The 109963-nt window shown below is 49.9% G+C and overlaps 5 protein-coding genes across 14 annotated transcripts; 2 read left to right on the top strand and 3 right to left on the bottom strand.

The window, feature by feature from the left end:
- Positions 1-42355: 42355 nt before the first annotated feature.
- On the top strand, positions 42356-53106 carry Sp7 (Sp7 transcription factor). 5 transcript variants are annotated; one of them, XR_013046598.1, is made up of 5 exons: positions 42356-42378; positions 42541-42799; positions 43271-43298; positions 50348-52720; positions 52985-53106. XR_013046598.1 is itself a non-coding variant. In XM_042264999.2 (5 exons), the coding sequence occupies exons 4-5, from the start codon at positions 44275-44277 to the stop codon at positions 51611-51613; spliced, it is 1386 nt and encodes a 461-aa protein (XP_042120933.1). In that variant the 5' UTR covers positions 42356-42378; positions 42538-42799; positions 43271-43298; positions 44223-44274; the 3' UTR covers positions 51614-53106. The 5 variants fall into 5 exon arrangements, 3 of the variants coding, with proteins under 3 accessions (XP_042120933.1, XP_042120936.1, XP_042120938.1); XM_042264999.2 differs by adding an exon at positions 44223-44394 and having other exon boundaries at positions 42538-42799; positions 50348-53106; XR_013046597.1 differs by lacking the exon at positions 42356-42378 and adding an exon at positions 44223-44394 and having other exon boundaries at positions 42700-42799.
- An 8312-nt stretch (positions 53107-61418) lies between these two features.
- Aaas (aladin WD repeat nucleoporin) lies at positions 61419-72848 on the top strand. Of its 2 annotated transcripts, none has more exons than XM_006981846.4 (16): positions 61419-61688; positions 62113-62240; positions 64513-64568; positions 64844-64935; positions 65082-65128; positions 66124-66222; positions 67406-67549; positions 70540-70660; positions 70937-71061; positions 71209-71269; positions 71410-71500; positions 71616-71709; positions 71785-71852; positions 72149-72230; positions 72340-72424; positions 72602-72848. In XM_006981846.4, the coding sequence occupies exons 1-16, from the start codon at positions 61566-61568 to the stop codon at positions 72824-72826; spliced, it is 1641 nt and encodes a 546-aa protein (XP_006981908.2). In that variant the 5' UTR covers positions 61419-61565; the 3' UTR covers positions 72827-72848. The 2 variants fall into 2 exon arrangements, with proteins under 2 accessions (XP_006981908.2, XP_015855892.2); XM_016000406.3 differs by having other exon boundaries at positions 61687-61851.
- Positions 72849-73663: 815 nt separating this feature from the next.
- Myg1 (MYG1 exonuclease) lies at positions 73664-78651 on the bottom strand. Its single transcript, XM_006981847.4, has 7 exons — positions 78404-78651; positions 78188-78300; positions 75491-75650; positions 74484-74636; positions 74260-74382; positions 73978-74159; positions 73664-73887 (listed from the first exon to the last, which is right to left on the bottom strand). The coding sequence occupies exons 1-7, from the start codon at positions 78620-78622 to the stop codon at positions 73689-73691; spliced, it is 1149 nt and encodes a 382-aa protein (XP_006981909.2). The 5' UTR covers positions 78623-78651; the 3' UTR covers positions 73664-73688.
- A 206-nt stretch (positions 78652-78857) lies between these two features.
- On the bottom strand, positions 78858-83512 carry Pfdn5 (prefoldin subunit 5). Its single transcript, XM_006981848.4, has 6 exons — positions 83357-83512; positions 83072-83174; positions 82802-82833; positions 81322-81396; positions 81130-81235; positions 78858-79068 (listed from the first exon to the last, which is right to left on the bottom strand). Exons 1-6 carry the CDS (start codon positions 83426-83428, stop codon positions 78992-78994), a joined length of 465 nt encoding a protein of 154 aa, XP_006981910.1. The 5' UTR covers positions 83429-83512; the 3' UTR covers positions 78858-78991.
- Positions 83513-84505: 993 nt separating this feature from the next.
- On the bottom strand, positions 84506-109242 carry Espl1 (extra spindle pole bodies like 1, separase). Of its 5 annotated transcripts, none has more exons than XM_076556911.1 (32): positions 109032-109172; positions 108547-108636; positions 107448-107997; positions 106942-106973; positions 106666-106770; positions 106402-106513; positions 104379-104515; positions 103184-103377; positions 102257-102496; positions 101904-102048; positions 101645-101783; positions 101328-101467; positions 97551-97685; positions 96093-96212; positions 94784-94955; positions 94139-94267; positions 93855-94011; positions 93367-93476; positions 91117-92102; positions 90435-90807; positions 90083-90244; positions 88180-88393; positions 87899-88089; positions 87031-87158; positions 86776-86898; positions 86312-86467; positions 86037-86207; positions 85813-85917; positions 85528-85643; positions 85300-85383; positions 85012-85176; positions 84506-84863 (listed from the first exon to the last, which is right to left on the bottom strand). In XM_076556911.1, the coding sequence occupies exons 2-32, from the start codon at positions 108625-108627 to the stop codon at positions 84656-84658; spliced, it is 5880 nt and encodes a 1959-aa protein (XP_076413026.1). In that variant the 5' UTR covers positions 108628-108636; positions 109032-109172; the 3' UTR covers positions 84506-84655. The 5 variants fall into 5 exon arrangements, with proteins under 5 accessions (XP_076413026.1, XP_076413025.1, XP_015855887.2 ...); XM_076556910.1 differs by having other exon boundaries at positions 108991-109128; XM_016000401.3 differs by having other exon boundaries at positions 106942-107997; positions 109072-109242.
- Between the last annotated feature and the right edge of the window lie 721 nt (positions 109243-109963).

The following is a 109963-nucleotide window of genomic DNA, read 5'->3' as shown; positions in this document are numbered from 1 at the left end:
AACGCCGAGTAGAAGGGGAGGGCTGGAACTTGGAATGGGGAGAGGAGAGCTGGCTTCTCCCTCAGATACTCGGGCCAATGGGGGGGACGAGAGAGCCCTGGCACCGCCTCTAGCTTGGCCAATGGGCGCTTCGGGGGCCGCCCATCGTGAGGAGGGAACCGGGCTGTGCCAAAAGGCGCCCGCCGCCATGTTGGCCCCGCTCGGGAGGCCGCCCCGGCGTCGTTAGGTTGTCCGCGCCCGCCGAGCCCTGCGACTGCACGAGTGTCCGCGCCGCGCCGCGCGGGGCCGCTCGGGCGGCCGCCTCCCCCGGGTGCCCCGCGGCCCCCCGGACCTCAGCCCCGCCGGGGCGGGTGGGCGGCTCCCCCCGGCCGTGGGTGGGAGCCCTGCGGCGGCGGGCGGGACGAGCGCTCGGGGACGGCGCCCGCCCGCGAGCTCAGGCGGGCGGCCCCGGCCCACGCCATCTTCTCGAGCCGTGCTAGGTCTGTGGCCGGGCTTCGCGTCCCTCCTCTCCGAGGCTGATGGGCGCTGGAGGGCTTCCTGGAGCGAGGCTCCCCGGAGCTGGCTCCGTTTCCCCCTCCTGACGCGTCACCACCGCTGCCGCCCAGAGCACGGCCGCCTGCTGACTTCCTTTTGCAATCACAAAGGTTAACGATTTTTGCCCGAGGCGCTTGAGTCCCTGGCCTCCATGTTGCCTCCTTTACCCTTGTGTTCAGTGGAGGAGGCCTGGATAGTTCGTCGGGGACAGGGTGTCACCACCTTTAGCACTCGGTCAACAATTCAGCACTCCTGAACACGGGAGTCTTAACGAACCGAGTCCTCCTCGAGTCGATTTAAAGCACTTTGAAGGTGGAAACTGAGGCCTCTGCTGCTGCTCTGATGGCCCAAGAGAAATTAGGAGACGGCTCACTTATCTGTGCTGGATGTCCCTCCCGGTTAGATAGGCGTTTAGTGCTACCTAGGGCGGGCTCAGGCCGGGCAGTGGGCACACACCTTAATCCACCACTTGGAAGACAGAAACAGGAGGATCCCTGTGAATTACAGGCCAGCCTGGTCTAAATAGTGAGTTCCCTATGCAGAAAGACCCTGTCTCAAAACAACGAAGATTAAGATTTAGAAAAAGAAAAGAACATTAATTATCAGAAATACGTGTTTTAAGGAGAAAAAAAAAATTTTTTTTTTTTTTTTTTGATTTTTCGAGACAGGGTTTCTCTGTGTAGCTTTGTGCCTTTCCTGGAACTCACTTGGTAGCCCAGGCTGGCCTCGAACTCACAGAGATCCGCCTGGCTCTGCCTCCTGAGTGCTGGGATTAAAGGCGTGCGCCACCACAGCCCTGCTAAGGAGAAAAAATTTAAGCTGGGAAGTAACATGCCCAAGATCACAAAGCTAAAGCCCTCTATAAGCTACACATAGTGGGTATTCCTGTAATTCTTTACTTGGGATGAGGCACTGGGGTTGCTGAAAGATTGAGGCCAGCCTGGGCTTCAAAAATTTTTTTTAAATATAATTCTCTACAAAATCTTTTTATCCCCCCTCGAGATGTGGTTTCTTTGTGTAGCCCTGGAACTACCTCATGTAGACTAGAGCTGGCCTTGAACTCACAGAGATCTGCCTGCAGGGATTAAAGCATTCACCACCACCACCCCTGGCCTTTTTTTTTTTTTTTAACTACTTTGTCTCTCAGGAACAGGGTCTTACTATGTAGTCCAGGCTGGCCTAGAAACAGCAATCTCCCTTACTCCCTTCCAGTGGGGAGACTAAAGTACTGGCCCATCAATGGGGAGGGCCCTTGCTTTTATTCCTATAGGAGGTGAGTGTTGAGTCAGCTCTCCTTACGCTTGTGTTGTCCACAGGAAGCATCTTTATACACTCAGCACTCACTGGCATCAGTACTTTTTTTTTAAAGGCAGAACCAGTCTGGTAGAACACAACTGCTACCCCAACATTATACTGGGTAGTGGCAAAAATGGAAGGGTCCTAAGTTCAGTATTAGCCTGGACTACAGGCTTTCTTTCTAAAATAATTACATACATGCATAAAATTTTATTGTTTTTCTGAGACAGGGTTTCTCTGTGTAGTCCTGGCTGTTCTGGAACTCTTTCTGTACACCAGGCTGGCCTCACCCTCAGAGATCTGCCTTCCTGCTTGGTTTAAAAGCCTGTGCCACCACCACCTGGCTATTTTATTATTATTATTATTATTATTATTATTATTATTATTATTATTATTATTATTATTATTGGAACAGTGTCTGCCTGTGTAGTCCTGGCTGGCCTGGAACGTACTTTGCAGATCAGGCTGTTCTTGAATTTACAGAGGTCGCCAATCTCTGTCTCCCAAGTGTTGGGATTAAAGGCAGAACACTGGAAGTATTAAAACAAATAACAAAATCTGGAGAGGGAGCCAGGCGGTAGTGGTGAAGGCTTTTAATCTCAGCACTCGGGAGGCCGAGGCAGGTGGATCTCTGAGTTTAAGGCCAGCCTGGTCTACAAAGCAAGTTCTGAGACAGCCAGAGGTGTTAACACAGAATCCTTGAGAATCCCTGTCTTAAGAGAAAAAAATAAAAAATCTGGACAGGGAGATGGTTCTTCTCGGGGTAACCATTGCCACACAAGTGTGAATACATGAGCTCAATATCAGGAATCTACTTAGTAAGAGGACTCCCAGTTCTCAAAAACTGCCCTCTCACCTACACCTACACACACACACACACACACACACACACACACACACACACACACACACACACACGAGAGTGACCTGTATCCCCCACAAAATAAATAAATGTAATTCCCAAAAAGCTGCCCTCTTGCCATCTAACCTACATACACACACAGTGGCTTCTGTCCCCTTAAAATAAATAAATGCAATCTAAAGGAAAAAAAGCGGGGAGACTGGAGAGAAGAAAGCTTCAAGACCAAAGACACTTCCTGGAAGGGAGGACTACATTACTCATCCTTGTAAAGCAAGCTCTGACGAAGATTCTGACAGCTGTGTAGGGTATCTGGCACCAGACCACACCTAACTCACTCACTCAAGGGGTGGAGAGAAGCTGATGATGTGGATCAGCATTCAAACTTGTTTCCTTTCTTTTTAAGACAAAGGTCTCACTCTGTAGCCCAGGCTTTCTTGCCTACAGTTTGTGGTGATCCCACTTTCTCCCCCAGAGTGCTGGGGTTAGAGGTCTTCTCCCAGGCCTACATCTCCCAGAATCCACACCTCTGGAGTGCTAGAATTCAATCTCTCTTTCTCTCTCTCACACACAGTTCTTAAAGAGCTTTGCAGGCTAGGTGGCAATGAATCCCTGTATTGCTAGCACCTGGAAGCTAGAGACAGAAAAGGCAGATAGTGTGCTACAAGTTCAAGGCCAGCCTGACATATATTGCTGATTCTACACCATCCAAGCCCTTACAGTGAGACTGTGACTCCAAAAACCAAGAGAGACAAAGAGTTGGAGGCCAAACTGGGTACAGGGTATGCAAATTTCGGCTAATGAAACCTTGTCTCCAGCCAAACAACAGAGACAGGAGAGCCTGGCAGTGGTGGCACACACCTTTAATCCTAGCACTCAGCGGGCAGAGGCAGGTAAATCTCTGTGAGTTCCAGGCCAGCCTGGTCTACAAAGTGAGTTCCAGGACAGGCTCCAAAAGCTACACAGAGAAACCCTGTACCAGGGGAGAGAGAAAGAGAGAAAAAGAAAGAGAAAGAAAGAAAGAGAGGAGGAAGGAAGAGAGAAAAAAGATAAGTTCTGAAGAAGCAAAAAAACGTAATAGCAAAAAGGCCTGAAGCAAACCAGACTTTTCAGTTTGGGAATCCGGGGAACTTACGAGAACCCTGGCTAGAACTGGCTGCAGACAGTCTTTGCAATCATCATTATTTTAAATGGCCCACTCTGTACATTTGCTGTCTTTGTTTTCTTATCAGAGACGCATTGTGACTCATGCTAGCCTAGACAGTGAGTAGTACCTAGTACTAGGCACGCATTCGGGCCTGCAATTAGCTGGTGGCTCTGGTGGTATTGATGAGCTCTCTAAGGAAGAAAGACTGGGGGCAGGGAGTGTTGAGAGCCAAGGTCAAGAAAACAATTAAGGCCCAGCATGATCGCACAAGCCTTTAATCTAGGAGACAGAGGTAACTGGGACTATTCAAGGCCAGCTTGGTCTACAAAGTAAACTCCAGCCCATTCAAGGCCCAACAATGAAAGCCCCAGCCAGATAAAAGAAGAGAGAGAGAGAAAGGAAAAAACAAGGACTGAGAGAGAGAAGGATGGAGGGAGGAAAAGAAAAGAATTTAGGGAATGCAGCTCAGGTGGTCAGTAGAGTGTTGCTAGAATTCACAAAACCCTGGGTTAGAGACATAGCACTGTATAAACCAGTCATTGGTACAGCCACAGCACTGATATAAATCAGTCATGGTGGCATTTGCCTGTAATTCCATCCCTTAGGAGTCAGAGGTCGGAGGATCTGGAGTTCATGGCTATTCTCTGGAGATCCAGGTCTGAGGTACAGGAGAGCTTGCCTTAAAAAACTACCAAGACAGACAGTGGTGGTGGTGGATGCCTTTAATCCCAGCCCTCAGGAGGCAGAGGCAGGTGGATCTCTGTGAATTTGAGCCCAGCCTGGGCTACAGAGCTAGTTCCAGGACAGTCAGGGTTACACAGAGAAACCCTGTCGTGGAGAAAATAAATAATTTTTTTTAAAATTTAAAAACAAAAATTAAAATAAAAAACCCAGAACTGGATATGGTGGCACACACCTTTAATCCTTTAATCCATTCACTGAGAGTCAGAGGTAAACTAATCTCAGTGAATTCAAGGCCAGTCTGGTCTACATAGCAAGTTCCAGGCCAGCTGAGACAAAAACAAAGCCACACAATGTTAGTTCTTTCTGTAGCTGAATTCTGAGAAGAGCTGTAAGAAGGCTGTCCTGATGTAAACTCTACAGGTGGTCTCTGAGGCCAGAAACTTTAACAAATAAAAGCGGAGCTGGATATGTGAGACCTTGTCCCCAAAAAAACAACAACAAAAGGTAGGAAGTGGCTGTGTTGGCAGGCGCTGCAGTCATATCAGCAACTGATAGATTAGGGCAGGAGAGAGAGCCCGTTGGTTGCTGGCATGGGCTACATAAAGAGACCTTGTTTCTGAAAACAGACTTGAGGTATGCTGCCCAAGACAGAAGTGGAGGGAGAGGGTCTCCCTATGGAGATCTTCGGACCTCTGCCTCCTGACAGCTGAGACTCAAGCCCTGTATACACACCCCATTCTTGAGAACTCGAAAAACCATGCAAAATCCATGCACTGAGGTAGGGGATGGCCTGCACTCCATGAGACTGGGAGCTGGGGAGAGGGTAAGAGATGGCCCGAACCAGGAATAGAGCAAATAAATTTTTAAAGTCTTTTGTAAATCTGACTGTTCAGGGATTCTGGTTAGGGTTATTATTACATAAGCAAAGCGTTTTCCTTCCCCAAATACGGAGCTCACACCTAGGGCGGAAGTAGCGCTCACCATAGGCTGTCACCGCGGCCTGCACCCAGGAGGTGATGGGTCCTGCCTGGAAGCTTTTTTTTTTTTTTTTAAAGTTCCACTTTTAACCAAAATTGGAGCCGTTTCTTAGTTCCTTTCTCCTAACCCCCTGGGACAAACAGCCCGGAGTGCTCTCCAGCAATCCAGGGCCCAGAGCAAACGCGGGCACCCCCCACCAGGTCCATCCGTAGTGGATAAAGGTCCGGGGGCGCTGGCGTGGCGCCCCTTCTTCCGGGGCCACCCAGGGCGGGAGCTGGATCTGTAAACAAACCCGTCTGGACTCAGAGTTGCCAGAAAAACGGGGTGGGGTTTACGGCCTGCGGTCCGGTCGCGGGGTGACTGGGGGCGGGGCTCGCACCCCATTTCCGGGTAGGGCAGGGCCATCGGGTCGCCCCAACCCTGGAACCCTCCCTCCCCGGGGCTTCTGGAGGCAGCTGAGGTTGGCAGAAGGTTGACACCTGACTTCGAGGCGCTGCAGGAAGTTTCCACAAGCCCCAGGGAGCGGAGCTGCACTCGTTTGTGGGTGGTTCCAGTAGGGGAAAGGCCCTGGATCGCCACGTGAATTCCCCAGCGATTTTGGTGGAGAGGGGGGGCCGGAGCGACTCGGACTTCCAACCCCGATGGTTTTGCTTCCACTGACCAACGCCCTTCTCAGAGAGGCGACCGCCTCCCCCAGGGCAAAGACCCCCCGGCGTGGCTTCCCTTGCTCACTGGACCAGTATCCTGTGCCATCCTTTACATTTGAAGGATAAGAACCAGGCGTGGTGGCCCACGCCTTTAATCCCAGCCCTGGGGAGGCAGGGGCAGGCGGGTCTCTGAGTTCAAGACCAGCCTGATCTACATAGGTCTAGGACAGCCAGAACTTCATAGTAACACCGTGTTTCTCAGACGAAGATAAGTCTCTTCTGTTTCCCAGAATCTAAGCAATATTTATATATAATTCAGGTATCATTTGGCTTAAAAGGGCTTATTGGGAAATGTTATCATTTATACTGTTTTCTACAGAGGAAATATTTTACTGTTTAAAATAACCCTGGACTTTTAAATTATAACCTGTTTTTATGTTCAGACTGAGTATTATTTCTCCTGCAGTTGTACATAAAATGTCTTAACATTCAAAAAAGGGACAAATACTATAGAATTGTATTACATGAAATATATAGAATATACAAATTCACAGAGACAGAAAAATTAGACCTTATCTCAAGGCAGAGAAGAAAGGAATATAGAGCAATGATTCCCTAAGTACAGAATCTCTGTTTTGTGTGATGGAAAAACCCCACAAATGGACAAGTAGTATCAGGACATAATATCATGAATGTAATAAATCAATATAATTAATGAAATTAATGAATATCATAAATATAATTATTGAATGAATACTTCGAATGTAATCAGTGAATACCACAAATGTAATTAATATCATGAGTGTAATTTTTTTTTTAAAAAGGCCCTGTTTTGAAAAAAAAATAGGATTATGACAGAGATTCCGCACTTTGAGAAGTTCCAAGTCTTTCCAAGGTCTCCAGACTCCTTGGCTCTAGTCTACACACATCTGTAGCTTATCCTAAAACATGGGGTACTTCCACTACCGGAGATAGAATTTTGCTGTCTGTGCGGGGTTTTGCTCTTGGGGGAACCAGGGGGTGGGAGGGTGTTTACTTTTGGTTTGAGTTCTGTTTTTTGAGACCTACACAAGGTCTCACTCCCTCACCTGAGCCCCCAGAAGTAGTGGATACCCACACTTGAAATCGCAGGTCCCACAAGCCGGTCACCTAATACCCAGTGTGGGCATCAAGGACTGAACTTTTGCCGTCCCTGGGGCTTCATTTGGACTCCAGCCCAGCTGTGGATGCGGCTGCTCATCTGCCCATCCATCTGCGTCTGTGTCTGGACCTGGCGCTGGCAATACTGTCCCAGACATAGCCCGGCCCCATTCATCCCTAAGGCTGGCTGCTACATCCTTGCTCTCAACCCAGGCTCTTCTCTGACCCAGTTCGGCAACGGCAGCATTTTTAGAGGTTCTGTTTTATTTCATGGGACAGGCCTCACTTTGTAGACCAGAATGGACTGGAACTTAAGAGTTTGACTTGGCTCTGCCTCACCACATCTGGTGCTGATGGGTTTCTGCTTGTGAGTTCAGTTCCCACAGAGGCCAGAAAAGGGTATCAGAAGCCCCAGGAAGGCAAACTCCGAGTGCGCCAAGTCCTTTTAAACACCAGCCATCTCTCCAGCCTCCCTTCCCCATTTTTATTTTGTGTTTGGTTTTGATTTGTGAAACTGTCTCAGGCAACCCTGGCTGTCCTGGAACTCTCTTTGTAGGCCAGGCTAGCCTCTATTTCAGAGATCCACCTGCCTCTGCCTCTAGAGGATCAGGATTGAAGATGCGGCCACCACATGCAGCCCTAGCAGCACAGCACTTCTGTCTGAACACTTCTTGAACTCTGCACAGCGTCTTTAAAAAAAAAAAAATGTATTTATTATTATTACTATGTATACAGAAGAGGGAGCCAGATCTCATTACAGATAGATGGTTGTGAGCCACCATGTGGGTGCTGGGAATTGAACTCAGGACCTCTGGAAGAACAGTCAGTGCTCTTAACCTCTGAGCCATCTCTCCATCCCCTTGGTCTTTTTTTTTTTTTTTTTTTTCTTTGTTCTTTTTTTTTTTTTTTTTGTGATATATATTTTTTTATTTTACAATACCATTCAGTTCTACATATCAGCCATGGGTTCCCCTATTCTCCCCCCTCCCACGCCCTCCCCTTACCCCCAGCCCACCCTCCATTCCCACCTCCTCCAGGACAAGTCCTCCCCCGAGGACTGTGATCAACTTGGTAGACTCAGTCCAGGGAGGTCCAGTCCCTTCCTCCCAGACTAAGCCAAGTGTCCCTGCATAAGTTCCTGGTTTCAAACAGCCAACTCATGGAATGAGCACAGGACTTGGTCCCACTGCCTAGATGCCTCCCGAACTGATCAAGCCAATCAACTGTCTCACCTATTCAGAGGGCCTGATCCAGCTGGGAGCCCCTCAGCCTTTGGTTCATAGTTCATGTGTTTCCATTCATTTGGCTATTTTTTTTCAATAATTGAGTAAAACTGAAATTGATTATATGCCACAGTCATCCTAGGGACCTCCATGCTATATATATAGCCTCTATGGTTCTATGGGTTGTGGTCTGATTGTTCATTTTATATCTAGAATCCACCAATGAGTGAGTACATACCATAACTGTCTTTCTGGGTTTGGGTTACCTCACTCAGGATGATTTTTTCTAGTTCCATCCATTTGCCTGCAAATTTCATGCTTTCATTGTTTTTCTCTGCTGAGTAGTACTCCATTGTGTATATGTACCACATTGTTTTCATCCATTCTTCCGTTGATGGGCATCTAGGTTGTTTCCAGGTTCTGGCTATTACAAATAGTGCTGCTATGAACATAGCTGAGCATGTATCTTTATGGTATGTATCAGCATTCTTTGGGTATATGCCCAAGAGTGGGATGGCTGGGTCTTGAGGTAGTTCGATTCCTAATTTTCTGAGAAACCGCCATACTGCTTTCCACAGTGGTTGTACAAGTTTACATTCCCACCAACAGTGGAGGAGTGTTCCCTTTGCTCCACATCCTCTCCAACATTGGTTGTCATTGGTGTTTTTGATCTTAGCCATTCTAACAGGTGTAAGGTGGTATCTCAGAGTCGTTTTGATTTGCATTTCTCTGATGATTAAGGATGTTGAGCATTTCTTTAAATGTCTTTCAGCCATTTGTAGTTCTTGTTTTGTGAATTCTCTGTTTAGCTCTTTAGCCCATTTTTTAATTGGACTGTTCAGTGCTTTGATGTCTAGTTTCTTGAGTTCTTTATATATTGTGGAGATCAATCCTCTGTCAGATGTGGGGTTGGTGAAGATCTTTTCCCAATCTGTTGGGTGTCTTTTTGTCTTATTGACTGTGTCTTTTGCCCTGCAAAAGCTTCTCAGTTTTGAGAGGTCCCATTTATTAATGGTTGTGCTCAGGGTTTGTGCTATCGGTGTTTTATTTAGGAAATGGTCTCCAGTGCCAATGCGTTCAAGAGTGCTTCCTATCTTCTTTTCTATTAAGTTTAGTGTAACTGGATTTATGTTTAGGTCTTTGATCCACTTGGACTTGAGTTTTGTGCATGGTGACAGATATGGATCTATTTGTAATCTTTTACATATTGACATCCAGTTATGCCAGCACCATTTGTTGAAGATACTTTCTTTGTTCCATTGTATAGTTTTGGCTCCTTTGTCAAAAACCAGGTGTTCATATGTGCATGGATTAATGTCAGGGTCTTCAATTCGATTCCATTGGTCCGTATGTCGGTTTTTATACCAGTACCAAGCTGTTTTTATTACTATAGCTCTATAGTAGAGTTTGAGGTCCGGGATGGTGATGCCTCCAAGGGTTGCTTTATCGTATAGGATTCTTTTAGCTATCCTGGGTCTTTTGTACAATGGAACAGCAGCTGAAACAGCAGCTCTGAGCCATCTCTCCATCCCCTTGGTCTTTTTTTTTTTTTTTTTTTTTTTTTTTTTTGGTTTTTTGAGACAGGGTTTCTCTGTGTAGTTTTGGGCCTTTCCTGGAACTCACTTTGTAGACCAGGCTGGCCTCGAACCACAGAGATCCGCCTGCCTCTGCCTCCCGGGTGCTGGGATTAAAGGCGTGTGCCACCACCAGCCAGCTTCTCCACAGCATCTTTAACTTACATTCATTCTTTTTTTTTCTTTTTTCAGAGCTGAGGACCGAACCCAGGGCCTTGCACTTGCTAGGCAAGCGCTCTACCACTGAGCTAAATCCCCAACCCTTGCATTCATTCTTTGTTTGGTTTTTTTTTTTTGTTTGTTTGTTTGTTTTTTTTTTTTTTTTGGTTTTTCGAGACAGGGTTTCTCTGCGTAGCTTTGCGCCTTTCCTGGAGCTCACTTGGTAGCCCAGGCTGGCCTCGAACTCACAGAGATCCGCCTGGCTGTGCCTCCCGAGTGCTGGGATTAAAGGCGTGCGCCACCACCGCCCGGCTATATGATATGATCGAATTCTTTTTTTTTTTTTTGGTTTTTCGAGACAGAGTTTCTCTGCGTAGCTTTGCGCCTTTCCTGGAACTCACTTGGTAGCCCAGGCTGGCCTCGAAGTCACAGAGATCTTCCTGGCTCTGCCTCTCGAGTGCTGGGATTAAGGGTGTGCGCCACCACCGCCCGGCTCATTCTTTAACTATAAATGTGCATATAGAAAGCTATATTCACTCTGTGACGTGTGGTATGAACATGAATAATTAATATTAGTAATTAGATGTGGTCACAGGCCTTTTTCCCAGCACTGGAGAAGCAGAGACGGGTGGATCTCTAAATTCAAGTCCACCTAGCCTATATACCAAGTACCTGGCAAGCCAGAGCTACAAAAAAAAAAACCTGGTTTCAAAAAAACGAGATTAAACTAAAATCCTGCATCGCCCTGACCAGATTACCAAAGTCAGTGGGAAGTAACTGACCGGGTTCTGCCACTGACACCAGTGAACTTGTTGTTACTCAGTAAGTTCTCAAGTTGTAGGAAGAAGGAAAAACATGGTATTTAACTAGTGTATTCACAACATTTATTTTGGGGTATGTGAGACCAGGCCTGCTGCAGTCCTGGCTGGCCTTTGCGTATTTCTCAAAGGATTCCTTGAGCAGGGCTGGATCCCCTGGCCTGTGCCTCAGGGACGTTGGCACTACGGGGTTTGGACAGCGAGGAGTGGTTCTTGAACCATCTTTACCTTTCTCCCTGTTTACATTTATTTCTTTAGAGAGCCTGTGGGTCTGCATGAGAGCGCGCCAAGGCTCCAGGGCAGAGTGCATTCCCTCCTCCCACCCTGTGGGTTCCCAGGGTCAGGCTGGCTTGGTGGACAGCACCTTATCCGCTGAGCTGTCTTTCAGCCCCCACCCTTTTATTTTTTTGAGATGTGGTATTTTTTGTTACCCAAGCCAGTAGCCTGGAACGCCTGGACTCCATCACTTTTGCAGCCGGAACTCTTTGCAGAGGCCACCTCACCAGCTTGTGTGTGTGTGTGTGTTCAACAACTAAGGAAAAAAAGAACTAAGTCAGACCTATCATCTCACAGGAGATTATTGTGAGCAGGAAGGAAAATAATAGTATGCTATAGAACAAGCTGGACCTGATTATGGTAGGAATTATGAAGGTAGAATGTAAATGACTGAAGCCTGGGGATCTCCTCTGGTTGTACACGGAGCTATTGAAGGATGAGGAAAGGAAGCTCTGGGAAAGTGGGCTAACCTCTGCTATGCTCTCTGTTTGTCTTACATTTTATCTGTTTTGTGTTCCTGTGTGTGCTTTCTAACATGTGTGTGCCACTGTGTGGAGGTCTAAGGACAATCTGCACGAGTCAGTTCTCTGTAGTAAGCTTTCTTTTCTTTCTTTTTTTTTTTTTTTTTTTTTTTTTTTGGTTTTTAGAGACAGGGTTTCTCTGTATAGCTTTGTGCCTTTCCTGGAACTCACTTGGTAGCTTTAAAAAAATTAAGCCAGATGTGATAGTTTATACCAGAAATCCCACACTTGTAGGCTGAAGCAGGAAGATAACTCCCCTGGCTACAGACAGAGACCTTAAGCAAAACAAAAGAGAACTAAAGCAGAGGTCTTCGTTTTTTCCCTTGTGGAGAGTGTAAGACAGATTTTCTGAACAGGTTTTTAATGGCTCCATCTCTATCCTGGGAAGTGGTGTTTGGTTTGGTTTCTTCATCCCTGCTAAGCACACAGCCGGGTTGAAGGGAAGCTCCGGATGCTGACATCAGTTCAGACTTTAACCCACATGTGCCCACACAGGCCAGCGGCAGCAAAGGTCAGATTCTGGCTCATAAGTGGTTGGCTGCAGGCGCCCTCTCAGGCTAAGTCACCTCCAGCTGCTTGAGAAACTGAATCAGACATTATTATGTGTCTGACGTGGCCCTGCTATGATGCAATAGGAAGAACTCTGCCTTGCCTGACAAATACTCTTTGCAGACGATTAAGCTGGAATATAGACTTTGGATTAATATCTAGTTTGCAGCAAATATGGAGGCCAAAAGAATACGGTCATTGAAAGTAAAGAAAGGGTTGGGAATATAGCTGGTGGTAGAACATCTGCCTAGCACAGGAGAGGTCCTAGGCTCATCCCATACCAATGTAGCAATCAATGCAATATCTGGTCTGTTGGCACAAGCCTGTGATCCTAGCACTTGAGAGGACAGAAACACAAAAAAGAAAAAGAAAAAGAAAAAAGAAAAGAAAAAAATGGAGAGGACAGAAACAGAAAGAAAATGCAAAATTGGCTACCAGGTAAATCAGGGTTATGTTCGTGGGTTCCTGGTCTCATTAATGTTCCAGGCAGCAGTGGCATTCACCTTTAATCCTAGCATTCCCTGGAGGCAGAGGCAGGCTGATCTCTGGGAGTTCGGGGCTAGCCCCGTCTACAGAGCTAGTTCCAGGACAGCCAAGGCTATTCAGAGAAACCCTGTCTCAAAAAAACACAACCCTGCAAAACAAACAAGCAAACAAACAAACAAAAAAACAAAAACAAACACAAAACAACTCCTGTAAGTTGTCTTCTAACTCCATATGTGCACCATGGCATGCACACACAGAGAGATGGTGGGTGGGTGGGTGGATAGATAGATAATCTTTTTTTTTTTTTGTTTTTGTTTTTTGAGACAGGGTTTCTCTGTGTAGTTTTGGTGCCTGTCCTGGAACTCACTCTGTAGACCAGGCTGGCCTCGAACTCACAGAGGTCCGCCTGGCTCTGCCTCCTGAGTGCTGGGATTAAAGGCGTGCGCCACCACCGCCTGGCGATAATCTTAAGTAAAACGTTAGAGAACTTAAAAACACTCAGAAAGATGCTCAAAAACGGGCTGAGAAGCTGAAAATTCTGGCAACTGCTGGGAAGAGGTGGAGAAGAGAAAAATCACACTTTCTTAGGTGGGCATAGGGGGCATGGTCTTCAGAAAATTAATGCGGAACTCTAGAGTATCAGGGAAAACATACTTAGGATTTGCTAGCTATCTGAAAAATAGATAAGGGAATGGAAACATTAACACCTTTTAATTTAAAAAATTCCTATTAAAGAATTGTTGCTTGTTTTTGTATTTTGAGACAGGGTCTCTCAATATAGCTCTGACTGTCCTGGAATGCCTTGAAATGTAGACCAAGCTGGCCTAGAACTCACAGAGATCCGCTTGCTTCTGCCTCCCAAGTGGTAAGATTAAAGGTATGTACCACCACACCTCGCTTTAAAGATTTGATGTGTTGGAGTGTTTGCCTACTTGTGTGCATGTACACCAGATTCGTCTGTGGTGCCCAGGGAGGCCAGAAGAGAGTGTTGGATTTCCTGGGACGGATATACAGCTATTGCATATGTTCTCATGTGGGTATTGGGAACCTAACCAGGTCTTCTGCAAGAGTAGCAAGTACTCTTAACCTTTCACCCATCTCTCCAGCCCTACTATTTACATTGACTGGGGAGAGGGGAGAGGTACAGGCGCCACAGGTATGTGTGGAGATCAGAGAATAAATTCTGACGGCTGTCGCCCCGTCCTATGCTGGTCCTTGGCTTGATCACCAAGCTTGGTGGCAAGAGCCGTCACCCACAGAACCATCTTGCCAACTGCACTTGTGGAGTCAGAGCCCAGGCAAACAAGCAGGTGTACAGCACTTCCTCTCGGAGCTCTGTAAACAACTTCGTTTGCAGGGGGGTGGGGCTTCTGGGAAGTATAGGTTCATTCTTCATTAAGGGGATAACTACTCCTCTCTCTTCCCAGTGCATCTTCGGATGAATCAGCCTTCCCCAGGCCCTGGTCTCCGGACTCGGCCCTGCTGGATTAACTCCTAAGGGAGAAGACACTCCCTGGTAACATTCTAATCTTTGAAGCAGATCAGAATGTCATGTCTCCACCCAGGGCCAGAGGTCAATCTCAGATTCCATTCTTTTGACCAGGAGGAAGTAGCTTTTCCCTTTGGCCTCTTGTACCTCCACTCCATGTAACGCAAGGTATTAAAACCTTCACCTAGGCAGTTGTGATAGTTCCCTTTCTAACTTTACTAGAGAAAGAGGAAGTGGGGACCAAAACTAACCACAAGGGAGGTATCCATTCTCAATAGCCCCCAAGACTACTTACTAGTCACTGTTTAGTGAGCTAACATCTTTCCCCCAAGAGCTGGGACCCTAAAATCACCTTAGAAGCTGGGCATTAAGTTGGTCTAGTTGCTGATGGCTGAAAATGTGACATAAACAGGCTTCTGGTGTCCACTCTCGCTGACTTCCAGGCCTCGGAGAGTACTGGAGGGTGGGGTTAAATACTTGCAGGACCATCTGTGGAGGTGTGACAGTGTGACTGTAAAAAAGGATGAAAATTGTTGGTTGTTGGTTTGTTTTTCTTTCTTTTTTTTCCCTCTGTGTAGCTGTGAAACCTGTCCTGAAACTCACTCTATAGACCAGGCTGGCCTGGAACTCAGAGATCCAATGGCCTTCTGCTTCCTCTGCTAGGATTAAAGGCGTGCGCCACCTCCGCCCAGCAGGAGAGATGAAATTAAGACTTCCCTTAACTCTTTAAGGGAAGACCCAAAGATTTATAGCATCTCTAATATAAGAGATTTTATTCCCACCATGAAAATCCAGAGATCAGCCGGGCGGTGGTCGTGTACACCTTTAATCCCAACACTTGAGAGGCAGAGGCAGGGGGATCTCTGTGAGTTCGAGGACAGCCTGGTCTATAGAGCGAGTTCCAGAACAGACTCCAAAGCTACAGAGAAACCCTGTCTCAAAAAAATAAAAACAAAAAAAGAATAGTCAGGCTCTCAGACCCTTGTTTAATTTTGGGTGCCAGAAAGATGGATCAGTGGTTAAGGGCACTGACTGCTCTTTCAAAGGACCTGGGTTCAAATCCCAGCACCCACATGGCAGTTGACAACTGTCTGTAACTCAAAGATCTGACCTGCAGGCAAAACACATAAAATAAAAGTAAATAACTTTTTAAAAAATTGATGTATAATTAAAAAAATAAAAATAAAATAAAAAACATTGAGCCAGGCAGTGGTGACGCATGCCTATAATGGCAGGATTTAGGAGGAAGAGGCAGGTGGATCTCTGTGAGTTCAAGGCCAGCCTGGTCTACTGAGCAAGTTCCAGTACAGACCAGGTTACACTACCTAGAGAAAACCTATCTCAGGGAAAAACAAAACCAAAAAAAAAGCGGAACAACTGACCTAACCGTGGCTGGTGGTGTGATAAGTTAGTACACATTTTCAGTTCATTTCCTCCTTTGTTTTGATTTGTTTGTCACAGTCCTCTACCCCAAGCTGGCCGTGAACTCAATATTAAGGGAAGGATAACTTTTAAGGCTTGGTCTTCCTGACTCTACCTCCCTAGTCCTGTTGGGATTACAGGTCACCACAGGTCACATGCACACCTGGCTCCTTTTTTGAGATCTTGCTTAGCAACCTACCATGCCTGCAGTCCTTAATCCTCCTGCCGGGGCTACCTTCCAGGCCCCACCCTCAGGCCGAGGTTATGTCCATGCACCACACCTGGCAAAAACTGATTAGAATTTTTGGATGGAACAATAATAATTAAAATGCCCCTGGCTTCTCATTCCTGCAGCTGCTCTGCCTCCTGCCTGCTTCTCTTGGTGTTAGAATCTGGCCCCATCTTGGTTCTCTTCCTTTGTCACATGCTGCAGGCACTGTGCCAAAGGCATGCCTCTTCTTGCCGTCTACCTCAGGGCGCGGTGGATTGAGGAGAGAAGCAGAAGGGGAAAGCCTGTGTCGTGGTGTCTTTTTAAGCTGTCTCTTGGTGGTACCCTTGACACTGTGGCCAACCTGGAGAAGGAAAAGACTTCGAAAATAATGAGTCCTCCCTGCGACAGGCTTCAGATCAAAGCTTTTTTTTTTTTTTTCTTTATTTGGACCGAGCCTCCGAAGGGACTCCGACAGCTCAAGGGTGGCAAACATGGCTCTGGCAGGCAGGCCTTCTTCCTCATTCCCTCAGCTTTGCTAAAAATCATTAGATCACCTCCTAAAGCTAGCCGCTAAGGTCTAGTCCCTTATTTGGCTACTTCCTCCTCCTGAGACTATCCAGGTCCAGCTATCAACATACTGAAGTCCAGCAATCAAAAGCCCCTGTTGGCTTGCCTGATTAACATGCCTAATTAAAATTAATCACATCATCCTAACATGGGGTTTCCCCATGTACCTTTATAAACTGCCATTTACCAATGTGCCACGCCTGTCTCCCCTCTATCCAGAGGCAGCCGTTTGTCCCTTAGGGACAAATGTCCTGCCCCCTCCCTGGTTCCCCTTCCCCACTGTCCTGTCTCCTTTTGTCTGTTATCCCTGCCCTCTGCCCCTCTGGGGCAAACAAATCTCCTTCGTGCTGAGAACTTGGTCTTGAGGGTCCTGAGCAGGTATTTTTCCTTTCAGCCTCATGTTGCCCAAAATGGCTTCAAGCTTGATATGTGCTAAGGTGGGTCTTGAATTCTTCATGTTCCTCCTTTGGCCTCTGCCAAAGACCCTGTCTTCCGACCCAGGTTATTGTGTGCACATCTACCTCAGACTAAAGCCATTGTCTCCACTTGCTTTTTATTCTTGGTTTTGTTCACTTTATGTTTCTGAAACAGGCTCTAATTCTTTAACTCTTTGGCCCAAGCTGGCCTGTAACATACATGTACAATAACGCATAAATGAAAAAAAATTAATAAGAGAAGCTCTTTTTTGGAGGGGCAGCTGAGGACCGAACCCAAGGCCTTGTGCTTGCTAGGCAAGCGCTCTACCCCTCCCCACTCTCTTTTTTTTTAATGAGCATTGGTGTTTTGCCTGCATGTCTGTCTGAGTGAGGTGGGCTGAGTCCCCTGGAATTGGAGTTACAGACCATTGTGAGCCGCCATGTGGATCCTGGGAATTGAACCTGGGTCCTCTGGAGACTAGCCACTGCTCTTAACCACTGAGTCATCTCTCTCTCCAGCACCCCCCAAAAAAGCTCTTAAGGCAATATGGTGGTACACATCTTTAATGCCAGCACTCAGGAGGTAGAGGCAGGAGGATCTTGGCCCCCGCTGTATAAAAGGTGAGTTACAGCATTGGTAGATATTGGTGGATGTCTGGAGGTAGTAGGGGAGAGGAAGTGGAGGAGAGTGTGATCTAGATAAATTATAAACACGTATGGAATTGCCAAATAAAAGGTAAGCTTAGCCGTCTTCCCTCCACTCATTCATCTTTGTAGGAATCCAATCCACGGTTGTGGAGCTTGTTTTGGTGCGATTTTTCTTTAACCTTTTTTTTTTTTTTTTTTTAAATTTGTTTGTTGTTTTAGTAATGGTTTGTATTGGTTACTGTTTCTGTTGCTGTGAAACAGTGTGACCAAAGACAACTTGAGAAGAGGTTTATTTTGGCTTATGGACTCAGAGGGATATGAGGAGTCTATGATGGCAACCAGGCAGGCTGGGAGCTTGTATCCTTCCCTGAAATCAAAAAGCAGAGAGAAAGCAAACTATAAATAAGCTAAGGTTATAAGCTCTCAAAGCCCCACCCCCACATGGAAATGGACTTTCTCAAACAAAGCCACACCTCCTAAGCCTCCCCAAACAGCACCACCAACTGAGGACCAAGAGTTCAAACACATTAACCAATGGGGGACATTTCTCTTTTAAACCACCACATGGAGGCTGGAGAGATGGCTCAGCAGTTAGGAGCACTGAGGACCCAGATTCAATTCTCAGCACCTACAAGGTGGTTCACAACTCTCTGTAACTCCAGTCCTGGGGGATCTAACACCCTCTTTTGACCTCTGTGGACACTGCTTGTGAGTTATGCACAGAAGAAATATAGGCAGGCAAAACAGCCATGCACATAAAATAAATAATAAATAGAAAATAAAAACATGACATAGTTTTTGTTTGTTTTGAAGTTTTATTTTATTTAATTAATTTTTTTTTAATGTGCATTGGTGTTTTGCCTGGGTGTCTGTGAGGGTGCCTGATCCCCTGGAATTAGAGTTACAGACAGTTGTGAGCCACCATGTGGTTGCCAGGAACTGAACTCAGGAGCTCTGGAAGAACAGCCAGTGCTCTTAACCTCTGAGCCATCTCTCCAGCCCCCCCACAAATAGTTTTTTTTATTTAGTGAGGAGAGTGAACACTTCACACTGTGCCACTAATGGGAAAGAAAGATCCTTTCCAAAAGAGTGCTTGTTTGTTGGTTTGTTTTGTTTTACAGGGTTATGTCATACCATCTGTGGTGGTAGGAATAAGAAATGGCCCCTAAGCCGGGCAGTGGTGGGTGGGCCTTTAATCCCAGCACTCAGGAGGCAGAGCCAGGTGGATCTCTGTGAGTTCGAGGCCAGCCTGGTCTACAGAGCAAGATCTAGGAAAGGCACAAAGCTACACAGAGAAACCCTGTCTCGGGGAAAAAAAAAGAAAAGAAATGGCCCCTATGGGTTCAAGTATTTGAACATTGGCCCCCAGTTGGTGGGGCTGTGTGGGAAGATTGTGGAACCTTTAGAAGGTACAGTTTTATACAGCAACAGAAAGGTAACTAATCCTGCATCCTTTAGAAATCTCTGCTGCAAAGTTAGAATGGAGTTTCAAATAATGGCTCTTAATTAATTTGTAACCTTGATCATTATGGACATAGGACACAATGTAAAATGTCTTGTACTTGCTTTATGATACATAGTGGTGACTGTGGTATGGTTTATCAGAGATGTTTATAATGACATTATTATAGAATGTTTGCTTTCTAGATGATAAATATAATTTTTTGTTTGTTTGTTTTTTTGAGACAGGGTTTCTCTATGTAGCTGTGTGCCTTTCCTGGAACTCACTCTGTAGCTCAGGCTGGCCTGGAACTCACAGAGATCCGCCTGGCTCTGCCTCCCAAGTGCTGGGATTAAAGGCGTACGCTACCACCACCCGGCGATAAATATAATTTTAAAAGTGACACTAGATACGAAGCCGGCAGTATTGGCACACTCCTAAAATTCCAGCATTTGGGAGACAAAGGCAGGCAAATCTGAGTAAAGGGTCTTTCTTTGGACTGCCAGCTTCCAAATAGTGACACTGAGATTTTTTATTAATTATGAAAGCTTGGCCTTAGCTTAAGCTTGTTCCTAATTAGCTCTTAAAATTTAGATTAGCCGGGCGGTGGTGGCGCACGCCTTTAATCCCAGCACTCGGGAGGCAGAGCCATACAGATCTCTGTGAGTTCTAGGCTAGCCTGGTCTACAGAGCTAGTCCAGGACAGGCTCCAAAGCTACAGAGAAACCCTGTCTCGAAAAACCAAAAAACAAAACAAAACAAAAAAACCCAAAACAAAAAACAATAAATAAATAAATAAATAAAACTTAGATTAACTTAAAAAAGAAAACTTTATTTATTATGTATACAGTGCTCTGTCTGCAGATCACAAGAGGGCACCAGATCTCATTACAGACAGCTGTGAGCCACCATGTGGTTTCTGGGAATTGAACTCAGGTCCATCTGGAAGAGCAGTCAGTGCTCTTAACCTCTGAGCCATCTCTCCAGCTCCATACAGTGTCTCTCTGTGTAGCCCTGGCTGTCCTGGAACTCCCTAAGTAGATCAGGTTGACCTGGAACTCCCGGAGGAGATGTGCCCGTTCTCTGCCTCCAAAGTGTGACTAGAGGTGAGCACCATCATGCCCACCTCGACATTTTTATTTTAAAGCTCACAAAGTCATAACAATATAGAGCCAGAGAGGCATCTAATTGTTTTATTTTTCAAATTTCGTTCTTTAAGGTTTATCTAGGGGGTGAAGAGATGGCTCAGCATTTCAGGGCACTACTCATTCTTAGGGCAGGGTTTGATTCCCAGCAAACACATGACTGCTCATAATTGTCTGAAACTTTCTTCTGGCCTCCATGGGCACCAGCCATGCAAGCAGGCAGAACACCCACACACATAAAATAAAATAAGGATTTATTCATATAGCTGCACATATATAATTTTGAATCGTAGTCCCTTAGAGGTAGAGAACTAGTTCCCTGACACCATACAGTTGTCAAGAATATCTTCATTTTTTCTTGTTTGTCCTATTTATTTAGTGATCAGAGGATTTAATTCAGGGGCATGAAGGGAGGGAAGAACCGAAGAGATAAAGATCTGACTTTCCTGGCAGGGCAATCTCCCTGGCCTCCTCTTTGCTAAAAATAGTAATTAATTTTGTTTGTTTGTTTTTGTTTTTGAGACAAGGTCTCATTATGTTGTTTCAGCTGTCCTAGAACTCACTGTCTAGACCAGGTTGACCTGGAACTCACAGAGATCTTCCCTACCCCATCTGCTGCGGCCACAGGAATATATCATAAGAACTCAGCTGGTTATGGCAAAATCACTACCTGGAGGAATCAAGGAATTCTTTTCAGAGGAAGCTCCAAGGAGCTTTTGGTGTTATTAGCTTGTTATATATCAGCTGTATTCTGTTATGAAAATCATGTGTGCCTTCACAGTTTTCCCAATTGACTTTTCCCTAAGAAGGGCTAACAGTGTGGACTGATCACTCTCTGGACATACACATTCCAGGTATTTGGAGAACAGCCTCAGGAAAGGCTTCCTCTGGAATCAGATATCTCCCTTAGCCACTTTCAAGGACTAGCAGTAATAACAGTCCACATGCAAGTCTCCTGATTTAAGGTAAATTCCACAAGGAGACACCACCTAGGTCAGGTGGACATTAAGTAATAGCTTTACACAATTTAGCTCGGACCATCTTTCTTACAACCTTACTAACTTTTATAGACCTCTAACTCCTTACCTAACCACTTCTAGGAATATTTAGATAACCTTCTGCACTGACAGCTATGCTCAGCCAGAACCTCAGCTCAAGCCTCCATGTAATTATCATCATTGGCAGCATCCAGCCAGGACCATCCCCAGATGGAGGAAAGTACCTTATCAGAGATACCTCTGTACTCTCTAAGAACAGACTTAAGCATCCAGGTTACCCATTTGAGAAGGCCTGGCAGATGTGCCAATTAAGCTTAACTTCCTCCTTTCCCAAATCTTACCTCTGGTTCCAGATCTCCCTTTAACTATCACCAGAGGCATCTACCTGTACACAGGTTGCCTAGCAACCGAGCACACTTTTCCCCCACCCTGCAGTAAAAACAGCAGATAGCTTGGACAGATAGGAGCCACAGGAAAAAAGAAGGCAGTTTTATTTTCTCCCATTGACCTAGCAACTTATAGATTTTTAACATTTTTCTTTTTTTCTTTTTTCTTTTTTGGTTTTTCGAGACAGGGTTTCTCTGTGTGGCTTTGTGCCTTTCCTGGAGCTCACTTGGTAGCCCAGGCTGGCCTCGAACTCACAGAGATCCGCCTGGCTCTGCCTCCTGAGTGCTGGGATTAAAGGCGTGTGCCACCAACGCCCCGCTGATTTTTAACATTTTCTACCAATCACGTTTAAGACTATAGTGGAGCACATAAGATCCCTCTTCTTAGATATTACCCGAATTTAACCTTTAGTTAATTCATTTCCCCATTGGTCACTTCCCTTTGGGGTTGCACATAATTAACGGTTACTGGCCCTCTATGTGATTCTTTTTTTTTTTTTTTACGATTTATTTATTATGTATACAGTATTCTGCCTGCAAGTATGCCTGTATGCCAGAAGAGGGAACCAGATCTCATTATAGATGGTTGTGAGGCACCATTTGGTTGCTGGGAGTTGAACTCAGGACCTCTGGAAGAGCAGCCAGTGCTCTTAACCTCAGAGCCATCTCTCCATCCCCCCAGATTCTTATCACTCCTCCATTTGACCCTGGAAGCCTGGCTTTGCACTGCTAAGGGAATACTGCTTGTGAGTGTGTATATACCGGGACTTCCAGGGCAGGAGAGGACGGAGAAGAGAAAAGAGAATGGAAGAACTAGATGGGTAAGAACTTGAAAGGAACAAACTGAGATGGGGAAGAACTAGATTGAAGGGCTAGAAGAGAGGACTAGAGGAACGAGATGGAAGATGAGGAAGAGCCAGATGGGGAAGAACAAGATGAGAGAGAAGGAGATGGGAGAGAAGCTGATATGGGAAAGAACTAGATGGATGAGAACCTAGAAGGGGCAGAACTAAGATGAAGAAATTTAGATGGAACCTAGAGGGGACAGCAGATAAATGTAAAGAGAAATTGGGCAAGAAATCAGCTAAAAAATGAGAGCAGAGTATAAGCTTGTAGAGAGAGAACTGACAGAATAATAAAGCATATGGACTAAGGAATTTCGTGTACATAGATTTATTTCCTTTCTTCAAAGATTAATTATCAGCTAGTTGTAGTTTCTTCCTGGACCCTGGGAGGGGATTATCGTGGGGCTGGACACCCTTAGTCCCCGATACCCATCCCCAATACTGGGATTAACAGTGTGTGCCACTGCCCTGCTATATTAATTCAGTTTTGAGACAAGGCCTCATGTATCTCAAACTGACTATGTATCCTAGGATGATTTTGAACTCTCAGCCTTCCTAGATTCTACTTCCTTCTTCCCTGGATTTTAAGTGTAGGCTGCCACACCCAATTTGATTAATGTTTTCTTTTCTTTTCTTTCTTTCTTTTTTTTTTTTTTTTTGGTTTTTCGAGACAGGGTTTCTCTGTGTAGCTTTGCGCCTTTTCCTGGAACTCACTTGGTAGCCCAGGCTGGCCTCGAACTCACAGAGATCCGCCTGGCTCTGCCTCCCGAGTGCTGGGATTAAAGGCGTGCACCACCACCGCCACCCGGCGGCTTTTTTTTTTTTTTTAATTTATTTATTTTGTTCACAGAAGAGGGCACCAGATCTCATTACAGATGGTTGTGAGCCACCATGAGGGTGCTGGGAATTGAACTCAGGACCTCTGGAAGAGCAGTCAGTGCTCTTAACCTCTGAGCCATCTCTCCAGGCCCTCAACTTGGCTTTTAAAAAAAAAAAAACATTAACATAAGAAAACATTAATAATCAAAGCCGGGCAGTGGTGGTGCAAGCCTTTAATCCCAGCACTCGGAAGGCAGAGCCAGGTGGATCTCTGTGAGTTCGAGGCCAGCCTGGGCTACCAAGTGAGTTCCAGGAAAAGGCGCAAAGCTACACAAAGAAACCCTGTCTCGAAAAACAAAAAACAAAAAAAAAAAGCCAAGTTGAGGCCTAATAAAGATAGCTTAATGTGACCTTTAAACTTGAGAGTTAAAAGAGAGAGGAGGCACTCCAAAGGAAAGACACCCCCAATGGCATAAGTATGGGGTTGTCTGTGAGAAATGTATTTTTTCTTGTTTGTCTTACTGTTATATACATTTTTCAGACAAGTTCTTACCATGTAGGTCTTAGTGGTTTGGAATTTACTATGTAGGCAAGGCTGGCCTTGAAGTCACAGAGATCCACCTGCCTTTATCTCTCTTTTTTTCTTTTTTCTTTTTTTTGGTTTTTCAAGACAGGGTTTCTCTGTGTAGCTTTGGTGCCTGTCCTGGAACTCACTCTGTAGCCCAGGCTGGCCTCGAACTCACAGAGAAATGCCTGCCTCTGCCTCCCGAGTGCTGGGATTAAAGGCGTGCGCCACCACCGCCCGGCTCAAACTGTGCTTGTACTCAAGATGGCTTTGAACTCCTGATCCTCCTGACTCTCTGAGGTGCAGAGGATTACAAGCAAGTGCCATCCCACTAGGTTTTATTAGCCCTAGGGTTGAAACCCAGGGCTCCCTGCAGTGCTATAGGTCATCATTCTACCAGGCCCAATGTCTACAGCTCTGGGAAGAAACTCGGGGAGGTGCTTGATAAATGCCTGTGGATGTGTGGGAAGAATCCAGACCAGACTTGTCCCTGTTGATAGGGAAGCAGGGAGTGTTTGTCTTTGTTCTCTGTAGTTATCTGCTTTATTGCTTCCCGTCTGTGCCTCCTCTCTCCACAAGACCTCTCTCTATGTAGCCCTAACTGTCCTGGAACTAACTATGTAGACAAACCTGGACTCAACGCTAGGACATTCAATTTCTTCCTCAAATCTCTGTGTGGTGCTTCTGCACTCTGGTAAGTTTCTAAGACTGAGCTGGGTGATGACATGTGTGTGGTTGTGCCGGGAAGTGAACCCTGTGCCTTCTGCATGCTAGGCAAGCACTGCTCCCTACCCCAGAGCTGCAGCCTGATCATCACTGGAGGAAGTGCCCTCGGCTTTTTTTGTTTGTTTTTTGGTTTTTCGAGACAGGGTTTCTCTGTGTAGCTTTGCGCCTTTCCTGGATCTCGCGCTGTAGACCAGGCTGGCCTCGAACTCACAGAGAGCTCTGCCTCCTGAGTGCTGAGACTGAGACTAAAGGCGTGTGCCACCGCTGCCCGGTTGAAATGCCCTCATCTTCTGGACAAAGAGTCCGAGAGAGTCAAGAAACTCTGGTTATCTGACTCCCAAGGTAGTGTGCTTACTCATTATTCAAACTGCCTACCTGTCCTCATCCAAGTATAGTTGTTGACCAGGCTGTCTTGCACTAGTTTACACACTTTTCCTCCCACACTTCTAGGGTACTCCTGGCACACAATAAGGGCCTCAAGAAATGTCTTTTAAAGAAAGAAAAGCCGGTGGGGTAGGAAATAGATGGAAACTTTGGATTCTGGCCTAGGGAACAAGATACCTTTGGACCTGTGACAAGTGCGTCTCGCGGCCAAGACTGTGAGAAGGGCTGGAACCTTTACGGTAGACTCACCCCACCCCACCCTTTGCCTCAGTACTCACAGCTCTGCTCTTGCCCGCTACAGAGAAGTGGCGATGTGCCGGAGGATCGGGGTTCCAAGTGCTGCAGGTGGGGCTTCTGGGCAGCTCGCTGCTGCCACCTGCTGGTGCGGGACCACATGGCGGATGCTTTTCTCGCCGGGCTCTAGATGGGAAGATCACTTCTGGAAAAAGCTCCTCCCACACTGCCCTGTTCCCCAGGACTTCCTTTTTATGGAATCCTGACGTTCCAACACACTGAGCTTATCTGGATCGAGTGAAGGTTTTTTTTTTTTTTTTAAACATTTATTTGTGTATTGTGTGTGTGTATACATGCTTTTGCCACCGTGTCTGATGGATGACCTGAGTTAGATCTTAGGACGAAGGAGACAACAGGCTTTGAACCCTGAGTTGCACGTGTGCATCTTGTTATAAACACACATACACTAAATAAATTAATGTTTTTTTTTTTTTTTCCTAAAACGAAGCATCAAAGCTGTCAAACTGGGTGATGGTGGCGCATGCCTTCAATCCCGGTGCTTGGGAGGCAGAGGCAGGTGGATGTCTGTGAGTTCGAGGCCAGTCAGGTCTACAGAGTGAGTTCCAGGACAGCCAAGGCTACACAGAGAAACCTTGTCTTGGGAAAAAAAAAAAAAAAAAAAAAAAAAAAAAGGAACATCAAGTAATTTCTTTAAAAGTTTCTGTGGTTTTATTATTCTTGCCTTGCTATTATTCAAGCTTTAGCACTGGTGGGTATCACTGGGAACTATACTATGGAGGGTGGGTACAACAATATACCCCCAACCAGGAACACAGAATATTCGTGGGCCGGACGGTGGTGGCCCACGCCTTTAATCCCAGCACTCGGGAGGCAGAGCCAGGCGGATCTCTGTGAGTTCCAGGCCAGCCTGGGCTGCCAAGTGAGTTCCAGGAAAGGCGCAAAGCTACACAGAGAAACCCTGTCTCGAAAAAACCAAAAAACCAACCAACCAACCAAACAAACAAACAAACAAAACAAAAACAAAAACAAACAGGGCTGGGGATTTAGCTCAGTGGTAGAGTAAGTGCAAGGCCCTGGGTTCAGTTCTTAGCTCTGAAAACAAACAAACAAAAAACAAACAAACAAAAGGAATATTTGTAATATAAGCCTACAGTATTATACGAATTGGTCTTGCCGCCTAGGATTCTGCAGCTCAGTAACCAAAAGTAATAACCTATCTGCCCCTCACGCTTTCTTTTTCTTAGAGTCTCACTCTGCAGTCTAGCTTGGCCTTGAACTTGTGGCAGTTTTTCTGACTTAGTCTCACGAGTGCTGGGATTGCAGCTATGTGCCACCCAGCCTTAATTTTTTTTTTTTTTTGTTTTTTTGTTTTTCGAGACAGGGTTTCTCTGTGTAGCTTTGCGCCTTTCCTGGAGCTCACTTGGTAGCCCAGGCTGGCCTCGAACTCACAGAGATCTGCCTGGCTCTGCCTCCCGAGTGCTGGGATTAAAGACGTGCGCCACCACCGCCTGGCATACTTCTTGTTTTTAGTTTGGGTTTTATTTTGTTTTTGACACAGGGTCTCACAATGTAGCCTTCACTGGCCTGGAATTCCCTATGCACTCAAACTCATAGAGGTCGCCCTACCTTTGCCTCCACAGTGTGGGGATTAAAGGCATGTACCCCCAAGCCTGGCTTCTTGTTTTTGAGTTTGAGATAGGATTATTTCATTGTGTATCTCAGACTGGCCTCAACTCAAGATCCTCTTTGCCTCAGCCTCATGAGTATTGGAATTACAGACATATGCCACAATGCACTGATGGTTTTGTTTTTTTGTTTCTTACCTGAAAGGAAGAGCTGGCTAGCTTGTTGTCAGGGTGCCTGGCTACCTTGTCATAGTCTTGCTGAATCTGTCATACCTGTGTCTGTGAGCTTACCTTTGACACCCATGGTCTCCTTCCTTTCTTCTTCTATTTTATATTTGTTTATTTATTTAATTTTGGTTTTTCTCTTTTTTTAATAATTGATTTATTTTTACTTTATGTGCATTGGTGTTTTGCCTGCATCTATGTCTGTGTAAGGGTGTTGGGTCCCCTGGAACTGGAGTTACAGACAGTTGTAAGCTGCCATGTGGGTGCTGGGAATTGAGCCCAGATCTTCTGGAAGAGCAGTCAGTGCTCTTAACTGCTAAGCCATCTATCTCTCCAGTCCCTAATTTTGGTGTTTCAAGACAAGGTTTCTCTGTGTAGTCCTGTCTGTCCTCGGACTCAGAGAACTCAGAGATGCCTGCCTCTGCCTCCCGAGCACTGGGATTAAAGGTGTGAGCAGCCACACTCAACTTTGACTTTCTTTTTTAGGCCTGCCTTGAACTCAGTATAGCCTTCGATGAGGCTGGATTCCTGATCCTGCAGCCTCCATCTCCCGAGTGCTGAGATTATAGGCCTGTGACACCAGGATGTCTCCATAACATTCTTTTCTTTGCAAATCAATCTCCAAGAAAATGACTTTAACTCTAAGAAAGATCTCAAAGCTATAATCTCTACTATTTGTTCAATTCTGTTTTTTTAAAGGCTTTTATGAAGAATAGCCACCTTGAATTTAATTAAATATCTTTGCAATATCTATTGGATATTCTTATTCAACATATTAATGAACCCAACATAAACCAAAACAAAATAATGTAATGAGTATTTTGGGCAGTTCAATTAGTTTCAGTTTTTCTTTCCCCCATCCTTCCATAGTGACATATTCGGGAACTTTCCAGTTTCACATACTTCCTCTGAACCAATGAGATGTTCAAAGAAGCAGAAGACTATGTGTTGTGGAATATTACTTTAACTAGGTAAAGATGTGTTACATTTGTTTATGCTGTGGCAGACTACTCCTTTAACTGTGGGAAGGTGTGTTACTTTTGTTTATACTGTATTTGTTTAACGATGTAAGGATGTGTGTTTAATTATGTAAAGATGTGTCACATCTGTTTCATCTTGCCTGCCTGAGGCACCTGATTGGTCTAATAAAAAGCTGAATGGCCAATAGGTAAGCAGGAGAGGGATAGGTGGGGCTGCCAGGCAGAGAGAATAAGTAGGAGGCAAAGCTGGGCTCAAAAAAGAGGGGAGGAAAGCTGGGTGGTGGTGGTGCACGCATTTAATCCCAGCACTCGGGAGGCAGAGGCAGGTGGATCTCTGTTGAGTTCGAGGCCAGCCTGGGCTACAGAGTGAGTTCTAGGAAAGGAGCAAAGCTACACAGAGAAACCCTGTCTCAAAAAACAAAAAACAAAAAACAAAAAAAAAAAAATAGAGGGGAGGAACAAGAGAAGGAGAAGTATGGATAGAGACAGGGCAAGAAGCCAGCCAGCTGCCAGCCAGCAGATGCTAGAAGCTGTGAAACTAAGAAGGACAGAAAAAAAACAAAAAGCTCTGAGGCAAAAGGCAGATAAAGAGGAGCAGGTTAGGGGCTGGAGAGATGGCTCAAAGGTTAAGAGCACTGACTGCTCTTCCAGAGGTCCTGAGTTCAATTCCCAGCAAACACATGTTGGCTCACAACCATCACCATCTGTAATGAGATTTGGTGCCCTCTTCTGGCCTGCAGTCACATATGCTGTATACATAATAAATAAATCTTAAAAAAAAAAAAAAAAAAAAAAAAAAAAAAAAAGAGGAACAGCTTAAATAGCTAAAAGAGTTAGCCAGAAACAAGCCTAAACTAAGGCCAAGCAATAAGTCTCTGTGTAATAATTTGGGTTGATGGACCAAAAGAAAAAGCCTGGAACACCTATGTATCTCCAGCCTCAGCTTTTCTGAATCTGTCCAACTGTTGGAGCACTAGGACTGCATGGGAGGTTGATTGGACCATGGGCCTGAGTACCTGGTGTTTGGAAGAGTTTACACTTGACTCTAACTAGCAAGGGGAGGTCTTCTGTTCCACCTCTTGGCATTGTTATAAATAGACCTTTAGAATAAAGTTCTGGGCCGGTGGATAAGGATCCAGGCCCACCCGAGTCTGTCTTGTGTTTTCTCTCTGTTTCTCTCCTCTCTCTACTTCTAAGTCTCTTATCCCTCACTCCTCAAGAGTCCCTAGGGTAAATAAATGTGGGGGCTGGTCCCCACATCTAGCCGACTTGCACTCTCTCTGTAAGAGACAAATAGATGAAAGGCATGGTGGAATACCTTTGTAATCCCAGCACCTGATGGAGGCTGGAGGATCAGAAGTTCATTGTCATCCTTAGCCATATAGGCATATATACAGGAGGCTCTGTATCAAAACAAAACAGCCCCCCCATCAAAACATCATCAACAACAAAAACCCAGCCAGATGTTATGTGGTGGTCTATGCCTTTAATCCCAGAACTTGGGAGGCAGAGGCATGTGAATTTCTGAGTTTGAAGCCAGCCTGGCCTACACAGTGAGTCCAAGGACAGCCAGAGCTAAATAAGAGACCCTTTCCCAAACAAACCACGAAATAGCTGGATGTCACATGGTGGTTCATGCCTTTTCTCTTTTTATAAATTTTATTTATTTATTTACTTACTTATTTATTTATTTATTTATTTATTTATTTATTTATTTATTTATTTATTTATTTATGAGACAGGGTTTCTCTGTGTAGCCCTGGCTGTCCTGGAACTCATTTTGTAGACCAGGCTGTAGACTTTGAACTCATGGAGATCTGCCAGCCTCTACCTCCCCAGTGCTGGGATTAAAGGTGTGCACCACCACTGTCAGGCAATTTATTTTTATTTTATGTGCATTGGTGTTTTGCCTGCATGTATGTCTGGGTGAGGTTGTTAGATCTGGAACTAGAGTTACAGACAGCTGTAAGCTGCCACGTGGGTGCTGGGAATCGACCCCTGCCTGGTCTTCTGGAGCAACAGCCAGTGAGCCCTCTCTCCAGCCCTAGGTGACTCATCCCTTTAATATCAGCACTCAGGAGGTAGAGGCAGGCTGATCTCTGAGAGGGTAAGACCAGCCAGGGCTACACAGTGAAGTCATATAAATAAGTATCAGAGGAGCAGCAGGGAGAAAGGAGGAGTGGCCTGTCACCAGGGAGGTTTTTCCTGTCTGTCCTTGAGAGTCAGGCTAGTATTCTCCTCCAGACCCTAGAATGGCTGCAGCTGCTCATTTTTGTTCTCTCTTTGACTCTGGCTGTCCTGAGTAAACTTCCAGAATACCTTGCATTTCTGTAAGAATGGAAACAACTAGAATGTGCTGTGAGAGAAGCACCCAAGGAGAAACGTGTAAGCATCTTCCCAGGACCTAGGAGAGAAGGATCAGACCTAGTAGCCGCCCAGAAGAGGAATAGGGTACTAGCTACTGTGCAGTATGCACGTTAGATTGTCCCAATCTGTCCCCTTTGTGATCTAATAACTTCCTGCAGCACTGTCCCAGTATTTTTGGATCCCTAAGGTCTCCTTTTGAGTGGTTAGATGGGTGTGGGGTAGGGTGGGGATAGTGTGTGGTGATATCTATGGGTGTGCTGGCTCTCTAAGACTCAGTCCTGTGGTTCCTGCGTCGCCATGAATGCCCATGGGTGTGTGACTGTGGCATGTGGTGTGTGCCTATGTGTGTGTGTCAGGGCAGGGGCTCCCTGTGGTGTGCAAATGTGTTGGGAGGGGGTGATGGTGAGAGCCTGGCTCCTTTGCCTCCACCCCCATCCCTGCTCCCATCTGGCCTTGATCAGCGGGTCCCTGGGGAGGGAGCCGCGGTTTCGGATACAGGAAAATGTTCCAGGAAGCGGCCACTGTGCTGAACCCTGCTCGGGCTCCCCCAGCGGAAATTGTTCCAGGAGGGAGGAGGGGAGGGAGTGTTGAGATAGGATTAAGGATGGAGGAGGGTGGCTCTTGGCTCCCCTCTGGATAGGATAAAACTGGGTAAGCTGATGAGAGGTTCGGGTCAGCCAGGATGCTGGATGCTACTACCTCGACCATTTAATGCAGAACTGGGAACGAGGGAAAAAAGGGTCCCCTTCCCTATGTATTCTCTCGAGATCCTTTTTATAGCTCTATTATCATGAACACATACTGGGGACCCGGATACCAGGGTCTTGCCTGAAAAAGGACTTGGCTTGGAGAGGGGCGAAAGCGTCAGCCCCTCTCCTCACCACACTGAAAGGGGCTTTGAAGCCGGCGTCCAGGACTGGGAGGGATGCCTAATTGGGATAATGGAGGTTAATGGGGCGCCTGGAGGGGGTGGCCACGCTCCTAGATCAAAGAGGCCAGCTCTCCCAGACCAACACAGCTGGAGGTCACAGCTGGAGGGGGAGGGGCAGGGGCTTAGAGCCAGCCAGCAGGGGGTGCTCTGGCCTCGGAATGCTCGGCCTCTGTGTCTCGGGCTCCTTGGATCTACTTCTGCCGAGAGCGCTTCGGAGGAAAGTAGGTTCCCAGTCCTCTTTCGTGGGCGCTGGGGCAGAAGGAGAGGCAGGCAGGCAGCCTCGGGGCAGCAGGATGTCAGCACCGTCAGGTTGTTGTTGCAGGGTCCCAAAGCAGCAGCTTTAGGTCCAGTCTGGATAAAGCCAAGGCTGGGAGGCTGGACTCCTCCTGGGTTTATAACGGAGGCTGAGAAATACCGGGCTGGGCATCTGGAGATGCTGGCCAGGGCAGAGGGAGAGGGGCACCGGCACTCCCCCACCGCCGCCCCCCTCCCCGGGCTGGCGCTCCCTCTCGGGCTCTAATCGGCGCGGCGGCCGCAGCGGGCAGAGTCAGCGCCGCCAGTCTCCGGGACGCGACTCCCAGCAATTGTGGTCGGGACCGCAGATATGCAGCTGCCTCCTGCCCGGGCGCCTGGCCCGGCCTGCCCCGCCCGCGCCCCGCCCCCAGGCGTTCCGCCCCCCGCCAGCCCGCGGAACCGGGACACTGAGGCACGCCAGAGGCCCCTGGCGGCCGGCGCGAGCGATCGGAGACGCCCCAACCCCGACTTCACCGCGCTGTCCCCCTGCCTGCGTCTGTTTCTCCAACAGCCTTAGCGGGAGGCTGAGACTCGCTCTTGCACTCTCATTGCATGTACACCTTGCTTCGAGCCTCCACATGGAAAAAGTCGAGAAGTGCTTTGAAATCCAGAGGGCGCGGGGCGGGAGGAGGAAAGAGGGCGATCTTTGATTGGTGTGTAAAATGAATGAAAATTTTTTCTTAATTAAAAAAAAAAAAAGAATCCGGAGGGGTAACCTGCTGAGGCTGGTGGAGGTGGGAGTAGAGGCAGACTCCTCTCCTATACAATAGCAGTGGGAAAGTTTCTAGGCAGAGGAGAAAAGGGGGGACAGGAGAAGCAGGGACGGGCGTCAAAGGGTAGGGAGATAGCTCTTTAGAGGGGCTCCCGGCTGCAAAGAGGGGATTCCTGCTGCAATGCTGAGGGAAGCCCCTCAGAGACGGCGCTGCCCCCCCCCCTCTGTTGACCACAGCTGCTGGCTGTCCAGGGCCATTCTCAGAACTGAACTTTATTTATTTATTTTCAAGACAGGGTTTCTCTGTGTAGCTTTGTTCCTTTCCTGGAACTCGCTTGGTAGACCAGGCTGGCCTCGAACTCACAGAGATCCGCCTGGCTCTGCCTCCTGAGTGCTGGGATTAAAGGCGTGCACCGCCACCGCCCGGCCAGAACTGAACTTTAAAACCTGGAGACCTGCTCCTTCCTCCTGACCAACCGGGCTGGTTCTCCTTTCCACATCACCTCCCCGAACACTTGGACCAACCGTTCTGCTTTCATTAGAGCACATCTCATCTCTGGCTTGGTCTGATGACACATCTCCATTTCCTCATCTCCAATTTTGCCCTCCAGCAGCCTATGACAACACTAACAGGTATCATTCATGAAGCAAATACTAAGTGGCGGACACTGTTTATAGTTACGTGAGCGAGAGGTGTAGCCCAGTGGGCTTAAAGTTCGGTAGCAGAGTGCTTGCCTGGTTTCTGCAGGACCCTGGGATTGAGCACCTGGTGGGTGGGTTCTAATTTATGTGGCTTTTTAAAAATTATTTTTAGGGGCTGGAGAGATGGCTCAGAGGTTAAGAGCACTGGCTGTTCTTACAGAAGTCCTGAGTTCAATTCCCAGCACCCACATGGTGGTTCACAACCATCTGTAATGAGATATGGCGCCCTCTTCTGTCCTGCATGTATACATGCAGGCAGATCACTGTATACATAATGAATAAATAAATCTTTAAAAAAATTGTTTTTATGGGGGGGTGCATTGTGCCACAGTGCATGTGTGGAGGTCAGAGGATAACTTTCAGGAGTCAGTGGGTCAAAGGGCAGGAACTCTGGCTTGATGGCAGGTACCTTGACCCCCTGAGACCTATTTCTAATCGTTGTAACAACCCTGGGAGTTTAGTGTGTTGTTTCCCCTTTCTGCAGAAGAGACATCTTAGGCAACACAGGTTGAGCAGCTGGCCCAAGCTTGCGCCAGAGTAAATGGCTGACTGGCCCAGAATGTCTGGCTCTAAGACCCTATTTCAGTCTCATCTCTGCAGCCAGGGCCCTCTTTCCAAGATACAAACATTTCTGGTTTTGTTTGTTTGTTTGTTTGGTTGGTTGGTTGGTTTTGGTTTTTCGAGACAGAGTTTCTCTGTGTAGTTTTGGTGCCTGTCCTGGATCTCGCTCTGTAGACCAGGCTGGCCTTGAACTCACAGAGATCCACCTGGCTCTGCCTCCCGAGTGCTGGACTAAAGGCATGTGCCACTGCTGCCCGGCTATACAAACATTTCTATACACTGTCCTTGGGATCAAATTCAGATACCTTGCAGGGATGATGAGACATTTCCCACCATGCACCCCCTCCACCCTGGCCTTTCTCTCTCATGCACTGGGGCGGGACCCAGGGGAGTTGCCATTGTGAGACACTACCGCTGATCTACAGCCCAGCATCCACCACCACCCTTTGTGTGTGGGTCAGAGTTCCACTAAAGTGGCTTACACTGGAGCCTAGGTGATCCTCCTGCCACAGCCTCTGGAGTAGCTGGGAATACAGGTTTATGCCACCAGACCTGGCTCCATGCTGCAGTGATATTCACTATCAGCATCACAAGGGTTTTCAGTCCTCTTACCCTGGGACACTACACATTTGTAATATTTCTATTTTGTTGATGTTGTTTGTTTGTCTGGGGGATAAAAATCTCAGGATGCAGCCCTGCCTGGCCTGGAATTAAAAGCCATTCTCTTGCCTCTGCCTCCCATTCCAAGTGCTGGGATTACCAGTGTGTCCCACCATGCTCAGCCAGACCAGTCCTTATTTTTATTGAGTCTCCCTCCCTCCCTCCATCACCTCCTTCCCTTTCTTTCCTTTGGTAGAATCTTCCCACACAGCTCAGGGTAGCTTTACCTAGCTCAGGCTAGCTTTAAACTCATGGTATCCTACTTCAGCCTCCTAAGTGCTAGGATTACAGACATGAGCCACCACATCCAGCCTTTTTTGGTTTCTTTATACGGTCATCTTTTCTTCTAGAAATCTTCCTTCAATACTGATGTAGATTAACCCTGTCTCCTATAACATCCAGTACTCACTGTAATTAAAGTGATTCCTTTTCTTTCTTTCTTTTCTTTCTTTCTTTCTTTCTTTCTTTCTTTCTTTCTTTCTTTCTTTCTTTCTTTCTTTTTTTTCTTTTCTTTTTTTTTTTTTTGGTTTTTCGAGACAGGGTTTCTCTGTGTAGCTTTGTGACTTTCCAGGCTGGCCTCAAACTCACAGAGATCCGCCTGGCTCTGCCTCCCAGTGCTGGGATTAAAGGTGTGCGCTGTGATTCCTTTTCTTTTGTTATTTGCTACTAGTTTGTGAGGCAAAGAGCCTGGACCAGCCATGTTTGTGGTTGCAGGCTTGTGCCTAGCTCTGTGTCTCTGCACAAAGTGTGTGCTCTTTGAACGTTTGTTTAATGACTCGATGCTCTGTAGACTCATTTCACATCTCATATATCTCTGATCCCAACTATTAGAGCAGGGTTATGCTTGCTCAGCATGCAGGAGATCATGGGTTTAACCCCTCACCATACCACAGATAAAAAGGAAACAGAGAGAGAGGCAGGCAGATCTCTGTGAGTTCGAGGCCAGCCTGGTTTACAAATCGAGATCCAGGAAAGGCGCAAAGCTACACAGAGAAACTCTGTCTCGAAAAACTAAAAACAAAAAACAAAAAACCCAGGCTGGCATGAAACTCACGAGTACTGAGTAGTCCAGTCTGGCCTTAATTTAAGATGATCATACATTATCTTGGCCTCAGCCTCCAGAGTGCCTGGTTTGTATTCAGAATTTAATTTTCTTGAGATTTACTTATTTTTAATGTATGAGTGTTTTGCCGGAATGTATGTCTGTGTGCCATGTGCATTCAGTACCTGCAGAGACCAGAAGGTCAGATCTACTTGAAACTGGAATTACAGATGGTTGTGAGCTGCCAGGTGGGTGCTGGGGATCAAACTTGGGTCCTACAGAAGAGCTTCCAGTGTTCCCAATTGCTAAACCATCCCCACAGCCCTGTGTTCAGGATTTTGAAGGATCGTTTTTGGGGTTGTTTAGTCCTATTCCTAGGGATAGAAGATATGGTCTTTATTATTAAAAGTGTCATTTCTTAGTTGGGTGTGGTGGCATACTTCTTTAATGTCAGCACTCAGGAGGAAGAAGCAGGCATATCTCTGTCAGTTCTAGTCCAGTCTGGTCTACAGAGTGAGTTCCCGGACAGCCAGACCTACGTGGAGAGACCCTGTCTCAAAAAATAAACCAAAACAAAAATGTAGGTGTATGTGTTTTTATTTATTGTTTGTATGAGTGTGGGTGCAAGAATGTCACAACACGTGTGGATGCCAAAGGACAATTTGCAGGAATCTTTTTCTTCCACTACGTGGGTCCTGGGATCGGGTTTACGTCGATGGGTTTGGCAAGAACTGCTTTTGCTTTAGCTCACTGAGCCGTCTCACCAACCCTCTCAAAAGAAAGATTTATTTTATTTTTAACTATGGGTATGTGTCTGTGTGCGTGTGTGTGAACATGAGAGCAGGTGCCTGCAGAGGTCACAGACATCACATCTGGAGCTGGAGTTATAAGTGTTCTCGAGCTACCCTGCATGGGAACTCAGGTCCTCTAAAGAGCGGTGCATGCTCTTAATCACCGAGCCAGCTCTCCAGCCCTCAAGATGCTAATATATTAATGTAAGATTCCAGGGCATACTTTTCTCTAAAAATAAAAATATGGGGGGCTGAAGAAATGGTTCAGCAGTTAAGGGCACTGGCTGCTCTTCCAGAGGACCTGGGTTCAATTCCCAGCACCCACATGGCAGCTCACAACTGTCTGTAACTCCAGTTCCAGGGATCCGAGAGACACATATGAAGCCAACACCAATGCACGTAAAATAAAAATAAATCGCTTAAAAAAATAAAAATACGGAGCTCTTCATGAATTTGTGTGTCATCCTTGCACAGGGGCCATCTGATTTTTAACATATTGCTGCTGAAGGGAACACTCCGGGGACTGGTTTAACAAGAGACCTTCCTGGAGACCAACAGGGTCTTAGTTCAATGCTGACCCGTACATGATCGATACCCAAGCAGGGAGGGTTCCTGTGCTCCAAGGCTATTTTCCTGCCCCCTACCCCATGGTCCTTTCTCTCCCTGCTTCTCTCTTCCCACAGTGCTTTCAGATTCTGATCTGTCTCCTCTGAAATCGCTGTTTCATTTCAGAGCTCAAATGTCAACCAGGGAAACTGAGGTTCAGAGAAGAGGGGAACAAGACTAGAGCCCTGCAGCTCTTAAAAGTCAGGGGTGTGTGTAAGTACTTGTGGGGGTGGGGGACTCCTTTGCTAAGTTGTCTCGGATGGAGTTCTTTGTTTGTTTGGTTGGTTTTTCGAGATAGGGTTTCTCTGCGTAGCTTTGTGCCTTTCCTGAAACTCGCTCTCTAGACCAGGTTGGCCTCGAACTCACAGAGATCCGCCTGCCTCTGCCTCCCGAGTGCTGGGATTAAAGGCGTGAGACCCCACTACCGGCTCGGATGGAGTTTGCAAGTGCTCTCTCTCCTGTGCCCTCAGCTTTGCCTCTTAGAGCTCCAGACTCCTCCACGTCCAATCAAAATGCCAGACTGGGGCACTAGGCAGTGTCCACATCCTGAGCCTGTGAGGGAGTCTGTTTCTCTGGTCACCAGTCCGTTGCTCTTCAAGGGTCCCGTCAGATTAGCGGTTCCCCCTCAGAATTCTTGTCTGTGTCCCTGCCATATATCTGTCTTTGTTGTTGTTTGTTTGTTTTTTGTTTTTTGAGTTCTTCTTGGACAACCCGCAGGAGTCCGTCTTTCCCGTCCACTGTGTGGGTCCTGGGGTGTCAGGACTGGCAGCAACTGTCTTTCCCCACTGAACTATCTGGTTTATCTGTGTTTTGGTTTTTCAGGCAGATGCCACATTAAATTCATATTGTACCAGAACTCCGTACCTAGAACTCTAGCCTAGACCGGTCTAGAACTTGTGGCAATCCTCCTGCCTCAGCTTCCTGAGTGCTGGGATGACAAGTGTGTGCCAGCATACCTGGCGTCTTTTCTTTTTGAGGTGTGGCTTCACAGTGTCATCAAGGCTGGCCTCAGCCTCCTAGTAACTGATATGATAGTCTCGGCCTCGTGCCTGGCTCCTCTTGTCCTGCTGTTTTCTTATTTCTGGGTGCCCTTCTTCTTTCCAGTCCCCTCAGGATTGTCTGTCACTGGAGTCACCCCTGGAGAGGAGGGCGGGGCCTGGGTGCTTGGGGGCGGGCAGTGGCCACACCAGGGGCCCGGGACATGAGCGCAACTTTCCAAGCTTCTCTTCCAGGCCCCTGTGGTTGGGGAGCTCCACAGAGGGAGGGATGGAGGGCGGGATGAGTCAGCAGGGCCACAGAGCAGGGGGGCAGCTGGGTGGGGGTAGGGATGCCTGGGGTTCCCCGGGGCCAAGGAGTCTGCTAAGGCCCTCTGGGTATCTTGACTTCTGTGGGCGTGGGTAGTGAAGGGATCAAAGGTCCCTGGTAGCTCCTACCTTAGTAGGAGGCAGAGAGAGCATTATGTAGGGCTGGCCGCATCAGGCCTATCCTCGGGTTTACTTGTTTGCTTTTTGAGACAGCGCCTCATGTAGCCCAGGCTAGCCTTGAATTCGCTGTGTAGCTGAAGATGACTTTAAACTTATGATTCTTCTGCCTCTGCCTCCCAAGTGATGGGATGATGACATTTGCTTGTGTGGAGATGCTCTGTTGATATGAGTCTGTGTGGGTCCGCAAGAGGCGTCAGGGTCGCTGAATCTGTGTGCGTGTATGTATACCTGTGTGTATTTGTGCCGGTATGAATGGGAATCAGGGAGCCTTCAGGTAAGCATGGTATGTACAGCACACGGATGAATCGGTGTGTGTTAGTGTGGATGCCTGCGCGTTTCGCAATGTGAATGGGTTCTGTGTTCTCCAGAAAGTGTGCTAGTGTGTGTACCTGAGTGTGTGTTATTCATCAGGCTTGCGGGGTTGTGTGTCACTTTTGAGGGTTCTGTTTTTTCCTTTCTGGTGAGTCTGTCTCTAAGCAGTCAAATCTATAACAGCTTCAAGGGAAGAGCCTAGGAGTCTCCTTGGGTAGAGATTTCAGAGAGAAACCCTGAACAGGTGAGCACAGGCAAGGGTTGTGGACGAAGGCAGCTCCCCTCAAGAAACGGGGTAAAATCTCCCATCCTCCCCGAGTTTTATTCTCCCTCCACCTTTCCAAAAAGAAGCAAAATCATTAGAACAGAAGGCAGGTTCCAGATTTAACCCCTCTAGTCTAGGGAAGCCCACCCCGAATCTCTCAAGGGAGTGGTCCCTGCGGTTCAGGCCAGTGCTGGCACTGGGAGATCAGAAAGGCACCATCCACCCCTTCAAGAGACGTCCATCTCAGAGCTCAGCGTCTGGGTGGCCATGGGCGGAGGCTGAGGGGCCCCCAGGGTGGTGGGGGTGGTGGATAGAAACCAGATGCCTAGGGGGTTTATACTGGAAGGGCCAGAGCCGCAGCCTCTACCCGCCCCTGCCACATGGCGCCTCTGCCTGGGCTGCCCCACCCCCTGGGAGGCTGGGCAGAAGGAGGCCTGTGAGGGTGGAGGTAGGTCCTTGGGAAGGGATTCCAGTTGCTGCCCTCCAGCCCCTGAGGGCACTGGAGAGGTGGGTGGGGAGCAGGACCCAGGAATACCAGGTCCACAGCTGGCTTGCGATACTGTCTTAATTGGAGTGTGAGGGAAGTCAGAAACCAGAGCCTGAGGGCAGTGGGTGAAGGCAGCAGCCCCTCACCTGACTGACGCAGGTCCTTGTCCAGGAGGCTTCTTGGTGTGCAGGGCCTGCGCACCTGGGTTCCTATGTCAGGCTCTGGCTCTTGCACCTCCCTGGGACCTCGCTCCTCCTCCTTTTCATAACATTCCTTGGATTTAAATACTTTCCTTCCCGCAGGGAATGGAAGCGGTGACCTTTGCCTCATCTACCGCCTTGTGGAGTCTCTCCTTTCTCCTTTTCCTCCATCCCTCACCCTTCCATTCTCTTTCTTATCCAATCCAACTTTGGATTTGAGTCCAACTCCCTCTCTCACTTTGTCTGTTGCTAGAGTCTAGATTTCCCTCCTGCCTCAGTTTCCTGATTGTCCTATCCTCTGTTCTCTAACGATACGGTAATTGCTGGAAAGCTTCCTTTTTCTTTTTCTTCTCTCTTTCCCTCTCTTTTTTCTTTTCTTTTTCTTTTGTTTTTCAACCCAGGGTTTCTCTGTGTAGTTTTGGAGCCTTTCCTGGATCTCGCTCTGTAGACCAGGCTGGCCTTGAACTCACGGAGATCCGCCTGGCTCTGCCTCCCGAGTGCTGGGATTAAGGATGTGCGTCTAAGCTTCCTTTTCTTCTTCCCAATTTCTTAGTTAAAGCCCTAGAAATTCAACTAACACTCGGCCTTAGACTCCCCCACAACCACCGCCATGGAGGGGACTACGAGGTCATAGGAACGTCCCACCACGGGCACTTCCTTTTGGGCAGACGGGTGGGGTGGCCCATGTAATCTTCGGACACAATTATGCCCTATTTATACTGCCTCCCCGCCCCCCACCTGCTGGCTGCTTCACCCCTCCTCCTCCTCCAGACCTGGCTGTCCCTCCGGCTTTTCCCTTGTCTCTCTGAGGCCGTCCGGGCCTGTCTTTGTTCCTCTGTATTTGTTTCTTTTATGGTGTGTTTTTGTTGTTGGCGCCTTCTCTGCTTTCTCTGGGTTTGGTTTGGTTTTGTCTCTTTCAAAGCCAGGTATCTGTCTGTCTGTCTGTTTCTTCTTTATTTCTTTTTTTATTGAGACAGGGTTTCTCTATGTAGACCAGGCTGGCCTCAAACTCACAGAGATCCTCCTGCCTCTGCCTCCTGAGTACTGGGGTTAAAGGTGTGTGGCACTACATTCAGCTTTATTTATTCTGAGACATGGTCTTACTATGTATCCTTGGTTAGCCTAGAATTTGCCAGGTAGACCAGACTGGCCTCGAACTCACAGAGATCCGCCTGCCTCTGCCTCCTGAGCGCTGGGATTAAAAGCGTGCACTACCACACCCGGCTCTTCTTCTCTTTCTTAGGCCCTCTAATACCTCCTCTGGGTCTCATGGACAGTTTCCTGTGCTCTTGTGTCCTTTGTTCTTTCTGGTTCTTCTTTTGCTTTGCTCCTTTGTCCGACAGCCACCTGGTTCCCAGTGATTCCCTTACATTGGTTCCCAGGGTTCCTTTGTGAAATGTGTTAGAGAGAAAAGGGGAGAGGGAGAGAGAGGAGAAGGGGGCCGAAGATTGAATTAAACCCAGGGCCACACACCTCACCCCTTAGCATGCCCTCCACGGCTGAGCTATGTCCTCAGCCCTCTCTGGGGAAATCAAATGTGGGAGTTGGGATCCAAGAACGCGTGAGTCCTACCTGAATTCTGTCTCTGCTTGCAGCTTAAACTACCACGTCCCCGAACCTTCCTCACCATCCATCTCTCAGTTTTTGATTTGAAGAGCTGTGAGGTCAGAAGGAACAAGAAAGTGGGTTCTCTCCCCCCCACAGAGAGAAAATGAGGGCTGCTGGAGCGTAGAGAGAGCAGGAAAGGACAGGCAAGGCTGGCTGAGGACAGAGGAGGCGGGGACTGACTTGTGAGGTCCCCCTTCCCAGATGGGGCCCCTTGCTGGGCAGGTGCTATTTTAAAAAAATTACATATATATTTTTATTTTATGCACATTGGTGCTTTGCCTGCATGTGTCTGTTTGAGTGTAGGCAGGTCCCCTGGAACTGGAGTTACAGAAAGTTGTGATCTCCCATGTGGGGGCTGGGATTGAACCCAGGTCCTCTGAAGAGCAGACAGTGCTCTTCACCACTTGAGCCATCTCTCCAGCCCTGACAGATGCTATGTTTACCACTGTCCAGTCCTCTCCATGAACTTATCCTAGGGCCAAGGCATCAGTTAGTAAGTACTTTAGATTTCACTCTCTCAACTTGATCGACATTCCTTCTCTTTCTCATCTGGGTGGGATCCGTCACAGTTGGAAGTCCTGGTCCAGCACCCGCGTAAGTCCTTTCTGTAGAGGGAATTGCTGCATGGCCATTGAGAAGGAAGCCAGGAAGTCCCACCCAGGGAAGCAAGATGAATTATGAGAGGAGCCACCTGATGAAGGAAGAGGGAGTCAGGAATGGCAACTGGAAAATCAGAGGGAGAGAGAGAAGCTAGAGTATTCCTTGGGACTAATCTGGGGGGGGGGAGATTAATCCCAGGAGGCTAAGTAAGTGTGGGCATGAATGAGTTGACCCCATGGGCTTCTGCTCTGACCCTCACTCCTGCTCCCCTTAAATCTATCTCCTCAGGTTCCAGGTTCTGCCCTGCAAACTGAGGCGGGCCTGGGTCTCCTTGCCTAACAGTGAAATTGAGATCACCCTCCTCTGCAAACTGTGCCCTGATTTTCTCACTCCCCATCACTTGCTCCAGGCTAGCCCTAGAGCCTAACTCAGTGACACCTAAAGTTTGGGCAGTAGACCATATCCCTCCTGTTTCACACAATGTGCACACACACACACACACACACACACACACACACACACACACACACACACACACACACAGTGCCATCCTGATCTTGTGAGGTGGTGGCTGAATGCACACGAAAGCATCATCTCCGTTGCCGCCTTGGGGGTGGTGGGTGGTCGTGTAGGTGCCCAATGCGCCGTCATAGTCACTGTACGTGGGTTTGTCGGCGTTCATTCACCACCGTGACAGTCCCCATGTGGGTACCAGTATGTGCGTGTGCATGCATCATCCCTGTGTCTGTCCATGAGTGTGTGTGTCAGTGTGTTCCAGTCTCTCTGTGTGTCGTCCCCAATCCCCCATCCCCCCCCCCCCAGATCTCTAATTAGTGGTTTGGGGTTTGTTCCTTTTCCCTCCTGTTCCTTCCCTCAGCAGAGGAGCGGCGGCGGCGGCGGCGGCGGCAGCCTCAGCAGCGGCGGCGGCAGCAGCGGCAACAGAAGCTGCCGCGCCAGTGAGTAGCTGCAAGGACTCGGAGTCAGAGTAGGATTATAGGATTGGATCTGAGTGGGAACAAGAGTGAGCTGGCCTGAGAGAGGAGCAGATCCCTCCCAGCGCCCTCGGGCCACCCATTGCCAGCAGTCTTCGCGCCAGAGCTCTTGAGAGGAGACGGGACAGCCAACCCCAGCCTCTCCAGGTACAGATGCTGAGCAGCTCTGGGGGATTGCCCACAGATGCCTATTGGACTTCTGGGGTATGTCGGACACCTGGGTCTACCAACCCTTCCCACCTCTCCCCGTAGCACCCCTAAGGAAGCTATGACAATTTGCCCATATCCCTGCTTCCCACCCGCTTCCCTGGGCACCCCCTTTTCTCCTCTCCCTCCCAGATCCCTTCTTTGGGGAGCTCAGCAAATGGAGCAGGAAATTTGGACCCTCTGCCTCCCTCTCTCGCCCTCCTCATTGGATCCGGAGTCTTCTCCGCTGGGAAAGCTGTAATTAGAGGGTGGATCCCTACAGACAGAGAGCAGCCCCCCCACCCCCACCCCCCAGTCCCTTCTAACTTTAGATCTCTTCTCTTCTCCCATTCTCCCTCCCTCTCCCCTCTCCCTCTCCCTCTGGCTCCTCGTTCTCTCCATCTGCCTGGCTCCTTGGGACCCGATCCCCAGCCTGAGGATGGCGTCCTCTCTGCTTGAGGTAACTGTTTCCTCCTCTGCCTAGGAAACCAGCTTCGCTCTTCCTGGTCCTAATCCATGCCTACCCCACCCCCTCAGCTCACATAGGCAGTGGCTGCAAAGCTGGTCACTTCCAGGGTCCTTCTGATAAGGAGGAGTAGGGTCCCAGGAAGGGGCAGGCAGGGGGCAGAAGCAAAGGGAGGGGGAACGGGGCCAGAGGTCAGAGGACACTCAAAGAAGGGGGGGGGGTCAGAGAGAATCAGGTAAAAAGAAAGTGAGGACCCCTGAGGTCAGCTAAGCACTAACTGTGAGGAGTGAAAAAAGCAATGGCGAACGGAGGGAGAAGAAATGGACAGTGGGAAACAGGTAGGCTGGCAGCAGATGGTATCTGAGTGAGCATGGAGGAGCCTTCAGCTACAGTTCTTTGGGCTGGGGGGAGTCCCATGTCTAGGGCTTCTTCCTACAGTAAGCAAGCTCTGGTCGGGTCTGTGTTGAGGAGGGAGCCTGGCCTGGGAGCTGGTGTGTGGGAGAGGAGGTAGGTTATGAGCGAGAAGAGGAGCAGCCCTGCCTGTGGGGGGCTGGCCAGGGGAACTGAGCTCAGGCCTGCGAGGGAACCAAGGAGGAGGGACAGGATCTGAGGCCGCTGCCCGGCTCACAAATATTTAGCTTTCAGCCAAAGACAAACTAAGCTCTATTTTGGGAGTGGGAGGCTCCAGGGAGGACTGGACCACTTCCCCTCCAGGCTTAGGACCCCATCATCCCTTGCCCTCTGCTTCTGAAGATGGAGAGAACTCAGGTACCATATGGATTTAGGATCTTGAGAAATCACTAACTTTGTCAGGATGTCTGGGGGACCCAAGGCACAGAGCTGGAAAGGGAGGCCTCCCAGCCACTCAGAGCCTGAGGTTTCCTGGTCTCTTAGAGCTGTTTCTGTCACCATCTCTAGGCTGCTTTCAGGGTCCCTCTGAAGGAACTTGGGGTGAGATAATCCTCCTTGAATGTCAGTGCCCTCCAGTAGCATCAAATTATCCCTCTTCTTGGGGCCTTCGGAAGACACCATTCTCAGCCTGAAATGGTGGCACACACCTTTAATCCCAACACTTGGGAGGCAGAAGCAGGTGAGTATGAGGCCAACCCAGTCTACATGGAGAGCTCCAGGACAGCCAGAGCTACCTCTAGAGACCCTGTCTCAAAAACAAAACAAACAAAATGAATCTCTGTTCTGGGTGCCCTTACTCAGGTCCAAGGAGTGACTAGTCTTTGGTGATTGACTCATCAGAAAGCCACCTAGCTAAACCTGTGGGAGTGGTGTGTGTGTGTGTGTGTGTGTGTGTGTGTGTGTGTGTGTGTGTGTGACTTATGTGTCCACTGGCCTGTGTATAAGTGTTAAAGTGCCTACATTGCTGACTTTGTGAGTACAGGTGTGTGTGTGTGTGTGTGTGTGTGTGTGTGTGTGTGTGTGTGTATACATGCAAGAGTGCACGTGTACTCCTAAACTGGATTATTTTTGTACTTAGTTCAAATGAGGAATGGTATCCGTAAGGGTATGGGATGACGACTTTGTGACTGAGTTTGAGGTAGGGCGGGACGCACTCTATAAGCAGATCCCAGATACAGAGATCTACTCTTGGCTGCATTGTGTACAGATTGTTAAATGGCCCTTCCCCCAATAGAATCTAAATTTATTTACTTATTATTATGTCTGTGTATGACTGCGGGCACATATTTTTACTCAACAGACTCTATGTTGAGCCATCAGTGAAACAATGGTTTTGAGGAAGCAGGAGGGAAAAGGTGCATATAATAAGTCCTGGGTCTGCCCAGGGCAGGGACAGTGTCCTGGGCATGCCCATCACCCCAGCCTTGCCAGCGTGGCACTAGTGCCTGGGGGAGTGGCAACTCAGAGACTTTCTGGAGAGACACAGACTTGGGGAAGCATTTGGCCATAAGAATGTGTCATGGATCTTAGGCCTGCAGGTCCCCCAGCTCCCTATGAGTGGGCGGTGCCTAACCCAAAGACACACCAGTCTCTCTCTCTCTCTCTTTTTTTTTTTTTTTTTTTGAGACAGGGTCTCTCTACATGGTTTTGGCTGTCTTGGAACTTACTACATAGACCAGGCTGGCCTCGAACTCACAGAGACCTGCCTGCCTCTGCCTCTCGAGTGCTGGGGTTAAAGGCCAGCACATAAGGCAGTCTCTCCATTTCTTTTACCTAGTTTTTAGGGTCCTAGGTTTTTTATTCTTCTGTAATGCCCTGGGAATCCCTCTGTCTGGCATGAGTAGCTTCTCCAGAAGTGGGAGGAACCTGAGATTCAGAGAGGGAAGCAGCTGCTGGGGAAAGACACTTAGCCCAACTGAGAGGGGAGCTGGGGAGGGGAGGGGAGGAGAGGGGAGGGGAGGGGGGAGGGGAGGACACGAGGCATGGAGTTGGGAAGCTTGTGTAGAGAGCTAGCTCAGAGCCACAGTGCTTGCTCAGCAGGGATGAGCCCTTGGGTTCAATTCCTAGGATGCCAAAAGATAAAAATAAAATACTCATAATAAAAGAAAATATACTTTTTTTTTTTTTTTTTTTGGTTTGTTTTTCAAGGCAAGATTTCTCTGTGTAGCTCTCTGGCTGTCCTGGAACTCTCTCTGTAGACCAGACTGGCCTTGAACTCACAGAGACCCGCCTGTTTCTGCCTCCCAAGTGCTGGGATTAAAAACATGCTCCACCATTGCCTGGCAAGAAAAATTTTAAAAATTTTATAAAGCTGGGTGCATTAAGAACCTGGGAGAAAGTCAGGAACTAGGGACAGGGGCCTTGGGTGCTCAGCCTCTGTAACTAGTACCAGCTGTCAGATGTACAGTAAGCGGCGTCTCCATTGTGAGTTACTTGGGGAGAGGGGGTCCCCCTTGCTCCACTTGACATCAGGACAAAAGCGGAGACAGGCTCCTAACGTGAGCTTTGTTTAGAGATCCCTCCCTCCTTCAGTATTTTAAGCCTTTTATTTTGTTTGTTTATTTTCGTTTTTTGAGACAGGGTCTCACTATGTAGACTGTCCTGGAACTCCCTATGTAGATCAGGCTGGCCTCAAACTCCTGGAGACCTGCCTGCTTCTGAGTGCTGGGATCAAGGGCCGTGAGCCAGCACACCTGGCTAAGCCTTTTGTTTCCAAGGGTGGCGGGGCAGGGATGGGGAACAGGGAACCTGGAAAGCAAGCGGGTATCTTGGTTTCTACAAGGTAATACATATGATCAGATATATAGGAGCATACGCCCAGAATCCTGAACACTTCCCCCAGCTCTCACAGAGAGCAATCAGCCAGAAAAGGAGACTGAGGGTGTGAGGTGATGGACCCCCAGAGCAGTCCAGGACTTTGCTCTTTCTTTCTGGCCTTCAGGGGCCCCGTTGGCCCTTGCTCCCCAAAGTCCGGGTCTCATGTCAGCCTAGGGTTGGCTGTCTTCTTTACCCCTCCCTGCCTCCCCACAGCTGGGTGGGGTCCCTGGGCTTGGCTGAGGTCCTTGTGGCCACAGTGTGAGGGCCGGGCAGGCGGGGGACCGCGTCGGCGTTTTTAAAAATAAACCGACCGCAGGGAAGCCACCGGAGCCGGAGCCGAGCAGGGCCGAGCTGGGCAGAGGGGGAGGGCGCAGCAGCTAAGGGGGAGAAGGAGGGGGGAATGGCCTGGTCCGGGGTTTTCTGGGGCCCATCGCCATGGTGGGTTTCTCTTAGGTGGGAAGCGTGTGCCTTCCTCCTCCTCCTCCGGCTTCCTTCTCCCGTCTTTTCCTGTGTTTTCCTTAGCCTTCCTGGCCCAGGATCTCTTTTCACCTCTCCTTTGTTTATTCTGGTTTTCTCGATCTCCCACCCTTTTGTTTTTAAACTTTCTTGTCCATTTCTGTCTCTTAATGCAAACATCTCCCTCCATGGCCCCCTCTTCTGTCCCTATGGAGCTTGGCATGGCACAGTGTCCTTTGTGCCCTTGTTTATGCGTCTCCATGTGCCTCTGAGCTCCCATGTTGCCAACCCTCACGCTACGATTTCACTCCTGCCCCACCAGCTCCCGGCCCGAGCCTCCTCTCGGCTTGGGCCATTCCCTTTCTGGGAAAGCCCAGGGGTTTACTGTGGGACAATAAGCAACCGTTTGTTTGGGTGGCTTTTGATGGCTCATATTTGGGAGCCCATAGGATCGACAGACCTCAGAAAGAGAGAGCTGGGCAGGGGTGCAGTGAAGAGGTCGTGATTGCAAACTCCTTCGTTGAAACCTTGAGACACCAGCCTTACCTATAGGACTTGGCGTGGAATCTCACACACATACGTATTGAACCAGGAGCCACCAGGCGGGTCTGAGAACCCTGGATTCTTGCCTTCCTTTGTAAGTTTTATTAGGAAGACACCAGACTATCACACAATTGACCTCCTTCCTTCCTTCCTTCCTTCCTTCCTTCCTTCCTTCCTTCCTTCCTCCCTCCCTCCCTCCCTCCCTTCCTTCTTTCCTTCTGTTCTTTCTTCCTTTCCTATTTTTTTTCCCCCTGAGACAGGGTTTCTCTGTAGCTCTTGCTATCCTATCCTGGATCTCACTCTGTAGACCAGGCTGGCCTTGAATTCAGAGATCGGCCTGCCTTTGTCTCCTGAGTGCTGTGTTTAAAGGCATGCACCACCACAAGTAGTACTTTTTTATTTTTTTATTTTATGCGTATAGGTGTTTTGCCTGCATGGATGTATGCGCTCCACAGTGTTCCTGGTGCCTGTGGAGCCAGAAGAGGGTGTTGGAACTGCCATGTGGGTGCTGGGAACCTAACCCCAGTTCTCTGGAAGAACAATAAGGGCTTTTAACTGCCAAGCCATCCCTCCAGCCCCAATGATTAACTTAAAAAAATGTTTCACACACACGCACGCACGCACGCACGCTCGATAGATAGATAGATAGATAGATAGATAGATAGATAGATAGATAGATAGATAGATTATTTATGTGAATGCCATGCCATAGCATGTGTGGAAGTCAGAGGACACCTTGTGGGAGTTCTCTCCTTCTACTGTGTGGGTTCTGGGGGTTGAACTTAGGTCACCAGGCTTGGTAATAAATGCTTTACCCACTGAGCCACCTCACTGGCCCCATGGGGCCAAGCTTTCGAAGGATGTCTTTTATTCTCTCTCTCTCTCTCTCTCTGTTTTTTTTTTTTTTTAAAGATTTATTTATTTATTATGTATACAGTGTTCTGTCTGCATGTATCCCTGCAGGCCAGAAGAGGGCACCAGATCTCATTACAGATGGTTGTGAGCCACCATGTGGTTGCTGGGAATTGAACTCAGGACCTTTGGAAGAGCAAGCAGTGCTCTTAACCTCTGAGCCATCTCTCCAGCCCCTTGTTTTTGTTTTTTGATAAGGCAATTTGATTGAACCCAGGACCTTGTACATACTAGCCAAGGATGCTGGAGTGCATTTCTTCCCAAGAGGTTCTGAAGCTGACCTAAGGAGGGGTATCATGAGCTCCTGAGGCACGATTGTCATGAGGGTGGCCAGATTGGTCACAGCAGATTGGTAGGCATTAAGGAGATAACCCTGATTTTTGTTTGTTTGTTTTTCAAGAAAAGGTTTCTCCGTGTATCCTTGGCTGTCCTGGAACTCTTTTAGTAGACCAGGCTGACCTCGAACTCACAGAGATCCGCCTGCCTCTGCCTCCCAGGTGCTGGGATCAAAGGCGTGCGCCGCTACCACCCGGCTACCTCTGTGTTTCTTTTCTTTTCTTTTTTCTGTGTAGCTTTGGAGCCCGTCCTGGATCTCACTCTGTAGCCCAGGCTGGCCTCTACCTCTGTGTTTTCTAAAAGACCTTTCTCAGCCCACTTTCATGTCTTCTTCCATTCGCCGCACTTGCATGGTACGGTGCAGACCAACTCCACGTACCTAGAGGAGTAAGGCTGTGATCCAGCTCCGTCTTGGAGAGTCCTGAGCACTTTGGACTCTTACGCTGCCCAGAGGAACACTAGCTAGTACCAAGAAGCAGGAGGTGCCCAATGCCTGCTTGAAAGACATTCTTGCTTCACCACAGTCTCGGCTTGGCTGCAGCCCTGTTCCCTCTCAATGTCCCAGTGTCTCTGCTGTCCTTTCCTCCAGCTTCCCAGCTCCAAAGTCCATGCCAAGAGATTCCTTAACAGGGACATGTGGACTTGACCTCAAGGAGATGAGGCGCGGCTCTTTAGTCGGGGGCTGAAGCAGAAACAGGGAACGGAATTGAGGAATTGAGGTGAAGCCAGGAAAATCTGGATTGGGGTCAAATGTAGTCCCCAGTACCGTTGCCTCTCTCTGCCTCCCCCTTCTGTGGAGAGGGTACGGGAGGTGTCCCTGCTGTGCTCACCTGGCTCATCTCAAAGATTCCTGGGCTCAAGTGACCCTCCTGCCTCAGCATCCTGAGGAGCTAGGCCTTTTTTGTTTGCTTTGGTTTTGGTTTTTCGAGACAGGGTCTCTCTATATAGCCCTGGCTGCCCTGGAACTTACTGTGTAGACCAGGGTATCCTCAAACGCATAGAGATCCTCCTGCCTCTGCTTACAGCATTCAAGCCTAAAGGTATGCGCCACCACACCGGGCCTGTTTGCTTTTGACACAGGGTCTGTGTAGCCTCTTCTAGCCTGGAGTTGCTATGTAGCTGAGGATAACCCCAGCCTCTGATTTTTCCTACCTACACCTCCTAAGTGCTAGGATTACGGTGTGAGCTACCACATTCAGACCATGGTCCTCTTTGAGGGGCATCTTTTTTTGAGTCCCTGGCCATGGCTTGGCTTCTGTCTGCTTCAGATCCACTTTTCTAGGTCAGGACAAACCAGCCAGCTCTTCCTCAGAGACCTGTACCCTGTTACTGACTCCACAGGGGGCTCTTCCGGGCTGCTGGATGAGAGCATCGGGTTCGGGCCTCTCCTGTCCCTTCATGGCTCAGTCTTAGTTCCGCCCTGGCACATTAGTCTTCCCTCTGGTCCGCCTTTCTCTTTCTCCTTTCCCTAGCCTCCGCGCTCTGTTCTCCGTGGGTCCCAGTCCGGTAGCTGCGCCCTTCACTCCTCACCCCTTCCTCCTAAGCGGTGCCTCTCCCTCTCTCTCCAGGAAGAAGCTCACTATGGCTCCAGTCCCCTGGCCATGCTGACAGCGGCTTGCAGTAAGTTTGGTGGCTCCAGCCCTCTGCGGGACTCAACGGCCCTGGGAAAAGGAAGCACAAAGAAGCCATACTCCGACCTTTCAGCTCCCAAAGCCATGGGGGATGCCTACCCAGCTCCCTTTTCCGGCACCAACGGGCTCCTCTCCCCGGCAGGCAGCCCTCCAGCCTCGGCCTCTGGCTATGCCAATGACTACCCACCCTTTCCTCACTCATTTCCTGGGCCCACTGGCGCCCAGGACCCTGGGTTACTGGTACCCAAGGGGCACGGCTCTTCCGACTGCCTGCCTAGTGTCTACACCTCTCTGGACATGGCGCATCCCTATGGCTCCTGGTACAAGGCAGGCATCCATGCAGGCATCTCACCAGGTCCAGGCAACACACCTACTCCTTGGTGGGACATGCACCCGGGGGGTAACTGGCTAGGTGGAGGGCAGGGCCAGGGTGATGGGCTGCAAGGGACACTGTCCGCAGGCCCTACTCAGCCTCCACTGAACCCCCAGCTGCCTACTTACCCTTCTGACTTTGCCCCACTTAATCCGGCACCCTACCCAGCGCCCCACCTCCTGCAACCAGGGCCCCAGCATGTCCTACCCCAAGATGTCTACAAGCCCAAGGCAGTTGGCAATAGCGGGCAGCTGGAGGGAAGTGGTGCAGGCAAGCCTCCCCGGGGTGCAGGCACCGGGGGCAGCGGTGGGTATGCCGGCAGTGGGGCAGGGCGGTCCACTTGCGACTGCCCCAATTGTCAGGAGCTAGAGCGGCTGGGGGCAGCAGCGGCTGGGCTGCGGAAGAAGCCCATTCACAGCTGCCACATCCCTGGTTGCGGCAAGGTGTACGGCAAGGCTTCACATCTGAAAGCCCATTTGCGCTGGCACACTGGCGAGAGGCCTTTCGTCTGCAACTGGCTTTTCTGCGGCAAGAGGTTCACCCGCTCCGACGAGCTGGAGCGCCATGTGCGCACTCACACCCGGGAGAAGAAGTTCACCTGCCTGCTCTGCTCCAAGCGCTTTACCAGGAGCGATCACTTGAGCAAACACCAGCGCACCCACGGGGAACCAGGCCCGGGGCCGCCCCCAAGTGGCCCTAAGGAGCTGGGAGAGGGCCGTAGCGTCGGTGAAGAAGAAGCCAGTCAGCCTCCCCGATCTTCCACCTCGCCTGCACCCCCAGAAAAAGCCCCCGGAGGCAGCCCGGAGCAGAGCAACCTGCTAGAGATCTGAGCTGGGTAGAGGAAGGTCTCCAGCTCCAGGGTCCTCTTGCCAGGCTCTCTTGGTGTGGGGGACCACCGCTGCCCCTCGCCCTTTCCTATGCATGCTGTACTTTGGGGCTCTCTGCCTTCCCCTAGACCTTCCTAGCCTGGTTGTCTCCTTAGCTCGCTTCCCTTTGCCGCGAGTCTTAGGCAAACTCCTCTCAAGCCCTTGCCTGTGTCTAGTCCTGTGCTCTGGCTTCCTGAACTTTTCCCTCCCTGCGCCGCTCACAGCTTCTCTTACTTCCCTCCTGTTTCCCGTTAACTCTTTCTTTTCTGCTTCCCAACCCTGTTCCCCCCCCCTCCCCCCCCCCCCCCGCAGCTTCAGGCTGTTCCAGACTTCCCCTGGGCTTTCCAGTCCCCTGAGCCTTTTTTTTTAAACGAACACAATGATGATGATGATAATTTATTGCCCCCTGGTGGTTCTTCATTAGGAAGCCGAGTTAGGGAGATTGGCGTTAGTGACCTGGCTGGGAGCAGAGTGCCGAGAAGGGGCAGACCAAGGGGGATCTGATCCCAAAGATGGGGTGACCCCAGGGTCAGGGAGGCTGCCCCCAGCCTTGAGTACTTAACCCCTATGCACCCAGGAGTAAAGAATAGTAATAATAATAATTCTATTTATCTAAGTTATGATGACGGGTCAGGTAGAGTGAGCTGGGAAGGGGATCTTTTTTTTTTTTTTTGGCTAAGGAAATTCTAGTCAAATGCATCTCTGTATAGACAAAATGATAGTGGAGATCTTGTTCATAGATCTCTATCATCGAGGTCTCAGTGTGGTTTCTTTTTCAGTGGAGTTTTAAAATTGGGTTGTTTGAGTTTATGTGGGTGTCCCTCAGTAAGGTCACTAAGATCCCCAGCCCCCGCCAGAAGCTGTGAAACTCCAAGTCCTACGAAGGGGAGGACTGGACTGTACCCCAGCTCTCTTGACCTCAGGGCAGGTTCTTCCACTAACCCTCTCCTCATACCCTGTGACCTCATCAGGCTCGTCCCCTGTTGTCATGGTTGTGGAGAACTTGCAGCTGCCATGTTAAAGATGCCCTTTGGGGGACTTTGGTTTGGAGGCGCTCCTTCTGAGAAACAGGTGGGGAAAGGCTTTCTCTGGGATCAAATCCAAGTACATCAAGTATTTATTGAACGCCTACTATGTGCAAGGCCTGGTGCCTAGAAGCCACGAGAAAGAAGTTATAGCAGGACAGAGGTCCCTAATCGGATTTGGGGGTACATCCACAGGCCCCCAGTCTAGGAGTTTCCACTCCATTCCAATGACTTTTAAAAGCCGCTTGTGCCTTTGAATGCCTTTCCTGAGACTATTGGATCTTCCTGTTCTGTCCCCTGCTCCTTCTAGGCCCCGAGACAAAAAGGGTGAAGCCAGTGGAGTCTGGGGGGAGCATCATAACGTCGCTGAAAGGATCATCCCCTTGTGGAGTCTTCCTTTTTTTTTAATTTAATAAATAAAAGTTGGATTTGAAATTGTGTCTGGTGAGAAAAGGGGAAGAGGAAGGAGATGGATGGCCCACGGGACATTTCCTTAGCAAAGCGGGGACTTCCTGTGGGAGATATTTAATCCGGCATGGTTGCATTCACGCTCAAAGTAAAAAAGAAAAAGAAAAAAAAAAAAAAAAAAAAAAAAAAAAAGCCGGGCGGTGGCGGTAGTGGCGCACGACTTTAATCCCAGCACTCGGGAGGCAGAGCCAGGCGGATCTCTGTGAGTTCGAGGCCAGCCTGGGCTACCAAGTGAGCTCCAGGAAAGGTGCAAAACTACACAGAGAAACCCTGTCTCGAAAAGCCAAAAAAGAAAGAAAACTTGGTCGGCCATACTCTCTAATGCAGTTGGGATTTTAGTCGGGAGTGCAGGAAGGCCGAGTCTCCGTCCGTACCCCCGACCGTGGTCTGGGCAGTGCCCGGGCCGGAGTACCATCAGAACTGTGGTCACGGTATGGATTAGCCGGCAGCGCAGCCCCGGCGTGTCGGCGGTGAGTCCCGGCTGGGCTGACCCGCCTGGCACGTAACCCGCCCCCTGCCCGGGGCCTGCAATCAGTCGTGCCTGCCTCGGAGTGAGCGGGGGAACAAAAGCCACTCTGTGACGGCCGTCCCCGAGCCACAATAGGGCTTTGTGCGGCCCCCGCCCCCGGGGCTCCCCCGCTGGGCTGAGGGGGTGCACGGGGCGCTTCCCCGGGCCGCGGCGCCCGGATCGCCGTCCAGCCCGCCGCCGCCGCCGGAGTAGAGGAGCGGGGACCCGAAGGCGACCCCAACCCGCTCCGCGCGCGCGCGCCTGTGCCCAGGTGCAAGATCCCCAGCCCTCCGGCCGGGCGCGCGGCTTCAAAGGCGCTTTGAAGAAACCCGAGGATGTGTCGAGCGGGCTGGGGGCTGCGTCGAAGGAGACCCGGGAGAGTGGGCAGGACGTGGGGGCGCCGGGGCGCACGCCCGAGGCGGAGGGCCAGGGCGGACCCCGGGCCCCGTGGCGCACAGGACCCCCCAGGGGCTGGCCGTGTCGCCTCCCGGGCTCCGCCTGTCCGGTGCCAGCTCCCGCTCGCCGCAGCCTCGCGGTCCTCCCCTCCCGGGCCCCTCGGCTCCTTTCATCTTCCTAGACTCGGCTTGGGGTTTTGCTGGTTTCTGGGAGATAAAAACCGCCTCAAATAGCGGCGGCGCGCTGCCAGGACAAACAGGGCCGGGCGGACCATGTGCGCCTGGTTACCGGCTCGGGGCGCCCGGCGCAGGAGGGCGAGCGGGCTCAGGCCCGGGCCGTGCCTCCCAAACTGTGTGGGGGGCCTCTTAGAAGTCTCCGGCCGCAGCTCCAGCGCTGCCCGGGCTTTCCCGCTCGGGTCGTAGGAGGAGCAGCGGCAACCTACGGCCAAAGGCTCCCGCCTTAGCGGGTGGGGCCCCTGGGCCACAGCCGCCGCGTCGCCGGGGCCGTCGCGCCCCCTAGTGAAGTTAGCGGGCGAGCGTGCTAGGCCTGGACTTTGGCCTCCCCTGAACCCGCAAATTGTACAAACGATTTTTAAAAAATGTTAAGTTAGCAGCGTGGAAGCTCAGGAGGGCCGTGCTTGAGCGAGGCCGAGCCGGGACAGAATGGCACTGTATTAGCTTCATCCCAGGGCGCGTTCGAGGTTGACTCAGACATGGAGCAGATAACATAACCGGAGGATGAAACGGGGGTGGGGGGTGTCCTCAACCAACGGCGCTGGAAACTGCAGGCAGGGGTGATGATGTCGGGGTGAGGGCTGGGTGGTGATGCGGGTTCAAATTAAAGCAGCCCGCCGTTTGTCTCAGCGCTCCTCGGTCATCCGACAATGTCCATTCCTGTTTTTCTTCAAGCGTGACTGACTGCCCTTCTCTCAGAGAGCTTTCCCAGCCAGGTGCCCCGTTAAGTGACTTCCCAGATGACAGAGATGAACTGGTTTGTCAAGGATTATCCTGGCTAGTAGGAAAAGAAAACACGATGCATGCATGTAATCCCAGCCCTTCGGAGTTCAAGGTCGGCCTGGGCTACAAGGTGTGAAGTCACTTTGGGCTACATACTTAAAAAAAGAAAGAAGAAAGAAAAATTAAAGGTCTGAGCAGAGTTACCCGAGGATTCTCTGGGACTATAATTCTGGGAACCTAGAATCTGCCTTTTTTAAAAAATTCATGGGCTGGAGAAAGAGCACAGTGGTTAAGATTCTTACTACATTTGCAGAGGACTCAGGTTCGATTCCCAGCACCCATATGCAAGCTAACTATAACTCCAGTTTCGGGGGATCCTGCTCCCTCTTCTGCGTGCAAGCAAAACATCCACGCATATAATAATATTAATAAAAGTAATGTTGATTTTTTTTTTGAGACATGACTCTCTATGTAGCCTTAGTTAGCTGTCCTGAATATGTACATGAAGCTGATCTCAAAGTCACAGAAATCTGCCTGCCTCTGCCTCTGGAATGCTGGGATTAAGGATGTGCACTACCATGTCCAGCAAAGTTTTTAAAGATTCATTTTTTTTTAAAAAAGATCTATTTATTATGTATACAGCGCTGTGTCTGCATGGCCAGAAGAGGACGCCAGATCTCATTACAGATGGTTGTGAGCCACCATATGGTTGCTGGGAATTGAACTCAGGACCTCTGAAGGACAACCAGAGCTCTTAACCTCTGAGCCATCTCTCCAGCCCTTAAAGGCTCATTTATTTTTATTTTATGCATGGGGGCTGGAGTCACGGGTGGTTGTAAGCTGCCTGATGTGAGTTGTGGGGACAGAACTATGGTTCTCTGGAAGAGCACCGATCGCTCTTAACCCATGAGCCATCTCTTCAGCTCCACCATTAACCATTTTAATTAAATGTAAAAAGAAAAGAAAAAAACAGGCGACTCCCACATCCCTTAACATTTGAGGAGTATAGGTACAGGACTCAGGACACAGAAGGCAGATCTCCGTGAGCTGAAGACAGCCACAGTGAGCTCCAGGCCAGTCAAGACTGCAGAGTGAGAGCCTGTCTCAGTGAAATAAAGTAAAATAAAATAGAGCAAGCCAACTGCCTTATCTCAGATGAAGCGCATTTGCAGTCACCTTCTGGATGGATGTCTTTGTCTTCTGACCTGGGAACCTCTCCTTTTAGATAGAAAGGAGAGGCAGACACAGAGGCTGAGGACACAAGAATTCCATTATTGCTCTCGTGTTCTTCAGTGAGACTGGGAGCTCTGGGGTGTGGGGCCTGAGCCCTGACATAGCTTTGAATTTATTTATTATTTAACTTCTTTTTTTATATAATATTTTGTAGCTTCTTTTTTTTAAAGATTCATTTATTTATTACATATACAGTGTTCTGTCTTCATGTATGCCTGTAGAGCAAAAGAGGGCGCCAGATCTCATTACAGGTGGTTGTGAGCCACCATGTGGTTGCTAGGAATCGAACTTGGGACCTCTGGGAGAGCATCCAGTGCTCTTAACCCCTGAGCCATCTCTCCAGCCCCTATTTATTTCTTAAAGATTTATTTATTACATATACAGTGCTCTGTCTGCATGTATGCCTGAATGCCAGAAGAGGGCACCAGATCTCATTCTAGGTGGTTGTGAGTCACCATGTGGTTGCTGGGAATTGAATTCAGGAACTCTGGAAGAACAGCCAGTGCTCTTAACCTCTGAACCATCTCTCCAGCCCGATTTTATTTATTTATTTTTACTTATATTTATTTATTTATTTTTGTCGGAGCTGAGGACCAAACCCAGGGCCTTGCACTTGCTAGGCAAGCGCTCTACCACTGAGCTAAATCCCCAACCCCTGGTTTTGTTTTTCAAGACAGGGTTTCTCTGTGTAGTTTTGGTGCCTGTGCTGGATCTTGCTCTGTAGACCACGCTGGCCTCGAACTCACAGAAATCTGCCTGCCTCTGCCTCCCAAGTGCTGGGATTAAAGGCATGTACCACCGCCGCCAGGCTCTTATTTTATTTTGAGATGGGGTCTTCTGTATATGAGGCTAGCTTCTTAAGTTCACTGTGGACCAGCTTGACAAGGTTAACTGTAGCTAGAGTTTTCCTGCTTTGCCCACAGTCAGGACAAATCTTTGTCACCCGACAGTCCCACAGCCGCTCAGACCCAACCAAGTAAACACAGAGACTTCTATTGCTTACAAACTGTATGGCCATGGCAGGCTTCTTGCTAACTGTTCTTATATCTTTTTTTTTTTTTTTTTTTTTTTTTTGGTTTTTCGAGACAGGGTTTCTCCGTGTAGCTTTGCGCCTTTCCTGGAACTCACTTGGTAGCCCAGGCTGGCCTCGAACTCACAGAGATCCGCCTGCCTCTGCCTCCCGAGTGCTGGGATTGCCGTGTATGTGCAGGGTCTCTTTCTGAGGCCAGATGAAGGCACCAGACCCCTGGGAGCTTGCGTTCCAGGCAGCTGTGAACTATCCAAGGCAGATGCTGGAAACCAAACATGGGTCCTCTTGAAGTGCCGCTATAGAGGCTAACTCCCATCTCTGCCTTCACTATTGATTTTAATATGGGTAAAATAATTTACTTTAATAAGTTTTTTTTAATGAGGGCGCCAAATCTCATTACAGATGGTTGTGAGCCACCATGTGGGTGCTGGGAATTGAACTCAGGACCTCTGGAAGAGCAGTCGGTGCTCTTAACCTCTGAGCCATCTCTCCAGCCCCCGGCCTGTTCTTATATCTTAAATTAACCCATTTCTATAAATCTATACCTTGCCACGTGGCTCGTGGCTTACCGGCATCTTCACGTGCTGCTTGTTCTGGCGACAGCTGGCAGTGACTCCTCCTGCCTTCCTGTTCTTTCTTTTCTCCTCTCTGTTAGTCCCGCCTATACTTCCTGCCTAGCCCCTGGCCAATCAGTGTTTTATTTATTGACCAATCAGAGCAACACATTTGCCATACAGAACATCCTACAGCAGTTAACCAATCACCATTGTCTTTAATTCTCAGCACTGAGGAGGCTGAGGCAGGAAGATCCCAGCAAATTAGAAGTCAGCCTCAGCCTGTTTTGGAAAAAACAAAACAAACATTAATTAAGTACTTAGTTGTCACACCTCCCATTCTCCTTTATATTCCAGGTTTAGTTTCATCCTGTAGATTTAAGACAAGGACTTTTGCAGCCAAGGCATAGTACGCTTCAGAGGATAACCCTGGATTCCTGATCTCTAGGCATTTTGTGTGTTTTGTGTTTGTTTGAATCCAGGATGGCTTTGGATTCACAGTGACCCACCTACTTCTGCTTCCTGAGTTCTGGGATTAAAAGCGTGTACCAGCAGGCCAGGCTAACAAGTTTTGTTTTTCTTTTTAAAGAGTTATTTATGCTAAGCAGTAGTGACATACACCTTTAATCCCAGCACTTGGGAGGCAGAAGCAGGCGGATCTCTGTGAGTTCAAGGCCAGCCTGGTCTACAGAGTGAGATCCAGGACAGCCAGAGCAGTTACTCAGAGAAACCATATATATATATATATATATATATATATATATATATATATATATAATCTGTATTTGTGGCTGGAGAGAGGTCTCAGTGGCTAGGAGCACTTACTACTCTTGCAGAGGACCTTGGTTCTGTTCCCAGCACCCACATGATGATTCCTAACCATCTGTAACTCCAGTTGCAGGGGGGAGTCCAATGTCTTCTACTGTTCTCCGTGGGCGCTTCATGTATGTGGTGCAAATATATATATACAGGCAAAACAGAAACACACATTGAAAAAAAAAACTTAAGCCCCCTTTTAATTTTTTAAAAAAGTATTTATGACATGGTTGTTTTCATGTGGTCCTGGAGATCAAACCCAGGGCTTTGTGCAAGCTATGCAGTCTGCTGACTAAGTTACATCCCCAGCTCACATCTTTGAGTTTATTAAGAATATTTAGCATTTAGGGGTTGAGAGTGTACCTTGAATGGTAGATTTTGTGATTAGTTAAGCTAGCAGAGGCTTTGGGCTTCTTCCCTGGCAATGACAAGTAAATAAATGAATATAAATATAAAAGAAAGTTCACTGTCCACGGACACTTTGTTGATTGCAGAACTAGAGTTGTGGCTAACAACTTCTGAGATTTGTTTAGTTAGCACTTTACAACTTAGTAGACAGCTCCACTTCCAGTATTCTAAACTGTGAAACAACCATATAAAATAATTATGGTGACTGAAAAGATGGCTCAGCAGTTAAGAGCATTACTGCTCTTCCAGAGTATCTGAGTTTGATTCTCAGCACCCACATGGCCGCTCACAACTGTCCTTAACTCCAGTTCCAGGCTAGTCAAGGCCCTCTCTGGGCCTACAGGCACCAGGCATGAATGCAGTACCACCTGAGTGCTGGGGTTACCGGAGTGAATGCACCTCCATGTCCAGTTAGAGGGGAAAGTCAGACTCTGCTTCAGAGGTTCCAGTCCAAGGTTAGGTGAATCCATTTCTTTGGGCTTCAGATGAGGTGGCATCACGGCAGCAGAGGCTGCTCCTGCATGGTGGCCAGGAAGCAGAGAGAAGTATTAACAAGAAGGAGTTAGGCGCAAGGCATACCCTTTGAGGGTACTTGTCTGTTATGAAATATTGTTAACTAGGCAAAGATGTGTTCTGTTTGTTTATGCTGCATTTGTCTAATTATGTAAGGATGTGTTGCATCTGTTCCACCTTGCCTGCCTAAGGCACCTGATTGGTCTAACAAAGAGCTGACTGGCCAATAGCTAGGCAAGAGAGGGATAGGTGAGGCTGGTGGGCAGAGACAATAAATAGGAGGAGAAATCTAGGATCGGGAGAAGAGAAGAGAGGATGAGGGAGATGCCAGGGGCCAGAAGCCAGGCAGCAGCTGCCGGCCAGACACAAGAACAGTGAGAGTAAGATGCACAGGAGGAAGAAAGGTAAAAAGCCCAGAGGCAAAAGGTGGATAAAGAGAATCGGGTTAATTCAGGTCAAAAGAGCTAGCCAGAAATGAGCCTAAGCCAAGGCCGAGCATTCAAAACAATAAGTCTCTGATCATGATCTGGGAACTGGTTGGTGGCCTAAAAGAAAAGCCTGGTACATTTCCATTCCTGTGAGGGTCACAATCTCACCACTTCCCTCCCAATAGTCTATTCAGATTTTGAGCTCATAAATGAACGAAACCATTGATTAGAATTAAATTAAATTAGAATTAAACCATCATTTCTAAATAAGTTGGCAACCAAAAGTAACCAATTACGTCACTTACTTTCTCCTCTAGTTTTAGTTCCTTTCTTTGGATTCCACCCACCCTCCCCTCTCTCTGACAGGGTCTCAGGAGGGCATGGTGGTATATTTTAATCTCAGCACTAGGGAGGCAGAAGCAGGAAGGTCTATGAGTTCAAGGCCAGCCAGGTCTACACAGCAAGTTCCAGGCTAGCCAGAGCAACATAGTGAGACCCAGTCTCAAAACACCAAAAGAAAGACAAGGTAGCTTGTTTCTCAAGCTGGAAGGGAACTATGAAGTGAACCTTGAACTTTTTTTTTTTTTTAAATTTATTTATTTATTATGTATACAGTGAGTGTTCAGCCTGCGGGCCAGAAGAGGGCACCAGATCTCATTACAGATGGTTGTGAGCCAGCATGTGGTTGCTGGGAATCGAACTCAGGACCTCTGGAAGAACAGACAGTGCTCTTAACCTCTGAGCCCCTCTCCAGCCTGCACCTTGAACTTTTGACCCTTCTGTCTCATTGGGACTGGAAGGCAGGGTCTTGCTAATTAGCCGATGGTCACCTTGTTTCCCTGCCAGTGTCTGGCTTGGGTATATCCAGACCCGATCTGTGTCACTGTTACTGGTAGTTCAACAGTGCATTTTTGGGGTAATGGTAAGGACTAGAAAAGCGTTCATAGTAATGCACTCAGGAACCGTTTCTGTTTTTCCGGTGTCCGCCTTTCTCTTTTAGGACTCGGTGGGCCCGGGTTCAGCAGGCACAGCACCGTCTCCTAAAGTCCGTTCTGACCGTGCAGAGACAGGACGACACAGTCTGTGTCTTCCTCAGGGCTGCCCACCGGCGTTGGAGGCTTTAATTAGGTACTTTCCTAAACCTGGCTTATTTTGGGCTTTTTCCGTACCAAGTGAGTGGGAGACGCTGTTGGGGATTCGGAGTTGGAAAAAACAGTAGTCTCAGAGGAAACAAACCAAAACCAAACCGCGGCGCGCTGTACTACGGGCCGGCCCCGCGCCGTGCTCGCGCCGTCCGCTAGGAGGCGCGCCGTGCCCCGTGCCGTGCCCGCGCCGTCCGCTAGGAGGCGCGCCGTGCCCCGCGCCGTCCGCTAGGAGGCGCGCCAGGACGTCCCGGAAGTCCGTCCCGAAAACTCACTCGGAACTTTCTTCACTGCACTTCCGCTGAGCTTCGCGCTGAGGTTTGTCCTGTACGGCTACCCGTCCGTATTACGAATCTAGCCCGGGAACTAAGAGTCAGGGGCGCGCGTCCGTTCCCCAGCCCGGAGCTTGTCGACTCCAGAAGCCTTCCGGACTGGCAAGATGTGCTCTCTGGGGTTGTTTCCCCCGCCGCCGCCTCGGGGTCAGGTCACCCTCTACGAGCACAATAACGAGCTGGTGACCGGCAGCAGCTATGAGAGCCCGCCCCCCGACTTCCGGGGCCAGGTGGTCCGGGTGGGGATGCAGCGGGGGGGGGGGGTCTGCAGAAAGTGGGGGTGGGGGTGGCCGCGGGGCCCCCGGGTTGGAAGCCACTTGGCTCGCCCGGGGGACTGGAGAGGACGAAATGTGTTCCGGGGCCGGTTCTGGCCCCTCGGGGACGCCAGGGCAGGTGAGGAGGTGCTGGGGGGGTCGGGAAAGGAAGGATGCTCCGGGTCAGGTCTTTCCTGATGTCGGCCTTGGGAAACCGACCAGGGCTGGCAGATACGGGCTAACATTTGGTTTTCTGCCCCACAAGTGTCACATTTGTGGATGTGGGGAGTGGGGCCGAGGAACCTCTTAGGCCTCGTCCCGTCACGGTGGGAGGTGGTAAGGGAGTTCTGGGAAGCCGTGGGGGAGAGACTGACCCCGCTCCCCCACTTCTGAGGTATAGTGGATCAACCTTCCTGTCCTGCACCTGACCAAGGATCCGCTAAAAACCCCTGGGAGGCTGGACCACGGCACAAGAACGGCCTTCATCCATCACCGGGAACGAGTGTGGAAGAGATGCATCAATGTTTGGTGAGGCATGGCAGAGGGATGCGAGGGCCGGGTCTACAGAGCCTGGAGGGATGATGTCCCCACGCCTCTTCTTCGGGGTGCTCTTAAAAAAGGCTGCTTTATTCACTCTCTCTCTTCATATCTGTAACACCCCAAATCGTATAGGTAGCCCATCTACTACTCAGGGCTTTATCAGAAGCTTCATTTATCCTAAGGCCTTGATTTCTGGTGTGGTTTTGCAAACCTGCTCTCAGCTCTCACCTCGTGTCTTTCACTATTTGTTCAGAGCTTTTTTTTTGGGGGGGGGGGCTGGCGGTTTCGTGACAAGATTTCTCTGTGTAGTTTTGGTGCCTGTCCTAGATCTCGCTTTGTAGACCAGGCTGGCCTCGAACTCACAGAGATCCGCTGGCTCTGCCTCCCGAGTGCTGGGATCAAAGGGGGGCCCCAGTGCCTTCTTCAGAGCTTTTATCTGAAGCTCAGCAGAGTTAGGTCGAGGTTGTTGGTTCATGCATACATAGGGCACGTTGTAAGAGCTGAAGCTGTGTTACCTGGTCTCCGGCCACCATTTTTTCTGTCCTCAAATGAAACCTATTTTACAGTATGGTATTAAATGGATGCAAAGAACTTAGAGGCATGTCCTGGCACATACTAATCCCTTGAAATGTTTGCTGTCACCGTTATTATCATTACTGTTATCTGTAAGAAGGATCCCTGGAAATTAAATTGCTGGATTTGTTGAGGTACTTTGTGAGTTGTTGTCACATAAAACTGGGTGTGCTGGTGCAGGAGGATCAAAAATTTATTGTCGCTGCGCGGTGGTGGTGCACACCTTTAATCCCAGCTCAGGAGGCAGAGCCAGGCAGATCTCTGTGAGTTCGTGGCCAGCCTGGTCTACAGAGCAAGAGCCAGGACAGGAACCAAAACCACACAGAGAAACCCTGTCTTGGAAAAACCTAAATAAATAAATAAAATAAAAAGTTATTGTCATTCCTGGCTGTATAGCAAGATTGAGGCCAGCCTGAACTGCATGAGACTCTATCTCAAAAACAGTCAACCAAATCAAAAAGTAAACAAAACAGAGAAACTAGGCAATAGGATTGTGGTAATGGTTAAATTGGACTATGGAAGCCCCCAGCCCAATGCCTGGCACATTAGAGGCATATTTGCTGATATAATTCCTGCTAGGTGTTTCTTGGGCTATTGCTCTTTCCCTTACCGATGTCTTAATTAGTCCTTAAGCCTGTGTTCTGCTTCCTAAGTCTCTTCTATATCCTGCAGGTTCAGGCTGCTCTATCATTTTTTTCTGGAGTCCTTAAGCAGCTTGTTAACTGATCCTTTTCTCCATTCTGGACTCCTCTAATTTCAAATTGATCTTTCTAGAATGCTCGTGTGATTGTTCCCCTTGCTTAAGACACTTCAATGACTTGTCATTCAGTATTTGAAAGTAAAGTTAATGCGCTCGCTGGCTCCCTCTCCCTCCCTCCCTCCCTCCCTCCCTCCCTCCCTCATTCTCTTTTTGAGAGAGGGTTTCATCTCAATCAGTATATAGCTCTGGCTGGATAGAACTCACTATTTAGACCAGGTTGGCTGAGGACTCACTGGGTTCTTCCTGCATGCTGGAATTAAAGGTGTGAGCCACTACACCCGGCCAGGTCTAACTGACCCCAATCTATGAAATTTAGTTGCCTCACCTGTAAGTGCGCAAACTGTCATTTGGGTTAGTGTGATAAGTGAAAGGACAAGCCAGGCATGGTGGCACACACCTTTAATTTTAATCCCAGCACTTGGGAGGCAGAGGCAGGTGGATCTCTGTAAGTTCAAGGCCAACTTGCTCTACAAAGTTCCAGGGCAGCCAGGACTGTTACACAGAGAAACCTTGTCTTGGTAGGGAAAAAAGAAAAAAAAAAAAAAAAAAAAAGGCAATATATAAAGTGCATGATGCTTAGTTGGCACTCATTAAAAATACAGTACCTCCTTTTTATTTATTTTTTATTAATGAGATAATGCCTCATATAGCTCAGGCTGGCCTCATACTCATTGCTAAGGATCTTGAAATTATATTCTTCCAGATTTTACCTACCCAGTGCTGGGATCACAGTCATGTGCTACCACATCTGATTTTAATGTGCTGGTAGGGATTGGACCCAGGGCTTTAGTCATGCTAGGCAGGTGCTCTTCAAACTGTGCTATATACACTCCAACCCGCTTTAATTTACCTTTGTGGACTGAATGAAACCTGTTAGGGGGACCTGTGACAGGCTGAGAATAACGCTTATCTTTTTCTCCTTGTGAGGCGTGATGTGGGCCTTTTTGGGGTCCTGAATGAAGTTGCAAACTCAGAGGAAGAAGGTAAGCACCCCGGTTCCCTCGGCTTGTATAAGCTTATCTCCTTTACGTACTGTCCTCAAGCTTACCCCACACCCGTTAGCCCAATTCCTTCCTTCGGCTGCTTTTCCCCGCCACCCTGTCTTCTATGTATCCCAGATATGATACCCCAGAGTGGGTCCTGGGCAGACGGTATCTAGACCCATACACTGCTGGGCACAGGATTGAAGAGTTTTGACTCTGTCCTCACCTAAGAGCGTGGCAGTAAGGTGTAACCAGAGCTGTCTCTAACCCTGCAGTGTATGAGTGGGTAAAGACAGCATCCAGCTGGGCCCTGGCTCTCTGTCAGTGGGCCTCCTCCCTCCACGGCTCCCTGTTCCCACATCTGTCCGTAAGTTTGACCTCCTTCCTGCCTCCCTCCTTTGTGGGCAGGGCTGGTGGGATGGCCAAGAGGGTAGGAGTGTTCCAGCTCCCCTGTGGGAAGATTGAGTAGGTGAGCTCCTGTGTATGGTATGTCTGTCTGCCATGTTCTTACAGCTCAGGAGTGAAGATCTGATCGCTGAGTTTGCCCAAGTAACTAATTGGTGAGTGCACAAACTCTGGCACCCTGTGGCACAGAAGTCCTTTGGGGAGAGAAAGAGGTCAAGGCAGAGGCACCTGTCCACATTGTCACCCCTGTCTTGCTATTTTTATCTCACCTTGCTACAAGCTAGAGTCATTTGGAAAGAGGGAATCTCAATTAAGAAAATTCACTGACTAAATTGGCCTATGGGATAAGTCTGTAGGGTGTTTTCTTTTTCTGTTTTCAGCAGTGGGGGTGTTTTCTTGATTGATGTGGGAAGGCCCAGCTCACTATGGTGGTCCTGGGTGATATAAGAAAACAGTCTGGCCGGGCGTTGGTGGCGCACGCCTTTAATCCCAGCACTCGGGAGGCAGAGCCAGGCGGATCTCTGTGAGTTCGAGGCCAGCCTGGGCTACCAAGTGAGTTCCAGGAAAGGCGCAAAGCTACGCAGAGAAACCCTGTCTCGAAAAAACCAAAAAAAAAAAAAAAAAAAAAAGAAAACAGTCTGAAATTTGATACAGTGGCGCACTCCTTTAATCCCAGCACTCAGAGGCAGAGGCAGGTGGATCTCAGAATTAGAGGCCAGCCTGGTCTGTGTGGTGAGTTATGGACAGCTAGAGCTACATAGTGAGACCCTGTCTCAAAAACAAAACCAAACAAAAAAACCCACCTAGCCACTTAACCCACCTCCCAGAAAGGGAAAAAAGAAAGCAGACCGAGCAAGCCAGGTAATGTCAGGACAGCACAGACCCTGCTCCAGTTCCTGCTGCGGCAGCAGAGCCTTGATCTCCTGCCCTCACTGCCCCGGGCTGGATCACAGGCTGTAAGATGAAGGAAACGTTGCTCTTGGCTGTGGTGTTTTTCACAGCAGTAGGAACCCTACGTAAGCACCCCTCTCCCCACCCTCAGAAAGGAACGCAAGGAAAACTGAGCACCCCTCTCCCCATGTGGGAGGGAAGTGGGGTGGCCAGGCTGTTTGTGGGGTGCGTCCACCGACCGCATGCTCATCCCCCGCAGGTCTGGCTGCTGCTTACGGGTCTTCGCATGGCATCCTCACACCAACAAGTTCGCGGTCGCCCTGCTAGACGACTCCATCCGTGTGTATAATGCCAGCAGGTGCGTGGGTGTGTGCTCTCCATCCAGTTCGGACTGACCTCACCTTCTGCCATCTGTGGGCTGCTCGTAGAACGCCTAGAATTGGTTGGGGACACTCCACAATTGAATGTGTCCTTTCTACGTCTAACTTCTTTTTTTCTAAGACGGGGTCTCTGCTGGCCTTGAACTCAGAGATCCACCTGCCTTTGCCTCAGTGCTGGGATTAAAGGCGTGTGCTATGAAGCCAGTGTACATGTAACTTTTATCTTACACTTCGGTCCCACAATACCCCATGCTCTCGAACCAACCCCAAAAGCCCCCCCCCCTTTTATTTCCCTGTGCTGAAGATCAGACCCAGGAGTTTGCACAGGCACAGTACCAGGGTTACTGCTGAGCTGCGTCCTGAGGCCTGGGTCAGCTTTCTCCTCTGTGGCTTTACCTTTTTCTTTTTTTGTTTTACTTTTTTTTTTTTTTGGAGATAGGATTTCTGGTGCAGCCCTGGCTGTCCTGGAACTTGATCTGTAGACCAGGCTGGCCTTAAACTCAGCAATCTGTCTGACTCTGCCTCCCAAATGCTGGGATTAAATGCATGTGCTAGCATACCTGGCCTGTTTTATCTTCTTTTAGAAAATTAAAATTTTTATTTATTTTTTATAATTAATTTTTATTTTATGAGCATTGATTGGAGGTTTGCTTGCATGTGTCTGTGTGAGAGTGTCTGGCCTTCTGGAACTGGAGTTACAGACAGTTGTGAGCTGCCATGTGGGTGCTGGGAATTGAATTCAGGTCCTCTGGAAGAGCAGCTCTTAACTGCTGAGTCATTTCTCCAGCCCTAAATTTTATTTTTTATGTATTTGAGTGTCTTCCTACGTGCATACTTGGGCACTGCATGCATGTCTCTGCACTGTGTCTGTTTGTGTACTGCATGTCTGCTTGTGCACTGCATGCATGTCTGTGCACTGTGTCTGCTTGTGCACTGTGTGCATGCAATGCCTGTGGAGGTCAGAAGAGAGCAACATGTCCCCTGGGACTGGAGTTACAGGCAGTTGTGAGCTGCCATGTGGTTGCTGGGAATTGAACCCCGGTCCTCTGGAAGGTCAGCCACTGAGCCATCCCTCCAGCCCTTGTTCTATCTTTTTAACTGGACTCAGGTTCCCTGAGCTTCATGTCCCTGCTTTGACTCAGTTTCCCCTTTTCACCCCAGCACTATAGTTCCCTCCCTGAAGCATCGTCTACAGCGAAATGTGGCAGCCCTGGCCTGGAAACCCCTCAGTGCCTCTGTGCTGGCTGTGGCCTGCCAGAGCTGCATCCTCATCTGGACCCTGGACCCCACCTCCTTGTCCACCAGGTGAGCCCGGCAGCCTGTCCTGCCCTGTCTGCAGGGTCATGCCAGGGGCCTGGGGGTAGGGGTCTTCCAGTGCTGTGAGGAGCAATCTGAGGACAGGTGGGTGTTGAGATGCTCTGTCTAGACAAAGGACAGAATTTAGCGGCTCTGGGATTGTGGGAGGACACGTCTGTCAGGCAGAGTTAGAGAATGAGCAGGAACAAAGACAGACATGAGTAGAAACCATAACAACCAGTCGGTGGTGGCGCACCCCTGAATCCCAGCACTGGGAGGCAGAGGCAGGGGATCTCTGAGTTCAAGGCTAGCCTGGTCTATAGAGTGAGTTCCAGGACAGCCAGGGCTACACAGGGAAACATTGTCTGGAAGGCTAGGGGAACAATCTCTGTCAGAACTATATACAAAACCAGAAAATTCTAAAATTATGAATAAATAAGAAAACGGGGCTGGAGAGATGGCTCAGAGGTTAAGAGCACTGGCTGCTCTTCCAAAGGTCCCGAGTTCAATTCCCAGCACCCATGTGGGAGATCACAACCACCTGTAATGAGATCTGGTGCCTGGCCAGCAGGCATATATACAGGCAGAACAGTGTATACATAGTAAATAAATCTTTTTTTTTTTTAAATAAATAAACCTTAAAAAAGAAAAAAAAAGAAAGAAAACCTTTCAGCCAGCTCCCGATGTGGAAGAACTAAGGACGGCCAGCCTTACATACCTGCAGCCCCAGCTACTTGGGAGTCTGAGACTTGGGGACCACTTCTCAGAACGTTGAGCCCAGCCTGTGAAACACCCTGAGACCTGAGAACACTTAAAAAAGGGAGAGCAGGAGTGGGTGGTGGTAGAGGTGAAAGAGAATAAAAGAATTACTTTGTTTTGTTTTTCCAGACAGGGTCCCACTATGTAGACCAGGCTGGCCTGGAACTCACTCACAGAGAAGGCTGGGATTAAAGATATGTGCCACCATGCCTGGTGTTTTCTTTTTTTAGGAAAGTATATTTACTTATTGTATGTCTGGGGACAGATGCCACAGCTCAAGGGTGGACATGAGGACAGTTTTGGGAAGTTCCTGTGGGTCCCCGAGACTGAACCCAGGTCCTCAGGATCTAGTGCCACCTCTCTGCCCCTCCTCCATTCTTGTTTCTTTTCCTCTCCTGCCAGCCCTGTTTTAGCGTAATCCTTATAGAGGAGTTATGAAATTACTGTTTCAGTATACTTTTTTTTTTGACAGGGTCTTCCTTTGTAGCTCTGCTTGGTCTAGAACTTGCTATGTAGACCAGGCTAGTCTTGAGCTCACAGAGATCGACCTTTCTCTGCGTCCTGAGTTTTGGGGTTAAAGGGTGACCACCATGCCTGGCCGGTTTCAGTTTATTCTCAACGCAAAACTGAGAAGCTGACATCTGCCCATTCCTTTGTTTTTGTTTGTTTGTTGAGGCAGGGTTTCTCTGTGTAGCCTTGGCTGTCCTTGAACTCACAGAGATCTGCCTCCCTCTCGTCCCAAGTGCTAGGACTAAAGGCGTGTGCCACCACCACCTGGCTGTCCATCACTATTTTTATACTTTTTTCTTTTTTAAAGATTTATTTATTATGTATACAGTGTTCTGTCTGCATTATAGAAGGAGGGAGCCAGATCTCATTACAGATGGTTGTGAGCCACCATGTGGTTGCTGGGAATTGAACTTGGATCCTCTAGAAGAGCAGCTAATGCTCTTAACTACTGAACATTCTCTCTATCCCCATTCCTAGGAAAAAAATTTTTATAAGGAGAAGCCAAGAAAGTTTTATTGATAAGTAGAGTAACAGTTTCTGTAGAAAGGAGGCTCAAAAAAAAAAAAAAAAAAAAAAAAGGGCTACCCTTTAAAATGTTTTTATTTTAGGGATGGGGAGATGGCTCAGGAGAGAAGACTTTCAGATGATCTGATGCCCTCTTCTGGCCATCATGGGCACTGACATGTACGTGTGCAAAACAGTTATGTACATAAAACAATAAAAGGTTTATTTTTGATCACATGTTACAGGGACAGTGGAGCCACTGAGCTGACTTGATAGTTACCGTTCCCTATAAAGTTGAGTGGCCCAGGGCCTCAGAGGAATTCAAGGTGGATAGAAAGGGAAGAGCCAGGCCCCAGGGATGGAGGGCAGTCCACAGTCAGCGCTTTTTGGTAAACAGAAAGCTGTGGGTACTTGGAAGTGGGAGATGTTCTGACAAGGAGAGGTGATTTGTGCAGGGGTTGAGAAAAGAGATGCTTCTCCTTGAGGTAATGTCATTGGTGACCCAGCCCAGTGGGGAGAGACACTCCAGCATCGCCTCTTTTACACTCTCTGCTGGGAGCAGTTCTCTGCAGGTCTGCCCTGCAGCTTCTGACTTTTTTGTTGTTTTTTCTTTTCTTTTTTTTTTTTTTTTTGAGACAAGGTTTCTCTGTGTAGCTTTGCGCCTTTCCTGGAACTCATTCTGTAGACCAGGCTGGCCTGGAACTCACAGAGATCTGCCTGGCTCTGCCTCCCGAGTGCTGGGATTAAAGGTGTCTACCACCACCGCCTCCCTACAGCTTTTTTATCCTGGCTCCTACCCTGCAAATCATGAGTTCTCTGTAGATCTTCCCCTCTAACATCCACCATCATCCTTTATTTTCCCGACCTGGACTGAGGTTAGAGTGAATGAGGTTCTAGCAGAAGCAGGGAAATGGAGTCAGGACAGGGCATTTCCATTTTGTGGTGTGGGTGCTGGCAGAGGCCAGGAGAGGGCACTGAGCCCTGGCTGGAGTTGCAGGTGGTTTTGAGCCCCTGCAGTGAGTGCTGGAGTCTGAACTCCCACCCTCGGGGAAAGCAGCCGCTGTGCTCAGCCACTTACCCTCTCCAGCCCCCCCCCCCCATGCGTGTGCTTACCGTTTTTGTTTGTCTTTTCAAGATGGGGTTTCTTCCCAGTGTTGGGATCAAAGGCGTGTGCGCCCCCCCCAGTTTACCATCTTTTTACCCTATGCCTTCTGTTCATCCCACAGACCCTCTTCCGGCTGTGCCCAGGTATTATCTCACCCTGGGCACACACCAGTCACCAGCTTGGCTTGGGCCCCCAATGGGGGGCGGCTGCTCTCAGCCTCACCTGTAGATGCTGCTATTCTGGTGAGTGGTCCCCACCCCTCAGTGTTAAGAGCCTTCTTCATCTGGTGGTGGGAAGCTTGGGGGAGTGAGATTGTGTCTGTCTTCAGTTTATACAGTGAAGGAGCGATCCTCGGACCTTATACTGTCAACCTGCACTGTACCCTAAGCCCAGGTCTTCGGGTTGAGAAGTCCTTCTTACTGCTTCCTCTTTTCCGGGCCTTCGTGCATGGAACAGAGCAGCCTAAGTGAGCTGGCTGATAGTGCTTTGAGTTTCTGTACCACTTCCCTGTCTCTTAGGTATGGGATGTCTCAACAGAAATCTGTGTCCCCCTTCCCTGGTTCCGAGGCGGAGGGGTTACCAACTTGCTGTGGTCCCCAGATGGCAGCAAAGTCCTGGCTACTACTCCTTCAGCTGTCTTCCGGTGAGTAGGTGAAAAGCTGAGGGAAGCCAAGATCCAACAGAGAGGCACTTGGCTTCTGGACCTGACCCCGGGGGGGGGTGCAAGGTGGGCGGGACAGTCCAGGTTTGGAGCATGAAGGCCCCACGCAGTTATCTTTCTCTGGCTCAGAGTCTGGGAGACCCAGATGTGGACTTGTGAGAGGTGGCCCACTCTCTCAGGGCGCTGTCAGGTAAGGGGCCTGTGACTCACAGACGCTGGGAGGAAGGGGATTTTAATGGGCCTGGCTCTCCCTTGCATGGTCCCCTACTTCTCTCCTGCGTTAGTCCTCCTACAGACCTCTTTTCTCCTGGCTTTTCCCTCCTTCCCCAGACTGGCTGCTGGAGTCCAGATGGAAACCGTCTGCTGTTCACGGTTCTAGGGGAAACACTAATTTACTCCTTGTCATTCCCAGCACGATGTGGTGAGTTTTAACTTTCAGAATGCAGACTTTGTGGGGTGGTCTGAGGGAGACAGCAGCCGGAAGAGCGCACTGAGGGATGAAGGGTACAGAAACCCAGGAAACCTCTGCCCTCCAGGAACAGAGAAGGGACGTGTTGGAGGCGCGAAGTCAGCAACAATCGTGGCAGATCTTTCTGAGACAACAATACAGACACCAGATGGAGAGGAGAGGTGGGTTTCAGTGCCTGGGAGGGGTGGTGAAGACTCGGAAGAGCCACACTGAACGCCCACCCTGTCCTGGCACAGGCTCGGCGGGGAGGCCCACTCCATGGTTTGGGACCCTAGTGGTGAGCGTCTGGCTGTGCTCATGAAAGGTAAGGAGCCAAGGAATGAGCTTGCTTCTTTGAGACAGGGTCTCAGTGGCTAGTCCTGGCCGACCTGGAACTCAGTGGGTAGACCCTGCCTCCGAGTGCTAGATCAAAGGTGTGTACTATTCCATCCGACTAGAGAAAGGGCTTTCTGTTTGGTTTTCAAGACCAGGCTTCTCTGTGTAGCTCTGGCTGTCCTGGAACTCGCCTAATAGGTTTTTAACAGCCCCAGGGCTGCTGTTCTCTGCCCTCTGGGACCTGGCTTCCAGAGTTCCCTATATTAGCTGACCCGTTTCTTACAGGAAACCCACGGGTACAGGATGGGAATCCCGTCATCCTCCTCTTTCGAACTCGAAACAGCCCAGTGTTTGAGCTGCTTCCCTGGTAAGTGCAGGGCAGGCCTCTGGGCCTGGGCTCCACAGCACCTTCCCATATGAACTGCACGACTTCCCAGCCGCCTCTGGCCTCTCACCCTCTCCTTCTCTTGCCGTAGTGGTGTTATTCAGGGGGAACCAGGAGCCCAGGCTCAGCTCATCACTTTCCATCCTTCCTTCAGCAAAGGGGCCTTGCTCAGTGTGGTGAGTAGATAAGGACTAGGCTGTGTGTGTGTGTGTTTGTGTGTGTGTGTTGTGTACGTACATGTGCATACTTGTGTGTGTGTCTTCTGGATGGCTAGAGGCCCAATGGTCTTGGCACTATCGTGAGGCCACTTCTGGGTTCAGACTCTTGAGACCTTTCTTACCCATTTTCTGTAGTGCTGGTCCACAGGCCGCATCGCCCATATCCCTCTCTACTTTGTCAACGCCCAGTTTCCACGCTTTAGCCCAGTGCTTGGCCGGGCTCAGGAGCCGCCAGCTGGAGGTGGAGGCTCTGTTCACGAAGTGCCACTGTTTACTGAGACATCATCAACCTCTGCCCCTTGGGACCCTCTTCCAGGACTTCCACCTGCCCAGCCCCACTCCCCACACTCCCACTTGTAAATAAAGTCTGGTTTTCTACTCATTTACCAGGCTGTGGTGGTTTTTTTTTTAGTATGTTGCTGGTTATAGTAGAAAAAAGGAGTGGGACCACGGACCAAGATTCTGCTGTCACTTTCTAGCTACCTGTGAACTTGATCAAGTTATTTAGTCCTCAGATGGCTTTTTTTTTTTTTTTAAAGATTTATTTATTATGTTCTGCCTGTATGCCAGAAGAGGGCGCCAGATCTCATTACAGACGGTTGTGAGCCACCATGTGGTTGCTGGGAATTGAACTCAGGACCTCTGGAGGAGCAGTCAGTGCTCTTAACCTCTGATCCATCTCTCCAGCCCTTCTCTTTACTTTTTAAGATTTAATACTTTTTTTTTTTTTAAATATTTATTTATTTATTATGTATACAGCACGTTTGCCTGCAGGCCAGAAGAAGGCGCCAGATCTGATTACAGATGGTTGTGAGCCACCATGTGGTTGCTGGGAATTGAACTCAGGACCTCTGGAAGAGCAGTCAGTGCTCTTAACCTCTGAGCCATTTCTCCAGCCCGAAGATTTAATACTATGTGTGTGTGTTGCCTACATGTACATATGTGTATCTCAGGTGTGTCTAGTGCCCATAGAGTCCGAAGGGGGTTGGATCCTCTTGAACTGGAGTTATAAACAGGTGATCTCCTGTGTGGGTGCTAGGAATTGAATCTGATTCCTCTCCAAGAGCAACAGTGCTCTTAACCCCTGAGGCTTCTCCCCAGCCACTAGGATGGTTGTCAAATGGTTTGAAAAGCAAAGCTGAGCAGCTGTGGGAGATGCCCAGCATGGGGCCCTGCAGAGACGCTGCCCTTACCAAATCTGAGAAAGTCACCAGGTGAGGTTTTATTGGACTGCAGCATTTGCAAGGGGCGTGGGTTCTGGGTGCTGGGCAAGAGTGGCACGGGCCATGTTCAGGGCGCCTTCTCGAGTGTGGTGCCCACCGATGAAGCCGCTGGCGTGAACAAAGATGCAGCCAGGGATCCCACTGACTTGATCCAGGGCCTCATCCCGAAGGCCCCGCCACGGCTCTGGCAGGGGCAGCCTGTGTAAAAACACACAGGCATGAGGCGCTAAGGGTGGCGGACTCCAGCAGGGCTGAAGCAGGTGTGATGGCAGTTTTGTGGGGACTCACCGGCTTTGGAAAGAGTGAGGCTCCTTGGGCACACACTGCACTCGCCACTGCCCAGCCTGGTCAGTGTAGATAACGAAGGCGATGGCCGCTGGGGGGCACAGCTCAGACTCTAGGTGGTAGAGATGCTCCTTCCAAGGGCACCCACCTTTGGCCAGTTCCACTATCTTCCCACTCGAGTCCACCTGAGGGAAGCAGTGTGTGGCCAGGTTTGGGCAGAAGCAGGAGGCCCAGTTGACCAGACGGCCCAGAAGCATCCTGGCCCAGGCCACCTCCCAGCTCTACCTTGAATCGCTGGGCCAGGGCCTCCTCTACCAGGGCCCGGGCTGGGAGCCAGCTGTGCTGGTAGAAATGCAGTCTCTGCAGGAACTCCTCTTGCACCAGGTCCATGGCACGCCTGAACCCTGCCTGGGAAAGGCGGAAGCACAAGTCACGCTGGGCACTGGCCGGATTCCACTCACAGGACTGGGAGGGCGGCTGCTCTTACTCTGTCCTCAGGCTCTCCCTACCTCAGTGTCTTGGTTGGGCTGGTTCCAGGTGGGATTGAGCCGGGCAACCCTGGCACTCAGTGTGGTGGTCAGTGCATACCGAGGCTCCCCTTCTTCCCACTGAGAGATCCCATTGTCCACTGCGTCCACCTCTTCCACGAAGTTCTCGTACATCTGAAGCAGTGGCAGGGGACATGCACTTGAGGACACCCACCATCGTAAAGTGGGCGTAGGTTTCACAGAATGCACACACACTTCCTCACAACAGCCCTGAGTGTTTCACCATTGACCAGATGGGCAGAGGGAGGAGGAGGCAGCGCAGTGTTGGGACTGGAATTCAGGTCACCTGACCTCTAACACAAGGGGCTGCATCACTGTGGCCAAGGCCAGCATGTGCACAGAGGGGCCAATGACTTACTATTATTTTTCATTAATTTTATTTTGTGTATGAGTGCTGCTCTGCATGTGTGCCTGCATTACAGAAGAGGGCGCCAGATCTCATTACAGGCGGTTGTGAGCCACCATGTGGGTGCTGGGAATTGAACTCAGGACCTCTGGAAGAGCAGCCAGTGCTCTTAACTGTTGAGCCATCTTTCCAGCCCTCATTAAAAATTTTTTTAGCTGGGTATTGTATTGTAGCACACATGTTTAATCCCAGCACTCAGGAGACAGAGGCAGTCAAATCTGTGTGTTCAAGGCCAACATGGTCTACATTGTGAGTTTCAGGACAGCCAGGACTACATAGTCACAAAATTTTTTTAATTCATTTTTATGTGTATGGGTGCTTTGCTTGCATGTGTGCCTGTGCACATTGTGTATGCCTGGTACCAGTGGAGGCCAGACGAGGGCATCAGATCCCCTGAAACTGGAGTCACAGATGTTGTGAAGCACCATGTGGATGTTGGGAACCAAATCCTGTCCTCTGGAAGAGTATTCTGTGCTCTTAACCTCCAGACTGGCTGCACCAGGGCCACTCCCAGCCAGCCGGTGGGAATGTGTACACAGGACATCTTTGCCTCAGGCCCTACCTTGTCATAGATGGTATCCACCACGCTGTCCTCTTCACTAGTGCCCAGCAACTGGGCCAGGAGCTTGTGCCCGAAGTGCAGATAGACAAGTCCCGCACTGCTCAGCTTGGTGTGCCACGGCTTCCCAGGGCACAGGGAACTCATGGTTTCCGTGAAGGTCCTGAGGAGCACAGGAGAGGCTGCAGTGAAGGACTTGGTCCACGAGTCTAGGGTGTATGTGAAAGTCTACATGTGGACACCGGGGTATCAGCAGGATGGGGATGCTGTAGGAATGGGGAGAAGAAAACCCACTCAAAAGACGTTAGCTTTTCCTCCAGTGCCAACATAGGCCTGGAAAGCTTCTATTTCTGCATTCACTCGACAATGGTTGGAACTCGTGGCTTACTGTATGCCAGGTTTTGTGTTTTACATATTAAGGAGAAAAAGCTAAGATCCTGTCCTTTCATCTGTGGGAGGTGGAGAAACAACAGACCCAGCAACCTGACCTCCAGATGCTCAAGTAGTTTACATAAAACGGGGCAGTATTTGCCTATAAACGACACACATCCTCCTGTACATTTTTTGTTTTGTTTTGTTTTTTGAAGTCAGGGTTTCTCTGTGTAGCCCTGGCTGATCTGGAACTCACTTTGTAGCCCAGGCTGGCCTCAACTCAGGAGATCTGCCTGTCTCTGCTCCCAAGTGCTGGGATTAAAGGCATTTGCCACCATGACCAGCTATAAATTTTTTCACTTGATGGGACTAGGTTTTATGTGATCCAGGCTAGGCTCAAACTTGCTCACAGATGGTGACCTTTAACTCATGACCCTCCTGCCTTTACTTCCTAAGTGTTGGGGTTATAGGTGTGCCCCAGCCTTCCTCCTCCTTTATCTTTCAGAGTATCTCTAGATTACTTATAGTGCCCAATAGGATGCAGATGTTAGGTAAGTAGGCGTTATACTTTAGAGGACAAGAAGAGCCTGTTCACACTCCATATAGATGCTCTTTACTAAAGAAGTCAGGCATGGTGGCGCTCCCAGCACTTGGGAGGCAGAGGCAGGCGGATCTCCGTGAGTTTGAGGCCAGCCTGGTCTACAGAGCTAGTTCAGGACAGCCTGGGCTACACAGAGAAACCCTGTCTGGAAAAACTGCAAACAAACAAAACACAACATAAGGAAACAGATTTTCCTAAACTAGAAGGAGGAGTTGTGAAATTTTGGAGGAGGAAAGTGAAGACACAGGAAAAGCTTATTTTAGAAGTGGGGACAGAAGTGTGAGCAGGTGTTAGAGTGTGGATAAGTGTGGACACACACAGAAGTGTGAGCAGGTGTGGAGAAGTGTGGACACTCACGGGGAAGTGTGAGCAGGTGTGGAGAAGTGTGGACACTCACGGGGAAGTGTGAGCAGGTGTGGAGAAGTGTGGACACTCAGAAGTGTGAGCAGGTGTGGAGAAGTGTGGACACTCACGGAAGTGTGAGCAGGTGTGGAGAAGTGTGGACACTCACGGAAGTGTGAGCAGGGGTGGAGAAGTGTGGACACTCACAGAAGTGTGAGCAGGTGTTTGAGTGTGGAGAAGTGTGGACACTCACAGAAGTGTGAGCAGGTGTTTGAGTGTGGAGAAGTGTGGACACTCACGGAAGTGTGAGCAGGTGTGGAGAAGTGTGGACACCCACGGGAGTGTGAGCAGGTGTGGAGAAGTGTGGACACTCACGGAAGTGTGAGCAGGTGTGGAGAAGTGTGGACACTCACGGAAGTGTGAGCAGGTGTGGAGAAGTGTGGACACTCACGGAAGTGTGAGCAGGTGTTTGAGTGTGGAGAAGTGTGGACACTCACGAAGTGTGAGCAGGCGTGGAGAAGAAGTGTTACAGTGGTCATTTTCATTTCTGTTGTGGTGATAAAACACTTGACTAAGGGGCTCTCGGGTTAAGAGCACCAACTGCTCTTCCAAAGGACCTGAGTTCACTTCCCAGCACCCATATGGCAGCTCACAACTGTCTTTAACTCCAGTCCCAGGGACCTGACACCTTCACACAGACATAAATGCAGGCAAAACACTAATATTTATAAAATGAAACAAACAAAAAAATGCCTGACCAAAATCAAATTGGAGGGAAAAGGTTTATTTTAGCTCACAGTGTCAGTGTACAGTCTACCACTGCCAGGAAGGCGGCAGGAACTTCGAGAGCCCATGCATGCTTCTAGTGCCTGGCTTACTTTTAACTCATGCAGTCTAGGAATTAGTGCCTCCCACGTCAAGGTAATCAAGACATCCCACAAACACGCCCACGGGCCAGCCTGATCTGGATAATCCCTCACTGAACCAATCCCCAGGTTATTCTAGAATCCAGGTTGTGTCAAAGTTGATAATGAAAACTAACTATCACGGGGCTGGGGCTGCTACTGCCTCGGAGGCAGGTTCAATCCCCCACATCCACATGATGGCCCACAACCCTCCCTAACTCGGATTCCAGGGAACCCTGACACCTTCTGACCTCTGCGGGCTCCGATGCAGGCAAAACACCCATACACATAACACACAAAGCAAAAGGCCACTGCCGTGGGCTGTGCTGGAATTAGAAGGGCTCAGCGGCCCGGGGTAAGGGCAAATGAATGGCTGGCTGCTGGCGTGAAAAAGCTGAGGCAAGGGGGGCCCCAGCGATGGGCTCAGGCAGTGCTGGGCTTGGACAGTGCAAGGCCGAGAACAGGTGTTTGTGAACTCACCTCTGGTGATGGTCATACCGGTGCTTCAGAGGGTCGTACTCGCCACCCACATCCACCACGATGTCACACGAAGCCAGTTTTTCAGGGTCCCGAGTCCGCACAATCTCGGCATCCTGCAGACACACAAGGGCTGTGAGGCAGGAGGCAGGGTTAAGGTCGGGTGTCCGGGGGTGTGTGTCTGGGGAGGGAACCGGGCCAGTGCGCGGGCGGCCGTACCCTGTACTCGGGCAGGAGGCGGAGCAACGCGCAGGCCAGCGCCTCGTCGCAGTGGAAGGTGCCGTTGTGCGTCCCAATTCGGGGCGGTGCCATGAGGTTGTGGCGAGGCTTTTTAGGGGGAGAAACGGACTCTGGGCCGAGCATGCGATGCTGGGTTTGGAGGACAGAGCGCAGCGGCAGGAACAGCGTTAGGATACCACTCCGGAAGCGACACCCCATGTGGCGGGAAGGCAGGCCCGGAAGAGGAAATGTCTGGTGCAACTTCACTTCCGCCTACGACTCGTCCCCAAGGCAACCAGAAAGAAGCGTGCACGCTTTCTTCCAGCTCCTCAAAGCCCCGGGTGGAACTCGTAAAGGCAGCGTGGCCAGCCCAGTTTCCGGGTTCTAGGCAAGAGCTCACCCCCGACACTCCAGTCTGTCACCCGCCCCTTGTTTAATGCAAGAAAAGACATCGTTTGCCCAGCTGGCACATTTATTAACTCTATAAACACAAGGCCCTCTCTTCCCAGACACCAGCAGGCCACTGCCCACATAGTCCCAGGCCCCTTCAAACAGGGTCCCTTTCTGCTCCACTTCTGCAACACATCCTCAGGCCTTGGCAGTCGCCTGAGTCGCTCCCAGGGCTGTGAGCTGCTGGATCTTCTGGCTCATCATTTCCATGACAGCTGAGGAGAGAGGAGAGTCACACCTGAGCAGGGCCTCTAGGGAGAACCCAAGGTGAGGAACAGAGTGGATTGTGCGCGCGCGCGCGCGCACACACACACACACACACACACACACACCGAGTCTACACTGTTAGTATGCTAACCACTGGAATATAGTATAGAACAATGAGACTGTGTCAAAACAAAAACAAAAAGCCACCAACCCTTCCCGTGCTTTAAATCAAGAGCAGCTTTCCATACATTTCCGACTGACTCAGTCGGTGTGAACTGGACCTACACTTTCTTTTTAAACTTCCTGGAGGATTGCTCTGTGCAGCCAATGTGGTAATCGCTAGTTTACACCACAGGTTTCTATTGTGTTTACAGGCATTTTATCCCACATCATTAACAGGTTTTTCCTCAATCACTCAAAACTCAGGATAACACATCAAGACACCAAAGAGAAACAGAAACATCTTTTTTGCTGTTGTTGTTGAGACAAGGTCTCTTTACATAGCGCTGGCTGACCTCGAACTCAGATCTGCCTGCCTCTGCCTCCCGAGTGCGGAGATCAAAGGTGTGCACTGCTACATCCAGGAGAGACACGGTCACCTCCAAGTTTATGTTACAATCCACGTTCTTCCTTTGAGTGTGTGTTGTGTGTCCACCACTAGGCACATGTGTGGAGACCACAGGAAACCATGGTATCTTATCTTGTTCTAGTATTCTCTCTCTGCTGAGACAGGGTCTCTCATTGAACCCGAAACTTACCATTCCACTCGGCCGGCCGTCAGTGAACTCCCAGGATCTATCTGTCTCTGTCCTGCTAGCACTGGGGTTACAAGCACTTGGGTCATGCCCAGATTTTATGTGGGTGCTGGAGATTTGAACTCAAGTCCTTAATGCAGGAAGCCCACTGAACCATACCCCCAGCCCTTGGTTGTTTTAGTACTTTGTATATGTGTGTGTCCACACACGCTCATGTGCACCTGAGTCCATGTATGTGCACCATGTTCATGCAGGAGCTACAGAGGTCATATCTCCTGGTACTGGGGTTATAGGTAGCTGTGAGCTGTCACGGGTGCTCGGCACTGAACCTGTGCCTTCTGCAAGCGCATTAAGTGCTCCTCACCACTGAGGCATTTCTCCAACCCCTGTGTTTTCTGTGACAGGATCTTGGTATGTAGCCTAGCCTGGCTCTAACCTGAAATACTCTTGCCTTAGCCTTCTGAGCACTGAAATTACAGGTGTGCTCCACCACATACAGCTGGATTACCTACTTAAATGGACAGTATTGTACATGAACTATGTATGTGTGTGTACATGTTTTATTTATAATTTATATACACATATGCAAACATATAAGTAAATGTAATTATTATTATTATTATTATTATTATTATTATTATTATTATTTTTATTTTTGGTGGTGCCAAGGATTTAACCCATGATTTTGCGAGACAGGGTTTCTCTGTGTAACAGTCCCAGCTGTCCTAGAACTTACTTTGTAGCCCAGGCTGGCCTCAAACTCACTGATACCCACCTGCCTCTGCCTCCCGAGTGCTGGGATTAAAGTATGCGCCACCACCCAGCATGCTAGGCAGTCTTACTACTGAGCTATATATCCCCAAACCTAAACCAATTATGTCTTCTTCGGGGTAGGAACAAGAGTCTCATGAAGTCCACGTTGACCTTGAACTGGCTATGTAGTAAGGATGATCCCCCTGCCTCTCCTAAGTGATGGAGGCACTGTGTCCTCTTGCCTTAACCTCCTCAGTCCTGGGATTACAGGTATGTCCCATCATGCCTCATGTGATGAATATTCTTTACCATGGAGGTAGGGAGGGTCTGGAAGTCCCCTGGGGGCTAAAAGCATTTGCCACACAGCCTGATGACAAGCATTTAGTCTCTAGAACCCAGGATGGAAGGAGAAAACAGAGTCCTGAAAAATTCCCTCCAACCTCCACACACACACACACACACACACACACCATGGCACTCACGTGCCTCCCAGCCCCACACACCTCCCAGACAGACAGACAGACAGACAACTTTACAAAGGAGGTGCTCTGGGCATCTTACCTTGTTTCATGGCGTGCTTCTCCTGCAGAGCTGGCTGGATCTTCTCCATCTGCTTGGTGAGGAAGTCTATCTTCCTTTTGAAGAAGTCCTTGGCATCCTCTGCTGTCTACAAGATCAGAGGTAAATGAAATAAAGGAGGCCCTGCCCACACTACCTTCTGAGAGGACATCCATGCACTTCCTGCCCACTCACCTTCTCCACATAGTAGCCAGTTCCCACATCGATGAGCACATGTTCCACATCATGTAGCTTCCCAGGGACATACATCTGAGAAGCAAGGGTTAAGGGAAAACTAGCCCAGCATGAGACACCGTTTTGTCAGCCAGAGCCATAACCCCAAAGTCTCCTTTTCTAAAAGGCTGCAGCTTTTTAGACCAAGCAACAGAGTTGGTTCCCTGTGAAGACTTTCCCTGTGGAGCGGGAACACTTTCTTGTCCTGGTCCCACCTCTCATCCTCGAAGGAATTCCTGCACTTCTCCATTAGTCTTTCTAGAAAGACCAGAGGAGATGCAACCATGCTTTCCCAAGGTTCTAGAACAGTGTACGTGGGGAAAGCCAGCTTCATGTACCCCAACATAAATCCTGATGGGTTGTTACTAATTCTTAATTTTTTTTTTAGATTGTATGTATGTGCATTATGTGCATGCCTGGGAAGTCAGAAAAGGTTGCTGGGTCCCTGGAATTGGAGCTACCTACACCATGCTACCAAACCAGGTTCTCTATAAGATCATGAAGTACTCTTAACTAAGCCATCTCTCTAGCCTCGGATTATTAATAACTCTTATTTTGCATTTAATGGTTTTGTGTACATATTTTCACAAATGTGTATGCCATGGAACATGTGTGGAGGTTGGGAGTTTCTCCTTCTATATGGTGGGTATTGGATTGATGTCAGGTTGTATGTGTTTTTGCACATTTTTACCCACTAAATAACTTATTTAAATTTGTTTGGTGCACTGGTGTTACAGTTGTGAGCTGCCATGTGGGTGCTGGGAACTGAACCCAGGTCCTCTGGAAGGGCAGCCAGTGCTCTTAACCACTGAGCCATCTCTCCAGTCCCACATTGCTATTATTATTATTTTAATTTAAGTATTCTTCACACAGTGCTATTCTTAGGTTTCTCTTTTAGCTTGTCATTTCGCGGATCGCTTTCAACAAATGGAAACGATCTGGGTGTCTTACTGAAGGTAGTTTTGGAATGAGCCACAATTAAGCTGAAGCACAGTCAAGTTCCCAATTTCAACAGCCCACCACTTTCCTATTGCTTTAGCCGACTGCCAGCTTTAATCCCCTTATTAGATGAACATCCCCACAGAGCAAAGAGAAACACGACACTTCAATTCTTCACTGAACAAAGTATTGGATAGACACTGGTTCCTAGGTTAGACGAGAGAACTATGAAGTGTGTATGACTCTTTGCTTTTCCAGCCAGGGTTTCTCTGTCTAACAGCCCTGGCTGTCCTGGATCTCGCTCTGCAGACCAGGCTGGCCTCCAACTCACGGAGATCCACCTGCCTCTGCCTCCCCAGTGCTGGGATTAAAGGTGTGCACCACCACCGCCGCCCGGCTATGACTGTTCTTAAAATCACGGGGTGACTGTTATCAAAACCCTCCCCGCTTTTGGGAGAGACCGAGGAAGGCGGCGAGGCAGCATTTCCTGTGGAAAGGATACAGAACTCGTCAGTGGGACCAGTAGTTCTTTTCCTGTGAAAGTAATGAAGACGAACAGCTGGGGCCGGCTGGCCGCTCCCACGCGGGGACGTTACGGGGAGGGAGCTCCAGCAGGGCTCAGTGTCCACAGACAGGGAAAAGAACCGCGAGAGGCGCCGGGAGCAGGTCAGCTCCCCGTGGGCAGCATGCGGGGGCTCGTGTGGCTGCCACACGCGACCTAGGGGACCGTTTCCTCCGGGGTCCCCGGGCGCCCGCACCCGCCAGCCCGTACCCTCGTTGCTCTTCTTCAGAACGTTCAGACAGTCCTTGGCTTCCACGTACTTGGTCTGCACCACCTTGAGCTGAGCAATCGACGTGGACAAAAACTCCACCTCCTACAGGAGCCGGGGGAAGGGGGTCAGCCCGGGAGCCCGGGGCGAGCGGAGCCCGGCCGAGGGGGCGGGGCCGGCCCCGGACAGGGGTTCCCCGGGAAAGGAAGCTCCCCCACGGGCCGGCGCGGGGCCGCACGCGGCCGGCGGGCCTGCAGCGCGAGGGAGGCGCCGGCGCCCGTCCTCACCTGATCCAGCTGGTTCTTGAGCATTTCCAGCTGGGGCAGATTCAGCTCCGTGATGTTAATCGACTGCGCCATGTTGGGAAGGAGGACTACCGGAGAGGAAGCCGGCGAGGAGAGGGACTCTCTAGGCAGCCTCCGCGTTATCTCTGTGGTGCCGCCGGGGGATACGCTCTGCGCCCGTCGTCTCTATGACCGCTCACTGCGCCTTTTCACGGAGTCTGGCCGGGTGCAGGGCTTCAACCTTCAAGGGACGGGAAACTCGGTCCCCAGACGCACCCACACGACTGTAAAGCTGTATGCGCTACCGCACGCTGGTGGGACAACCCTGGTGACAGAACCACTAATGTGCTCGTGACAGCAGTGCTTTAACGAGCAGAGGAGGTGGAAAAAACACTGGAGTCACCACGGCCAACCAACAAGTGTAGCATCAGTGTGTGTGTGTGTGTGTGTGTGTGTGTGTGTGTGTGTGTGTGTGTGCGCGCGCGCGCGCTTGTGTGTAAGTGCAGTGTCAAGGGCGCTGGGTCCCTTGTGTGTGTGTGTGTGTGTGTGTGTGTGTGTGTGTGTGTGCGTGCGCGTGCGCGCTTGTGTGTAAGTGCAGTGTCAAGGGCGCTGGGTCCCTTGGAGCTGGAGTTTCACTTGGTTGCTAGCCTCCATCTGGATGCTGGGAACCGAACCTAGGTCCCCTGGAAGAACAGCCCAGTGATCTCAACTGCTGAGCACCTGTCTAGCGACGCATAAGTATGTTACTGTGTGTTGGACACGATTGGTATATAAATGTAAGATATATGCTTCCCCAAACACCAATTTAGTTGCGACAGAAGCCGTCTAAGTACAAAAGCCCATAGAATCTGGGCTGTGTGTAGCAGCCTTAGCGGGAAGAACAGTGGTTTCTAAATCACTGAGGAAAGAGGCAAGGGCAGTGGGGGCCTTAGAAACACCCCCAGCACTCTGTCTCCGCCTTTCCTCTCTCCATCTGCCTCTTCACTTTGAGCATTTTGATGGCCTTCTGTCCAGCCACACCCAACTTTGTCCTTTGGTTTTGCCTTTCTTCCCAAAGCCTCCTGCAAGCTCCTCCCACCTGCTTACATCCACACAGCAAGAACGAGGGGCGGGGCTGTCAGGTCTTCAGATGCTCTTCAACTTACACAAAAATGAGGCTTCGTATATCTTTATTAAGGTCACAGTAAAAGGAAACATTTCATACAAAACACCAGGGAAAAATCACTTTAAAAATTCTATAAATAGTTAAAACTAAGTTGGGAGGTAGACAGTCCCACAGCTTCTACCACAGATAAGACAGCTTCAGGGTGTGTGTAGAGAGACAGGGAGGCCATAGGCTACAGGTGCAGCACCAATAAGATACTTGAGCCGAGGAGCCTGGCGGGCCTGGCTGACGTAGTAGAGAAGGGGAGCCCCCGGGCCTGCTCCTAGCCAGCCCTGCAGCAAGGCCTCTGTGTACCGGTCAATGTCACGGTCAGTCACATCCCAGAGATTGCCTACAAACAAGGGGCTGGGAAGAAAACGATAAATACAGAGTAAGGGCTCTGAAACAGAACCACGGAAAACACATTAGTGACAGACGTGTAAAGAGGCTTGAAGCCATGAGGAGTTCCCTTGGCTAACAGTTCGGGGATGCCCCGGGGCAGGTCTCTTCTCACCAGCCAGCCATGATGTACTTGAGCACGATACCAGCCCCCTCCAGGTTTCCATGCACAGCGAGGGCTGCGCTGCTACAGCCGAACAGCAGGGCCACCGCGCGGCAGCTCAGCCGCAGGACAGCCTGCCCGTCCAGGAAGCGGGCCCCGGCTCCATGCCCTGCGTAGCTAAGGCAGAGGAAGCGAGATAAGCACTGAGTCATCATTTCCAGGCCCTAAAATGTCAAATCGACCCCCAGTGATGCCCTCTTCCAGATGCCCTCCCCCTGCTTCCCGGCCCCAGACACTCACATGTATAAGTCGCGCTCTGTCAGGGCAGCCTGCACCTGGGCAAGGCTCGGCACTTCCCCAACCACTCCTTTCCAGCCAGCTTCACTGCAAGAAAAGCCGCAAGTCAGAGGAAAAGGGAACAGCAGCAGAAATGAGAAGCAACCATTGGTTCCAGAGCAAGAGCCCACATACCGCCCTGCATCGGATCTCTACCCTTCCCCACCCTACTTTATGCCCCCGTCTCCAGACCTGCTAAAACTGGCTCGAAATCTCTCCTCTGTGCTTGACAGGTTACTGTGAGGGTTTAGGACATAGAAGGTATTCCGTGGATCCACACCTTGGTTCAGCACCGACGAGGCCCCAGCCTGAGGGGCATGCACTGTCAGTTAGGGTCCTGGTCTGTCCAGGAGGCCCAGCCCCCAGAGTACTCCAAGCTCCACTCCATAACCGACCATCTTCCCAGGGCTCTAGCCTTCTTTCTTAGGCTTTACCCCATTTCCAATCATTCCCAGGCCCCAGGCCCCTTTTCCACACCTCTTTGGTGATAGAATAGCTGAGTAGGAAGTGGAAGGAGGGCAGCCGGGTGACAGGCCGTGCTCGGAGGCTGGGCATGCTTTCCCACGGCAGCTTCTGCAGGTCCTAGGGAAAAAGCATTCCAAGGTTACTATCCCCAGCCACATAAATGCAGATGTCAGAAGGGACTAGGGATGAGCTCGTGCTCACTGCCCTCTGGACTGCTCAGCGCCCCAGCTCTTTACCTTGTCTAGCACCAGCACAAGATGCTGACTGGCAGAGGCCTCCTGGCTCTGTACCCGTCCAACTGCCTCACTCAGGAGCACTCGGGCACGCTCTGGTTGGGCTGGGCACAGCCCATATGCCAAGGCCTGAACATCCTGGCTGGTGAGGGTTCTGGCACCACTAAGAATGACCTACAGGAGAACAATGTGGGGTGGGTGCCACAATTCCCAACTCCACCACTGGCTGGTAGAAAAGAACCATTGCCGCACCTTCCCCTTCCATTTCCCGAACTCACTTTTAGAAGAGTGGAGTCAGGATATTCCCAGCCACATTCCTGCAGCAGCTCTTGTAAGCGGGAGGCCTCCTGCGCAGTGCCAGGGTCTGCACTGGACGGCAGCAGCAGACCCCGCCAGCAGCCAAGCACATGCTCCTCTAGGGAGGTGATGAGTTCCTAGACAGGAAATGGAATTCGGAAACAGGAATTTCTGTCAGTCGTACAAAGTCCTTAAGGTCTTTTCATTTTCTGAGACACTCAAAAAGTAAAGACATAGCTGGGCGGTGGTGGCGCACACCTTTAACCCCAGCACTCGGGAGGCAGAGGCAGGTGGATCTCTGAGTTCAAAGCCAGCCTGGTCTACAGAGCGAGTTCCAGGACAGCCCGGGCTACACAGAGGAACCCTGACTCAGAAAAAAGATACTGCCCTCCCCCCTGTGCTTTTCTGTGACAGGCCTGAGCCTCCCCACCCCGGGAGCACACACCTCCATCCTCTGATCTAGTGCCAGCCTCCCCGTCCACCATGCTCGTTTCTCAGTGCAGCTGCTGTTTTCTTTCTGGTCCTTCTGGATGGCATCGAACTCTTTCAGTACAGAGGTTAGCGGGAACTGTGGGGGATGAAGAGCTTATGAGATTTGCTTTCCAAGGGACTGACACCTGTCCATCCCTTAGGCACAGAATCCAGGGACTTCCCCAACCCGTTGTTTGGCAAAATCTAGTCCTTGGCACTAGAACCCTACCTTGTTTTGGCCAGTGGGGATCTTCACAGTAACTGGGGGGTTGTCTTTTTCCAATCGGGTCAACAGGAGAGTGTTGCTCAAGGTTCCAGGCTGGAGGGTAGCCAGGGCCAACACACAGACAGTCACCCCTAACACACACAGAAGACACACCCAGAATCAGCACTTTCAGGAGGCACTAGCAGCCCTGCCTTCTACAGAGTACTCAAGACAACCCCAAGAAGTCTTCCCTGGTTAATGGAGTTCAAGGTGAGCTCTCTTGCCCCTACAGCTCCTGGAACAAGCAGCTGGTACTTCTTTGTATCCCTCACAGAAATTAACAAAGGCTGCACTCAGAGTAAGTGCTCATACCACGTTAGTACATTTCATTTTAATGTCAGAAGACTCCAGACATCTCAACACACACCTGAATTTCAGAGTATGTCTGGTGTGAGGAAAAAAACAAGTTAATATACGAATTACAGGACATGACAAACAGGTGTGGTGGGACATGCCTAAAAATCTCAGCATCCAGCCGGGCAGTGGTAGGCCAAACTTTTAATCCCAGCACTTGGGAGGCAGAGGCAGGCGGATCTCTGTGAGTTCGAGGCCAGCCTGGTCTACAGAGTGAGTTCCAGGACAGCCAGAGCTACACAGAGAAACCCTGTCTCAAAAACAAAAAACAAAACACCTCAGCACCCAGAAGGCTAAGGAAGGAGGATTTTGGGCTTGAGGCTTGGGTTACACAGTAAGGTCCTGTCTCAGAGGGAAGGAATAAAAAGATAAGACGTAAGGAGCACCAATCCAGGTAAACCAACCAATTCCTTAAGCTCATCTACCGAGCTCAACTACATGTGTGAGAGACCAGGAGACCGGGAGAAGCAGACCGTACCACTGGGGATCAGAGCCAGGCACTCCTGAAAACTGTCCTTCTCTGCCTGGGGGAAGGAGCCAGACCCCAAAGCCTTGAAGGAAAAGAGGCGCTGGATGCGGGCCAGGGGCACATCTCCAGGCCTCTCCTTCAGGTTCAGCCCCTGTAGATGCTCTGCCAGACCAGGTGATCCTTGCTGCTTCTGGGCTTTGCTGCAGGCAACACACAGGAATGAGTCCCTCTTCAAACAAGTCGGGACCCTTACCCGGCAGTCTGCCCAGCATACCCTTGACGGCACTCACCTGAGCTGTCGGTGCAGATGGGTGAGCAGCTGGTGACGACAAGTGATGGAGACAGACTCAGCAACAAGGAATGCAGTGGCACAGGGATCCCGGTGACCCAGGCACAAAGCCAAGAATCGGCAGAGGTGGGCGTAGAGCCCACTTGGAGGGCAGTGACTGACACCTCGGAAAGCGATGCTCAGTGAGTCGGAGATGGAATCCAGGGTAGGAAGATCTAGAAAAAAGTCAACATCATTGCTGAAGATGGACCCCCCTTCCTTCCTTCCTTCCTTCCTTCCTTCCTTCCTTCCTTCCTTCCTTCCTTCCTTCCTTCCTTCCTTCCTTCCTTCCTTTCTTTCTTTCTTTCTGTTTTGTTTTTCAAGACAGAGTTTCTCTGTGTAGTTTTGGTGGCTGTCCTGGAACTCCCTCTGTAGACCAGGCTGGCCTCAAACTCACAGAGATCCACCTGCCTCTGCCTCCCGAGTGCTGGGATTAAAGGTGTGCGCCACCACTGCCTGGCTCCGAAATAGGGACCTTCTAAGGAGCCCCTATGCCACCTCCCAGAGAGAAGAGCAGCGACTGTGCCAGAGGCGTCACTCCATCCCTTCCTCCCACTTTACCGTGAAGGAGACAAAAGCTCAGAGAGATTAAGGTTCTTGCACAAAATGTAGAATTCAACCAGGCTCAGAGACTGCTGGACCCAGGAAGCCAGAACCACAGACTAGGAAGATGTGAACTGCTGAACCTGTAATTCCAGAACTTTAGAGACTGAGGCTCAGTATTCCCAAGTTCTAGGCCAGCTGGGACCACAATGACATTCTGTCTCAAAAATGAGAGGGAAGCTGGGTGGTGGTAGCACACGCCTTTAATCCCAGCACTCGGGAGGCAGAGGCAGGTGGATCTCTGTGAGTTCAAGGCCAGCCTGGTCTACAGAGCGAGATCCAAGAAAGGTGCAAAGCTACACAGAGAAACCCTGTCTCGGAAAAAAAAAATAATAATAAAAAAAAAAAATGAGAGAGAGAGAAAGAGGCGGGGAAAGGCCTGGATGGTGGTATGCTGGTGTATGATTGATTATATTCCTGGCATTTGGTAGGAATTCCTGGCATTGGTAGGTAGAGACAAGTGGATCAGGCAGGAATCATCCTTGGCTACATAGAAAAATGCATAGACTACATGAAACCTTGTCTCAAAATATAAAATTAAATAAAAGGCAAAACAACTGAGCCTTTAATCCCAATACTTGGGAGGCAAAGGCAATCGGATCTCTGACTGTGAAGACAACCTGGTCTACAGAGTAAATTCCAGGTCTACACGGAGAGACTCTGTCTGAAAAAAGGAAAGACAGGCTGGGGAGATGGTTCAGTTGTTACAAGTGTCTCTAGTGCGGGCATGAGGGGCTGTGTTTGGATATTCAGCAACCATTTAAAGAGCCAGCGAGGCACAGTGGCATGCACCTGTAACCCAGTGCTGAGGAGGCAGAAACACATGGACCTCAGGGACCTGCAGCCAGATAACTAATCAGTGAGCTCCAGGTTCAAAAACTAAGATGGAGAAAGCAACTAAGAAAGACACCAGACGCCAACCTCTGGCCCTCACACACAAATACACACATGTGTGAACACACAAGTGTGCCCACACATACATGAACACACATATATGCGGTATACCCATATGTGTATGAACACACACACACACACACACACACACACACACACACACACACATTCTCTCTCTCCCTCTCATACACACAAAGCTGAATATGATGGTGTACACCTGTAATCCTAGAAGCTAGCCTGGGCTACATAGACTATGTCTCAAGAAAAATTTTTTAAAAGTTTGTCTCCCAAAAAGGACAGGTGATACCAAGAGTTCTGCCTGCTCAGCCCTCCCCAGGTAACCCAACCTCAGTGGTCAGTATACTCACCAATGGGTACAGGGACCGAGAGGGGCGGGAGCCAAGAACTAGGGTCACTATCGGCCTCCTTGTCAGGGTACAGGACAGGCGGTTCTGCCTTGCAGGAGTCCCGTCTCAGCACCTCACACTCTCCTGTGGGCAGGCCAGGGCCTGCAGCTGATGCCTTCTCACCTAGGGAGAGAACACGACTTCATGATGCTCCTCCTCCTGCCCTAGCCCTGCCTTCCGCTTCTACATTTCCCCGAGCAGAGGGCCTCTCTTCCTGGGCCTTGGTGCTATTATTTCTTGATAATAATATCCCAGGAACACCCAACACACACTACAGAACACAGGCCTCTGCTTCTCGTCCTTGTAGTCCTACCTGAGGCTGCGTCCTCCCCATCGGAACCCCTCAGAATTTCAAAGCTCATTTCCAGCTGGGTGTCCGTTAGTTCCTCTTCAGGGATAGTTCTCATGACCTCGGGTCCCAGGCGAGCCCGGGCACAGAGGCCCGTCTCGGGACTCTCTTCTTCACAGTGTCTTGGTGCCGCCTTCTTGGCACGACGACCCCTGCCACTGAGACTGGGGTGTCCAGGGGCACCACCTGTGGCAACCACTGCATCTGCCTTCGAGCTGGGGTCCTTCTGACTCTGGCCGCGGCCCCGGGGAGCAGTCCCTCTTCTCTTCGGTTGCTCTACAAGTTGTGCTTCAGCTGAGACAAGGTCTTCCAGGTCACTGTCATCACTGAAGTTCACCTGTGACAGGGAGAGGGAGAAATGAGGCCGAGAGTCTCGACAGTACCCCCGACAGCAGGGCGCACTGCGGAGGGAGGCACCGACAGGTCTGATGACTCAGAGCCGACCTCCCTCATTGTACTTGCCACTCTCAAATTCTGTGGTAACTCAGGAGAGAGGAAGGATGGCAAGGGAAAGGGACCAGAGAGAATGAAGATGCATGGACATCCGCACACAGATCGACACTCCACCTGGCTATGGGGAGGAGTGCTCTTCGAGGACCATGCTCTGTGGACACCCGTCTTCGACCTAACCACAATCCCGACTTACCTTGAGGCGCGTCTGGGCCCTCCTCCGCACCCTGGGGGCCAAGGGGACCTCAGGCTTGCTTTTTGTAGGATGGACTTCTTCAAATATGGTGAAAGGCACACGGGGGCCAGCCTGCCTAGCCCGGCCTGGGGGCTTAGGGGTGCAGGGTGGCCCATCCTCTTCCGGACCTTTCTGAGAGATGTTATGCAGGGGTGAGGGAGCAGAGGCTGTCTGCCGACGCCCTCGTCCAGAGCATTTCTGTCTCCGCACCTTAGAGGGTTCTAAGACTGTGGGGCTTTTTACTAATGGTGGCTGCCAGCCCCAGGCGCTTGCAAACAGCTGGTAAGTACAGCAGCTGAAGCTGGCCAGCTTTGCGAGGGCCTGGACCAGGAGCAGGCTGGCTCGCCAGAACTCCAAGTGTTGTATCCGTGCGGCCACAAACTTCAGCCCTGTTGCCAGGACCTTTCCCAGGCTCTTTTCCGATGTCTGGTTCAGGCACTGCAGTGCCAAGTGTGTGTACACTTGAGCCATGAGCTCATCAAAGAGGCCTGGGACACAAGAGGGGGGTGTCCTGAGTTTCAGTGACGCTTGAAGGTTGTGTGTGAAGCGCTTGGTGGCTGCAGGGCAACCCTTCAGCACAGCCTGCAGGAGATCCAGACCCTGGGCTTTGTGACCCAGGGCCAGCTTCGCTCCCGCAGTGACCAGCACCCAGCGCAGACAGACTGCCGAGAGGACGGGACAGGCGCACAGCATGCAGTCACAGGTGGGGGAGTGGGACAGGAAGCCGGGGCTGGGCGGGGGCTTGGTTTTCAGGACTGGGGAGGAGTTTGTAGAGGGCTGGGTAGGGCCTGGTTCTTTGAGCACCGTGGCCACCAGCTCCAGGGCGGGGCCCCTGAGGAAGGGCTCCTCCTCTGGTAGCTGTGGGGAACAGGGGACTTGAGTTTGCTGCTTCCCTTTCTTCGTGTGGACCTTCTTCACAGAGTCTGCGTGCTGGGTCACCCCAAACTCTAGGGAGAGAGAAGATAAAAACTACAAAACTGAGGAATGGTCCCAAGAACTCGACCACAGGGTTCAACCCATTATATAGGCCGTTTACTTACGAATTACTCAGAATGCCTGTGCAACACACACAAAAATAGGGAATTCTTTTGTTTGTTTGTTTCTCAAGACAGGGTTTCTCTGTGTAACAGCTCTGGCTGTCCTAGAACTCATTCTGAGACCAGGCTGGCCTCGAACTCACAGAAATCCACCTGCCTCTGCTTTCCAAGTGCTGGGAATAAAGATGTGCCACCACTGCCTGGCAGGGAAATTCTTTTACAGAAAAAAAATCCTGGTATTTCCTTTTCATTCAACAAGGGATCAACAGTCCACTCTACACCCCACAACTGTAGCTCAAGTTCTATGTTCTCATCTGGGTCTAGGGAGGTGCACATGAGGTATTTAATATTTAACAGAGGTAAAAATATTTGGGACAAGCTGGGGATCATGGCACACCCCTTTAATTTCCACACCCCAAATAGTCGTTGTTTTAAGTCAGTGTGTGTGTGTGGACAGGAGCATGACACAGATGCGTGTGCAAGTCTGAGGACAACTTTTAGGAATCATTTATCCTCTCACTATGTGGGTCCCAGGGACTGAATTCAAACTGTCAGTCTTGATGGAAGACATCCTTATCCACCGAGCCATCTTGTCAGCCCTAAAATAATTACTTTGTTTGGTTGTTTTTTTTTTTTTTTTTTTTTTTTGAGACAGGGTCACATTACAGGACTTGGCTGGCCTGGAATTCATAGAGCTCCAGAGTGGTGGAATTAAAGGCATGTGCCACCAACCCAGCCCTTTAAAAGAAAAGCCAAAATGCAGCAGGGTGTACTGGCATACACCTTTAGTCTTAGTACTGGGGAGACAGAGGCAGGTAGGTGTACCTTCTTGAATTTAAAGCCAGCCTGACTTGCCCAATTTACATAGTGAGTTCGGGACAGCCAGGACAACACAGTAAGACCCTTTCTCAAAATAGATAGATAGATAGGTAGACAGACAGACAGACAGACAGATAGATAAAAAAAATAAACAAATAAATAAGCCAAAGGCATTCGGCAGCACTGAAAACCAGCCAGGAAGAGTTGGGCCTGTGCATTCTCTCTGGAGGAGGTCCACTAATGTTCTTAGTACCAGCTACCTGTCGGATTCAGAATGCAGCCAGACCTTTACATATACAGACATGTTGTAATATGGATTCTCCCCACCGAGCTTGGGGGGACCCTGGCGGCTCACCTGTGGAAGACTCAAGCAGGAACAGAACCTGCTGCAGGTCCGACTGACACAGGTCAATGTCACCTCGGGCCAGCTCCAGCTCACCCTTCAGCACAAGGAACAGGGCACACCTTGTGAGAGAGAACCGGTTCACAGGCTGTTTGCTGAAGACTCTCCTCGAACCTGCCCGGCCCAGCCCTTGCCATCTTTGCCCGTGTCCCCACACTCATTCACAGCCTCTCTTGGGGCCTCTGCACAGCCTCATCCCAAAGCACCTTCAGGTACATTTCCCAACTGCTTTCCTCACCAAGCTCCCTTGGGCACAGACGCTTAGGAAAGGCAGTATACGAGTGTCCTATACAGACTTGTCAGGCCTATCAGCTTCTAATCTGGATTGGCCATGGGATGCCTTCTCCCACCCATCTCTCTAGATATAACACGGAACTTCTGCAGTCACTGGGGATCCACATTCAGGAGCACATGGCAGGAGCTAGAATCCTCTCACTTACTGGTGAGGTATCTGCAGCTTGGTTGTAAGTTTCAGGGCCTCCAAGCAAAAGGCCTTGGCTTCACTCACATTCCCCAGGCGGCCCAGGCGGCCCACCAGCTTCTCCGAGCAGCTCAGCACCTCTGTGAGAACCTGCCACTTTTGCACCAGATTTTCACCTGTAGTGAAGGAGAGACAAGACTCCAATACAGGCCACAGAAGGACAGCTGCTCTGGAGACAAAACACCCAGCCCATCATATCTAGTGCGTCCAATCCCACAGGGTCCTGCTCTTCTCTTCACTCACCATAGTCCAGAAAGGGTGACTCCAAAGCTGCTTTCTGAATTGAGAGCACATCACCACCCATAAGCAGGATGACGATGCTTCTGAGGAGCTTGTGGGCATCTATTAGTGCTGTCTCCGGGGTCTGCCAGCCTGGGGAGAGTGGAAAAAGACGATTGTGGCAGCATGCCTAATACCTTCAACTGAGAGCAAACACAGCCGGCCGGTGGTGGCGCAGCCTTTAATCCCAGCGCTTGGGAGCCACAGGCAGGAGGATCTCTGTGAGTCTGAGGCTATCCCAGTCTACAAATCAACAGAACTGTCACACAGAGAAACCCTGTCTGTGTAACAAAAGGGGGGGATAGTTAATAAACATAAGGCACTCTTTTCCTTCTGCACCTTAGGCAGACAGAGCTAATCAATCACAGAACTCTTCCCCCCTGAGGTCCCTTGGGGGTCTGAGAGTTCCTTTTAATTTAATATTCCAAGCAGCTACTGATTAAGTGATTAGACGCAGCAGGTGAAGTGAAACCCATTTGCTACCACAGGAATAGGTGGGTTCCAGATAGGCTGTTTCACATGCTGGACAGCATGGGCAGATGGCTGCCAGGAGCAGACAGCGGACAAACCAGCACCACCACCCAGGAGAGCCAACCGCCCCGCTCTCACCTTGATCCCAGAGCTGCTCCCGCAGGACACTTGAGAGAATGTTCGATGAGAGGCCAAGGTACAAAGCCAGGATTTGGAGGGCCTGGACACGGAGCAAGTACCAAGCCTTGGATGACTTCTGGAGGGCAGGATCCCGAAGGACAGAAAGTAGTAGAGAAACACCCTCAGTCACCTGGGAGAGACAAAAAGCCAGAGGAGAAGAGTCACACACAGCAGGGCGGTGGTGGCGCACGCCTTTAATTCCAGCACTCGGGAGGCAGAGGCAGGAGGATCTGTGAGTTTGAGGCCAGCAACAACGCCCCCCGCCCCCCCAAAAAAAAACATAAAAGAAAAAAAAAACTAGAAAAACCAGTTTGGTCAGAACAAGAGATGATCAAGACACAGCTAATTTGGAGCAAAGCTGGGATTTTTGGAACCCACTAGATTTTCTGATCAGATCTCCAGTGCTTCCTCACACTCACACCACTGTTTCCTCTTCCCTTTTGAGAAAGTCTTGTTATGCAGGCCAGGCTGACTTCAAATTCTAGTTCCCCAGCCGCAGCCTTGAGTGTTGGGACTACAGGGGTGATTACCATATCAGGCTGTCCTCCTCAGTTCCTAAATCCCTTTATGTATTTTTCCACTGCAGAAACTGGCAGAGAAAGAAATTCGTCTCTACTACCCAGTGAGGCAGTTTTGACTGCTTTCAGGGTCCTGAACATTCTGCCTAGCTGCAGGAAAATTTCAGAGGCCAAATAACATGAAAATCCTAAAAGTTTCCTGAGGTCCAGAGCCTTCGGGAATTGGGAGAGTGGGAAGGGAACCAGGATGTAGGTCGGTGCAGGGCACCGGTGCAGCATGCGGAAGGCTTGTCAACCCAGAGCGCCACAAAACAAAAAAACAAAAAAGGGGGCTGGGGGCCGGTGGCGGTGGCGTCTTTAATCCCAGCACTCGGGAGGCAGAGCCAGGCAGATCTCTGTGAGTTCGAGGACAGCCTGGTCTACAGAGTGAGATCCAGAAGAGGCACCAAAACTACATGGAGAAGCCCTGTCTTGAAAAAACAAAAAAGAAAAAAAAAAAAGGGGGGGGGGGGCTGGGGAGTTGGCTCGTGGATAAAGACTGCCATGCAAACATCAAGCTTGAAGACCAAAGCTCAGGTTGCCAGAAGCCATGCAACTACTGATGGCCACAACCACCTTAGTAATTCTAGCACTTGAAAGGCAAAGGCAGCGGATCCCTAGGGCAAGCCGGCTCACTATACTAGTTATACAGGCAAGCTCTGGGTTCAACTGGGTTCCTGTCTGTAGATAAGGTGGGCAGGGGAAATTACCTTCTGACAGGCCCAGCAGAGCTGACTTCGAAGCAGAGCACAGGTCAGGGAAAGGAGCTGGTGTGTGTCAGTCGTCTGGTCCAGACTCTTCAGGCTTGCTTCTGCCTCTTCCAGGTGTAACTAAAGAATCAGACAGAGGACGCCAGCCTCGTGTTAAGTCAGACTCTTCAGATTAAAATGGAGTGGAGCATTTGCAAGCAAGGGATTGAATATTGTGTTATCTATTCATGTGATCCTTAGAACACTTTCAGTCTCTCTCTCTCTCTCTCTCTCTCTCTCTCTCTCTCTCTCTCTCTCTCTCTCTCACACACACACACACACACACACACACACACACACACACACACACACACAAACAAAACTACCTAAAGAGCAATAGAGAAAGACGCTCAGTCACCTGGGAAAAAAAAACAAAACAGAGAAAAGTCACGTAAGCTTGAGCTGCCCCTGTAGGTCTGAAGTCCAAATCTCTGCCTTTAAGAATGAAAAAAAAAAAAAAAAGAGCCGGGTGGTGGTGGTGGCACACACCTTTCATCCCAGCACTGGGGAGGCAGAGGCAGGCCGATCTCTGTGAGTTCGAGGCCAGCCTGGTCTACAGTGTGAGATCCAGGACAGCCAGGGCTGTTAGACAGAGAAACCTTGTCTGGAAAAACAAACAAACCCCCCCCCCAAAAAAAAGGGGGGGGGGAGGGCACAGGCTGCCCTTCCAGAGGTCCTGAGTTCAGTTCCCAGAAACCTCATGGCAGCTCACAACCATCTGTGTAATAGGATCTGATGCCCTCTTCTGGCATGCGGGTATACATGCAGAACATTCTCGACTTTTAGGAAAGTGTGTTATAAAGTCAGGATAGCATCATTCGGGTTATGGGAAGTCATGGGAGTCTTTTAGGAGGGACACAGATGATCAGATCTGTGCCAAGTGGCAGAAACCAAAGATGAGATTAAAAAGGGAAAAACTGGGTTTCAGCATAGTGGCAAAGCATTTATCTAGTGTCCAGGGTTCAACCACCAGCACTGCCAAGAAAAATAAGAGGGAGCGGGGAGGGGGGAGGGGGCGGCAGTGTACCCCTTTGATCCTAGCAAAGGCCGGCCTGGTCTACACAGTGCATTCCAGGACAGCCAGAGCTACACAGGGAAACCTTGTCTCAAAAAAAAAAAAAAAAAAAAAAAGAGGGCATTGGGGTGTGTGGAGAAACTGAAAGCCAATTCAGAAGTATGACAGATGCACACAAGTAATAAAGCATCAACTAAATCAAGAGAAATGGGTGGGAATTGGGACAGATCTGCAGACCTGTGAGTGGCAGTTCTTGTAATAGGCAGGAAAGAAATCTCCAGTTCCCATGTTCCATTGCGCTACAGCCAAATGTGGGGTAGAAAGCTGCCTCTACCCCATCTTCTCAAGGAAGGACGGGCCTTTAAACCCACTTCCCCCAGCCCCACACTCAAGCCGGCACTCACCTGGGCGTAGCTGGGACAGCCGAGGCTCAAGAGCTGCTGGGTGAGCTGGCAGGAAGCGCTGACGGCCTTTGCATGGTCCTGCAGTCTCTTAGAGACAGTCTGAAGGAGCAGGAGGGTCTCCAGAGCCTGCAGGGGCTGGGCATCCAGAGCAGCATGTTGACCCTGCTCCCGTGAGAGCCTGTATTTCCCTTACCCATCCTCACCCCGGCCAGGCCTCTGAAACTTTGGTGTTCATACATACTCAGAATCTATCAGCCACACTCAGACTTATAAACCATCCTGCCCTCTCTCTCTATTTGTTTTGGGACAGGGTCTCATGTAACCCAGATTGTCCTCAAACTTGCCTTGGGGGTAGAGGAGCAGCACACACCTTTAATCTCAGCACTCAGGCCCTGACCCCCATGCACCTGCCCCCCCTCCCCAATGCTAAGCCCACAGCCCCTCCTGTTTTTAAGCACAGCCACGGTGGCTCTGCTAACAACCCAGCTCAGGAAGCTAAGACAGAACCTCAGCTGTGAGCTAGAGGCCAGTCTGGACTACATAGCCAGACCATATCAAAAAAAAATTCAAAAATAATGGTGGTGACACCCTTAATCTCAGCCTTCAGGAGACAGAGGCAGGTAGATTTGAATCTAAGGGTAGCTTGCTCTACATTGGGAGTTCCAGGCAAGCAATAGCCTCACAGTGCGACCCTGTTTCCAAAATAAGTAAATAAATAGAAAAATAAAAACTAAATAAAGAGGGAATGTCGTTCAGTTAGTAGACTGCTTGCCTAGCACGTACACAAAGTTCCCAGATTTGATCCCCAGCACCACAGAAATTAAATGTAAAAAGCCTAGATGTCAGTCACCACTGGCAAAGGTTGCTCGGCACCCCAGGCACTGTGCCAAGAGGTTTCCACGCATCAGCTCATTTAATTTGCATAGTAATTCTATCTCAATTGTACTGAGCAGGAAACTAAGATTCAGAAAGATTAGGTTCCTGTAAGTGTTCACGAGGCAGAGCCAAGACTCAGATCTTGGTCTGAGCTAGTGTTTTGACCTCCTTCTGCTGGAAATAAGGCTAAAGAGACACAGTAACAAAAGCGGGTCATTTTTAAAACCACATTTTGTTCTTTGGTGGTAACTGGGGGTTTGACCCAGACCCCGAACATAGTCAGCCAGTGCTCTACCCAAGCCTCTTCCCCAGACCTTTAATTTTGGAAACAGGATGTCATCACAGTTTTAAGGCTGGAACCAAACCCGCATTCCTGCCTGAGCTTCCCAGGTAGCTGGGACTGCACGTGTGCTCCACCACACCCACTCTGGCTTTCCTCTTATGGTTCTGAACATGGGGCAAGGCCAAGGAAGAGCACTGGTCTGTGAAACCCCTTACAGTTGTACGTAAGGACCAAGTCGGCAGGCTGGCGAGATAGCTCCGCAGATAAAGGCCCCTGTCACCAGGCTTCATAACTGAAGTTAGATATCAGGACCCACAAGGAAGGAGGGAACTGACTCCCACAAGTTGTCCTCTGACTGCTACTCTCACACATTCAATAAATAGTTTCTCAAAGTGTGTAACATTGGGCCTCATATGGTAACACAGGCCCATAACCCAGAGGTAGAAGCAGGGAGATTGCAAGTTTTACCCTGGCCTAGGTTCCACAATGAGATTTTTTTTTAAAAAAAATTTATTCTTATTTTATGTACATTGGTGTTTTGCCAAATGTATGTCTGTGTGAGGGGGATGGATCCCCTGGAACTAGAATTATAGACAGTTGTGAGTGTGAGCTGCCATGTGCGTACTGAGAATTGAACCTGGGTCCTCTGAAAGAGCAGTCAGTGCTCTTAACCTCTGAGCCAGCAATCTCTCCAGCCTCCACAGTGAGATCTTGTCTCAAATAAAAGAAAATGCAGCTGGAAGCCAGGCAGTGGTGGCGCACGCCTTTAATCCCAGCACTTGGGAGGCAGAGGCAGGCGGACCTTTGTGAGTTCGAGGCCAGCCTGGTCTACAGAGCGAGATCCAGGAAAGGTGCAAAGCTACACAGAGAAACCCTGTCTCGAAAAATCAAAAAAGAAAGAAAGAAAATGCGGCTGGAGAGATGGTTCAGGGGTGAAGAGCATTGACCGCTCTTGCAGAGGCCTGGGATTTGATTGGCAGCACCTACAAAGCCACTCACAGCCCTCTGTATCTTCAGTTCTAGGGGATCTAACACCTTCTTCTGACCTCAGCAGGCCCTGGGCATGCATGTGCCGCACATACATACACGCCGGCAAAACATTCACACTCGTATTTTTTTTTTAAAGAGGGAGGAAGCAGGACCTAATGGCACAGCTATGGGAAGCTGAGGCAGAAGGACAGGAAGTTCAAAACCTGCCTAAACTACAGAGCTAGTTCAGAGATAGCAAAGACAACATAAGATCCTCTGAGATTTTTTTTTTAAAAACTATTTTATGTATATGAGTTTTTGCTTGCATATATGTGCACCACGTGCCTACAGTGCCCACCGAGACCATAAGAGGGCATCAGATCATTTGGATCTGGAGCTACAGGTGGTGTGAGTTTTAGAACAGGCAGGGCTACACAGAGAAACCTCTCAAAAAAATAAAAGGGGGGGGGGTCTGCTTGAGAGATTGCTCAGCTCAGCTCGTTCACCATCTGTGTAACTCCAGTTCCAGAGGATCCACACCCTCTCCTGATCACTGTGGATACCAGGTGTGGGGCACAGACATACATGCAAAGCACTCATATACATAAAATAAAAAAAATAAAGATAAGAAAAGGATCTGGCATGGTGTCACATCCTTCAGTCCCAGCACTCAGGAGACAGGACTGTCTCTGTGGGTTCAAGTCCAGCCTGATGCAGACACACAAATCTCTTTCTTTAAATAAAGGGCTGGGCATATAACATGGTGGTACCAGAGTCAATCCCTGATACCAGGGGGGAAAAAAGGTAAAATCATACTTAAGTACTTTTTGAGTATAAAGGTCTCAAAAGATCTAGTAATTCTTTTTTAGAAAGTCGTGTGTCGTGTCGTCCCGTCGTCCCCCCCCCCCCCCCCCCCCGAGACAGGGTTTCTCTGTGTAGTTTTGGTGCCTGTCCTGGAACTCTCTCTGTAGACCCAGGCTGGCCTTGAACTCAAAGAGATCTGCCTGGCTCTGTCCCACCCCCACCCCCCACCCCAGTGCTGGGATTAAAGGGGTGCGCTAACACCGCAGGCGCCATCTCAATTCTTAAGGCTAACATTTGAGTTCTCCATTTACACAAAACATCTTCCATGTGTCATTGTGTTGAATGTTGACAATGCCACGAGGTAGAACTATTGTTTCCCACTTTTGTGGCACTGGGGACTGTATCCAGGACTCTGCACTGCTGGACAAATAACCACTGAGTTATAGACTTTGCCCTTGTTTTTTTAAAAAGAGGATATCGCCAGGGCAGTGGTGGCGCACACCTTAATCCCAGCACTCGGGAGGCAGAGCCAGGTGAATCCCTGTGAGTTCGAGGCCAGCCTGGTCTACAGAGAGAGCCAGGACAGGCACCAAAACTACACAGAGAAACCCTGTCTCAAAAAACCAAAAATAAAATAAAATACAAATAAAAAGAGGATATCATCATGTACTGCAAGCTGGTCTGTAACACATAATCCTCCTGCCTCAGCCTCACAAGTGCTGGCATAAGAAGTGTGGGACACCATTCTTTTCTGCATGGCGTCTCAGCAGGTGCACAGGTCTAAGGTGAGGGAGCTCAGTTTCTGGGTTAACCCTGTGACATGGACTCCATCGCTGCCCCGTTACCTTGGCCACCAGCTGATAGAGGGCGGAGAGGGTCTGCAGGGAAGCTGCAGTCTGCTGGAGACACCGCACAGCCGGGGCCGGCTCCTTGGTGAGCACCTCCTTCCACAGGGCCAGGGCTTGGTCCAGGCATTTGGACTGAGCTGGAAATCAGAAAGTGACACTTTCCCCACCTGCCCATCTGGACAGAACTAGGCTTCCTCTATGACATGCTCTGGCCTCTGCGTCAGCTCTTCCTCACTCTCCCACATCCCCGCACAAGCCCGGCCCCTCTCACACTAAGCGGTATCCGCTATCCACACCATGTTTACTGCCCTCACCCGAATCGGCAGCCAGGTTGAAGGCAATGTTACTGTACAGAAAACGATCTTCTTGAAGTTTATCTTCATAGTTCAGGTCATTGACTTCAAATTCCTCCATGTTAGTAGGGGCCTGGGCTCTCCGATCCCGTTCAATACCCTGGTTGGGAAAGAAGAGAGACTGAAACAAAAACCAGGACTGGCACCAGCTCAGTGGGAGCAGCCCAGGAAAAAAAATCGACTGATCCATGCCCAGTAACACAAGCTCAGCTCCACTTACTTCCTGCATTTTGGCCTCCAAGGTACAGATGTAGAGCCATAACAAGGCCTGCGCTTTATCGTCCAGAAGGCAATCCTGCTCCTGTGACTCAGGCCTCACAGACTCCAGAAGCTGCAGGGCTTCCTGGATAGCATCCAAGGCAGAGCTGGAGAGAAGATGCACTCAAGTGGGACCCACTATCAGTGCCAGCCACAGCACCCGGGGAAAGGCCCGTTACAGACAGCTGGACACATTTCAGTTCCAATGACCATAAAATGAAGGGAGCGTTCAGGAACAGGGCAGGAAACTGACCCCCATAACAGTGATGTTAGGGCAAGGAGCGAAAAGAGGTCTCCTGAGTTGCCCCTCCTCACCAGTCGGTCTGCTGGGCAAAGCTGTGGTAGCACAGCACCTGCGCCAGTTCCACCAGGTGGGTGGCGCGGGCCCAGGCTCCGGCGGCCGTCTCCTCAGGGCTGAGCTCCAGCAGGTCACAGATGACGTTAAAGCGTTCCTGCCCAGTGTCCGCCCGCACGGCCTTGTAGGCCCGCAGCTCCTCCCGCAGCAGCAGAACCTGGGTCTCTGGGTCCCAACCACTCAAGCTGTCTCGCAAAGTCCTGAAGGGCAGACCAGCACCTGTAAAGACCCTGAAGACAGGTCTCCGCATCCTTGCCAGGGAGCCCCGGCCTTCGTGTGGCACTTGCCCTGCTACTAGCTGCGACTTTAAAACTCTTAGGCAGGTTACAGGGGGATCATATCCAAACCCATACCCAGGACTTGTGAAAAACCATGTGTGGCCTGGCTCCTGCCCACCCAGGCTGCCTCATTTGGCACACCATGCCCATCCTATCTCTTTCCTCCACACTGGCTTTCTCAAGCCACTTCCCATTCCCAAGCTTGTTTCCACCCCAGTGCCTTCTATTCCAAGGCATTTGATGACAGATTCTTCTACATCTTCAGGTCTTACATACATCACGTCTCCAAAAAAGACTGGCCTAAATAACCCACCTAAAGTTCATCCCTCTTTTAACAGGTCAAGGTTTGTCTTCATGAAATATACATACAATGTATTTGGTGAATGAATCACTGCCTTTCTCAAAAGTAAGGACTAGGGAGGCTGAGCATGGTGGCACACGCCTTTAATCCCAGCACTAGGAAGGCAGAGGCGGAAGGATCTCTGTGAGTTCAAGGCCAGCCTGGCCTACATAGCAAGTTCCAGGACTATACTGAGACTACACAGTCTAAAAAAAACAAGAGACATGCCCAACCCACAGCAGATATGACTGTCCTCCCCTCCAACTCACTTCAGCTGGAGATCTCTGTCTCCTGCTCTGGCTGCATCCATTTTGACCCGGACCCAGGAAGTGACTGGCTCGGCCATGTGTTCAAAGCCGTAAGGTTGCAGAGCCGCCAGCCATAAGGTCACCATCTCGCAGCCCTGGGCCTGTTTACCCAGTTTCTTCAAACTCTCCACATGCAGCCGGAAGCACCTATGCAGCTGACCAGAGACAGGTTAGGGCTGGAGCATGGAGCCAATGAGTGTAGAGCCCAGCAGAGCACACATTCACCGCAGGGGGACAGGCAGCAGCACTCTCCACTTCAGGGCCCTTCATGGTCAATGTCTACAGCGTCAAGACCTGCTCCCCTCCTGCGACCCTTTCCTCAGCTGGTACTGCCTGGTCCTGACAGGAATGCAGGCCACTGTACATTTCCCTCCCTTCTACCTGCCTCCAGACACTGGTTAAACTCAGGTGAAGCCTTGATTTCTTGCACCGTCCACGTCTTTTTGAGCCCACCCTTTCCTGCCCAGGCTACCACAGTGGCCCTACTACCCCGGCTTTTACCCTGCCCTGTTTGCCACAGCGAACGACGGCAAAGCATCCAAATGCCAACCTGAGCCCCGGCTCCACTTATTCCTTCAGCTCTCGTCCCTTAGCTGAGGTAACTCAAGGCCCTGCACTCCCAACCCAGCCGACCCACTCTTTCAACGCGTTCTCCATGAGACATTGCTTGTCACTCTGGCTGTGCAGAGGACCACCCTGGGGGTGGGAGAAACTCGTAACATATGTAGATGCTTGAGCTCTAGGGCAAGAATCTGCTGTCATCAACTGCAGGCAAGCATCAGAACAGAATGGCTCCGAAGTTCACTCAGGTGATTCTGATGTGAAACTAGGATTGGAACTAGCTTAGGAGGAAGCCAAAAGTAAAAACAGCCATGTTAAAGAAAAACACGGCCAGGTGTGGTGGCACACGCCTTTCTTTCTCTGTGAGTTTGAGGCCGGCCTGGCCTACAGAGCAAATTCCAGGCCAGGTGGAGCTACACGAGACCCTGTATCCAAAAAAAAAAAGGAAGGGAGGGAGGAGGGAGGGAGGGAAAGTGGCGGCGTGGCGAGGGTGTGGGGACACTCCTAGGCACTGGTGAGCACCCACGGGACGGCAGAGCTGCAGCCTGGCCCGTTCACATTACTGAAGGCCCCCAACACCCCCTCTCCCTCCTACCTTCTCAGGAGGCACCTCGGGACAAGCACCTGACTTTGCCAAGCCCAGGTGCTGACAGACTGGCTCCGAGACGGCACAGGCCTCGTCGTAGAGCTTGTGACTGAAGAAGCTGAAGGCCAGGTTGCTGCTGTAAGAGGCTGCAGGGAGAGAAGAGACAACTGACCGTCGCAGCGGCTCCGTCTCCCTGTCCGGCTGAGCAGCCCAGCCTGGGGTCAGCTGTCAGCTTCTGGATGAGAACGCTACCAGCTCAGACCATCAGCTGCTGCCCACCCTGAGAAAACTCACACCAGCAGCCCCTCCATGCTTCTGTGAGGGCTGGGCCTTGACCTATCCTGCCTCCCTCTCCTCCCCTCTGGCCACTGCAGCCACACCACCTGGCTCTGTAGTCCTTGACCATATCAGACCCTCTCGAGCCCTCCAGATCTGGTGCTGGTTGTTTGCTGTGTCGGAGATGTTCTTTCCTAGGCACCATCATGTCAACACAACTCTGGCTGTCCTGGAACGCACTCTGTAGACCAGGCTGGCCTCAAACTCAGAGATCTGCCTGCCTCTGCCTCCTGTGCAGAGGTGTGTGCCAACACCGCCCAGCTCCAGCCAATGCTCTTAACCACTGAGCCATCTCTCCAGCCTTTCAAACAATTTTAATTCTGAAGTACGTGGATATTTTACCTGGTATTTGTTAGTTTATTTATTGACAGGGTCTCACTATGTATCCCTGACTGGCTTGGGACTTGCTATGTAGACCAGGCTAGTCATTATTTGGTTTTATTTAAAAAACAAAACAAAACAAAACCCAGGGTCTTATTATGTATACCTGGATGGCCTAGATCTCTCCATGCAGACCAGGCTGGTTTTGAACTCACAGAACTGGAATTAAAGGCATGTGCCATCATACCAGTGTGTAGTTTTGGTGCCTGCCCTGGAGCTCACTCTGCAGACCAGGCTGGCCTTGAACTCACAGAGATCCGCCTGGCTCTGCCTCCCGATTGCTGGGATTAAAGGCGTGCGCCACCACTGCCGCCCAGCTCATTTTCTGGTTCTTAAGAGTTTAAGGTAAGAGGCTTGAGAGATGGTTCAGTGTTTTAAGAGCACCTGTTATTCTTGCAGAGGGTTCAAATCTGATTTCCTGCTCCCACATGGAAGCTCACAACTGACTAACTCCAGTTCCACAGGATCTGAATCCTCTTCTGACTTCTGTGGGCACCAGACACACATCAGAGGCATATACATATGTGCAGGCACTCACATATACAGGTAAAATAAGTCTTAAAAAAAAAAACAAAAAAAGTTAGCCAGTGGCACACACCTTTAATCCCAGCACTTAGGAGGCAGAGGCAGGCAGATCTCTGTGAGTTCAAGACCAGCATGGTCTACAGAGTGAGTTTCAGGACAGCCGGAGCTATGTGGAGAGACCCTGTCTCAAAAAAAAAAAGTTAGAATATAACTTGTGATCCTAGCACTTGGGAGGCTGAGTCAGGAGCACTCCTATGAGTTTGAGCCCAATTTAGACTATATAGCGTGACTCTGGCTAAAAAACAAAAACAAAATATATAAAGGCTGTAAAAATCCAGCTATGGTGGCACACACCTTTAATCCCAGCACTCAGGAGGCAGAGGCAAGCGGATCTCTGTGAGTTCAAGGCCAGCCTGGTTTACAGAGTGAGTTCCAGGACAGCCAAGGATTCAGAGAAACCCTGTCTCAAAAAAACCCAAATAAATAAGTAAATGAATGAATGAGTGAATAAATAAAGGCCGTAATGTTGTATATTAGGCACAATTATTTTTTATAAAACAAATTATCAAATCAAACTGCAAAATATAAGAAGAAAAAAAAATATCAGAGTCCTCTGTCATGAGCCTTATCACATCTGTCCTGGCATTAACCAGAGTAACTGATCCTTATGCACATTTCTCCTTAAACCTAAGGCACTAGGTGGTCAGAAATACACAGCAAGTACTCCTCGCCAGCCTAACATGTGACAGCCCTCCCCCAGAACTGTGCATCTCAGTTGCAAGGCACTAACCGGTCATCCCCAGGCAGTCCGTCAGCTCTCTGCCCGACAGACCCTCTAAGGCCTCCAGCATCCAGACAACAGCACACCTGCAACTGTCCACTAGCTGGGCCAGCTCAGCTGCCTGAAGGAACAAGAAGGTGGGAGGTTGGGAAGCGTCAGGCAGGGTCCACCGCGACTTCCACGTTGTCCCACGCCCGAAACCAAAGCAACCCCAAAACTCTTCTAAGAAGCAACCCCTAAGACAACCCCTATTTCTTGATTCCCAGATGGTACCTGACAGCCTTGAGCAAAGTCGTAAACCATCCCGGTGAAGAGGTGAAGACCCTGGAAGTACATCTGAAGCAAAGACTGCGGCTGCTTGGAGGGGACGTCACAGACCTGAAGAAGGGGGGATGCTGAGTGCCGTCTAGAGTCCCGGGAAGTCACTGCCCCCTCCAGGTACAACAGGATGCTTACCAGGCACAGCCAGGAGAGCACCCCACCAAGGAACCCGGTAGTTCTTCACAGAACCACATCCCCACCCACCCTACCTCTAGGTCCTTAACTCACATCTCGAAGCTGCCGGACAAGGGAGCAGTACCCTCCAAGAAAAGAAAAGAGGTTCAATACGGCATCGAGCCCATAGTCCCTCTTGCCACCTCTCTCCAGGCCAGAAAGGAAGAACTGGCAGCTGTCATACAGTGCCCGGAGCGGGGGCAGCGGTGCCTCCAGACTGCTCTTCAGAATGGCCGATGCCTTCATCAGAAGCCGGGCCACTGCCCCTGGTCTTTTCTCTGCAGCTTCGAGCAGCTCAACCCCCACCTGGCATAACTGGAGGCTGGGCGCCACACTGCTCTTCTCCAGGTGACCACGAGCCTTCTCCACTGCGCTGGTGGCCTTGCGGTGGTGGCGGCTCCAGCAGAGGCGACGACAGTGTTCCAAGGTGAGTTCCAAGAGGCAGAGGACCCTCTGGGGAGAAAGAGGCCCAGGAGCGCTACCCTCTCCACCTACTAAGACTCTGATCACATGCCTAGAGAGCACGTCATATAGGAAGTCAGCGTCTGCCTCATCTAGACCTTGTCCACTAGCCTCGAACAGCTGATAGGCAGCCACTACTCGACAGGCTGTCGGAGAAGCAAAGTGGGGAACCTCGCAGGGGACGCTGTCATCCTCCAAGAGCACTAAGAAACTCAGGGCCTTCAGCCGGGTGGAGAATGCCGCTCGCCGCTCCGACAGAGCTTCTGCTCCCTTCCAAAGGAGAGAGAAACTGCCCCGAGCCACGGCCTCATAGTCCTGGGGGGCAGCCTCCCGAGAGCTCTGGACCAAGCAGGCGTGGAGAGGCTGGGCAAGGCAGAGCACAGAGTCCGGGCTTCCCTGGGCCAAGCCATTCCGAAGTAAGATGAAAAGAATGCGTTCCAGATAGAGGGGAGGGCGCTGTGGGGTGGACGACAGATAGCCATCACAGGCCAGCTCCACCAGGTCCAGCAGACTCCTCAGATGCCCAGGGCAGTCGAGCTTGGCAGTCAGCTGCTGGTTGCAAGCCCTCAGGATGGTGTCACAGATCTGTCTTCTCTCAGCATCACAGCGGACGCTGGGAAAATCAGTTCGGGATCTGGACAGGAACTCCTAGGAAGAGACAAGCAGGGTGAACAGAAAAAGAGCCAGAGAAAGAAAAGGAACTAGAAACAGGGTCACACAGACAGGACTCCTGCCCCTCCCCTCCTCCATATTAAGGCAAAACACAAGCCAGGCTTGGTGGCACAGACTTGTGTCAAGGCAGAAAGGTTGAAAGTTCAAGACCTTCCTGGGCTTGATGGGTTCAAGGCCAGCTGGGGCAATTAACCAAGACACTACCTCAAATAAAAAAAAGTGAAAACAAGCCAGGCATGATGGCGCACGCCTTTAACCCCAGCACTTGGGAGGTAGAGCAGGCGGATCTCTCTGAGTTCTAAGGACAGCCAAGGCTATGTAGAGAGACCCTGTCTCAAAACGTCAAAAAAAAAATAATTTTTTTTTAAGTGAAAACATATAGTTCAGTGATGAAGTATACTTTCCTGCATGCACGAGCTCCTGGGTTCAATCCCCAGTATGGAAAATGAAAAAAGTTAAAATGGAGAAGAAAAGACAGATGGTCTCAGAAAACTAGGTGTGTCCTGAGCCAAAAAGCACCCCTACCTTCAAGTCAGGCAGCAACTTCTGGGCCTCCTCCTTGCTGCATAGGAGAGTCGCGAAGTTGACGCCTTTGAAGTTCCTCATGGCAAAGGGCTAGAGAAAAGGAAATGAACTGTAGAAGGCTGCGAAGATTTGTCACGGAAATAACTGGAGGGAAGAGGGGGTTGAGGGTTGTAGCAGTATTCCAGGGATCGCAGCAGGAAAAGAACCCCACCACAAATCCTGCGGGGTGCGTGGGGGCCATGCCCAGACGCTGGGCTCCCGCCGTGAACTGACGTGGACACGCTTTCTTCCTCCAGGCCTCCCCTCGTCCTCCTGTTCCCACCACGCCACCCCAGAGGTCTGCACGGGGGCCCCTGGGCGCCGACCAAGCCCTTTGGGGGGTCCCCGAGCCTCCGCAGAGCCGCCTCGTTTCCCCCTGAGGTCAGAAATGGGGACGCCGTTCACCTCGGCTTGAGCACGCTCTCACCAGACCCTTCGAGCCTTACTTCACCCAAAGCCGCCGTTCTTTACGAGTCTAGGACGAACCTCCAGTCGGAGGACCCAGCAAACATCCGAAAGGTAGTCTTCGCTTTCCGCGCCAGCTCCTCCTTTCAAATATCCCTAGTGGCCAATCAGCGAGAAGGCGTAACGCCGGCCGGCCGCGTGGCTCTCTGGGAGTTGTAGTTTACCCGCCGCGCTGCCTGTCACGTGAAACCTGGCTGGGCGGGGTTCCGTTCTGGACCGGAAGGCACTCCGGTAGTCCCACCCCCCCGCCCCCAAGGGCTGAGTCAACTACAATCACTTTGCTTTTGGGATGACCAACCTCTACCTCCTTCTTTCCTTTATCTCCCGAGCTCAGGCAGGATTTTAAATTTCAAGAGAATTAAAATACTAGTAAACCCTCATGGCTTGTGTTACTAGGGAGGGAAAGAGTGTAGTAGCCTTCGATGTATATATTTTTTAAAGACTGGTTCTCACTTCGTGGTCCTGGCTGTCTAGGAACTTGCTCCGTAGATCGGGCTGGCCTCTGCCTTGCAACTGCTGGGATTAAAGATGCTCCCACCGTTATATAGCTCAGGCAGAATTCCAAGCAATTCCCTCGTCTCTGAGGATTTTTTATTTTTTTGAATATTTACTTATGTATACAGTGCTCTGCCTCCATGTATGCCTGCACGCCAGAAGAGGGCACCAGATCTCATTATAGAGATGTTTGTGAGCCACCATGTGGTTGCTGGGAATTGAACTCAGGACCTCTGAAAGAGCAGCCAGTGCTCTTAACCCCTGAGCCATCTCTCAGCCCCTCTAGTGAGGATTCTTTACCCTCTAGTGGGGGATGATGTTTGGCACCACCCTTGGCTTGGTAGTGAATCTGCGAGACCAGGAGTTAGACTCCCTGGCAGGCAGACAGATAAGGAGAGGTGCCATGGCTAGGTAATAA

This window comes from Peromyscus maniculatus, chromosome 20 (genome assembly GCF_049852395.1).
Source record: "Peromyscus maniculatus bairdii isolate BWxNUB_F1_BW_parent chromosome 20, HU_Pman_BW_mat_3.1, whole genome shotgun sequence".
Lineage (NCBI taxonomy): Eukaryota > Metazoa > Chordata > Mammalia > Rodentia > Cricetidae > Peromyscus > Peromyscus maniculatus.
Note: the sequence above shows the minus strand (reverse complement) of the source record. Positions and strands in the feature narration are given on the sequence as shown.

Coding starts and splice junctions, on each gene's coding strand:
- Espl1 (XM_016000401.3), bottom strand. CDS start 108,627: ATGAGGAACTTCAAAGGCGTCAACTTCGCGACTCTCCTATGCAGCAAG. Junction 104,516..106,401: donor GGACTGCCTGGGGATGACCG/GTTAGTGCCTTG, acceptor CTCTCCCTGCAG/CCTCTTACAGCAGCAACCTG. Junction 90,245..90,434: donor TGGGGAGGACGCAGCCTCAG/GTAGGACTACAA, acceptor TTCTCTCCCTAG/GTGAGAAGGCATCAGCTGCA.
- Pfdn5 (XM_006981848.4), bottom strand. CDS start 83,428: ATGGCGCAGTCGATTAACATCACGGAGCTGAATCTGCCCCAGCTGGAA. Junction 83,175..83,356: donor TCAAGAACCAGCTGGATCAG/GTGAGGACGGGC, acceptor CGGCTCCTGTAG/GAGGTGGAGTTTTTGTCCAC. Junction 81,236..81,321: donor CTGGCTACTATGTGGAGAAG/GTGAGTGGGCAG, acceptor CTGATCTTGTAG/ACAGCAGAGGATGCCAAGGA.
- Aaas (XM_006981846.4), top strand. CDS start 61,566: ATGTGCTCTCTGGGGTTGTTTCCCCCGCCGCCGCCTCGGGGTCAGGTC. Junction 62,241..64,512: donor AAGAGATGCATCAATGTTTG/GTGAGGCATGGC, acceptor TCTCCTTGTGAG/GCGTGATGTGGGCCTTTTTG. Junction 71,710..71,784: donor ACACCAGATGGAGAGGAGAG/GTGGGTTTCAGT, acceptor GTCCTGGCACAG/GCTCGGCGGGGAGGCCCACT.
- Myg1 (XM_006981847.4), bottom strand. CDS start 78,622: ATGGGGTGTCGCTTCCGGAGTGGTATCCTAACGCTGTTCCTGCCGCTG. Junction 75,651..78,187: donor CGGTATGACCATCACCAGAG/GTGAGTTCACAA, acceptor TGTGCTCCTCAG/GACCTTCACGGAAACCATGA. Junction 74,160..74,259: donor CCCTGGCCCAGCGATTCAAG/GTAGAGCTGGGA, acceptor TGCTTCCCTCAG/GTGGACTCGAGTGGGAAGAT.
- Sp7 (XM_042264999.2), top strand. CDS start 44,275: ATGTCAGTGCCCTCCAGTAGCATCAAATTATCCCTCTTCTTGGGGCCT. Junction 44,395..50,347: donor CACTTGGGAGGCAGAAGCAG/GTGAGTATGAGG, acceptor CTCTCTCTCCAG/GAAGAAGCTCACTATGGCTC.